Raw genomic sequence first — 121896 nt, 5'->3', positions numbered from 1 at the left:
GATGAGAAACATTTGGAAACTGGTTAATCGAAAAACAAAATGGTTAATTTCTACAAAACATTGCAGATTATCAGCAGATCAGGCAGCAAATGTGGAGAGGAATAAATGGGCAGCATTTAAGCCGATCCCCTTCAGCATGTCTAGACTGTGTACTCCTCTGCTTAGTTGCTGCCTGAACCTCAGAGCCTCTTCAGCATTTTGTGTGTAATCATCTTTGTATTTCCAGCAAATGCAGAATCTCTTTTGTTTCAGATCTGTTTCAGAACACGAAATGCCTGTTGATATTGAGTGTATCGTTTATGGGAGCCGCTTTCTGCGTTAAGAAAGCTGCTGAGTTTTCTACACAGAATAAAAAACTGAGATATGGACGTGGAACCGGTCCCTGCAGAATCTTTTAATGGCACCATACTTACCCATAAATCACCACGTTTAAAATTTCGCTGTCGTTTGAAGCACTGATCAAATGCGCAGGCGTCAGGATCGCAGCCGTCTCCGATAAATACGCATGCGCGCAGTATACAAAATGTCGGGAGGATCGGAAAGGTAAGGGTTTTTCTGACTCTAATTGGGTGACAATTGCTGTGAGAACCGGAGGCTGTCGCCCGCAAACTCAGCACAGGCCAGATTTTTTCTCCTCTCTCAGCCCCACGATCCGTACACGGGCCCCGGGGAGCTTCCGGCTAATCAGGGAACGGGAGCAGATAGATCTCTCAGACGGAGCTGAGCTCCAGATATCTGAATGCAAGGATTAGGAACTCGGAAAAAGAGAACAAAATCTTTCTATCAGCTGTTGAGAAAATCAATTTTGTTCTATCTCCAACCGCAGCAAGTGAAAATCTGCAGAAGCTGGAACTCTTTTAATGCTGGAACAGCATTAGTACTCTTTTCCATAGATTCAGCCCGGCCTGCTGAGTTCCTCCAGCATTTTGTGTGTGTTGCTTGTTCTACCTCCTCTTGTTCTGGACTTTTCTACACGTGAGGACATGTTTTGACCCGTTCTGTCTTGGTACATAATGATATCAAACACCTTTATCCTGGGCAACAAGTAGCCTTCAAATCACAAATATGCCAGACTCTAGTGAGTCAAACTGCTGCCCTTCCCTTCATATTCATTGGCATTGCCATAACCGAGTTCATCACCGTCCGTCACTTGAGGGAGGGTTCAGCGGAAATATTTATGTAAAATACAGAAACTGGTTGTACCTGTTTGCATTTTGGTGATGCAAAATTTGCTGGAGAATTTGCAAGTGGGAAGAAGGGGAGTGATATTTGGAAGTCTGACTTTTTAAAGCATCATTTAGCAAGAAAATTGCACACAGTGACATACAAAAGTCTGGGCACCCCTGCTCAAAATTTCTGTTCCTGAGAACAGCTAAGCGAGTAAAACAATGACCTGATTTCCAAAAGGCATAAAGTTAAAGATGACACATTGTTTAATATTTTAAGCAAGATTACTGTTTTGCATCCATCATTTACAGTTTCAAAATAATAAAAAAGGAAAAGGGCCTGAGTTTGGACACCCTCCATAGTCAGTGCTTAGTAACAACCCTGTTGGCAAGAATCACAGCTTCTAAATGCTTTCTGTCGCCAGCCAAGAGTCTTTCAATTCTTGTTTGGGGATTTTTGCCCATTCTTCCTTGCAAAAGGCTTCTAGTTCTGTGAGATTCTTGGGCCGTCTTGCCTGCACTGCTCTTTTGAGGTCTATCCACAGATTTTCGATGATGTTTAGGTCAGGGGCCTGTGAGGGCCATGGCAAAACCTCCTGAGGTAGTCCATTGTGGATTTTGAGGTGTGTTTAGGATCATTATCCTGTTGTAGAAGCCATCCTCTTTTCATCTTCAGCTTTTTTACAGACGGTGTGATGTTTGCTTCCAGAATATGCTGGTATTTAATTGAATTCAATTTCCCTATACCAGTGAAATATTACCATGCAACTGGCTGTAACACAAGCCCAAAGCATGATCAATCCACCCCCTTGCTTAACAGTTGAAGAGGTATTCTGTTCATGAAATTCTGCACCCTTTTTTTCTCCAAACATACCATTGCTCATCGTGGCCAATAAGTTCTTTTGTAACTTCATCAGTCCACAGGATTTGTTTCCAAAATGCATAAGGCTTGTTTAGATGTTCCTTTGCAAACTTCTGATGCTGAGTTTTGTGGTGAGGATGCAGGAAATTTTTCTTCGGATGACTCTTCCATGAAGGTCATATTTGTGCAGGTATCGCTGCACAGTAGAACAGTGCACCACCACTTCAGAGTCTGCTAAATATTCCTGAAGGTCTTTTGCAGTCAAACGGGTGTTTTGATTTTCCTTTCTAGCAATCCTACGAGCAGTTTTCTCGGAAGGACTTCTTGGTCTTCTGACCTCAAAATGACCTCCACCATTCCTGTTACCTGACATTTCTTAAGTACATTACGAACTAAGGAAATGGCTAACTGAAAACTCTTTGCTGTCTTCTCTTGCTTTGTGGGCATTATGTATTTTAATTTTCAGAGTGCTAGGCAGGGACTTAGCGGAGCCCATGGCTGCTGATTGTTGGGCCAAGGTTTGTGGAGTCGGTATTTATAAGGCTTTGAAATTTGTAACACCTGACTTTTCCACAATAACGGGTGGGACACTTTAGAAACTGTTGTAGGAGGAATTATCTGGCAGAGCTAAGTCAAAGATGTGATAGGGATTCGATAGTTAGGGGAACATAACTAGAAGAGGATTAACGTCCTAGTGGTAAGGCTTGCAAGTGCTAGTGGGAGAGTCAAACTAAAGTTGCAGGCAGAGAGGGAGCCAGAATGACAGAACAAATAATGGAGGGGGTTAATTGAATTGAATTGGCTTTATTACTTATATCCTTCATATACATGAGGAGAAGAAACATTTACATTACGTCTCTGACTAAATGTGCAATGTGCAATTTATAGTCATAATAAATAGTGTGTACAACAGGCAGTCAACATAACATAGAGATACAGGATGAATCAGGATGAATTAGTCAGTCTGATGGCTTAGTGGAAGAAGCTGCCCCAGAGCTTGCTGGTCCTGGCTTTGGGTTGTCTGCACCACTCTCTGCAGAGTCCTGCGATTGAGGGAAGTACAGTCCCCATACCAGGCAGTGACACAGCCAGTTACAATACTCTCAATTGTAGCCCTGTAGAAAGTTCTTAGGATTTAGGTCCCTATTTCAAACTTTTCAATGCTCTGAAGTGAAAGAGCACTGTTGTGTATTTGTCACCAGACAACCAGTGTGTATGGAACATATATTATTATATTGTAGCCATTACAGGAACTTGGCTCCAGCCAACAGTCTGAGGAATTTAGAGCGACAAATTTTTCTCTAGTGATCGCAGACTATGCCAAGAAACAAAGCTTGATATATTAAGTGATTTTAGTTTTCCATATATTGACTGAGACTCCTATACCGTAAAAGGGTTAGTTGGGGTAGAGTTTGTCAAATGTGCCCATAATCGGAATGTAGAATTCCCAATGTAGAAATGTGCAATAGGCTGTTAGGAAATGATCTAGGGCTGGTGACACAGAATAGTGCTCATAATGCCATGAGATTCCAAGTAATTATGGAAAAAGAGAGGTCTGGACCACGGGTTGAGATTCTAAATTGGAGAAAGGTCAATTTTGATGGCATCAGAAAGGATCTGACAAGTGTGGATTGGGACAGGCTGTTTTCTGGCAAATGTGCACTTGGTGAGTGGGAGTTCTTCAGAAGTGAAATTTTGCAGGTGTAGAGTTTGTACGTGCCTGCAAAACTAAAAGTAGAAAGGTAACTGGTGCAGGGAACCTTGGTTTTCAAGAAATATTGAGGCCCCGGATATTTTGTTCCTCTAAATACTTTAGACAGTTGGGTGCTACCAAGACTCAGTAATGACTGCAATATCGTAATTCCACACCGTGAGCTCATCCGACAATTTTTTCAGTTGTCTTCTCTTGGTTTTTAAAAGCTTCCCAATAGTTTCTGCTCTTTTGTTTGCCATCTCTTTGGCTTTTATGTTGGCTTTGGCTTCTCATTTCAGCCACGGTTGTGTCCTCCTGCCTTTCCAATGCTTCCACTTCTTTGGGATGTGTCTATCACTCAGCTCCCGAGTTGCTCCCAGAAACTCCAGCCATTGATGCTCCATCGTCATTCCTACCAGATTCCCCTTCCAGTCAGGTTTGGCCTGCTTCTCTGTCACAGAAACGTGGAGAAGGTCAGAACAGAAACATGCCCACTCTGGACGACCAGAATGGTAATCTGTACGGGAGACAAAATAGATGGGGGAGGTTTTAAATAGCAGTTTTGCATCCGTATTGACTCAGGAGATGGACACAGAGTCGATAGAGGTGAGGCAAAGCAGCATCAACTTCAGAGACCCTGGACAGATTACAGAGGTGGAGGTATTTGCTGTCTCAAGGCAAATTAGTGTGGATAAATTCCCAGGGCTTGAAATGTAGATCCCTGGCACCCTGTGGAAGGCAAGTGCAGGAATTGTTGGGATCCAAGCACAGATATTTAAATCATCCTTAGTGACAGGTGAGGTACTGGAGGATTGGAGGACAGACAATGTTGTTCCACTGTTCAAGAAAAGCTCTAAAATTAAGCTAGGAAGTGATATGTTGGTGAATTTCACAGCAGTAGTGAGAAAGTCATTGGGACATATGTGTAGGAACCGGATATATAAGTATTTGGATAGATGTGGACTGATTAAGGATAGACAGCATGGCTTTGTGCATGATAGGTCATGTCTAACCAATCTAATGGAGCTACTCGAGGAAGATATCAGGAAAGTGGATGAAGACAAGGCAAGTGGATGTTGTCTACATGGACTTTAGCAAGGCACTTGACAAAGTCTCATATGGGAGTTTGGTCAAGAAGGTTCAGTCACTCAGCATTCAAGATGAGACAGTAAATTGAATGAGACACTGTCTTTGGGAGAAGCCAGAGTGTGGTAGCAGATGGTTGCCTCTCTGACTGGAGGCCTGTGACTAGTGGTTGCAAAAAGGATCAGTGCTGGATCTGTTGTTGTTTTTCATCTATATCAGTAATCTGGATAGCAAATTTGTGGATGACAACAAGACTGGTGGTGTAGTGGACAGTGAGGAGGACTATCAGGGCTTTCAGTGTGATCTGGACCAGGTGGGAAAATGGTTTGAGAAATGGAAAATGGAATTTAATGCAGACCAGTGTGAGTTGTGGCACTTTGGTCTGACCTACCAAGGGAGGTCTTTCACAGTGACTGATCGGGCACAGGGGAGTGTTATAGAAGAAAGGGACCTCTTGAAGAAGAAAGTCCTTAATTCACTGAAAGTGGTATCACAGTTAGATAGAGACGGAAGGGAAGATTTTAGCCCAATGGCCTTCATGAACAAAAATACTGACAACAAAAGATGGATGTTATGTTGACTTGCAGAAGACATTGCTGAAGCCTAATTTGGAGTACTGAGTGCAGTTTTGTTCACAACCTACAGGAAAGATGTAAGGACTTTGAAAGAGTTCAGAGAAAATTCACAAGGATGTTGCCATGTCTGGAGGACTTGTGTTATAAGGAAAGATTGAACAGGTCAGGACTTTATTCCTTGGAATGTAGCAGATTGAGGAGAGATTTGATTGTGATAGAGGGGCATAGATAGTGTAAATGCAAGCTGGCTTTTACCACTGAGATGGGGTGGGATTACAACCAGAGGCCCTGGGTTCAGGATGAAAGGTGAAATGTTAAGGGTAACATGAGGGGAAACTTCTTCATACGGTCAGTCTTCCGGGTGTGGAATGAGCAGACAGCGCAAGAAGTGCATGCAAGCTCAATTTCAACATTTCAGAGGTTCATGTAGGTACCTGGATGGTAGGGGTATGGGAGTGGGCAGATTAAATAGTTCAGCACAAACTAGATGGCCCAAAGGGCCTGTTTCTGTGTTGTAATTTTCTACAAGAATCTGAAATATTACAAAAATTCACTCTGTCTTTTTAACAGCTGTGGAGACCAACCATTCACCTCAACAGGAATTTTTTATATAGCGTTAAAACTGTGGCACTTAAAGTTAATAATACATAAAAAAAAATCCCAGATGCACATCAAGAAAGACTATTTGTGTGAGACTGTTTCAGTTACTGTGGGGCCAGGCACCCATGCAGCTTACCAGGAACAGAGAATAATACCAATGGAGAGAGTCCAACTCAGCCAAGGTACAAATTGGAGATGGCAGAAATGCCCCATTCTTATAGAAACAGGAACAGCATTAGGGAATTGATGGTCATTCCAGACTGTGCCCAGTCAGGAGATGATTTATCTGTCCAACCTGGGTTTAACCTCACTGTATCAGTGTGATTCCAGATCAAACCTTGGCAACTCAAGTAATCACATCTGAAATGTTGTCCTAAACCCATTGATGGATTTTGTAAATCTTTTACAGGTTAAAAATGAGAAGGAATTTATCTCCAGGAAGCTCAAACATGGCACACCAGTTTTGTTGTCTCTGTCCAGATATTTAAGAAGTGGGGTGAGGGATTCAATCGACCATCCTTCCTGCTCAGACTGTGGGGAGGGATTCACTCGATCATCCTTCCTGCTCAGACTGTGGGGAGGGATTCACTCCGTCATCTGACCAACTGGCACGCCCGTCATTTTACACAGGAGAGAGGCCGTTCACCTGCTCAGACAGTGGGAATGTATTCACTCGGTCATCACAATTGAAGGTACATCAGCACATTCACACTGGGCAAGGCCATTCACCTGTACTGTGTGTGAGAAAGGATTCAGTCAGTCTTCCCACCTGTGGACACACCAGTCAGATCACTCTGGGCAAAGGCTGGTGATCTGCTGAATATCTGGGAAAGGATTCACTCAGTCATCTGACCTAATGGCACACCAGCGTGTTCACACTGGGCTGAGGCCGTTCACCTGCTCACAATGTGGGAAGGGATTCACTCAGTCATCCCACCTGCACAGTCACAAACGAGTTCACACTGGGGAGAAGCCATTCACCTGCTCAGTCTGTGGGAAGGGATTCACTCAGTCATCCACACTACAGAGTCATCAGCGAGTTCACACTGGAGAGAGGCCATTCACCTGCTCAGAGTGTGGGAAGGGATTCACTCGGTCATCCCAACTACTGGCACACCAGCAAGTTCACACTGGGGAGTGGCCTTTCACCTGCTCAGAATGTGGGAAAGGATTCACTAAGTCATCCAGCTTACTGGTACATCAGCGAGTTCACACAGGGGAGAAGCCATTCAGCTGCTCAGTCTGTGGAAAGAGATTCATTCAGTCATCTTACCTGCAGAGTCATCAGCGAGTTCACACAGGGGAGAAGCCGTTCAGCTGCTCAGTGTGTGGGAAGAGATTCACTCAGTCATCCCACCTACAGAGTCACCAGCGAGTTCACACCGGGGAGAGGCCGTTCACCTGCTCAGACTGTGGTAAGAGATTCACTCAGTCTTCCACCCTACAGAGTCATCAACGAGTTCACACTGGGGAGAGGCCGTTCACTTGCTCAGAATGTGGGAAGAGAGTCACTGATTCATCTGCCCTACAGAGACATCAGCGAGTTCACACTGGGGAGAAGCCGTTCACCTGCTCAGAATGTGGGAAGAGATTCACTGATTCATCCACCCTACAGAAGCATCAGCGAGTTCATACTGGGGAGAAGCCGTTCACCTGCTCAGAATGTGGGAAGAGATTCACTCAATTATCCAATCTACAGAGACATCATCGAGTTCACACTGGGGAGAAGCCGTTCACCTGCTCAGTCTGTGGGAAGAGATTCACTGATCCATCCACACTACTGAGTCATCAGCGAGTTCACACTGGGGAGAAGCCATTCACCTGCTCAGAATGTGGGAAGGGATTCACTCGGTCATCCTACCTACAGAGTCATCAACAAGTTCACACTGGAGAGAAGCCGTTCACCTGCACAGAATGTGGGAAGAAATTCACTTGGTCATCCACACTACAGAGTCACCAGCGATTTCACACCGGGGAGAAATCGTTCATCTGCTCAGACTGTGGGAAGGGATTCACTGACTCTTCCACCCTACAGAGACATCAGCGAGTTCACACTGGGGAGAAGCCATTCACCTGCTCAGAATGTGGGAAGGGATTCACTCAGTCATCCCACCTACTGGAACACAAGTTAGTTCACACTGGGGAGAAGCCGTTCACCTGCGCAGAATGTGGAAAGAGATTCGCTCACTCATCCAACCTACATAGTCATCAGCGAGTTCACACTGGGGAGAAGCCGTTCACCTGCTCAGAATGTGGGAAGAGATTCACACACTCTTCCACCCTTCAGAGACATCAGCGAGTTCACACTGGGGAGAAGCCGTTCACTTGCTCAGAATGTGGGAAGGCATTCACTCAGTCATCCCACCTACTGGCGCACCAGTCAGTTCACACTGGGGAGAGGCTGTTCACCTGCTCAGACTGTGGGAAGGGATTCACTCAGTCATCCAACCTACAGAGACATCAGCAAGTTCACACTGGGGAGAAGCCGTTCACCTGCTCAGTCTGTGGGAAAGGATTCACTCAGTCATCCCAACTACTGGAACACAAGTCAGTTCATAGTGGGGAGTGGCCATTGTTATGAATCCCTAGGTTTCGTTTGATATGGACTCATTTTAAGAGAAATTAAGAAGGTGAATCAGTCTGACTTGCAGCTTGTTTACATCGCTCGCAGCTTGTTTAGTTTTAACCGAGGACACAGACACTCAGAGTCAGATGGAGATGGATGAAAAATGGAAGGATTGAAACCAGGGAACTAGTGGCTAAAGGTCACTGTTTAGAACTTTCCTGTGCCCACAAGGGTGGGTTAATTATCCATTCACTGTACATTGAATGTGTGGTTGTCCCCTTGTTTGATCCATAGACGTGTATCTGATTTGAGGTATCCTGTGAAGTCCACTTATGTGTTAACCCTTGCCTGGGTGTGACGTGGTCATTCATTTGAAGATGATACCCCTCATGACAAGTCACTTTTGGTGATAATTTGTATGTAGATTTGTAAAGATGACTGATAAAATCTACAGCAACTGGTCTCTCATTTTACCACTGTGGAACCTGTAGAACAGACAGACAGACAGACGTACTTTATTGATCCTGAGGGAAATTGAGTTTCATTTCAGCCACACCAACCAAGAATAGTGTAGAAATATAGCAATATAAAACCATCAATAATTAAATAATAATAAGTTAATCTTTGCAAGTGGAAATAATTCCAGGACCAGCCTATTGGCTCAGGATGTCTGGCACTATGAGGGAAGATTAGAAAAGTTTGATGGCCACAGGCAGGAATGACTTCCTGTGACGCTCAGTGTTACATCTCGGTGGAATGAGTCTCCGGCTGAATGTACTCCTGTGCCTAACCAGTATACTATGGAGCGGATTGGAGTCATTGTCCAAGATGGCATGCAACTTGGACATCATTCTCTTTTACGACACCACCGTCAGAGAGTGCAGTTCAACCCCCGCAACATCACTGGCATTACGAATGAGTTTGTTGATTCTGTTGGTGTCTGCTACCCTCAACCTTCTTCCCCAGCACACAACAGCAAACATGATAACACTGGTCACCACAGCCTCGTAGAACATACTCACCATCGTCTGGTAGATGTCAAAGGACCTCAGTCACCTCAGGAAATAGAGTCGGCTCTGACCCTTCTTGTAAACAGCCTGTGTGTTCTTTGAGCAGTCCTGTTTATTGTCAATTCGTATCCCCAGGTATTTGTAATCTTCCACCATGTCCACACTGACCCCTTGGGTGGAAACAGGGGTCACCAGTGCCTTAACCCTCCTCAGGTCCACCACCAGCTCCTTAGTCTTTTTCACAGTAAGCTGCAGATGATTCTGCTCGTACCATGTGACAAAGATTTCCACCATAGCTCTGTACTCAGCCTCATCTCCATTGCTGTTCGACATAACTGCCTTCTCTCGACATTTACCCTGAATTACAAATATCTCTCTCATCACCTATTTTGTGGATGAACTGAACATTCATACTTTACCATCTGAAGACTCCAAGCCTTGTTTCCCCCGAGCTCAATAGTTTGGGAGTTATATTTACACACATATATACACATAACACTGTTAATTTTCATTTAATTTGCTGAAGTTACTATAGTATAAATGGATACTAATAAGCATTGTTGTTTTCACATCAAAAACAGACTCCAGTAGTAGTCTGTTGCTGCTGGTTCGTTTCTGAAGCGTTAAGGTTCGTAACAAAATGGGGCCTGCTTCTGGGATATGATCAAATTTGAGGATTGATTAATTATCAATTTCATTGGGGAAATCTCTTTTGATTTATTTCTGTTTGGAAAATTTGCAGCAATGGATGTTGATCGATGTCAGGAAGCGCCAACCTCTGTGGCATTAGAGGACGCCAGAAGGGTTGAGTTGTTGAGTATTGCTGAAAGGTTAAAACTTGCTAAGGTGAAATTGACAATGAGGAGATGCAGAGGATAACAGCTTAACATTATGTATCTGAGGGGGTGTTTAAAGTGGAGGAGTTGGAGGGGTTTCCTGAAAGTAAACCTCGTGAGCTTGAGCTCCAGTACAAGTGAGAAAAATTAAAGATGGAGGCTGCGGAAAGGCAGAGGCAGTTTGAGGCTAGAGAGGCAGAAAAACAGACAGAAAATTGTCTCATAAAGTGTGATAAAGGGAAAGGCTTAGCATGCCTATACTGCTTTGCCAGTTGATGAAGCAGCTGATTTTTTATACTGCACCAATCATCGCCACTGGGCTATAAACGTGCAGGAGCAGTGTGTGGTTCAGTGCTTTGCTCAAAAACACTCACACTGCCTCGGCTGAGGCTCGAAAACATGACCTTCAGATCACTAGTTCAACACCGTAACCAGCTGGCCACGCACCACACATTATGACCTAGTGAAGCAGGCTGTGCTCAAAACTTATGAGTTGGTCCCAGAAGCATAAAGGCAAAAGTTTAGAAATTTGAAGAAACCTGTGAAACAGACTTATATGGAATTTGCTTATGAGTAATTTGTGTGTATTGCCCGCTGGTGCACATATAAAAAATATAAATAATGATTTTAACAGCTTGAACGAGTTGGTTTTAACTGAAGAATCCAAAAAGTGTGTCCCTGATGACATAAAGATGTATTTAGATGGAAATGATGCTGCCACTATGCAGGAGTCTGCTAGATTAGCAGATCAGTTTGCTTTAACTCATAAGGTTATGGTTACCCTGAATAAGAGTTTCGAAAAGAGTAGCAGGGATAACCAGGGTAAACCAGAAATTAATGCTGGGATTTGTCACAGTTGTCAAGTTTTGGCTAAACCTCATCAGGTCACCCCAGTGGCCCCACTCCGACCTATACCTGCATTCTGTGAACCCTTTTCTAAAGATATAGAGAATTATGTTGGCCCATTGCCAAAGCCTAAAGCTGGCCATCAGTATCTGCTAACTATTATGTGTACTGCGTCCAGATTCCCAGAGGCAATGCCTCTCAGAAATATTAAAGCTAAAACTGTGGCGAAGGCTCTTACTGAGTTTTTTTTTACTTTATTCGATTTGCCTCAAGAAATCCAGTCTGATCAAGGAAGTAATTTTACATCTGGGTTATTCCAGCAGGTAGTTTCTGAACTGGGAGCAAAACAAATTACATCGTCTACATACCATCCAGAATCACAAGGGGCTTTAGAAAGATTTCACTATACCCCCAAAACAATGATTAAGACATACTGTGTTGAAAATGGAAACAACTAGGATGAAGGAATACATTTGCTTTTGTTCGCAGTAAGAGAGTCGGTTCAGGAATCATTGGGCTTTACTCCATTTGAACTCGTATTTGGACGCAGAGTGAGGTGACCTTTGACCTTGTAAAAGGAGCGGTGGATTGGTAGGGATTTACATGTTAACTTGTTAGACTATGTTTTAAATTTCAAAAATAAACTACACCAATTCTGTGGTCTAGCGAGACAAAACTTAAAGATTTCTCAAAACAAAATGAAGTGTTGGTTTGATAAGCAGGGTTGTGAAAGAAAATACCAGGTGTGAGATAAGGTGCTTGCCTTATGCTGACGAATCCACTTCAGGTGAAATTCAATAGACCGTATGAAATAGTCTCTCAATTTAATGATGTGAATTATGTTATTACAACACACAACCTACGTAAACTAACACACCTGGCACACATAAATATGATAAAGCCTTGTTTTGACAATCAGGCACCATCTGTGTGTGTTGTTGTCAAAACATATGAATCTGGCAACCCTGAGCTTGAAACAATTGACTCGTCTGAGACTTTTTACAAGCCAAACGTGGTCCCAGTTCGGCTAATGAACTCCGTTGTTCCAGAAAACATTGATAACAAGTCGGCTCATCTGCAGCCAAAGCAACAACAACAGCTGAAGGAATTAATTCTGAAGTTTAAAGATTTCTTTCCCGATGTTCGCAAGCAAACCACGGTCTCATTACATGATGCAGATATTGGTCAAGCCAAACCGATTAAACAACACCCATATCGCATGAACGTAGAGAATGTAAATTGGCTGAGCAATTGTTGTAAGCGTGGAAACAGATTCAGTAGGTCTCAGGGGCACAGATTATGGGAAGGTAAATGAAGTAACAAAAACAGATGCCTATCCTGTCGCTAGGATAGATGATTGCATCGATAAAGTTGGAATAGCTAATTTCTTACAAAGATTGATCTGTTGACAGGGTATTGGTGTGTTCTATTGACGGACAGACATAGAGAAATTTCTGCCTTTGCGACACCATCTCGGTTGTATGAATACAATGTTTTGCCTTTTGGAAAGAAAAATGCTCCAGGAACATCCCAGAGAATGATTAATTTTGAAATTCGAGGGTTAGAACACACAGATGCCTATATTGATGACTTAGTCACAGGGAGTGACACTTGGGAAGAGCATATCACTGATTGGTAAGAAGGCTCTTAGAAGGTTTCTGGGAATGGATGGATATTATCGTAAGTTCTGTAAGAACTTTCCTGCTCTCGCTCTTCCTCTGACTAATCTCCTGAAGATGGGTGAAAAGTTTGTTTGGACTGAACCTTGTCAGGAGGCATTTGATCGATTGAAAGATATTATTTGAGATTAGGCCAATCAATGTAGTATTCTCAGCAAATTTAATTAGCAGATTGGAGCTGTGGGTGGCAACACAAGTCATGGGTGCACAGAGAGTAAAGGAGAGGGCCAAAGTGACAACCCTGTGGGGTATGTGTGCTGAGGGTCAGAGAGACAGAGGAGATGGAGCCCACTCTTACCACCTGCTGGTGATCTGACAGGAAGTCCAGGATCCAGCTACACAAGGCAGGGTGAAGGCCGAGGTCTCTGAGCTCCTTGTCGATACTTCATGCCTTTGTATGGCTTCTGCTCTGCCCATGACTGCAAGAAACTGCAGAGAACTTTGGAGAGCAGAGAACATCAGAGAAACAAGCCTCCACTCCATGGACTCTCCCTACACTTACCCTCCCTCGGAAAAGCAGGCCATGTACACAAAGAACCTCATAACCCGGACATTCTTGCTGCAAACCCGCTCCCACATTGGCGGAGAGATACAAAAGCCTTAAAGTGCGTAACACCAGGCTGAAGAACGGCTTCCTGTCTGCAGTTATAAGCCAAATGAATGATAAAATGGACTCGGCCTCACAATGTAACTCGACGTGACCCTGCACCATATGTCTATCTGCACCGCACTTTCTCTGCAGCCATAATACTTTGTTACAGTTATTTTTTTGTTGTCTATGAGCTCAATGTACTGTTGTAATGTATCGATCTGTGTGGATGTTACATCAGGCAAGATTTTCACTGTAGCTCAGTACGTGATGATAATAAACAAATACACCACTTTAATTGTGTGGAAATATTAGACAGACTGAGCTTCTGCTCCGGAACCACAGAAGGAAACTGACCAGTTGTCATTTCTGTGGAAAGCAAATATATGGAAAATGCTTCAATCTCACATTACGATCTGCGGTAACTGGGATCAGGTGACTGGCGGTGGGTCTCCCATATCAATATCAGAATCAAGTTTAATAGCACCAGCATATGCCATGAAATTCGTTGTCTCTGCGGTAGCAGTAGAACCTAATTAAGAAAGGACCTTAACAATTGTGACTTAAAGTAAGTATATATATATATATATAGTACAAAAATATAAAAAAAATGTAATAAGCTATTCTAATTGTGTAAATGTAATAATCTAATTTAATTGTGTGGAGCTATTTGATCCGGATCTCACTGCGTTCTCTGAAAGGGACAAAGGTGAAGCTACACGTACACGTCGAGCAGTGACCCGCAAATACTGCAGATCTGCAGAAAAACGTGAACAGGAAACGGGATCAGGTGACGGGTGGAGGGTCTCCCTCCTGAACTGGTGACTCTGCTCCTCGGCCCTAACATGCTGCCCGACCCATCCGCCGCATTCCCCACATTATTCCATATTTACACCAGATACATGTCTACTTTTCCATACCATATCTACCGCGATCCCTTTCCCTCCACCCCCAGGTCACAGAGTCACGGGCTCGATTCCCATCCCCTTTTTCAGAGACTGGGATCACTGGTTCAACCGGTAATGATGTTCTGCATTTCAATGTGTTCACCTCTCAGTCCTCGATTCTCTAAATGACATTTAGAGTTACCACATTTGATCTTTCTTCAGGTTATGACCCCACCTCTCCAGGGATCAGTCAAGTGAATCTTCATTGCACTCTCTATAACAAATACTCTCTAACCTCATTGTTTATGGAATTAATTTCCATCTTCTGCAGCTCCGTGTTGCCCCAACCATTGAGCTCCCACCCCTGTCACTATTTTCACCTTCCACCTCCCCCCTCACCTGAATCCACCTCTCACTCCCCAGCTCATGCCCCATCCCTACCCCTCACCTCTTTTCTCTGACTATTTCCCCTCCACTCTCAGTCCAGAGGGAGGGTCTCGGCCCGAAATGTTTACGGTCCATCTCCCTCCACAGATGCTGTCCGACCCACTGAGTTCCTCCGGCAGTTTGCTCTTTGGTCTGTATAACCCGTGTTAATATGGGGAGCGGGATTTTACACCATATTGCAGGGTTAGGGTTAATGGATTTTTCGGTGAGACGACAACATTAATCAGGGGTTTCATCACTGAATCCAGTGTTGTGGGACGTAAAGTCCCCTGTTATGTGTACGGCTGTGCCGTGTTGTTGGTGGAGTGGGCAGCGTGGTGTTTGTCTCGATTCGGGTCACAACACCAGAATTGCCAGCGGGATCCACACACAGTGTATTAGTCAACAGAAAACCTCTCGTCCCTGCAGTCTTTGTCTCCTGGTAAATTCAACACCCTGACAGTGTGGACCATAGATACCCCTTCCTCTCAGAGTCAGGGAATCACTCAGACAGCTGATCGCTGAGAGGAATTATATTTATTGGCCATTAAAGCTCGCCCAGATTCGTTTGGACGGATTTGATGTGGAGTTCGGGGTGTCACAGTGAAAGGGCCGGACGGCCGAACTCTCTCCGTTGTCCAAACATCCTTCCAGGTGAGGCGACACTTCACCTGTGAATCTTCCGGGGTCGCCCGTTGTGTCCGCTGCTCCCGATGCGGCCGCCTCGACACTGGTGACACCGGCTCCTCCGCAGTTGTGTCGGGTAGGAACGTTTTTAACGGGTGTCGATATTTTTCTACCCTTTTGTGCGGGGAGGCGGGGTGGGTTTTGGGGGTTGATGATTGGGATGCCGTCCTTTTTGATGCGGGGGGGGGGGGGTGGGGAGGGAGTTTCATTTTTTTCTCTCTCTGAACGACTTTCACGATTTCTTTGTTTCGTGGTTCTCGGAAAAGGAAAAAAAACTCAGCGTTATTTATGAATTCCTGCTTTGATAATAAATTAATCTTTCAATCATCCACTCCCAGCGGGACTTCCCGGTGTCCAAACATTTCAATTCCGATTTCCATTCCCGTTCCGACGTGTCATCCCATCCCTTGCCAAGATGAGGCCACCCTCAGGGTGCAAGATCAGCAACTTATATTCCGTCTGGGTGCCCCCACCCACCCTGATGGCATGAATATCGATTTCCCCTTCCGGTGAACAAATTTACCTCATACCCCTCCGTCCCACTCCCTCTCATCCCCTCTGTCTTTGTACGTCCTCTCACCTGCTTATCACTTCACTCTGGGTCCACTGCTCCATCCCTTTCTCAATATATTGAAGTGTACCTGTGAGTGTCGATACACAAAATATCCTCACACGTCTGGTGTTACATGGTTCGACCTTCATACATCCAGTTTAGTGTTTAAATATATAAAAAGATAAAGAAGCTTGAATCTTTACATAAATTATTATCGCAACTATACGAATAGAAAATATTGTATTTTGGAAGTGACAAATGTTAATGGGAGGAGAGCAACCACTTGGGAGGTTTGGAAATGCATTTCATCTCGTTCATTGCCTCACTAAGTTACTCTTTTTCCTATCAACACAAAGTGAAAAAGAGCCTCTTTTCAATCAACTACAGTTGGTGGAGCGAGGCCAAGGAGTTAATCAGCTACTAATGATATGAAATGACGTAAAACTAGCTTGTAGCCTAGAATTTTTTTTCCATTTGGCTTCCAAAACAAAACTAAATTTATCCAGGTGTAGAAGAGGATTTTGGATGATTAGCTTGTGAATTTTTCTTTCATTATTTTCGACTCTTAAACATGGGTTTCGATGTTCATTCCGTGCTTAATATAGCTCCTTCCTGGAATCCAATGGTATCCATTGGAAAGAGCGGAAAAATGCTTGCATTTGTGTACAGGTATTTCCCAACTTCCTTGGACAACGGGACGAGCGAGAAGGAATTTCACAAATACCTAAATAAAAAACAGTCACAGCTCCAGGATTTCACCAAAAACAATCAAATATCCTAATGTTATTAGTGGTATTTCTCCCCACCAGCCAACACCCCCGCTTCTGTAAAATTCGCTCTATTTAATATCCGGGTTTGTTAAATTCCGCGCTTGTTTATATTGACTTTTTTACAGAGGTGTCAGAGCGGCGCTGCTGTGAGCTCTGGTAGCACTGCACCCCTGAATGTATGAGATAGTACAGTGTTAAATGCAAAACCCTGAGCAGAGTCGATGGTCAGAGGGATCTTAGACTCCAAGTTCATCGCTCCCTGAAAGAGACTGCACAGATTGAGCGGGTGGTTAAGAAGGCAAATGGCATGGTTGTCTTTATTAGTTGAAGCACTGAGTTCAAAAGTCATGAAGTTGTGTTGCAGCTTTGTAAAACTTGTTAGCTCACATCTGGAGTGTTTCATACTGTTCTGGTCGCCCCCATTCTCGGAAGGATATCCGGGCTTTGGAGAGGGCGCAGAAGAGGTTTACCAGTATACTCCCTGGATTAGAGGGCATGAGCTATAACGAGAGGCTGGACAAACTTGTGTTGTTTTCTCCAGGCTGGGGTGAGACTGGATGGACGTTTACAAGATTACGAGAGGAATAGGTAGAGTGGACAGAGGGTATGTTTTTTCATGGGGGTTTGAAATGTCTGACACATTTAAGGTGAGAGGAGATGTGAGGGGCAAGTTTGTTTATTTCCACAGAGTGCTAGGAAGCTGGAAACTATGCCTGGGATGTTAGACCCCACCAGTCACGTGATCCCATTTGCCCCTCCCATTTAACCATAGATGTAACAATCTCTTTGTGCATGTTCTCAATCTCCAGGTGGGTGGTCACGCATCCTCCATGTTCTGTTGGGGAAATCTGATGTTGGCCACTGAGTCCCGTTAACTTCCCCCCAACTGGCCTCGTTTCCTGAGGCTCCTCACATTTGACCTGGAGCTTTATGGCTGTTGTGTCTTCTCCCGGACTGGGGTGGGTGAGAAAGGAGAACGTCCCAGGTTGTGGGGATCTTTGATTTCACTGCCTGCTTTACCGAGAGACTGGGAAGTCTCGGGGTGAGAATGTTTCCTGTGATGTGCTGATCTGGACACAAGGACACACATGCAACCTCTGCCAAGGCTCGAACTAGCAACCTTCAGATCTGTAGATGAACGCCTTAACCACTTGGCCACGCGCCAACACATGTGATAGTAGAACACAAAAGAAAGCACAATGTTTCCCTTTAAATTATCCTGATACCAATTTGTTTGTTATTCCTGGAAATGTGTTCAGTACAGTTGTTGCAAACAAGGTGTACATAAGTAATCTCAGGAATGTTCGGCTTTATGTATGAGGAGCATTTGATGGTTCTGGACCTGTGCTCAATGGAGTTCAGAGGGATGGTGGGGGTGGTGGAGGGATGTATGGTTAAGTAAACCGACTGAATGCTGAAAAGCCTGGATACAGTGGACATGGAGTGGATGTTTCCATTAGACAGCGAGTCTGTGATCTGACAGCACTGTCTCAGAGTAAAGATGCTTTTCTTTAAAACTGAGATGAGAAAAAAGAAATTGGCCTTAAGGTGTCTGATCTGTGGAATTTGTTGCCACAGAGGTTGGTTGAGGCTCCAATTTGGATATATTTGTGACAGATTAATATATTCATGATTGCTGAGTAGCTTCAGGTTTACAGGGGGAAGACAGGGATATGGTGTTGGAATAAAAATCAGCCGTGGTTGAATGATGGGCAGACCAGATGTATCGAATCACCTAATTCTGTCTTATGTCTTACCATGACTGAATGATGGCTCCTTCTTATCCCATATCGTTCTGTGAGATGTGAGGGACAATAAAAGATTGTTCACTGAGATCGTTAAATCTGCCTTCAGTGTTTAAATTTCAGTGAGTTTTGTTCTTAGTAACATTAAGCAGAAAAGTTTAGTTCTCCTTTTCATTATTAATGTGCTTCATTGTCTCTCTGGTTAAAGTTAGACCTGTGGTGAGAGATTTATTGGAAGAAAAACACCAACTGGAGGCAAACCACGACTGAAGACGAGGGAACAGCAACAAGTGTACCAGCCCGAGGACTGAGAGCACCGACTGGAGAGAAACCAATCTGACTCGGAGATTCCAGTGATTCAGTCAGGAGAATGTTTGGTGAGTCTCATTTACTCAAACACTGGTCCTTTAGACATTACATACCTGTACAAAGGAAGGTAGGTAATAGTGGGGAGTGAGACTGAATGTGCCCAGAAGAACCAGTTATGCCTCTGTCAGACCCAGTTGCAATCACTCCAGGTCTGGTAATGTGCTTCCAGCAGCCCAGCCCTTTGAAACCACTCCCATTCCCTCACAGTGGTCACTCAGTTCAAGATCTTACATCCTCTGATGCAGCTTTTGGTCAGTTCTGAGTGGGGAGAGGGAAAGAGAGGGGAGTGTTTATACTGACTGTCTTTCAAAAACATTAATTGTTTGAACTTGCTGCAAACTCTCTACCCATACCCTGTACTTTCTCAACCAAATTATTGACATAGATGACAAGTAGCAATGGGTGTAACCCCAGGGAACGTCACTAAGCACGGGACTCGAGTCTAAGAAACAGTCTCTCACCATCACCCTCTGATTCCTACCACCCAGCCATTCCCAGACTCTGGGGCTCTGTAACAAACTCAATGTTAACAGGAAGATTAGTCAGTGATTAAGATGATGAGAGAATTGTGGCCTCCTGAAAGGACATGCGAGCTGAGCTGTCTGATTCATTGGACCAGATCCACCCTCGTTGACAACGTAATTTACCCCTTGCCCATCCACCCACGTCATATCACTCACAGTACCCCAACCACCCTCCGTCCCGCCAGTGGCCCCACACCCTTCTGACCATTCATCCCACACCGACACATAGACAGGCCCCCTTCACCCACGTCCACCCTCCCAGCTTGGGGAACCACAACAAACTGATCCCGCGATCCCGACACAGTGCAAAACTAACGCCAGGGATGCAAGACTGGAGAGCCCGGAGCCTCCAGTTGTCCGGCTCGGTCCCGGCCCTTTGCCACTTGCACCCGGCCCTGGATTTACACAAACCCGAGATTAACCCCTTCCTCACCGCCACCTGAACAGGAGAAACACCCGCATCAGCTGGGGTTGAGCTGCAGTTGGTTCCGGTATGTGTTAAAGCTCCCCGCTGTCGGATATGGAGACCAGAATCGTACGCGGTAAAACCATATAACAATTACAGCATGGAAACAGGCCGTCTCGGCCCTTCTAGCCTGTGCCGAACGCTTACTCTCACCTCATTCCACTTACCTGCACTCACCCCATAACCCTCCATTCCTTTCCTGTACATATACCTATACAATTTTTTTTTAAATGACAAAATCAAACCTGTCTCTACCACTTCCACTGGAAGCTCGTTCCACACAGTTACCACTCTCTGAGTAAAGAAGTTACCCCTCTTGTTGCCCCCTAATCTTTTGCCCCTTAACTCTCAACTCATGTCCTCTTATTTGAATCTCCCCTACTCTCAATGGAAAAAACCTGTCCACGTCAACTCTGTCTATCCCCTCATAATTTTAAATACCTCTATCAAGTCCCCCCACAACCTTCTACGCTCCAAATAATGAAGACCTAACTTGTTCAACCTTTCTCTGTAACTCGGGTGCTGAAACCCAGGTAACGTTCTGGTAAATCTCCTCTGTACTCTATTGACATCTTTCCTATAATTTCGTGACCAGAACTGTATACAAAACTCCAAAATCTGGCCTCGCTAATGCCTTCTACAATTTTAACATCACATCCCAACTCCAATACTCAATGCTCTGATTTATAAAGGCCAGCATACCAAAAGCTTTCTTCACCACATGAGATTCCACCTTCAGGGAAATATGCACCATTATTCCTAGATTTCCTCACACTGTCTACAAGCTTTCTCTATTTGTGAACTAACCACTTCTCTCCTAGTCTCTTCAATTTGATTCGCACCCCCCAACCATTCTAGTTTAAAGTCTCCCCAGTAGCCTTCACAGATCTCCCGCCAGGATATTAATCCCCCTAGGTTTCAAGTGTAACCCGTCATTTTTGTACAGATTACTCCTGCCCCAAAAGAGGTCCCAATGATCAAGAAACTTGAATCCCTGCCCCCTGCTCCAATCTTTCAGCCACACATTTATCCTCCACCTCATTCCATTCCTACTGTCACTGCCGCGTGGCACAGGCAGCAATCCCGAGATTACTCCAGCCCTCCCTTCTTGCTCCCTCTCTCCCTCACTCTCAATTCTCCCTAACCCCTTCCTTGTCATCACAAGGATGTTGCCAGATCTGGAGGACTTGGGTTATAAGGAGAGATTGAACAGGCCAGGACTTTATTCCTTGGAATGTGGAAGATTGAGGGGAGATTTGATGGAGGTATACTACAATTATGAGGGTTAGAGATAGGGTAAAAGCAAGCTGGCTTTTACCACTGAGATGGGGTGTGACTATAACCAGAGGCCATGGGTTAAGGGTGAAAGGTGAAACGTTCAGGGGAACATGAGGGGAAACTTCTGCTGGGTGAGTTTCCAAAGAGATCACCAGCTCGAAACCCAGCACGGATGGAATGCGTGCAGGGGAGCCGGCTGGATTCGAACTCGGGACCTTTCATCCTGAAGGAGGGCATTGATGCCACTATGCCACCAGCCAGGTCAGGAGATATTGACATGGCATTGAAACTGTGGCACTTTATATTAACATTACATAAAGGGAAACCCCAGCTGCACGTCAACAAAGGCTATTTACGTGAGAGGGTTTATTTACCGTGGGGCCAGACACCCTTTCAGCTCAGTGGGAAGAGGGACTAATTCAAATGGACAGAGTCAAACAGAGCCAAGTCACAGATTGGAGATGGCATAAGTGTCCCACTCTTATAGACCATCAGAGAGTTTGAGGGTCATTCCAGATACCAGCACTGTGCCCAGTTAGAAGGTGATTTCTCTCTCCAACTTGTGTTGAACTTCATTGTAACAGTGTGATGTCGGATCACACCTTGGCAACTCAAGTGATCTCATCTCAAATGTTGTCCTTCACCCACTGATGGATTTTTAAATCATTTCACAGGTTAAAATCGACCAGGAATTTGTCTATGGGAATTCAAACTCAACACACCAGTTGTGCTGTCTCTGTCTAGATATTTAAGGAGCAAGAGATTCAATCAGCCATCCTTCCTGCTCAGACTTTGCGGAGGGATTCACTCGGTCATCTGACCAATTGACACGTCCATCATTTTACACGGGAGAGACCATTCACCTGCTCAGACTGTGGGAATGGATTCACTCGGTAATCTCAACTGAAGCTACACACTGGGCAAGGCCATTCATCTATTCTGTGAGTGGGAAGGGGTTCAGTCGGTCTTCCCACCTGTGGACACACCAGTCAGTTCACACGGGGCAGAGACTGGTCATCTGCTGAATTTGTGGGGAAGGATTCACTCGGTCATCTGATCTAATGGCTCACCAGCGAGTTCACACCGGGCAGCGGCTGTTCGCCTGCTCAGACTGTGGGAAGGGATTCACTTGCTCATCTAAACTGAAGGTACATCAGCGAGTTCACACTGGGGAGAGGCCATTCACCTGCTCAGACTGTGGGAAGGGATTCACTTGCTCATCCACACTGAAGGCACACCAGCGAGTACACACAGGGGTGTGGCCGTTCACCTGCTCAGAATGTGGGAAGGGATTCAGTCAGTCATCTGATCTACAAAAACACCAGCGAGTTCACACTGGGGAGAGGCCGTTCATCTGCTCAGACTGTGGGAAGGGATTCAGTCATTCATCCACCCTACACAGTCACCAACGAGTTCACACTGGGGAGAGGCCATTCACCTGCTCAGATTGTGGGAAAGGATTCAGTCATTCATCCACCTTACAGAGACACCAGCGAGTTCACACTGGGGAGAAGCCATTCACCTGCTCAGAATGTGGGAGGGGATTCACTCAGTCATCTGATCTACAAAACCACCAGCGAGTTCACACTGGGGAGCGGCCATTCACCTGCTCAGTCTGTGGGAAGGGATTCACACAGTCGTCCAAACTATTGGCACACCAGTCAGTTCACACTGGGGAGCGGCCGTTCACCTGCTCAGACTGTGGGAAGGGATTCACGCTGTCATCTAATCTACTGAGACACCAGCGAGTTCACACTGGGTAGAGGCCGATCACCTGCTCAGTCTTTGGGAAGAGATTCTCTCGGCCATCTCCACCAAATGTGCATGATTGTCAAGTCAAATTTGAGTTTCAGGAAGGTATCAAGGAAGAGCAAGAATTCACTGGCAGAGAGGACGGAACCTACTGCCTGAGGGCGGTTTCTGCCCAGAACATTTGGGCGGACCCCGCAGCGTCACAGTGGCAGTCCGAGAGCAGCGTCACAACCCGCGGTAAGATGCCGAACTTTAAATAATTGTTGAGACTGTTTCAGGGAAAGGAACACTGCTGTCACTGCGTTTGGTTTAACTCCGCTATCGGGATCATCGCATGCAGGCACTTCTTGAAAATGGCGCAAGGCTTAAGAAGTGCTTGCGAACCTTCGAGAGAGTTCACCCAGTTTGGAACCATAACGGTCCAGTAGAGAAACGGAGGTGCAGGTCCAAAATTGTCTCCGAAGTCCGAGAGGCAGCCAGTTTTTCACCTAATCCTAATGCTAATGCTACTGCCACTGCCTTATGACTAACCTTGACTAGACTAATGACTGACATGACTGATTATTTATGACTACTGACTAATAACTAAGAACTATGAAATGCCACACTTGTGAAAATAAAAATAAAAAATGGAAAAGAAGGAAAGTTGTTTGGTCATTGAATGGAATCCGGTTAAAACCTTCGGGTATTCAGTCCCGTTCGAGTGTGGAAGCTGCACATGTGCAAAGGGAGCAGTGAAAATACTGCTAGACAAAACTGTTTGACTCGGAAACTGGAGGACCAGGAAACAGAAATCTGTGAGCTTTGAGCTGGAACAGCAAGAGCAATAAACTGTAGTCCTGAAAAAGGAAGGAAGGAGAAAGGAGGATGCTGAAATACTAACACCAACGGAGTTGGGCTTTTCCTCCAATTTTCCCACGCCAGCCATCAGACTGAAACCGACGGCCCTTCCCAAGTTTCCTGGCAGCAGACGTGATTTTCACAGGTGGAGAAAGGACTGGGAAGCACTCCAGAGGCAGAGAGAGCCGACCGGTTCAAGAGAGGTGAAAAAGATTCAACTGCTGGACAGTCTTGACCACAAAGTCAGAAGAGACCTTCGCCTCAAAACTTATAAAACTGCAGATGTCATCTTTCGTGTTCTAGAAAACCGCTATGGAAATCGAGCATGGAAATCAGAAATGGATAGTATTGGTGCAGCATGCGAGCCAAAATGCGGGGGTTGTGGCTGCGGAAACTGCCAGCCGGGCGGCAAAGGAATGACTCTTGCTGAAGAGAGGGAACTTGTATACAAATTCATATACAAAAAAAATCAAAGCAATAGTGATAAGGGAGAAAGAAAGGTATGAATATTGACTTCTCTAACTTCCGTTAATGCCCCTCCTCCCCTTCTTACCCCATCCCTGACATACTGAGTTGCCCATCATGCCACCTGTTCTCTATCTCCCTCTGGTGCTACCCTCCACCTTTCTTCCTCCCTAGGCCTCCTGTCCCATGATCCTTTCCCTTCTCCAGCTCTGTATCACTTTTGCCAATCACCTTTCCAGCTTTCAGCTTCACTCCACCCGCTCCGGTCCTCTCCTATCATTTCACATTTCTCCCTCCCCCACCTACTTTCAAATCTCTTAGTACCTTTCCTTTCTGTTAGTTCTGACGAAGGGTCTCGGCCAGAGACGTCGACAGTGCTTCTCCCTATAGATGCTGCCTGGCCTGCTGTGTTCCACCAGCATTGTGTGTGTGTTTGAATTTCCAGCATCTGCAGATTTCCTCGTGTTTGCACAATACTTCATATTATGGATCATAAATACAAAAAAGTAAAATCAAAGCAATAGTGATAAGCGTGGACGCTGAAAAGGCATTTGATTCGGTTAATTGGAAATTTCTTTACAGAGTTTTACATAGATTTGGTTTCCATAACAATTATTAAAACTATACAGGCACTATATGACAACCCTACTGCTAGGATTAAAATCAATGGATATTTAATCAAATAGTCTTACCCTAGAAAGGGTCACAAGACAGGGTTGTGAATGGTCAGCACTACTCCTCGCGTTATATCTGGAACCATTATCTCAATACATGAGACAAAATGGGGAATTACTAGTAAAGGGACAGAGCATAAATCGGCTTGTTACGTGGATGATATTTTGATCTCTTTACCTGATTGATGCAATCCTTTGAACAATATGGTCAATTATCAGGATAAAAGATCAACATAGATAAAACCCAATTACTTTCATATTACTACAGCCCAGCAAGAGAAATTGAAAGTAGATAACCCCGGGCATGGCAAACAGGGTCTTTCAAATATTTGGGCATCATTATGCCAAAAGATTAGGCAACATTATCAGAATGTAATTATCAGCCTTTATATAAAAAAAAAACATTAAGGAATATATAGCAAGATGGAACCTGATTCCTTTCTTTTAGTTTCAGTTCAAGGATTGAGTCTATTATAATGAATACACTGCCCAGACTGTTATAGCTCTTTCAGACCCTACCAATAGAGATTAATCAAAATCAATTCAATGAATGGAACAAGATGTTATCAAGGTATATTTGGCAAGGTAAAAGGCCTAGAGTTCATCTCAAAACTTCGCAATTAGCAAAGGAAAAAGGTGGATGTGGCCTAACTTCTCTTAGAGGTTATTATTTTGCAGCACAGTTGAGAGCTGTGATATGCTGGAGCAACCCATCGTATGACGCTCAATGGAAAAACATTGAGGAGCGGGTACTTCCCTTCCCCATACAAGCAATTTTGGCTGATAATAACTTGCAAAGGTACATAAATACTATTAATAATCCATGGGTGAAATTGACTCTTAAAATATGGAAAACTACTATAAAAGAATATAATCTCGAGGGAGATACTGCAATTCTTAAATGGTGTGCATATGACTCGGATTTTACACCAAATAAATTGGATGCTAGATTTAAGGACTGGACAGCTAATGGAATAACAGTTCTTTGCAACATAATGAAAGAAGGAACACTGTTCAGCTTTGAAATGCTGAAAGAGAAACATTTAGAAAAACAAGATTTTTATCAGTATATATAGATGCGACAGTATGTTAATAGGATGCTTAAAATTGTAACCAAGGCAAGTACGTGCATGTTAGAGCTGTTTAGAAAAGCATATAATTCAGATAGCGGTAGTAGAATTATTTCAAGCATGAATAAGGATTTGTCAAATCTTAAAATACATTTGACTTCATACATTAAAACAAAATGGGGGAAGGAAGGAAGGAGGGATAATTATATCTGAGGAAGAATGGACAACAATATGGAGGTATCAATGGAAGTGTACCAGTTCACAGAAATGGAGGGAGTTCGGACGGAAAAACTTGATAAGATATTTTATTACACCCTCTTAGGTATCCCATTATGATAGTAACCTCGCGGTTTGCTGGAGAAACTGTGGAAATCGAAATGCAAATCATTATTATATTTTTTGTGACTGCCCTGTTATCAAAGACTATTGGAGGGGGATACACAATGCCCGACATGACATCTTTAAATGTGAAATACCTTTGGGGAGTAAGACCATATATTTTGGATATATACCTCAAGAATGGTTGCAAAAATATAAATATTTAATGAATATATGGTTGGCGGCTGGTAAAAAGACTGTTACTAGGAAATGGTTATCACAGGAGAGCCCAAGGTTAAATGCATGGATGGAAATTACAATGGACATTTACAAAATGGAGAAGATAATCATAATCTGGAACAATTTGCTTCATACTGGGAAAAATGGTTTAACTACATAATGCCTCATAGGCCCGATTTTATTCTCACAAATCATTTAATATGTTGTTAAAAAAAAATCACTCCCTACTTGTACATAGTTTCTTTTCGTTTTGCTTGTTTTTTTTTTCTTTCACTCTTTTCTATAAGTGTATACCTCAGATATATTCAATGCTGAGATTTGTGACATATATGATTATATGATATATATCTACAATGTCTGAAATACAACTTCTGGAAATGTTTCTTTGACGATGAACTTCAATAAAAAACAACAAGAAAAACAGATAAAACTTTTAAGTATATATTTTCATCAAAAATGAACAGGATTCAGCACTCCATGTGTGTATATGCAATCGTGATAAGAGATACAGACCAGAACACGTACATGTGAGGCCAACTCAGAACAATAAATCATCACTCTGGAAGAAAACATTAAGCAGTGGAATGAGTATGACCCTCCATGGGAGACATCCCAATGATCTGAGTAGACTAGATGGTGACAAGGAAGCCTTGAGCACCTGACTGAGAGTTGGTGACCTCTCCCCAAAAAACAAAGGTGTTCCTTGCAGAAATAAAGGACGCTTGACAAAAGGGGGAAAACATCAAAAAATACATGAAATATTAACAAACGAGGCAGTTAGTGCAGAAAATGCCAGAGAAAGCAGACACAACCCAACACATTCCAGGATCCTGCAACAGTTTAACTCAATCTGATTACTCACAAAGGTACAAACAAATGGCAAATATCATTCACCAAAATCTTGCTTTAAAATACAAACTCATGAATGCCCATCACTTCACAAAGGTACCATAAATTCAAGCCCGATACAGTTTTAGTGTCAAAATCTTACATATTATATGATAATCAATACATTATTTCAGATAGGACAATCCATAATAACCATCCGGTTATAATATTACGGGATAACCAAACACGATTAACTCCCCCAGCAGATTAAACCATTCCAAGCACATACATGTTCCTCAACCAGTGGAGCACCTCACCACAGTCATTGTTTGTGCCATCAGTCAGACAACCAAATTATATTCTCTGTCAATCATCTTCCAAATGTTGCTACTCTGTCATTCGTTGCCACGCCCCGCTGCTGCTTCCCTTCTCCTCATCATACGTTCAGAATCCAAAGCCCCACTCTGCCCTGTGTAAACTTCCCTCGGGTTTCTGACCCTGCTTCGTTGAACATCCGTCAGGTGGTTCCCCATTCTGCTTTCAGTCTTTAAAGGACAGGGGTGTTTTCAACAAATTTTAGAAGCAGGAAAAATGACCCATAATATGGAAATGAGTCGTGAATAAGGAGGTTAACTAGCAAAGTCATTCTTCATCAGTCCAGAGATGAGAGGGGCGAAGAACATGTTGGAGAGAACTGCAGTCAGCTCGTCTTCTTCAGTCTGCAGATAACTCAAGGGGAACCTCTTCCCCCAGAAAGTGGTGACTGCAACCCATTTCGCAGGGAGAACGAGAGGGGAACAACAGGGGAGGATTTAAAAGGAGAGTCGTGGAACAGAATCAGTGGTAGGGTTTAGCAGGCCTGAGTTGACTCTCTGCTGTACACTAGCACTGTTATAAATTCAACAGATTCCGAAGACTTACTAATGAGGCCGACATTATGCAGGTGTTCCAAACTATAAGTGTACAGAAACGGAGAAAGTGCGCAGATGAGAGAATTCGGCCTTTTCTCCTTGGAGCGACTAAGGATAAGAGATGACCTGATAGAGGTGTACAAGATGATGAGAGGCATTGATCTTGTAGATAGTCAGCGGCTTTTCCTCAGGGCTACAATGGCTGCCACGGGTTTAATGTGCTTGGGAGCAGGTGCAGAGGAGATGTCAGGGGTAAGTTTTATACTCAAGAGTGGTGGGTGTGTGGAATGGGCTGCCGGCAATGGTGGTGGAGGCGGCTACGATAGCGTCTTTTAAGAGACTACTGGATAGGTACATGGAGCTTAGAAAAATAGAGGGCTATAGGTAACCCTCGTAAATTCTAATGTCGGGACATGCTCAGCACAACTTTGTGGGCCGAAGGGCCTGTATTATGCTGTAGGTTTTCTATGTTTATTTTTTTCCTTTACTCCACTTTTGTGGAATCAACAAACAGAGAGGACTGGTTTAAGGTGAGAGAGGATTGATTTAATAGGGATCCCAGGGTAAAATCATTAATCCACTCTCCCTTCCGTTTCATTGTTTAACTAACACGATGAGTGCACTCTCAGGTTGGAGGAGCAACACCTCATATTACTTCCGGGTAGAATGAGCATCGATATCTTTAACTTCTATCTCCACCTTTTCATTTCATCAACCCACACGCCAGTCTCTTCCATTATGTCTCCTCACTTCTCTCTTCTCCACGGCGGATCGTCTCCCTCTGGTTCCTCTTTACTTTCTTCCCCATTGTCCGCTCTCCTCTCCTATCAGATTCCTCCTTTTCAGCCCTTTGCATTTTCCCCCAACCACCTCACAGCGTCTCACTTCATCTCCCACCTCCCCCACCCACTCACCTTCACTCTTATCTGGCTTCACCTATCACCTACCAGCTTGGACTCTTTCCACTCCCCGCTCCATCTTGTTCCGGCTTCTCCGCACTTCCAGTCCTGATGAAGGGTCTCGGCAGGAAATCTCTGTTTTGCTTCATCCCCTCTATAGAAGCTACCAGACCTCCTGACTTCCTCCAACATTTTGTGTCTGTGACTCTGCATCTCCAACATCCGCAGAAACTCAGCGGGACAGAGTGCAGAATGCAGAGACTACATCGGGTCTCACTGATGTCGAGGAAAACCTGGAAAACCGGAAACAGTGGATGACCCCAACAGTCACGATGCTGAAAAGTTGCCTCAAATGGAAGGACTGTTTGGGAACCTGACTCGTGGTGAGGAAAGTGTTCTCGGGCAGGTCTGGCACTTCATCCACTTGCAGTTGGCTTCCAGTCCACTTCACAATCGCTGTAAACCTCTCCCTTTTGTGGACAACACTACCACTTGGTGGTGATTTGCCACAATAACAGGACCCCCCCCCCCCACCCCGATTTGTGGACTCCATTGTCACCAGGTGGCGCTCTGCCGCAATAACACTGAGAGACAGAAATGTAACGCTGCAGCCTGCTGAACTATTTATTCAAGGTTCAGAGTTGTTTAATTCCATTTCCAGCAGGCATGTGTAAACGAGGTCGAAATAATTATTACTCCGGCTCCAATACAACACAAAAAAACAATAGTAACAACATATATCCACAGCTTATATACTGTGCACGGATTGATGGTATGTTCATAAAGTGACGCTCGGCATTGGATGCCTGCATTTAAGATGACAGACAGGAAATGATAAAGTAGAGGTGTTTGGTGTTGTGGAAGGGTGGGTTAGAGGGTAGAGATATTTATCAGCCTTACTGCTTGGGAAAAGTATCTGTCCCGGAGGCTGGTAATCCTGGTAAGGATGCTGAGCATCTCCCCACCAATGAGAGTGAGATGAATCGTCCATCAGTGGGATGGGTGGAGATAGATTATGAAAATTAGGTTGGTGCTTGATCTCAAGAGAGGGAATTTGGAAAATACTAATGAGGTGCTTTTAGAATAGCTTGTAATTGTGCCCTCTTGAAAAAAGTTAATTCTGGAATGGGTGTTGTCCAAAGAACCAAATTTGATTAGGGAGCTTATGGTAAAGGAAACACGTGGACATTGTGATCGTAACATGTTGCAATTCACCCTGCACTTTGAGAGAGGAAAGGTACAACAAGATGCATCATTATTAGTAGGGTGAGGGGAACTTCGAAGGCACGGGAGAAGAGCTTACCAAAGTTGATTGGAAGGGGACACTAGCAGGGATGATAGCAGAATTGCTATGGCTGGAGTTGTTCAACTTAACAGCCTCAGTGTTGAAGAGAAACACATCATATTCCACCTGCAGAGCTCCAACAGGAAGGCATGAATATCGGTTTCTCCTTCCAGTAAAAAAATTACTGCCCACCTTTCCTTCTACATACCCCCGAGTAATGTAACTTTACACATTCTGACCACTGACATCTGGGACTTCCATATTCCTGCCAGTGTTTTCTACAGATAAGAGTGATGTACGATACTTATTCAGTTCATCAGCCATCATCTTTCACCCTCACCCCATTAATACCTCTCCAGCATCATTTTCCATTGGTTTGATATTCGCTGCTGTCTCTCTTTTACACTATATATGCCTGAAGATAAAAATAGTATCCTCTTTAATAATACTGGCTAGCTCACCTAAGTATTCCATCTTTTCCTTCTTAATGATTTTAGTTGCATTCTGTTTGCTTTTAAAAGCTTCACAATCCTCCAACTTATAGTAATTTTTGTTCTGTGCCCTCTCTTTGTTTTATATGTTGTCTTCGGTTTCCCTTATCAGCCACGGTTTTGTCAACTTACCTTTAGAATACCACTTCCACTCTGTGACTTCTGAATTGCTTCTAGAAATTCCAGCCATTGTTGCTCTGTTTCATGTTCTTTTTAAATCAATTTTGACAATTTTTCTCTCATGCCTCTCTAATTCTCTTTATTCCACATCGACTTTAGTTTCTCCTTCTCTAATATCGGGGTGAATTTGATCAGATTAAGAACACTTGCCCCTGAGTGTTCTTTGGACTCAAGTGACCTAATTAATTCCGGTTCGTTACTACACCCAATCCAGAATAGCTGATCCCCAAGTGGGCTCAATCACGAGCTGCTCTAAAAAGCATCTTGTAGGCAATCTAGGAATTCCTCCTCCTGAGACCAACACCATCCTGATTTTCCTAATCACCTGCATGACAATCCCCATGACTATTGTAACATTGCCCGTTTGGCATTCATTTTCCATCTCTCATTGTAATTTGTGGACCTCATATTTACTACTGTTTTGGGGTCACTATAAAATTCCCATCAGGGGTTTTTTGTACATTTGCTGTTCCTTAATACTACCCACAGATTCTACACTGCCCAACGCTATGCCACCTCTTATCTAACGATTTTATTTAATATTTCACCAACAGAGTCACACAACCCCACGACCAGCTTGTTATTTCACTAAACATATAAATATCTGGGAAACAAGGGGACTTGCAGGTGCAAGAAATCGAGAGAAATTCACACAAAGTGCTGGAGAAGCTCAGCAGGTCAGGCAGCATCTGTGGATGGGAATCAACATTTCGGGCCAATACCCTTCTTTGGGACTCTTGATAACCACGTATCTGGGAAATCAACAAGCAAAGACAACAGAAAGTAGTGCAATATTGAGAAAACCTGTGACAAAATTTATTTCAAGGCTTTAAAATCTGTGGAACAGAGCTCAATAATCAACAAATACAACAAAGGCAATAAACACTTCCATCAATACCGACATTGACTTTTTTTAAATGAAAATATCTTAGTCCCATTTCGATCATAAAATTTACAAAGATAAGTAAGAACAGAAATGACAAGTTTAGAAAAGACTACTTACACTCAAACCCACCGGGATTAACACTTCCTTGGACAGAAGGAGGAAGAAGAATAACGCACATGAGAAAAAAAATCACATTAGACCATAAGACAAAGGAGCAGAGTCGGCCATTCAGCCCATCGAGTCTGCTACACAATTTCATCATGAGCTGATCCAATCTGCCCTTTAGTCCCATTCCCCCACCTTCTCACCATAACCTTTGATGCCCTGACTACTCAGATACCTATCAATCTCTGCCTTAAACACACTCAATGACTTGGCCTCCACTGCTGCCCGTGGCAAAAAAATGCCACCGATTCACCACCCTCTGACTAAAAAAAATTCTCCACATCTCTGTTCTGCATGGGCGCCCTGCAAACCTTAAGTCATGCCCTCTTGTACTAGGCTCCCCCAGTCACTCCTGAAATTGCATTCAGCAATGGGGATGGACTAATATCCAGCCTGCAGCTTCTTGGAACTTTCTCCCCAATGTGAACCCAGTCGTGTGTTACAAGGTTAGATTATTGAGTGAATCCCTTCCCATATTCACAGCAGGTGAACGGCCTCTCCCCAGTGGAACACAATGATGCAGCATTCGTGGAGACGGTTGAGTGAATCTCTTCCCAAAGTCTGAGTAGACGATCATTGTCTAACCGGTGTGAACTTGCTGGTGTTTTAATAGATGAGATGATCGTGTGAATGCCTTCCCACATTTAGAGGTCGACGGCCTTTCCCCAGTGGATCTCACTGGTGTGCCAGCAGATCAGATAACTGAGTGAATCTCTTCTCACAATCTGAGCGGGTGAAATCCCTCTCTGCTGTGTTGTTACGTACTCGTGACACATGACAGTGGAGCCCTTGTCATGTGACTGGGGTTGAAGCTGTACTGGACTTGAGGTGGTGGTCTTGTGATGGTGGAATGATGTCATTTTCCCGCCAGTAGAGATCTTGTGACGGGTTTTTTTTTACAGGTTATAAAAGGTAGACCCCACCCTGTGAGGAGGGGCAGTTCGTGGCTGGATTTGCCAGGTTGACTTCATGCCACTGCGTGTTTGAAGTGATGACGCAGTTTAGTTGAAGGATGAAGTTTTTATTTAATGCCTAAAGTTTAAAAGGTTATTGCCAGCAGGTTCTTTATGATTCTGTTAGTTCGAAATTAGAGGAGAGTGAAGATTCGAAGTTGGAAGTTAAAGATCGAGGAGAATCGCTTTCTACGGTGAAACGGGGGCGACCTTTGTTTGATCCTTATTTGGAAGGATTTCGTTGACTATCTTCGTGTTAATCCCTAGGTTTACCTAGAAAGGATTGAAGGTAGTGGAGAAGGAAAGGTCAGTGCCTTTAAGCCGTTCTGTTTCGTGAATTCTTCGTGGGAAGTTCGATGTCGGGGATCGAAGCAAGCGACGTGAAAGAGAACCTAAATCGTCCTGTAAAGTCTCTCCTTTTAAATGGACTGTGAGCATATTGAACTTTTGGCAATACCACTTTAAAGAACTGTTTTTTGGAATATCACTTTACGAACTGTTTGGGCTGCCGCTCAGCAGCTGTTTCCGGTTACGGTAGTGTTTGTTTACTTTTGGGGGGGTTTGTTTTCTGTGTTTAATAAACGTGTTGTTTGTTATAAGAAACCCTTGCCGATCTCATATATTTATTGTTGCCTGAATATGTAACAGTGTGAACTGACTGATGAGTCACTAGGTGAAATGATGTGGTGAATCCCTTCCCACAGTCTGAACAGGTGAACGGCCGCTCCCCAGTGTGAACTAACTGGTGTACTTGTAGGCTACCTAACTGTGTGAATCCCTTCCCACAGTCTGAGTAGGTGAACAGCCGCTTCCCACTGTGAACTCACTGGTGTCCCTGTAAGTTGAATGACTGAGCAAATCCCTTCCCACAGACTGAGCAGGTGAAATCCCTCTCTGCAGTGTGAACTGACTGGTGAGTCACCAGGTGAGATGATGTGGTGAATCTCTTCCCACAGTCTGAACAGGTGAACAGCCTCTCCCCAGTGTGAACTCACTGGTGTCCCTATAAGTTGAATGATCGAGTGAATCCATCCCCACAGTCTGAGCAGGTGAACAGCTTCTCCCCAGTGTGAAATCGCTGATGACTCTGTAGGTTAGATGACTGAGCAAATCCCTTCCCACAGACTGAGCAGGTGAAATCCCTCACTGCAGTGTGAACTGACTGGTGAGTCACTAGGTGAGATGATGTGGTGAATCTCTTCCCACAGTCTGAGCCACACAACCCCATCAGTTCCATTATCCAAGTCATTGACAAACTATGTGAGAAGTAGCGGTCCGAATACTGACCCCTGAAGACCACTAATCACCGCTGGCCAACCAGAAAAAGGCCCCTTTTATTCCTACTTGCTGCCTCTTGGCTGTCAGCCATTCCTCTATCCATGCCAGTATTACTTCTGACTTTTATCCTGTTAAGTAGTTTCATGTGTGTCACCTTATCAGATGCTTCCTGAAAATCCAAGTAAATGACATCCACTGCCTCTCGTTTGTCCATCCTGCTTATGACTTCCTCGAAGATCTGTAACAGACTTGTCAGGCAAGATTTCCCTGTATAGAACTTATGCTGGCTTTGACATTATATCATTAGTCTCCTAGTACACCAAAACCTCAACTGTTATCATGACTCCACACTTTCCCAGCCACTGAGGTTAGGCTAACTGGACTATAATTTGCTTTACTTTGCCTTCCTCCCTTCTCAAAGAGTGGATTGGCATTTGCAATCTTCCTGTCCTCCGGGACCATGCCAGAATCAAGTGATTCTTGACGTGTCATGAACAATGCATCTGTTATCTCTCCAGCAACTTCTCTCAGGACTCTGGGATGTAATCCATCTGGTCCAGGTGACTTATCCACTTTAAGAACCTGAGTTGGCCGAGCACGTTTTCCTTTGTAAAAGCAATGGCACTCACTCCTGTTCCCTGACACCCATGGATCTCTGCCACACGGGTGGTGTCTTCCACAGACAAGACGGATGAAAAGTATCTATCAAGTTCATCTACCATCTCTTCCCCATTTGTACCCCATGAACATCATTTTCCAGTGGTCCAATATCAACTCTCGCCTCCCTTTCGTATATTTTATAACTGGTTTATATTATTGTATAGTTTGCTGTCTTATTTCACCTTTCCCCTTATAGCTTTTATTTTAAATTTGCCTGTTGTTGGATATTAAAAGCTACCCATTTATCCAACCTACTACTCACTTTTGCTACCTTATATGCTTTTATACAGTCCTTAACTTCCTTTGTCAGCCACGATAGCCTAGCCCCGCTGTTTGAGAACTACGTCTGTGGGACATATCTATCCTGCACATTATGAACTATTCCCAGAAACGTCAGCCATTTCTGCTCTGACGTCATCTCCACCAGCATCCTCCAATCCACCTGGGGAATCACCTTTCTCACGCCTCTGTAATTCACTTTCATTCCATTGCGATATTACACATGTGACCTGTGCTTCTCCCTCACAAATTGCAGTAGGACTTCAATCATATTATGATCACTGCCTTCTAATGGTTCCTTTACATTAACCTGCCTAATAGGATCTGGGTTATTACACAACACCCAATGTAAGATAGCAGTTCCCCGAGTAGGCTCAACCATCAGCTGCTCTAAAAAGCCATTTCGTTTGCATTCAATACATCCCCTCTTTTGCGATCTCACGCCAATCTGACTTTCCCGATCCTCCTGCAGACTGAAGTCACCCACTACAGTTGTGTCATTAAATTTATTACATAAATGCCAAACATTCAGCAGTATCTGGGGCAGAAGTAGGATACATGCTTTTACTAAGGGGAGAAGGGGTTTTTGAAGCGGAAAGGCCTGAAGGTAGATAAGACACCGCAGAGTTCAGAAAGAGGTGGCTGAAGAGATTGTGAAGGCATTAGAGTCATAACACACTACAACACAGGAAAATGCCATTCGGGCAGTCTAGTCCGTGCTAAAGCATTAATCTTCCGAGTTCCAACAAATTCCACCTGGACCATCGCCCTCCCTATGCTTCTCATCCATTGACCTAAGCAAACTTCTCTAAAAGATTACAATCATCCCTGCCACTTGCTCTGGCAGCTCGGGGCACACTCTCCCCGCCTCTGAATGAAGAAGTTCCCCCGTAGTTTCCTCTTCAAGTGATGAGTAATGATCTATCAGAAATCACTAGATTTTAGAACGGTTCTGGTGGACCAGAAATTTGCAAATGTCACTCCAGTCTTTAAGAAGAGAGGGGGCACAAGAAAGAAAATTATTGGACAGTTAGTCTGACCTTAGTTGTTAGGAAGATGTTAGAGTGTACTAAGAGTGTGTTTTTTGGGTACTGTAATTGGGGAAACATGATGAAGTAGGCCAAAGTCAGCCGGATTCTTTCGAGGAAATCTTGACTGACAAATCTCTTGGAATACTTTGCAGAAATAAAAGGCAAGGTAGATAAAGCAGAAGCAGTGTGTGTTGTTTGCTTGGATTTTCAGATGATCTTCAACAAGGTACCCCATGCAAGGCTGATTGAAAAAGTAAGGAGGCATGGGATCCAAGGGCACATTGCTTTGTGCATCCAGAGCTGCCTTGCTCACAGAAGACAAAGAGTGGTTGTAGACTGGTCATATTCTGCATGGAGGTCGGTGACCAGTGGTCTGCCTCAGGGATCGGTTCTGGGTCCCCTACCCTTCGTGACTTTTATAAATGACCTGGATGAGCAAGTGGAGGTATGGGTTAGTAAATTTGCTGATGACACAAATGTTGGGTTAGGTTGCAGGGGGATACTGATAGTCTGCAAATCTGGGCTGAAAAGTGGCAAACGGAGTTCAACCCAAAGAAGTGTGATATGGTTCATTTGCTTCGGTCAAATATTATAGAATATAGTATTAATGGTAAGCCTCTTGGCAGTGTGGAGGAACAGAGGGATCTTGGGGACGGAGTCCATAGGACACTCAAAGCTGCTATGTAGGTTGACTCTGTGGTTAAGAAGCCATTCTGTGCATTGGCCTTAATCATCCGCAGGCTTGAGTTTAAAAGCCGAGATGTAATGTTGCAGCTATATCGGACTTTGGTCAGACCCCACTTGGAGTACTGTGCTCAGTTCTGGTCGCCAAACTACAGGAAGGATGTGGAAGCCATAGAAAGGGTGCTGAGGAGATTTACGAGGATGTTGTTTGGATAGGGATAGGTTGAGTGAAATCGGTCTTTTCTCCTTGGAGTGATGGAGGATGAGAGGTGACCTGATAGAGGTGTTCAAGTAAATGAGAGACATTGATCGTGTGGATAGTTAGAGGCTTTTTCCCAGGGCTGAAATTGCGAGCACGAGGGCATAGTTTGAAGATGTTTGGATGTAGGTACAGAGGAGATGTCAGGGGTAAGTTTTTTACACAGAGAGTGGTGAGTGGTTGGAATGGGCTGCCGGCAATGGTGGTAGAGGCGGACATGATAGGGTCTTTTAAGAGACTCCTGGATAGGTACACGGAGATTAGAAAAACAGAGAACTGTAGGTAACCCTTGGCATTTCTAGAGCAAGGACATGTTCGGCATTGCTTTGTGAGCCAAAGGGCCTGTAACGTGCCGCAGGTTTTCTATGTTTCTAAGGTGCTGCACGTGAGGCTGCTTAACAGGATCACAGCTCATGGAATTACAGGAAAGAAACTTGTACTGACAAGGGAGAAAGAGTCAGAATAATGTGGGCAATTCTGTTTTGCTGTCGGTAACTAATGCTGTTCTGTAGGGGTCAGTATTGAGACCGCATCATTTCATGTTAAATCTGAATGATATGGATGACGGAATTGATACCTTGGTGACGAACTTTGCAGTTGATACAAAGATAGGTCTGGGACAGGTAGTTTAGAGCAAAGCGGGAGTCTGCAGAAGGACTTTGATAGGCCTGGATAATGCCAGCAAAGTAGCAGTTGAAATACAGTGTATGCATGTCATGTACATTTGGTAAAAGTAATTGGGCGTAGAAAAAAAATAAATGGGAGAAACTTGAAAAAATTAGATGTGCATAAGTGCTTGTAAGTCCTTGAGCAAGAGGCCCTAAAGATTTGCTTGCAGATTGAGTTAATCAAAAGGGATATGCCCAATCAAATAGATAATTAATCGATCAATAGCCCCCAAAACAACACGTCCCAGCCGGACACATAACAGGTGACTTTACATCTCACAACAGTGGATTCAGTAATGAAACCCGTGATTAATGTTGTTGTCCCTCTGAAATCATAAGAAACGCACTAAGGTGCATTTAAATGAGAGCACATCCCCACAGGTGACGTCGCACAGACCCCCCTCGCGCCTGACGTCACGCATGGGCTTCCCACACCGGGATCTGCCTTTACGTGCACAGCGTCTTACGTCATCCATGCGCTGGTGTGCTCAGTCTTTATCAGTTTAATAGCTTGGCTAATAATCACGTGACCAGCCCTCCCCCACCGCTGTCAACATAGGATTCAGGGGCTGCGCTATTCCCATTGGTGCAAAGCGATGTCAATCCCTTGTTACCACCAGTCGCAGAGGTGGACAAGTCGATGGGGCGTTACCCCCGCTGAGTTCGCCGCCCGCTCCGCCACATCACAGCGGAGTAAATGTCCGTTTTTTGATTTATTTCCATTTCCCTCCAAGGGAAGTTGGGGCGTTTGTGAAGCGTCTCCTGCGGCCGGAGTCTGATGTGTCGCCGAGAGGTGGAGACCGCTCGGCCCGTCGGTTTGATGCCAGCTCCCTGGGGAGGGAGAGGAGGGATTTTATTGAAAGGAAAAAGATGGTGTGACAGGGAGCGGACAGAATGTTTGTCCCGGTGGATATCCGTGGAAATGTTTGAGCCCACGGTGGTGGTGAGCAGAGGGATTCACATGGGGGGGGGGGGGGGGGGGAAACACCGACAGACGGTTCACCTGCAAGTGGGGCTAAAGACAGGGGTAGGAGGTGAGTGGTTGGGGCAACACGGGGCTGCGGAAGATGGACATTTTTTGCACAGAGGATTAAAAAAGTGATTGGAGAGTATTTGTATTAGAGAGTGCAATGAAGTTTCAACAGACTGATCCCTGAAATGGTTGTGTAATCATATAAAGAAAGATCAAATGTGATAACCCTTTCATTTAGAGAATCGAGGACTGAGAGGTGAACACATTGCAATGCACATCATTACTGGCTGAAACAGGGATCCCAGTCTCTGAACAAGGAGAGAGAGAGAGAGAGAGAGAGAGAGAGTTATAATCCAGGGTAAATGGCGAGAGAAGGCAAATATGTAGAATTGCACAGGTTCCACGGTGGTAAAACGAGAGAACAGTCGCTGGAGATTTTATCCGTCATCGTTCGAAATCCACATACAAATTATCATCTTCAAGTGAATTACCACACCACAGCCAGGCAAGGGTGAACACATAAGTGGTCTCCACAGGATACCCCAAATCCGATCCACTGTTAAGGATCAAACGAGGTGACAACCACACATTCGATGTACGGTGAATCGATAATTAACCCACCCTTGTGGGCATAGGAAGGTTCCAAAGAGTGACCCTTGGCCACTAGTTCCCTGGTTTCGATTCTTCCATTTTTCCTCCTTCGTCTCTGTCTAACTCTGAGTGTCTGTGTCCTCGGTTAAAACTAAACAAGCTGCGAGCGATGTAAACAAGCTGCAAGTCAGACTGAGTCGGCATCCTAATCTCTGTCTCTCTCTCTTAAAATGACAGTCCACAGCAAACAACACCCAGGGATTCATAATAACAAGTGTTGTTATGAATTGAACACCACCAGTGTGCCAGAGATCCGTGAGTGTCAGGGAACAGGATTGAGTGCCATTGCTATTACAAAGGAAAACGTGCTAGGCAAACTCAGGTTCTTAAAGTGGATAAGTCACCTGAACCAGGTGGACTACATCCCAGAGTCCTGAGAGAGTTTGCTGGAGAGATAACAGATGCATTGGTCATGACACGTCAAGAATCACTTGATTCTGGCATGGTCCCTGAGGACAGGAAGATTGCAAATGCCAATCTACTCTTTGAGAAGGGAGGAAGGCAAAGTAAAGCAAATTATAGTCCAGTTAGCCGAACCTCAGTAGCTGGGAAATTGTGGAGTCATGATAACAGATGAGGTTTTGGTGTACTAGGAGACTAATGATATAATGTCAAAGCCAGCATAAGTTCTATACAGGGAAATCTTGCCTGACAAGTCTGTTACAGATCTTCGAGGAAGTCATAAGCAGGATGGACAAACGAGAGGCGGTGGATATCATTTACTTGGACTTTCAGAAAGCTTCCGATAAGGTGTCACACATGAAACTGCTTAACAGGATAAAAGTCAGAAGTAATACTGGCATGGATAGAGGAATGGTTGACAGCCAAGAGGCAGCGAGTGGGAATAAAAGGGGCTCATTCTGGTTGTCTGGCAGTGACTGGTGGTCTTCAGGGGTCAGTATTCGGACCGCTACTTTTCACATTGTTTGTCAGTGACTTGGATAATGGAACTGATGGCTTTGTGACAAGGTTTGTGGATGATACAAAGGTAGGTGGAGGCAATGGTAGTGCTGACGAAGCAATGCGATTGCAGCAGGACACAAGTTTGAAGAAAGTGGCAGATGGAATACAATATTGGGAAAAGTACGATAGTGCATTTCGGCAAAAGGAACAATAGTGAACTGTTATCTGATTGGGGTGAAGGTTCAAGCCACAGATCTACAGAAGGAAACGTGATGATGATGATGATGATGATGATGAGGTCGTCAACTCAGGACTGACTCAGGGCAGTGTCGGACATTTTCATGCCTTACAGGGCGCGGATCGGAAGGTTGTGTGGGGCACTTCTCCTCACACAGACATTTCACAGTATCTTTATGAGGTCGAATTGCGAGCTCAACACTCAACCCGGCACGGATGGAAAGCGTACTCGGGAGAGGCCCGACTGTATTCGAACCCGGGGACCTCCGTTACGGAGTCCGGCGCTGACGTCACTACGCCACCAGGACCTTGGGCAAGACTCCCAGAAGATTAACTTCCGGGTTGAGTCTGTGGTAAAGAAGGCAAATACAATGCTGGCTTTATTTAAAGTGAAGTAGAATATATTAGCAAGGAGATAATGCTGATACCTTACAAGACACTACTCAGGCCGCACGTCAGAACATAAGAAATGGGAGCAGGAGTCGGCCATTGGCCCATTGAGTATGCCCCGGCATTCAATAAGATCATAGCTGATCTGTCAGTAAACTCAGCTCCATCTACCTGCCTTTTCCCTATAACCCTTCATTACCTTATTCTGCAAAATCCTATCTAACCGTATCTTAAATATACTTCGTGAGGAAACCTCAACTGCTTCCCTGGACAGAGAAGTCCACAGATTCACCATTCTGTGGGAAAAAACAGTTTCTCCGCATCTCCGTCCTAAATCTTCTCTCCTGAATCTTGAGGCGATGTCCCCGAGTTCTAGTCTCATCTAGAGATTCACTCTAGTCGGTCATCCACCCTACTGAGTCACTGGCGAGTTCACACTGGGGAGAGGCCATTCACCTGCACAGTATGTGGGAAGGGATTCACTCGGTCATCCACCCTACAGAGACACCAGCGAGTTCACACTGGGGAGAAGCCATTCACCTGCACAGTATGTGGGAAGGGATTCACTCGGTCATCCACCCTACAGAGACACCAGCGAGTTCACACTGGGGAGAGGCCATTCACCTGCTCAGACTGTGGGAAGGGATTCACTGAGTCATCCCAACTACAGAATCATCAGCGAGTTCACACTGGGGAGTGGCCGTTAACCTGCTCAAAATGTGGGAAAAGATTCACTCACTCATCCACCCGACTGAGACACACGCGAGTTCACACTGGGGAGAGGCCATTCACCTGCTCAGTCTGTGGGAAGGGATTCATTCATTTATCCACCCTACAGACACACCAGCGAGTTCACACTGGGGAGAAGCCATTCACCTGCTCAGTCTGTGCGAAACGATTCACACGGTCATCGGACCTACAGAGACACCAGCGAGTTCACACTGGGGAGAAGCCATTCACCTGCTCAGTCTGTGCGAAACGATTCACACGGTCATCCATCCTACAGAGTCATCAGCGAGTTGACACTGGGGAGAAGCCGTTCACCTGCTCAGTCTGTGGGAAGGGATTCGCTCGGTTATCCAGCCTACAGAGTCATCAGCGATTTCACACTGGGGAGAAGCCGTTCACCTGCTTAGACTGTGGGATAGGATTCACTCGGCCATCACAACTACTGGCGCACCAGTCAGTTCACAGTGGGGACTGCTAATTTCCACACACAAATAAATCAAAAGGGATATGCCGGACACATTACAGGGGGCTTTACATCTCACAACACTGGATTCGGTAATGAAATCCGTGATTAATGTTGTCCCTCTGAAATCATAAGAAACGCACATTAAGGTGCATTTAAATGCGAGCGCATCCCCACAGGTGACGTCACACAGAACCCCCTCGTGCCTAACGTCACGCATGGGCTTCCCACACCGGGATCTGCCCTTACGTGCGCAGCGTCTTACGTCATCCATGCTCTGCTGAGCTCGGGCTTTATCAGATTAATAGCTGGGCTAATAATCACGTGACCAGCCCACCCCCACCGCTGTCAACAGAGGATTCAAGGGCTGTGCTATTCCCATTGGTGCAAAGCGATGTCAATCACTCGTTACCACCAGTCGCAGAGGTGGAGTCCAGAGGGCGTTACCCCCACTGATTTCGCCTCCCGCTCCGGCCTCAAACTCCACATCACAGCGGAGTAAATGTCCGTTTTTTGATTTATGTCCATTTCCCTCCAAGGGATGTTGGGGCGTTTGTGAAGCGTCTCCTGCGGCCGGAGTCTGATGTGTCGCCGAGAGGTCGGAGACCGCTCGGTCCGTCGGTTTGATGCCAGTTCCTGGGGAGGGAGAGGAGGGATTTTATTGAAAGGAAAAAGATGGTGTGAAAGGATGTTTGTCCCGGTGGAAATTTGTGGAAATGTCTGAGCCCATGGTGGTGGTGAGCAGAGAGATTCACATTGGGACAGTTGACGCGCAAGTGGGGCCAATGACAGGGGTAGGAGGTGAGTGGTTGGGGCAACACGGGGCTGCGGAAGATGGACATTTTTTTGCACAGAGGATGAACAAAGTGGTTAGAGAGTATTTGTTATAGAGAGTGCAATGAAGTTTCAATAGACTGATCCCTGAAATGGTTGGGACATCATATAAAGAAAAATCAAATGTGGATAACCCTTTCATTTAGAGAATCGAGGACTGAGAGGTGAACACATTGAAATGCACATTATTACCGGTAGAAACAGGGATCCCAGTCTCTGAAAAAGGGGGTGGATGCTTATATTTTATAATAAAACCCCTATTGGTTTACCTTTACCTCCTCTCCCAGTTTTATGCTTGCCCTGGTCCTTCACACCCCCTCACCTGCTTAAGATTCAGCCCATTAGCAACAGTCAGCAATTCATTCTTTTTTGCTTTTCCTGATGCCTCAGGGGTTGGCGCTTCCAGAAATTTATAAATGTCCATTGTTGCTGATTTCCACACACAAATAAATCAAAAGGGATTTACCCAATCAAATCGATAATTAATCGATCAATAGCCCCCAAATTTGTAAATATCTCAGATGCAGGCCCCAAATTTGTTATGAACCATAATGCTTTAGAAACAAACCAACAGCAATAGACTACACCTGGAGTCTGGTTTTGATGTTAAATCTATCTTTATTAGAATCTACTTGTAATATTGCAACTTAAACAAGATAAACAGATGTTAACAGTGTTAAGTTTATAAATGTGTGTAAATGTAACTCCCAAACTATTGAGCTCGGGGGAAACAAGGCTTAGAGTCTTGAGATGGTGAAGTATGAAAGTTCAGTTCAACTACAGAATAGGCGATGAGAGAGATTTGTAATCCAGGGTAAAAGGCGAGAGAACACAAATATGTAGAATTGCACAGGTTTCATGGTGGTAAAACAAGAGAACAGTTGCTGTAGATTTTATCCGTCATCTCTCCAAATCCACATACAAATTATCACCAAAAGTGACTTGTCACAAGGTGTATCATCTTCAAGTGAACTACCACACCACAGCCAGGCAAGGGTTAACACATAAGTGGTCTCCACAGGATGCGCCAAATCCGATCCACTCCTATGGATCAAACGAGGTGACAACCACACATTCGATGTACGGTGAACGATAATTAGCCCACCCTTGTGGGCATAGGAAAGTTCCAAAAAGTGACCCTTGGCCACCAGTTCCCTGGTTTCGATCCTTCGGTTTTTCCTCCTTCGTCTCCGTCTGACTCTGAGTGTCTGTGTCCTCAGTTAAAACTAAACAAGCTGCAAGTCAGACTGATTCACCTTCTTAATCTCACTCTCGAAAAATGACAGTCCAAAGCAAATGAAACCCAGGGATTCATAACAACGGCCAGTCCCCACTGTGAACTGACTGGTGTGTCAATAGTTGTGATGACTGAGTGAATCCCTTCCCACAGACTGAGCAGGTGAACGGCTTCTCCCCAGTGTGAACTCGCTGATGATTCCGTAGGTGGGATGACTGAGTGAATCTCTTCCCACAGACTGAGCAGGTGAATGGCCTCTCCCCAGTGTGAACTCGCTGGTGTCTCTGTAGGTAGAATGACAGTATGAATCCCTTCCCACATTCTGAGCAGGTGAATGGCCTCTCCCCAATGTGAAGTTGCTGATGACTCAGTAGGCTGGATGACTGAGTGAATCCCTTCCCACATTCTGAGCAGGTGAACGGCCTCTCCCCAGTGTGTACTCGCTGATGACTCTGTAGTTGGGATGACTGAGCGAATCCCTTCCCACAGACTGAGCAGGTGAATGGCTTCTCCCCAGTGTGAACTCTCTGATGCACCTTCAGTTTAGATGAGCTAGTGAATCCCTTCCCGCACAGTGTGCAGGTGAATGGCCTCTCCCCAGTGTGAACTCGCTGATGACTCTGTAGTTGGGATGACTGAGCGAATCCCTTCCCACAGACTAAGCAGGTGAATGGCTTCTCCCCAGTGTGAACTCGCTGATGACTCTCTAGGTGGGAAGACTGAGTGAATCCCTTCCCACATTCTGAGCAGGTGAATGGCTTCTCCCCAGTGTGAACTCGCTGATGACTCAGTAGGTTTGATGACCGAGTGAATCCCTTCCCACAGACTGAGCAGGTAAATGGCTTCTCCCCAGTGTGAACTCGCTGATGACTGTGTAGGTGGGATGACTGAGTGAATCTCTTCCAACAGATTGAGCAGGTGAATGGCTTCTCCCCAGTGTGAACTCTCTGATGACTCTGTAGGCTGGATGAATGAGTGAATCCCTTCCCACAGACTGAGCAGGTGAATGGCTTCTCCCCAGTGTGAACTCGCTGATGACTCTGTAGGCGGGATGAATGAGTGAATCCCTTCCCACAGACTGAGCAGGTGAATGGCTGTCCCCTGGTATGAACACGTTGGTGTGCCATTAAGTCAGATAACCGAGAGAATCCCTTCCCTGAAATTCAGCAGATGACCAGCCTCTGCCCAGTGTGATCTGACTGGTGTGTCCACAGTTGGGATGGCCAGCAGAATCCTTTTTCACACACAGAACAGGTGAATGGAACATCAACTAGTGTGAACTTGTTGATGTTCCTTCAGTTGAGATGACTGAGTGAATCCATTCCCACTGACTAAGCAGGTGAACAGCCTCTCTCCTGTGTAAAATGCCGGGCGTGCCAGTTGCTTAGATGACCAAATGAATCCTTCTCCACAGTCTGAGCAGGAAGGATGATCGAGTGAATCCCTCCCCACTGTCTGAGCAGGAAGGATTGTCGATTGAATCCCTTGCTCCACTTCTTAAATATATAGACAGAGACAACAAAACTGTTGTGTCGTGTTTGAGATTCCTGGAGACAAATTCCTTCTCAGTTTTAACCTGTAAAAAGATTTACAAAATCCATCAATGGGTGTAGGACAACATTTCAGATGAGATTACTTGAGTTGCCATGGTTTGATCTGGTATCACACTGTTACAGTGAGGTTCATCCCAAGTTGGAAGATAAATCATCTCCTGACTGGGCAGAGTGCTGCTATCTGGAATGACCATCAATTCCCATATGCGTTTCAAGTTCCAACTCCTTAAAGTGCAGGGTTACAAGCTGCAGCTGGATGCACTTCTTGTAAGTGAGGGCATCAGGGACACTACAGGTCTCCCCATCTTCCCTCCAATACCCCCTCTAATTTGTAATAACCAATGTGTACATAAGTCTTGCACTGTGCACTTTTTTTACCCAGTGACAAGATGTGCACGGTGAATTTTTTATACAGAGGTATTCATTTTCACAGCTAGCAAATCACGGTCAATAGGAACTTTGATCTCTTCTGGGTTCGATCCAGTTCATCTGCACTCTCACACAACCTATGTAGCAGGCCTGTAATGGGTAAAGAAGGATTTTCTCACCAAAGTTTTGGCATATTGTCCATATGTGGTTTGCTTGCTGAGTTACACTTTAAAAAGTCAGATTTCCAAATATCACTCCACTTCTTCCCACTTGCAAATTCTCCAGCAACTTTTGCATCACCACAATACACACAGGGGACTCAAGTATCACCAGTTTCTGTATTTTACATAAATATTCCCCCTGAACCCTCCCCCCCCCAATGACTGACAGTGGTGAACTCAGTTTCTATATACCCCTGAAGCCTCCCCAAATTCTCCAGCAACGTTTGCATTGCCACAATACACACATCAGACAAAGACTGACAGTGGTGAACTCAGTGATGGCAATGCCAATGAATACGAAGGGAAGGGCAGTAGTCTGTCTCACTGGAGTCTGGCACATTTGTGATGTGAAAGCTACTTGTTGCCCAGGGCAAAGGTGCTTGATATCATTATGTAGCCAGAGAGAATGGGACAAAACGTGTCCTCACCAGTAGAAAAGTCCAGAACAAGAGAAGGTAGAACAAGCAACAGACACAAAATGCTGGAGGAACTCAGCAGGCCGGGCAGCATCTATGGAAAAGAGTACTAATGCTGAATTCCTCCAGCAGTTTGTGCGTGTTGCTTGGATTTCCAGCATCTGCAGATTTTCTCTTATTAGTGATTGGAGGTAGAACAAAGGTGATTTTCTCAACTGGTGATGTAAAAGATTTTGTTCCCTTTTTCTGAGTTCCTAATCCTTGCCTTTACTATAGCTAAAGCTCAGCTCTGTCTGAGAGATCCATCGGTTCCCATTCACTCATCAGCCGGAAGCTCCCCGGGGCCCGTGCACGGATCGTGGTGCTGAGAGACAGGGATGAGAGCAGGACTGTCCTGGGACTGTTGGCCACAGTGTTCGGATTTCACAGGAATTTTTCTGAAGTCGGTGTTTAAGATAAAATCACGGAGGATCGCTCTTACCTGCACCCGACATTTTCAAGGCCTTCAGTGTACTACGCGCATGCGTGATACTCGGGGACGGCCTCAGCCTGATGCCAGGGCATTTCATCGGCGCATCAGCGCCGGCAAGATTCTTAACGCATAGCCCTATGGGTAATCATGGTGCCATTAACCATTTCTGCAAGCACCGGTTCAATGTCCAAACCTCATTTTTTTTATAGTGTGTATAGAAAAAAATCTGCAACTGTTTTAACGCAGAAAATGGCTCCCATAAGCAATATACTCAATATCAACTTATACCTAATGCCAAAGGAAAGTGCAGATATAAAACACTGGAGATTCTGCAATTGCTGGGAATACAGAGACACACACACACAAAAAGCTGGAGGAACTCGGCAGTTCAGAAAGCAGCGAAGCAGCGGTGTATAGAGTCTAGGCATGCTGAAGGGGCTCGGCCTAAACATTGTATTTTTATTCCTCTCCACATTTGCTGCCTGAAATTAACCACCTTTTTTTTTTTTTTTTCGGTCAACCAGTTTCCAAAAGTTTCTGACCTTTCTTTTGTAGCCACATCCTGCTGGTCTGATTCCTCCTCCTCCTGGTAAACTCTAGACCCCATCTCTCTCTGGAGACCCAAAGTCCTGACTCAGGCTGGCAACACTTTGGTTTTTGACTCTGCACCATCGAAGATTCACTCGCTGGTCTGCTGTCAGACTTTAGAGGTGCATTGTGTTACGAGACTGCAGGTTCTTTTACTGTGAGTGTCGCTTTAAGTGCCTGAGTGAGGCAGGGCTGTGACATCAAACACAAGGAGAGAGAGAGAGAGAACGTCAAAACCACAGTGAGCTCATCGTCTTATTCACCCTGGAGAAAATCATGCAGGTGTATCAGATGATGAGAGGCATTGGTCGTGTGGATAGACAGAGGCTTTTTCCCAGGGCAGAAACGGCTAACTCAAGGGGGAATAGGTTTAAGCTGCCTGGAAGTAGGTACAGAGGAGATGTCAGAGCTAACTTTTTTAAGCAAAGAGCGGTGAGTGTGGAATGCACCGCCAGTGACGGTGATAGAGGCGGATACAATAGGGTCTTTTAAGAGACTCTTAGATAGGTACATGGAGCTTAGGAAAATGGGTGGCTAGTTGCAGGGAGTGTAATTCTAAGTGGTTTCTAGAGTAAGATACATGGTCGGCACAGCAATGTGGGACAAAGCATCTGTAATGTGTTGTGCATTTATATGTTTCAAAGAAATTCACGGGAAATCTCCTATCCCACAGAGTGGTGACTTGTTGCAACCTGTCATCTCAGGGATAGTGAGAAGGGAACAGCAGGGAGAGCTTTTGATATACTGATAGGGAACAGAAACATGGGCAGGAACTAGATGGGCTGAGTGGCCTTTCTAGTGTACATTGTGAGAGTCTCTAGACAGTAAATACCTGAGACACGGGATTTGATACAGAACTGATTTATCTTTCACAGATCCACAATATTAAACACCAGTCTAGGTTAAGCCTAACATCAGCAGAACAGACTCCTCCAAAGCTCACTGACCAGAGTTCAGTCCTGGGTGCGATGAGCAGCCGCAAGAACTGCAGAATCTGACAGTAACAGTCCCTCATGAACCTGCAGCTGACTTCAGTCACTGTGATGGCTAAACTTTTAACACAGAGCTGATTTGAACTTCCTCCCTGATGTAGGAGCGCATAGACCGAAGATGTAGGGGAGAAGGAAAAAAAAGGAGATAATAAAGTTGTTTGCACCATTAGTGATAAACAGAGAGGACGAGGTGGAAAGTTTCTTGAATGCATCTGTTTTAATGCTTGGAGCATTGTAAGGAAGGTGGATGAGCTTAGAGTATGGATTGATAACTGGAAATATGATGTTGTATCTATTAGTGAAACATGGTTGCAGGAGGGGTGTGACTGGCAACTAAATATTCCTGGATTTTGTTGCTTCTGGTGTGATAGAATCAGAAGGGCAAGAGGCGGAGGTATTGCAATGCTTGTCTGAGAAAATATTACAGCGGTGCTTTGACAGGATAGATTACAGGGCTCAGTTAGGGAGCCTATTTGGGTGGAACTGAGGATTGGGGAAGGTATAGTAACACTTATAGGGGTGTATTATAAACCACCTAATTGGGAGCGAGAATTGGAAGAGCAAATTTGTAAGGAGATAGCAGATATTTGTAGTAAGCATAAGGTTGTGATTCTGGGAGATTTTAATTTTCCACACAGAGAAACACAGAAAATAGGTGCAGGAGTAGGACATTAGGCCCTTCGAGCCTGCACTGCCATTCAGTATGATCATGGCTGATCATCCAACTCAGAACCCTGTACCTGCTTTCTCTCCATACCCCTGATCCCTTTAGCCACAAGGGCCATATCTAACTCCCTCTTAAATATAACCAATGAACTGGCCTCAACTGTTTCCTGTGATAGAGAATTCCACAGATTCACCTCTCCCTGTGTGAAGAAGCTTTTCCTCATCTTGGTCCTACAAGGTTTCCCCTTTATCCTTAAACTGTGACCCCTCGTTCTGGACTCACCCAACATCAGAAACAATCTTCCTGCATCTAGCCTGTCCAATCCCTTTAGAATTTTACACGTTTCAATAAGATCCCCCCTCAATCTTCTAAATTCCAGTGAGTATAAGCCTAGTCGACCCAGTCTTTCTTCATATGAAAATCCTGCCACCCCAGGAATCAATCTGGTGAACCTTCTTTGTACTCCCTCTGTGGCAAGAATGTCTTTCCTCAGATTAGGGAACCAAAACTGCATACAGTACTCCCGCTGTGGCCTCACCAGGGCCTTGTACAACAGCAGTAGAACCTCCCTGCTCCTGTACTCGAATCCTCTTGCTATGAATGCCAACATACCATTTGCCTTTTTCACTGCCTGCTGTACCTGCATGCCCACCTTCAATGACTGGTGTACAATGACACCCAGGTCTCATTGCACCTCCGCTTTTCTTAATCGGTCATTCAGATAATAATCAGTTTTCCTGTTCTTGCAACCAAAGTGAATAACCTCACATTTATCCACATGAAATTGCATCTGCCATGAATTTGCCTACTCACCTAACCTATCCAAGTCACCCTGCATCCTCTTAGCATCCTCACAGCTAACACTGCCGCCCAGCTTCGTGTCATCCTCAAACTTGGAGATGCTGCATTTAATTCCCTCGTCTAAATCATTAATATATATTGTAAACAACTGGGGTCCCAGCACTGAGCCTTGCAGTACCCCACTAGTGACTGCCTGCCAATCTGAAAAGGTCCCGTTTATTCCCACTCTTTGCTTCCTGTTTGGCAACCAATTCTCTATCCACATCAATAACACACCTCCAATACTCTGTGCTTTAAGTTTGCACACTAATCTCCTGTGTGGGACCTTGTCAAAAGCCTTTTGAAAATCCAAATATACCAAATCCACTTTTTCTCCCCTATTCATTCTACTAGTTACATCCTCAAAAAATTCTATAAGATTCGCCAGACATGATTTTCCTTTCACAAATCCATGCTGACATTGTCCGATTATTTCACCTCTTTCCAAATATGCTGTTATCACATCTTTCACAACCAACTCTAGCATTTTCCCCACCACCGATGTCAGGCTAACCGATCTATAATTCCCCGGTTTCTCTCTCCCTCATTTTTAAAAAAAAGTAAGGTCACATTAGCCACCCTCCAATTCTCAGGAACTAATCCAGAATCTAAGGAGTTTTGAAAAATTATCACTAATGCATCCACTATTTCTTGGGCTACACTGGGATGCAGACCATCTGGCCCTGGGGATTTATCTGCCTTTAATCCCTTCAATTTACCTAATACCACTTCCCTACTAACATGTATTTCCCTCAGTTCCTCCATCTCACTAGACCCTCAGTCCCTTACTATTTCCGAAAGATTATTTGTGTCCTCCTTAGTGAAGACAGAACTAAAGTAGTGATTGAATTGGTCTGCCATGTCCTTGTTCCCCATGACCAATTCCCCTGTTTCTAACTGTAAGGGACCTACATTTGTCTTAACCAATCTTTTTCTTTTCACTTATCTATAAAAGCTTTTACAGTCAGTTTTTATGTTCTCTGCCAGCTTTCTCTCATAATCTTTTTTCCCTTTCCTAATTAATCCCATTGTCTTCCTCTGCTGGACTCTGAATTTCTCCCAGTCCTCAGGTGTGCCGCTTTTTCTGGATAATTTGTATGTTTCTTCTTTGGACTTGATACTATCCCTAATTTCCCCCGACAGCCACGGGTGCACTACCTTCCCTGGTTTACTCTTTTGCAAAACTGGGATGAACACTTGTTGTAGTTCATCCATGCAATCTTTAAATGCTTGCCATTGCATATGAATGTTGAGGAACCAACTAGGGAGCAGGCCATTCTAGATTGGGTATTGAGCAATGAGGAAGGGTTAGTTAGCAATTTTGTCGTGTGAGGCCCCTTGGGCAAGAGTGACCATAATATGGTGGAATTCTTCATTAAGATGGAGAGTGACATAGTTAATTCAGAAGCAAAGGTTCTAAACTTAAAGAAGGGTAACTTTGAAGGTACGAGACGTGAATTAGCTAAGATAGACTGGCAAATGATACAAAGGGTTGACAGTGGATATGCAATGGCAAGCATTTAAAGATTGCATGGATGAACTACAACAATTGTTCATCCCAGTTTGGCAAAAGAATAAACCAGGGAAGGTAGTGCACCCGTGGCTGACAAGGGAAATTAGGGATACTATCAAGTCCAAAGAAGAAACATATAAATTAGCCAGAAAAAGCGGCATACCTGAGGACTGGGAGAAATTCAGCAGGGGAGGACAAAGGGCTTAATTAGGAAAAGGAAAAAAGATTATGAAAGAAAGCTGGCAGGGAACATAAAAACTGACTGTAAAAGCTTTTACAGATATGTGAAAAGAAAAAGATTGGTCAAGACAAATGTAAGGACCTTTACAGTCAGAAACAGGTGAATTGATCATAGGGAACAAAGACATGGCACACCAATTGAATAACTACTTTGGTTCTGTCTTCACTAAGGAGGACATAAATAATGCTCTGGAAATAGTAAGGGACCAAGGGTCTAGTGAGATGGAGGAACTGAGGGAAATACATGTTAGAAGGGAAGTGGTGTTAAGTAAATTGAAGGGATTAAAGGCAGATAAATACCCAGGGCCAGATGGTCTGCAAGCCAGAGTAGCCCAAGAAATAGTGGATGCATTAGTGATAATTTTTCAAAACTCCTTAGATTCTGGATTAGTTCCTGAGGATTGGAGGGTGGCTAATGTGACCCCACTTTTTAAAAAAGGAGGGAGAGAAAAACCGGGGAATTATAGACCGGTTAGTCTGATGTCGGTGGTGGGGAGAATGCTAGAGTCGGTTATCAAGGATGTGATAACAACACATTTGGAAAGAGGTGAAATCATCGGACAAAGTCAGCATGGAGTTGTGATAGGAAAGTAATGTGTGACGAATCTTATAGAATTTTTTGAGGATGTAACTAGTAGAGTGGATAGGGGAGAGCCAGTAGATGTGGTATACTTAGATTTTCAAAAGGCTTTTGACAAGGTCCCACACACGAGATTAATGTGTAAACTTAAAGCACACGGTATTGGGGGTATGGTATTGATGTGGATAGAGAATTGGTTGGCAGACAGGAAGCAAAGAGTGGGAGTAAACGGGACCTTTTCAGAATGGCAGGCAGTGACTAGTGGGGTACCGCAAGGCTCAGTGCTGGGACCCCAGTTCTTTACAATATATATGAATGATTTAGATGAGTGAATTAAATGCAGCCTCTCCAAGTTTGCGGATGACACGAGGCTGGGCGGTGGTGTCAGCTGTGAGGATGCTAAGAGGATCCAGGGTGACTTGGATAGGTTAGGTGAGTGGGCAAATTCATGGCAGATGTAATTTAATGTGGATAAATATGAGGTTATCCATTTTGGTTGCCAGAACAGGAAAACAGATTATTATCTGAATGGTGGCCGATTAGGGAAAGGGGAGGTGCAATGAGACCTGGGTGTCATTGTACACCAGTCATTGAAGGGAGGCATGCAGGTACAGCAGGCAGCGAAAAAGGCGAAAGGTATGCTGGCATTCATAGCAAAAGGATTTGAGTACAGGAGCAGGGAGGATCTACTGCAGTTGGACAAGGCACCTAGAGTATTGTGTGCAGTTTTGGTCCCCTAATCTGAGGAAAGACATTCTTGCCATAGAGGGAGTACAAAGATGGTTCACCAGATTGATTCCTGGGATGGCAAGACTTTCATATGAAGAAAGACAGGATCAACTAGGCTTATACTCACTGGAATTTAGAAGATTGATGGAGGATCTTATTGCAACATATAAAATTCTAAAGGGATTGGACAGGCTAGATGCAGGAAGATTGTTTCTGATGTTGGGGAAGTCCAGAACGAGGGGTCACAGTTTAAGGATAAAGGGGAAGACTTTTAGGACCGAGAGGAGGAAAAACTTCACACAGACTGTGGAGAATCTGTGGAATTCTCTGCCACAGGAAACAGTTGAGGCCAGTTCATTGGCTATATTTAAGAGGGAGTTAGATATGGCCCTTGTGGCTAAAGGGATTGGGGGTATGGAGAGAAAGCAGGTACAGGGTTTTGAGTTGGATGATCAGCCGTGATCATACTGAATGGCGGTGCAGGCTCGAAGGTCTGAAGGGCCTACTCCTGCACCTATTTTCTATGTTTCTATCCACTGTCAACCCTTTAAATATCAATCTTAGCTAATTCACGTCTCATTTCTTCAAAATTGCCCTTCTATAAGTTCAGAACATTTGGTTCTGAATTAACTATGTCACTCTCCATCTTACTGAAGAATTCCACCATATTATGGTCACTCTTAACCAAGGGGCCTCGTATGACAAAATTGCTAACTAACCCTTCCTCGTTGCTCAATACCCAGTCTAGGATGGCCTGCTCTTTAGTTGGTTCCTCGACATGTTGGTTCAGAAAACCATCCCGCACACATTCTAAGAAATCCTCTTCCTCAGCACCCTTACCAATTTGGTTCACCCAATCTATATGTAGTTTGAAGTCACCCATTATAACTGCTGTTCCTTTTTTGCACGCATTTCTAATTCCCTGTTTAATGCCATCCCCAACTTCACTACTACCGTTAGGTGGCCTGTACACAAATCCCACCAGCATTTTATGCCCCTTAGTGTTATGCAGCTCTACCCATATCGATTCCACATCCTCCAGGCTAATGTCCTTCCTTTCTATTGCGTTAATCTCTTCACTAACCAGCAACGCTATCCCACGTCCTTTTCTTTCCTGTCTATCCCTCCTAAATACTGAATATCCCTGGATGTTGAGCTCCTATCCTTGGTCACCCTGGAGCCATGTCTCTGTGATTCCAACCATATCATATTCGTTAATAACTATCTGCACATTCAATTCATCCACTTTATTACGAATGCTCCTTGCATTGACACACAAAGCCTTCAGGATTGTTTTTACAACACTCTTAGCCCTTATATTGAGAGCGATTTGTGGCCTGCTACGGCACCTTCGCAGGAGTCCAAGCAAATCTGTCCCCGCAGTTCAATGCCCTTCTGCTCCAATGCTTACCAACTGAGTTAGCCAACATGATTAAAACAAATAATATGGATTGGCCTGACAATGACCAAAATCGAATGCGATGAGCTTTGACATATCATTAGGACCCAACTTTCGAATCCCGATCAACCCTGAAGGGAACTAATATTAAAGGTGAATATGCTCAGCGGGAAGGACGCGAGCGGGCTATATCTGAGGAACAGAAATGGGAACAAAAACCTACCAAGGGACAGGTGGGGACAACAACCCGTTTAGAAATTGACAAGAAAATGCTTCCAACCATGAGTGCCAACCCTCAGGAAGAGCCCACTGTAATATTGCAAGTTGCTGGAAATACAGTTCCATTTATGATTGATATGAGGGCAACCACAACCACTCTCGATCAGGATATAGTATTGGAAAAGGGATTCCAGCTATCAGACGCTACAATCACTCTGTCTGGGTTCGAAGGCACGGAACGTATGTATTCACGTACCCAGCCTCTGCAGGTGGAATTCCAGGGGAACCAGTGTGAGGTTTCATTTACAGTCACCACCAGATGGGGGTGAAATCTCGTAGGGAGAGACTTGCTCTGTCCATTGGAAGTCGAGATTCTATGCATGGACAAGGATATCATGCCAGAACTGCGAACAACTGACAGCTTCCCGTGACCACCCAATTGTGGGCACATTATCTGGACTCCAGTACATTTGAACCCCTTCTGCCAGCGGCCAGCTCTCTTGTGACTCTGTGTTATGACCCTACGGGGTGCTCAACTGAGGAAACCCCTCAAGCGACAGAAGTTCCCAGTCACGGTGATTGGAGAGGTTAAAGGAAGAGACGGCACTGCATTTCCGGCCGAAGTTCCAAATTTCATTTGGCGACAGACAGGTCTGGTGGTTCCCAATACCACCATTAGGGTTTGCCCTGGGTTCAAGCCAAAGAGCCGAGGGTTCCTTGCCCACACCCTGATGAAACAGGCATCCAGCACCGAGGGAGACTGGCAAGACTTGGGCAAGGGGCAGCTCCGATCCTGGAAGAAATCTGAGGTGAAGACGGGACGTTCATTCGTTCAATAGTGACCGAACCCAAGATGTTGTACCCCATCTCTGGGCAATTTCAGTTCATGAAGTCAGCCCTCCTGTCCGGATCACAGTGAAAGAAGGACAGACTCCCATACATTCCACAATACCCCCTCTAGCCCGTCCGGATCACTCTGAAAGAAGGACAGACTCTCCCATCCATTCTGCAATACCCCCTCTAGCCCGTCCGGATCACAGTGAGAGAAGGACAGACTCTCCCATACATTCTGAAATACCCCCTCTATCCCATCCGGATCACTGTGAAAGAAGGACAGACACTCCCATCCATTCTGCTACCCCTCTAGCCTGTCCGGATCACTGTGAAAGTAGGACAGACTCTCCCATCCATTCTGCAATACCCCCTCTAGCCCGTCCGGATCACTGTGAAAGAAGGACAGACTCTCCCATCCATTCTGCAATACCCCCTCTAGCCCATCCGGATCACTGTGAAAGAAGGACAGACTCTCCCATCCATTCTGCAATACCCCCTCTAGCCCGTCCGGATCACAGTGAAAGGACAGATTCTCCCATCCATTCTGAAATACCCCCTCTAGCCCGTCCGGATCACTGTGAAAGAAGGACAGACTCTCCCATCCATTCTGCAATACCCCCTCTAGCCCATCCGGATCACTGTGAAAGAAGGACAGACTCTCCCATCCATTCTGTAATACCCCCTCTAGCCCGTCTGGATCACCGTGAAAGAAGGACAAACTCTCACATCCATTCTGCAAAACCCCCTCTAGCCCGTCCGGATCATTGTGAAAGAAGGACAGACTCTCCCATCCATTCTGCAATATCCCCTCTAGCCCGTCCGGATCACAGTGAAAGATGGACAGACTCTCCCATCCATTCTGCAATACCCCCTCTAGCCCATCCGGATCACTGTGAAAGAAGGACAGACTCTCCCATCCATTCTGCAATACCCCCTCTAGCCCGTCCGGATCACAGTGAAAGGACAGACTCTCCCATCCATTCTGAAATACCCCCTCTAGCCCGTCCAGATCACTGTGAAAGAAGGACAGACTCTCCCATCCATTCTGCAATACCCCCTCTAGCCCATCCGGATCACTGTGAAAGAAGGACAGACTCTCCCATCCATTCTGTAATACCCCCTCTAGCCCGTCTGGATCACCGTGAAAGAAGGACAGACTCTCACATCCATTCTGCAATACCCCCTCTAGCCCGTCCGGATCACAGTGAAAGAAGGACAGACTCTCCCATCCATTCTGCAATACCCCCTCTAGCCCGTCCGGATCATTGTGAAAGAAGGACAGACTCTCCCATCCATTCTGCAATACCCCCTCTAGCCCGTCCGGATCACAATGAAAGAAGGACGGACTCTCCCATCCATTCTGCAATACCCCCTCTAGCCTGAGGAAACTTTTTATGAGGATGGAATGTCTTTTGTGGATCCAGCAGGAAAACGACATTCTGGCTATGCGATAGTGACGGACAGTGAAGTAATTGAACAGGCCTCTTTTGAAGCAGCTGTCTCTGCCCAGAAGGCTGAGCTGTTTGCTCTGACTCGTGCCTGTATACCAGCAACAGACAGAAGTGGGAACGTTCACACAGACTCCCGTTATGCGTTTGGAATTGTACATGACTACGGAGCTCTCTGGGAACATGGGGATTCCTGACTTCCTCTGGCCACCCCATTAGTAATGCCACCTTTGTAAACAACTTACTCACCGCACTACAGCTACCTCGAGTTTTTTCTTCTCAGGGGGACGTCTCTGAGGAGGAGTGAAATCTGTGGTCCGAGATGGGGTGCCAGAAAGACCCCGACCTAGGTTTTTGGATCACCCAGCGGGACAGGTTTGTGTTCCTACACCGTTTTTACCAATATTGGTTGATTATATACATAATTTTACACACCTGGGAAAGGAGGGAATGGTTGGTATCCTGTACCCTGCACATCGGGTATGACTTCCTTGACAGGTTGATCTTTCTCGTGTCTACAAGTTGATTTTATTGAATTGCCTAGAGTACATTGCTATAGATACTGCTTAGTTATTATAGATGAGTTTAGTAGATGGATTGAAGCTATTCCAACTAATATTAATACTGCTGTGACTGTTGTGAATGTATTATTATGGGAAATAATTCCCAGGTACGGCCTGCCAGAGATGCTGAGCTCTGACAATGGCCCACAATTCGTAATGAAAGTAAACAAATGGGTATGTAACAAACTAGCTATCAAGCAACAATTCCACTGTGTACACCACCCACGGGCCGCTGGCAGAGTGGAAAGAGCCAATGGCACTCTGAAGAGTAAACTGGCCAGACTAACAGAGGAGACTGGACTCACTTGATTGAAGGTCCGACCATTAGCCCGATTCCACATGAGAGTTATCCCACTGGGGAAAACAGGGTTGTCACCAGCTTAAATCATTTCCGGACGGCCCATGAGGACACCCTGGGAACAAAGTCTCAGGATTAAAGGCAAAGTGAATAAGAATAAGGAACCTTGGTTCTCGATGGATATTGGAACTCTGATAAAGAAGAGAGAGATGTATGGCATGTATAAGAAACAGGGAGCAAATAAGGTATTTGAGGGGTATAAAAAGTGCAAAAAAATACTTAAGGAAGAAATCAGGAGGGCTGAAAGAAGACATGAGGTGGCGTTGGCAGTCAAGGTGAAGGATAGTAAGAGCTTCCACAGGTATAGTAATAGCAAAAGGATAGTTAAGGGATAAAATTGGTCCTCTTGACGATCAGAGTGGTTGGCTATGCACGGAACCAAAAGAAATTGGGGAGATGTTAAATGGTTTTTTTGTGTCTGAATTTACTAAGAAAACTGGCTTGGAGTCAATGGAAATAAGGCAAACAAGTATTGATGTCATGGAACCTATACAGATAGAAGAGGAGGAGGTGCTTGCTACCTTGAGGCGAGTAGATAAATCTCCAGGACCTGACAGGGTATTCCCTCAGACCCTGAAGGAGACTAGTGTTGAAATTGCAGGGACGCTGGCAGATATATTTAAATGTTGTTATCTACGGGTTAGGTGCCAGAGATTTGGAGGACAGCTCATGTTGTTCCGTTGTTTAAAGCAGGCTCTAAAAGTAATCCCGGAAATTATAGGCTGGTAAGTTTGATGTCGGTCATGGGTAAATTATTGGAAGGAGTACTAAGAGATAGGATCGACAATTATTTAGATAGACAGGGACATATTAGGGAGAGTCAACATGGCTTTGTGCATGGTAGGTCATGTTTAACAAATATATTAGAGATTTTCGAGGTGGTTACAAGGAAAGTGGATGAAGGGAAGGCAGTGGATGTTGTATACATGGACTTCAGTAAGGCCTTTGACAAGGTCCGCATGGGAGGTTAGTTAGGAAGATTCAGTCACTATGTATACATGGTGAGGTAGTAAATTTGATTGGAAATTGAGAATGGGAGAAGTCAGAGAGTGGTAGTGGAGGATTGCTACTCTGATTGGAGGCCTGTGACTAGTGGTGTGCCACAGGGATCAGTCCATTGTTATTTGTCATCTATATCAATGATCTGGATAATAATTTGGTAAATAGGGTCAGCAAATTTGTTGATGATACAAAGATTGGAGGTGTATGCACAGTGAAGAAGGTTTTCAAAGCTTGCAGAGAGATCAGGACCAGCTGGAAAAATGGCAGATGGAGTTTAATACAGACAAGTGTGAGGTATCGCACTTTGGAAGGTCAAACCGAGGTAGAACATACAAGGTAAATGGTGCGCACTGAGGAGTGCACTAGAACAGAGGGATCTAGGAATACTGATACAAAATTCCCAGAAGTGGCATCACGTGTAGATAGGGCTGTAAAGAGAGCTTTTAGTACCATATAACCATATAACAATCACAGCACAGAAACAGGCCATCTCAGCCCTCCTAGTCCGTGCCGAACTCTTAATCTCACCTAGTCCCACCTACCCGCACTCAGCCCATAACCCTCCACTCCTTTCCTGTCCATATACCTATCCAATTTTACCTTAAATGACACAACCTAACTGGCTTCTAATACTTCTACAGGAAGCTCATTCCACACAGCTATCACTCTCTGAGTAAAGAAATACCCCCTCATGTTTCCGTTAAACTTCTGCCCCCTAACTCTCAAATCATGTCCTCTCGTTTGAATCTCCCCTACTCTCAATGGAAACAGCCTATTCACGTCAACTCTATCTATCCCTCTCAAAATTTTAAATACCTCGATCAAATCCCCTTCAACCTTCTACGCTCCAATGAATAGAGACCTAACTTGTTCAACCTTTCTCTGTAACTTAAGTGCTGAAACCCAGGTAACATCCTAGTAAATTGTCTCTGCACTCTCTCTAACTTATTGATATCTTTCCTATAATTCGGTGACCAGAACTGCACACAATATTATAAATTTGGCTTTACCAATGCCTTGTACAATTTTAACATTACATTCCAACATCTGGACTCAATGCTTTGATTTATAAAGGCCAGCGTTCCAAAAGCTTTCTTCACCACCCGATCTACATGAGACTCCACCTTCAGGGAACTATGCACTGTTATTCCTAGATCTCTCTGTTCCTCTGCATTCCTCAATTCCTGTATGTTCTATTTGGATTATTCCTGCCAAAATGTAGAACCTCACACTTCTCAGTATTAAACTCCATTTGCCAACGTTCAGCCCATTCTTCTAACCGGCATAAGTCTCCCTACAAGCTTTGAAAACCCACCTCATTATCCACAACACCTCCTACCTTAGTATCATCGGCATACTTACTAATCCAATTTACCACCCCATCATCCAGATCATTTATGTATATTACAAACAACATTGGGCCCAAAACAGATCCCTGAGGCACCCCGCTAGTCACTGGCCTCCATCCCGATAAACAATTATCCACCACTACTCTCTGGCATCTCCCATCTAGCCTCTGTTGAATCCTTTGGCCTTTATAAATCCAAGTATTGAGTATAAGAGTTGGAATGTTATGGTGAGGTCGTATAAGGTATTAGTGAGGCTGAATTTGGAGTATTGTGTGCAGTTTTGGTCACCGAATTACAGGAAGCATATTAATAAGGTTGGAAGAGTGCAGAGAAGGTTTACAAGAATGCTGCCAGGACTTGAGAAACTGTTTTACAGAGAAAGGTTGAATAGGTAAGGATTTCATTCTTAGGAGTGTAGAAGAATGAGGGGAGACTTGATAGAGGTATATAAAATTAGGATGGGTATAGATAGAGTGAATGCAAGCAGGCTTTTTCCACTGAGGCGAGGGGAGAAGAAAAAAACAGAGGTCAAGGGTTAAGGGTGAAAGGGGAAAAGTTTCAAGGGAATATAAGGGGGGGCTTCTTCACAACTGGGTCTGACAGAGGCATAACTGGTCCTTCTGGGCATATTCAGTCTCACTCCCAACTATTTCCTACCTTCCTTTGTGCAGGTATGTAATGTGTAAAGGATCAGTGTTTGAGTAAATGAGACTCACCAAACTTTCTCCTGACTGAATCACTGGAATCTCCGAGTCAGATGGGTTCTCTCCAGTCGGTGCTCTCAGTCCTCGGGCTGGTTCACTTGTTGCTGTTCCCTCGTCTTCAGTCGTGGTTTTTCTTCCAATAAATCTCTCACTGCAGGTCTAACTTAAACATTAAAGATAATGAAGCACGTCAACAATACAAAGGAGGACCAAACATTTCTGCTTAATGTTACTAGGAATAAAACTCACTGAAATTTAACCATTGAAGGCAAATATAATGATCTCAGTGAACAATCTTTTATTGTCCCTCACATGACACAGACGATATGGGATAAGAAGGAGCCATCATTCAGTCATGGGAAGACATACGACACAGGAACAGACTGAGGTGATTCAATCCATCTGGTCTGCCACACCATTCAACCAGGGCTGATGTTTATTCCAACAACATATTCCTGTCTTCCTCCTGTAACCCTGAAGCTACTCAGCAATCATCAGTATATTAATCTTCACGAATATACCCAAACGGCATCCTCAAACAAAATCACAAATTCCAAATATCAGACATCTTTTGGCCAAAATAATTTCCTCATCTCAGTTTTAAAGGGAAGCAAGGTTATACTGAGACTGTGCTGTCAGATCACAGATGCTCTGTCTAATAGAAACATCCTCTCCATGTCCACTGTATCCAGGCTTTTCAGCATTCTGTAGGTTTATTAACCATATATCCCTCCACCACCCCCACCATCCCTCTGAACTCCATCGAGCACAGGTCCAGAACCATCAAATGCTCCTCACACATAAATCCGATCATTCCTGAGATTATTCTTGTAAGCCTTGTTAGCAACAACTGCACCGGACACATTCCGGGAATAACAGTCAAATCGGTTCCAGGATAATTTACAAGGTCAAGTTGTGCTTCCTTTACTGTTATACTATCACTCCATTTCCAGGTTAAAACTGGACCATTGCAGGAAATTTGTATTACAGATCCTGTCTTGTCTGTACTTGACCGACCGCCGTCGCTGGACGATAAACGTGCAGGAGTTATGTGGGGCTCAGCTCTACTGCGTGGAGCTGAGGCTCGAACCATTATCCCCCGAGACTTCCCAGTCCCTCGGTAAAGCAGGCAGTGAAATCAAAGATCCCCACAACCTGAGACGTTCTCCTTTCTCACCCACCCCAGTCCGGGAGAAGACACAACAGCCATAAACCTCCAGGACAAATGTGAGGAGCTTCAGGAAGCGAGACGAGTTCAGGGAAGTTAATGGGACTCGGTGGCCAAAATCGCACCACGTGATCTTGCGTCACAAAGCGGGCGGGGCGAATCTGCGGCACAAGGCCTCACGTGACCTGTCGGCGGGACTTCCATTTCAATTCTGCGGAAACAGACAGCCTGGGCTCCTGGTTTGGATCGTTCAATGCAGATTAAGTGAAGTCGACACATTTCTGACGAGCCCAGATAGTTGGGAAACAAATGAATTCCTGGCCCTCAGTTCGGGGCTCACGGCCAACATCGGATCTCCCCGCTCGGGATCGGTCTCAATACTCACCGATGGGAAAGTGATATCTTCGGCCCGCAGACAGTGATCCCGACGGAAGAGACGAAAGTCTTTCCCGAACACACAGCCGACCAACTTCAGCTCTGAGCGGAGAGGATAACACCGTTCACCCGGAGACTGTGAACATGCGCGAAGAGATTGTTACATCATCGGGAGGCGGGGCCTCGGAAACAGACGCGCAGGTGCTGCCAATCTACGGTTAAATGGGAGGGGCAAACGGGATCACGTGCAGGATTGGTGCCACCTCCCCCCCCCCCCCCCCCCCCCTTTCCCAGGCAGAGACTCCAGCTACTCATTAGTCTGTGGAAAGAAGCAAACTTGCCGCTCACATCTCCTCTCACCTTAAATGTATTAGACATTTCAACCCCCAGGAAAAATATATCGTCTGTCCACTCTATCTATTCCTCTCGTAATCTTATAATCGTCCATCCAGTCTCACCCCAGCTTGCTCCGCTCTGGAGAAAACAACACAAGTTTGTCCAGCCTCTCTTTATAGTTCATGCCCTCTAATCCAGGCAGTGTCCTGGTGAACCTCTTCTACGCCCTCTCCAAAGCCCCGACATCCTTCCGAGAATGGGGGCGACCAGAACTGTATGAAACACTCCAGATGTGGTATAACCTGTTTTATAAAGCCTTGTTGCGAACTGTAAAGTTTTAGAAACGAACCAGCCGCAAAAGAATTCACACTGGAGTCTGGTTTTGATGTTAAAACCATTACCTTTATTAGTATATAGTAACAGGCTCGTAACGGCCGAAAAACAACTTGCCGACTTTTGAACTCAATGCTTCAACTAATAAAGACAACCATGACATTTGCCTTCTTATCCACCCGATCAATCTGTGCAGTCTCTCTCAGGGAGCGATGCACTTGGAGTCTAAGATCCCTCTGATCATCAACACTGTTCAGGGTTTTGCATTTAACAATGGACTGTCGGATACATTCGACCTACCGAGCTGACAAGATGATCATCACTAATCAAATCTCACTGAGATTTCTCAGGTCCTGTTGAATTTATTGCCAAGTGCACAAGTACGGGAAGGTACAGGTACAGAGAAAAACTGACTTGTGGCAGCATCACAGGCAAGTACATTCATATAACACACAGAACACAACTTATACGGTTCTCTGTCAGTAACGATTTGTAAATATGTTTCATATCATTAACGTTATATAAAATACACTGTGTCATGATCAATATTAAAAGGTACATTTTGTGTCAATAACAGACAAGGAAATGTTGAATTTGGTCCCTGTCTCCATTCCTCCTGTAATCCACAACCAGCTCCTTTGTTTTTGTCACAATGAGGGAGGGGTTGTTTTCTTGACACCACTGTGTCGGGGTGATGACTTCTTCTCTGTCGGCTGCCTCGTTATTATTTGAGATTAGGCCAGTCAGAGTAGTGTCGTCAGTAAATTTAATTTGCAGATTGGAGCTGTAGGTGGCGACACGTCATGGGAATACAGAGATTAAAGGAGGGGGCAAAGAGACAATCCTGTGGGATATGTGTGCTGAGGGTCAGCGAGACCGAGGTGAGGGAGCCCACTCTTACCACCTGGCGGCGATCTGACAGGAAATCCAGGATCCAGCTACACAAGGCAGGGTGAAGACCGAGGTCTCTGAGCTTCTTGTCGATACGTCACGGCTTTGTATGGCTACTGCTCTGCCCATGACTGCAAGGAACTGCAGAGAACATCAGGGAAACAAGCCTCCCCTCCATGGACTCTTCCTACAGTTCCCCTCCCTCGCAAAAGCAGGCCACGTACTCAAAGACCCTCACAACCTGGACATTCTCGCTGCAAACCCGCTCCCCCATCGGGGCGAGATACAAAAGCCTTAAAGCGCGAACCACCCGGCTCAAGGACGGCTTCCTGTCTGTGGTCATAATCCAAAAGAATGATGAAATGTACTCGGCCTCACAGTGTAACTCGACGTGACCCTGCACCATACGTCTATCTGCACTGCACTATCTCTGCAGCTATAATGCTTTGTTACATCGTTGTTTTGTCATTTTCATTTTTCATTTTTATAATCTTTTTTACCAGTACATAATCTTCTACAGCTATAGAATGAAACAAGACTTCAATGGATTAATATGTATAAAATTAATAAAGCTGAGGAAAAAAAACTAATCGTAAAATATAAAAATGGAAAATATATATAGGAAAAAGAAGGAAATAAAGAACCCCATCTAACTAGGGGGGAACCCACTAACAACAAAAAAGGGAAAAAACCCATTAGGAATCAACCCCCCGGAGCAAAACGTTTAACCATCATCTAAATATAAAAATAGAATCATCAACCGCCATTTCATATTTATAAAAAAATAAAAGTGGAAGGAAACCATATAGCATAATTCAAATTAAATGATAATATTTGACAAAGAACCCCATCTTCTCTCAAAATCGAATCGAGGATCAAAAGTTCTCCCAATTTTTTTTCAAAATAAGACATAAGATTCCTTGAGAAAACCAATCAATTAATTCAAGGGAAGAAGTCTCTTTGTATTTTAATAAAATGGCCCTTCTTGTCAATAGTGTAACAAATGCAATTACAACTAGATCTGAAGATGAAATACCCTGAATATGATGTGGAACTGTACCAAATAGAACAGTCAACCTATTAGGTTGCAAATTCATTTTCAGAGCTTTAGAACTTGTTGGAAATAAAGATTTCCAAAACGATTTTAATGATGAACATGCCGGAACTTATGTGACAAAGCAGCTACTTCAGTTTTACATCTATCACAGCATTTGTCTATACTACGAAATATTTTAGATAGTCTCTCCTTTGTTAAATAATAACAGTGCACAGTTTTAAATTGAATTAAACAATGGTTGGCACATATAGAAGAAGAATTTCCGTTTTTCAAAACTCGAAGCCAATCTTCATTAACAAAGGTCATAGTAAGTTCTCTCTCCCAATCTTGTTTAATCTTTAGTGATATGTTCTCTTTTTGTAACAAAAATAAGTTATACATTCTGCCAATGGAAACTTTTTCTAAGGGATTCAATTTCAAAATGGTATCTAACAAATCAGATTCTTTTAAATATGGAAACTTAAGTAAGCGTTGTTGTCAAAAATGTCGAAACTGAACATATTCCAAAAAATATGTATGAGCGAGAGAAAATTTGTTAATTAACTCTTCACAGATCATCAATCGACCATCACAAAATGAATCTGTAAAAGAACGGATCCCTTTATTTTTTCCATAGGAGAAAAATGGGGTCAGTTTTTGAACGTTTAAATGAAAAGTTTCGATATAAAAATCTAGACAACTGAATTGTTTCAAATTTAAAAAATTACGTAACTGAACCCAAATCCGTTGGAATAGTTTAAGAACCGGGTAAAGATTTAAATTTGGAATTTTAGAGAACTATAAAGCTAATGGAGCTCCTAATATTGAAGTTAACTGAAATTGTTTAACAGCTTTTAATTCCAAATCAACCCATAATGGTTTTTGTTTCTTATTAAGCCAATATAACCAAAAACATAATTGTCTAATATTCACAGCCCAATAATACAGTCTTAAATTAGGAGAGCAAGTCCACTGTAACGTTCTCCTTCGGGTGTAACGAAACGCCGAATTTAACGTCCGGATAAACCACAGCCAATGCAAACCAGATCGCAGTAAGATTAACCATTTACTGTTCACTCTTCACATTAACATATGGTGAAAACTGTTGATAAAACAATACAAGATTGATACAGTATTTGTTCCTTCCTTAATATCACATTTCAAGTGTAAATACTTGCAAAGGTGACTATAACTACATTACACTAAGGTGCAGTATACAGGGAGAGTTTACCTGCTCCATTGACTACTTTAAATACACTTCCATGCAAACTATCCGCGACTCTTTAACTAACGAAAGCATAAACATTATCTACCGTCGTTACTTCTAACAGGATCGGCATTAACATCTTAGTTCAATATATCGATTATCTATTAACTTACAGCGTTGCTCTCACTGTGATTTCTCATGCCTGCAAAACTGCTTCTGCTCAGGTGAGCCTCGTGGAAAGCCCCCACCCTCGCGCTAATTTCAAACCGGTGTTTTCCCACAAGACGCGGCGAAACCGGATGTGACGTCATCGCATGCCGATATATTTTACATGCAATGAATACACTTTAAACACTTCTAATTCTAACTAGAAAATACTATTGAATGAATTACTAAGCGAAAATATTATAAACTAAATAACTGTCGTAAAGACAGCACATCCACCATCTATTTTAGATTTTTGTAAATTGTACTTATTAATTCTTGGTCTCTTATTATTCCAAATAAAGGAAGAAATAAGAGACTCAATTTGATCGGTTTTTTTTTAGTTAAAAAGATAGCTATACCAACCAAGGCAGTAAGGGGATTTGGGTCAAATTGGACCCTAAAAAGTTGTGAAAAGGTATGGAATACTTCCCGCCAAATCTTTTCAATTGTAGGGCAAAACCAAAACATATGAATTAAAGAGGCATCAGCAGAGTTGCATTTATTACAAAGTGGAGAAGCATTCGGGTAAAAACTGGAGAGCTTCTGTTTAGAAATGTAAGCTCTATGAATTGTAGAAGAGAATGATGAGCACAGAAAGATGATTTATTAACCCGTTTAAGAATTTTATTCCATCTATCATCAGAAATCTGACAGTTTAGGTCATCCAACCAAGCTCTTTTTATTTTATCAAAGAAGTCTTGTCTAGAATCAATCAACAAGTTATAGATGCCGGTAATATAACCATTTACAAAATTGTCCTGGTAAACCTCTTCTGCGCCCTCTCCAAAGCCCCGACATCCTTCCGTGAATGGGGGCGACCAGAACTGTATGAAACACTCCAGATGTGGTATAACTAGTTTTATAAAACTGTGTTACGAACTGTAACGTTTTAGAAACGAACCAGCAGAAACAGAGTTCACACTGGAGTCTGGTTTTGATGTTAAAACCATTCTCTTTATTAGTATTTACTGATAACATAGTAATTTAACGAAATAAAGAAAAGTTAGCAGTGTTTTGTGTATAGATATGTAAATATAACTCCCAGACTATCGAGCCCGAGAGAGCAAAGCCCAGAGTCTTGAGATGGTAAAGTAGGAAAGTTCAGTAACCCACGGAATAAATGATAGGAGAGAGAGATTTGTGATCCAGGGTGAAACGTAGAGAAAAGGCCGTTACATCAAAATAACCGTCGACGAAGTTCTTATCCGTTGAATCCGTCCACAGACGAGTTATCAGCGAAAGTGACCTGTCACAGGAATACTGTCTTCCCGGGGTTACCACACAACATACCCAGGCAAGGGTTAACACAAGATATTCCCAAATCCACTCCTATGGATTATCCGAAGTGACAGCCACAAACATTCGTTGTGGTTCCGTGTACCGATGATCAACCCACTCTTGTGGGCATAGGAGAGTTCCAAGCCTCAGCTGCGACTAACTGAAGCGATCAGCTTTTCCACTCTCTCTCTCTCTCTCTCTCTCTCTCTCTCTCTCTCTCTCTCTCTCTCTCTCTCTTTAGACTGGCCGACTGCCTGTCTGCAGATCACTCTCCCTCTCTCTTATGGTTCAGTCCACAGTCAGCGCTGTCAGCCTGTGTCTGTCGTCATAGCCCCGCCTCCTCACGCCGGCGCTCTTAAAGAAACAGTCACAGTACGACCGCAGGCTCGTAACAGCCGCAACACAACTTCCCGACTTTTGAACTCAGTGCTTCAACTAATAAAGACAACCATGCCATTTGCCTTCATAACCACCCGATCAATCTGTGCAGTCTCTTTCAGGGAGCGATGAACTTGGAGTCTAAGATCCCTCTAATCATCAACACTGTTCAGGGTTTTGCATTTTATAGTGTACTGTCGCATACATTCGACCTACCGAGCTGCCAAGGTGATCATCACTAATCAAATCTCACTGAGATTTCTCAGGTCCTGTTGAATTTATTGCCAAGTGCACAAGTACGGGAAGATGCAGGTACAGAGAAACACTGACTTGTGGCAGCATCACAGGCAAGTACATTCAGATAACACACGGAACACAAGATATATGAATCTCTGTCAGTAACCATCTATAAATATGTTTTATGTCATTAACGATATTTAAAATACATTATGTCATGATCAATATTAAAATGTGCATTTTGTGTCAATAACAGGCTAGGAGATGTTGAATTTGGTCCCTGTCTCCATTCCTCCTGTAATCCACAACCAGCTCCTGTGTTTTTGTCACAATGAAGGAGAGGTTGTTTTCTTGACCCCACTGTGTCGGGGTGATGAATTATTCTCTGTCGGCTGCCTCGTTATTATTTGGGATTCGGCCGATCAATGTAGTGCCGTCAGCAAATTTAATTAAAAGATTGGAACCCGGCACTGCAGCCCCACAGTGCACTATGTACTGATTGCAAAGCTACGAAATTGCATGTGAATAGCCTTCCCTCCCCCAACTCCACTCTTTCTGCGTCACCAGCAGACTGGGGCATCTCACATCTCGCTGCCTCCGCCAGGACATTAAACTGTGAACAACTGTGGTCAGGGACTGATCTCTGGGGAACTCCAAACGCTACCTCCTTCCAGTCTGAAAACGACCCACTCATCCAGACACAGACTACCGGCAGTTTATCGATCTCCAACGAAAAAGCCTAATCACCTACTCCCAATGTTCAATACCATTGCTAACTCTGAGTTTACCACCGTCAAATACCAGGAGGGACATAATAATCAGAAAGTCTCTAGTCACAGCCGTGTAAATAAAATGAGATCTCAGTCAGTGTGTGGCGCATGCTCAGAATGCGAAGGAGACAGACAGACTGAGCCAAGTCACAGACTGATGAAGGGGAGGAATGAACCATTTTGATACAGAGAGGGAAGCGGAGAGTTTGATGTTCTGCCTGATGCCGGAACTGTGGCCAGTCAGAAGATGAAGTCTTGTTCCTCCAACTTGTTTTGAACTGTGAAAGTGTTTTTTTTATCAGAAGGCACCCTGGAGACTAAAGTTATTTGAGTTGAAATCTTGTCCTTCACCCACTGAAGTGCTTCGTAAACCTTTAACAGTGTACAAAATTCAAAGGATTTGTCTGTGGGGCTCAAAACCACAACAGCTCGTTCGTTCCGCTGTATCTGTCAGTTCACCAGCACTTGAAAGCCGCCGATCCTTGAATGTGGAGGCGGAGATGCTGGAGAAGACAGCGCCCCACTCGCTGCAAGGAGAGCCCAAACATGTGTCCATGTCCGTGATCTGATTGGATATATCGTCATGACGTTGATAGCACTGTGACGTCATTCACCGGCTCTCATTTTGGAAGGGATTCAGTCGGCCATCGCAGATACACCAACAGCTTCGCACTGGGAAGCGGCCGTTCACCTGCTCCGTGTGTGGGAAGAGACTCATTCAGTTAACCCACCTTGTGATGCTCCGGTGAGTTCACAATAAATAGAGGCCACATTTCTGTCCGGAGTGAGCAAAGAGTTTTACTCAATCATCCCAGATGCTGCAACACCAGCAACTTCATATCAGGGAGGAAGTTCAAATCAGCTCCGTGTTAAATGTTTAACCATCACGGTGACTGAAGGCAGCTGCAGGTCCATGAGGGACTGTTACTGTCAGATTCTGCAGTTCTTGCGGCTGCTTATCGCACCCAGGACTGAACCCTGGTCACTGAACATTGGAGGAGTCCGTTCTGCTGATGTTAGCCTTAAACTAGACTGCCGTTTAATATTGTGGATCTGTGACAGATAAATCAGTTTGTATCAAATCCCGTGTCTCAGGTACTTACTCTCTCTACCACACTCACACTGTACACCAGAGTGGCCACTCGGCCCATCTGTTTCCTGCCCATGTTTCTGTTCCATATCAGTATATTAAAATCTACCCCAGCCGTTCTTCTCTCACTCTCCCTGTGATGACAGGCTGCAACTAGTCACCACTCCGTGGGATAGGAGATTTCTCTTGAATTTCATAGAATCATAGAAATCTACAATGCATGATAAATGCTTTGGCCCACAATTTGTGCCGACCATGTAACTTACACTAGAAACTGCTTTAAAATTACCCTACCGCATAGCCACCTATTTTCCTAAGCTCCATGTACCTATCTAAGAGTCTTTTAAAAGTATTGTATCCGCTTCTACCGCCATCGCTGGCAGTGCATTCCACACAAACACCACACTTTGCTTTAAAAAAAACTTAGCTCTGACATCTCCTCTGTACCTACTTCCAGGCAGCTTAACCTATTCCCCCTCGTGTTAGCTGTTTCTGCCATGGGAAAAAGCCTCTGACTATCCACACGACCAACCTGCATGAATTTCCTGCATGATTTTCCTCTAGGCGGTGTAAGAGGATGAGTTATCTGTGGTCTTGATGTTCTTCAGGGCTCCGGACGAAGTTGGTTAAACTCATTCTTCCCTGCTCTTTTCAACGTTTTGGGTCATTTTCACCTATTTTAAAGGACTGTGCCTCAGACAGCTGGGTTGTTGCAATTGTTACATACCAGCAGCAACACATCACTAACGGAGTCTTGTTTCGATGTTAAAACCACTTTCTTCATTAGTATCTGCTCTAAATATAAAAGATTAAACGAACTAAACAGAAGTTAACATTGTTGTGCGTATATATAGCTCCCAAACTATCAATCTTGGGAAACAATGCTTAAAGTCTTCAGATGGTAAAGTGGAAAAGTTCAGTAATCCACGGAATAAGTGAGTGAGAGGAGAGATTTGTAAATCCACACGAAGATGTAGAGAGATGGCAATTACGAAGAATTCCACACACATTCCACGCTGGGTAAACGAAATAACAGTCGCCGAAGATCTTATCCGTCGATTAGTTCCGAAATCCACTTAGAAATATCACCAGGTGACAGTCACAAGAATATCTTCTTCGGGTGGTTACCACAAAACACCCCGATTCCGGGTAAGGGAAATCCACACATATGGATGATACGAAGTGACAGTCACACATCCGTTGTGCACTGCGTGCCGATGATCAACCCAATCTTTTGGGCATAGCAGTGACAAGCTGAAGTCTCTCTCACTATTTCTCTCTTCCTCTCCCTCTATCTCTCTCACCCTCCCTCTCCTCCCTCTCTCCTCTCCCCTCTGTCTCTCTGTCTCTGCTGTAGCGCCTGTGTGACGTCACAGACCCGCCTCAGTCAAGCACTTAAAGCGACACTCACAGTAAACGAATCTGCGGTCTCGTAACACAATGCACCTCTAAAGTCTGACAGCAGACTAGCGAGTGAATCTTCAATGGTGCAGAGCCAGAAACCGAAGAGTTGCCAGCCTGAGTCAGACTTTGGGGCTCCAGAGAGAGATGGGGTCTAGAGTTTATGAGGAGGAGGCGGAATCAGACCAGCAGGATATGGCTACAAAAGGAAGATCAGAAAAATTTGGAAACTGGTTGACCGAAAAAAAAAGATGGTTAGTTTCTGCAAAATACTAGTGGAAATCAAAAGATCAGGCAGCAATTGTGGAAAGGAATAAATAAACAACTTTTAGACCGATCCTCTTCAGCATGCCTAGACTGTGGACTCCGCTGCTTAGTTGCTACCTGAACTGCAGAGCTCCTCCACCATTTTGTGTGTGTGCGTCTCTGCCTGTCCAGCCACTGCAGAATCTCTTGTGTTTTATATCCACATTTTACCTTGGCATTAAATACACGTTGATATTGAGTATATTGTTCATGTGAGCCGCTTCCTGCGTTAAAAAAGCTGCAGATTCTTTCTATATACCCGAAAAAAAATGAGATATGGACATTGAACCGGTGCGTCAAGAACTGTTTAATGGCACCGTTATTACCCTTAAGGCCGTGCGCGAATAATTTTTATCAGGCACTGAAGCACTGATGAACTGCGCAGGCGTCAGGCTGACGACATCCCCGAGTATCACGCATGCGCGCAGTAGACAAGGCCTTGAAAATGTCGGTTGCAGGTAAGAGCGATTCTCCGTGTTTTTATCTTAAACACCGACTTCGGGAAAATTCCTCTGAATTTCGGACACCGTGGGCAGCAATTCCGGGACAGTCCTGTTCTCTTCCCTCTCTATCAGCCCCACGATCCGTACACGGGCCCCGGGGAGCTTCCGGCTGATGAGGGAATGGGAACCGATGGATCTCACAGACAGAGCTGAGCTCCAGCTATCTAAATGCAAGGATTAGGAACTCGGAGAAAGGGAACAAAATCTTTTACATCACCCATCTGTGGACACTCTCTGGAGGTCCAAGATTCGTATGTTACACGACCGCTGGACTAAGTGTGTAAATGTAGGAGTGGACTATGTTAAAAAATAGATGAGCTAGATTTTCTAAAATTGACTCCTTCTACCTTAGGCCACAACCTTATCTGTCATTCCTTATTTATTTATTTATTTATTTATTTATTTATTTATCTGTCTTATTTATTTATATATATATATATATATATATGTGGAAAAGCAGTATAACATTAGATGATCATCAGCATAAGATGAAAGTTTAAACCTTAGCCTTTGTTTTAAATCAGTACTTAGTCTTTTCTGTGATTAGAAAATCGGAATCTTGGTTAAATTACCGGACATAAAGTATGGTGAGGTGCAGTGCTAGCATTGTAGATTAGCAAAGATTCTACTGTGGATTGGACTTCCAGAGCACAGTTACTGGATATCCACAGGACAGTACTGTCAAAGACTAAGATGGTACTTTCAAATAGAATTGGAAAGGAAATGAGAGGGAATTTTTGAGTGATGCAGGGCAAGAGAAAAGGATTGGAATTGAGAGGATAGTTCTGGTTGATGATCTCCTTTCATGCCAACAATAATTTTATAATAATTATTCTGTGATTCTGTGTGAAGCTTTCGCTGGTCATTTGCCACCTCTTCTTGTGATTCTGCTCCTAAATGTGAAGACGTGGAGAAGTGAGTTTAAAATTATGCCATTGAACTGGTTGTAAGAATGGACCACACCTATTGGTCCTCATTTGGTTTATTCGGAGCCTTGTCAATAGCATGAATAACTGAATAAACATTTCATTAGAATGGGGTAGATTAAACTGAATATATAGGATCTTTAAATTATACCCCTTCCCACTTATTATTTTCGCTGGAAAAGAGATGTTGAAATTCTAAGTAATCCTGACTAAAGTGTATTAATGATTTAAAAAAAGTAAGTGTAAGTGTAAAAGTAAGGTCAAATAAGTGTGAAACATTTGTAGAGTATTTTATAGGAAGGGACATTAAAGACATTCATCATTCATGCTGATTTTTCCTCCCAGCACTGCCGCAAATACACAAACCACCCCATCTCCCTTCAAATCTACTCCATGCTATGCCTGATGAACCAGCCAAGATTAGCAGGTCACCATCTGTGGGAAAAATTGAGTACAAATACCTAATAAGGTTGGGATGTGTACATTCGTCTCCCAATTTATGATGTAGGAGCATTGATATTATGCTGCTTTGTGCGTAAAATATACAATCCTCTTTGTTCAATTCTTTATTAGCTAGTGAACTTACAAGTTTGCTTCAGGGAGTTAAGCCATTTAATTTTAAACAACAGCATGAATTGACAAATGTTACCAATTTTAAATAGCAAAAAGTTTATAGTATTTTTTTTCCTGGGAAAAAATAGAAGGGGGAAAAAAAAGACTTTTGGTCTGAAGTTTGAATAGTGTTATGATGTGACTGCATTTTTCAAAAGAAAAGAACAAAGATTGTAGTTATCCAAATGCAGAAAGGTTAATCTTACGTTAAACTTGTGAATTAGGATTAAGAGATCCAAGATAATGTTAATTTAATGAAATAATTTAAATCCAATTAATGCTTTAAATCTACACTATACGTTCAAGAATGCATTTTAGGTAGCTCAACACCTCAAGCAGGTCAGTCAGGTATCTCTGCTCCCTTTTAACTTGCACGTTTCTGTTTCCCAGATGACTTTGAAACTTACTTTGACCTTATTTTCTGAGCTTCTTTTAAACTTGCAGGTTATGTGGAACACATCATTGTATACTCTGATGTCTAAAAACAGTGATTTCGAAGTGAGGTATGATGTATTAATATGAGAACATCTAATAATACAGAAAATCTGCTGGTCCGACACCCAAGACCCTACCTTGGCAGGTTCACTAAGTTTTACTGTGGTTCGTCACATGTTTGGAGGGCTGTCGCCTGAAAGTAATGATCATTAATCACCATCAATGTTACATAGTTCACCCTAAAAATAAAAGCACAAGGGAGAAATCGGCCTCTGCCGCACCTTTTTTTCAGAGTGCTCAGTGGTTCATTTGAAATCAGGTCCAGAATTTTCCTGCACTTCTGCTGGGAAATCTGTTGGATGTGTTTCTGACAAACATAAACCCAAAAAATGTAATGAGTCAATGCACCAAGTGGATTGAACGCCAGCACTTTTGAACATTGTGTTTCAGCCTATTCTGTTTCAATCTTTATGAAATGTGAAATAATATGAAAGGTCTAGAACTTGATAGAGGGCTAAAAGATTACGAGAGGCATAGACAGGGTGGATAGTCAGTACCCGTTTCCCAAGGCACCAACAGCAAACACCAGAGGGCATATGTATAAAATTAAGGGAGGGAAGTTTAGGGGAGACATCAGGGGTAAGTTTTTTTTTTACACAGAGGGTTGTGAGTGACTGGAATGACTTGCCAGGGGTGATGGTGGAGGCTAAAACATTAGGGGTATTTAACAGCCTCTTGGACAGGCACATGGATGAAAGAAAAATGGAGGGTTACGGGGTAGTGTGCGTTTAGTTCTTTTTTTTAAGGTTTATATGGGTTGGCACAACATGGAGGGCTGAAGGGCCTGTACTGTGCTGTCGTGTTCTATTCTATGGCTCTAAAATCTTTTACATCACCAGTTGAGAAAATCATCTTTGATCTACCTCCAATCACAAAGAGGAAATCTGCAGGTGCTGGAAATCCAAGCTACACACACAAATTGCTGGAGGAATTCAGCATTAGTACTCTTTTCCATAGATAATGCCTGGCCTGCTGAGTTCCTCCAGCATTTTGTGTGTGTTGCTTGTTCTACCTCCTCTCGGTCTGCATTTTTCTACCAGTGAGAACATGCTTCCACCAATTCTGTCTGGCTACGTAATGATATCAAACACCTTTGCCCTGGGCAACAAGTAGCTTTCACATCACAAATGTGCCAGACTCCAGGGAGACAGACTACCACCCTTAAAGGCAGTATTCCTTTGCATTACCATCACTGAGTTCACCTCTGTCAGTCACCTGGGTGAGACTTCAGGGGAAATACTTATGTACAATACTGTGTGTGTTGAGGTGATGCAAGAGTTGCTGGAGAATTTTCAAGTGGGAAGAAGTGGAGTGATATTTGGAAATCTGAAATTGAAAGCATCATTTAGCAAGAAAATCACAAATAGGTGGTTTGCAAAAGCTGTGGCGAGTAAATCCTTCATTAACCTGTTACTTAGGTTGTATGAGAGTGCAGATGAACTCAATCAAGACTCAACCAGAGGAGATTAAAGTTCTTACTGACAGTGACTTGCTCGCTGTTGAAATGAATACCTCTCTATATAAAATTCAGTTTGCACATGTTGTTGTCACTGGGTAAAAATTGTACAGTACAAGGTTTTTGCACACACTGGTCATTACAAATTAGAGGGGATATTGGTGGGAAGGCGGGGAGACCTCCAGTGTCCCTGACGCCCTCACGTAGAAGGTGTATATCCAGCTGCACTTTAAGGAGTTAGAGCTGGAACTGGATGAATTCCGCATCATCCAAGCGTCAGAGGGTGTGATAGGTATGATGTGCAGAGAGGTGAGTTGCACCCAAGGTGCAGGACACAGGAAACTGGGTGAGAGTCAGGAAGGGGAATGAGGTTAAATAGCCATCGCCGAGTACTCTTGTTGCTATCCCACACAACAACAGGTGGACACTTTAGAAACTGTTGGGGGGAATTACCTGGCAGAGGAAAGTCAAAGGGGTGATAGGGGATTTGTTAGTTAGTGGAACAGAACTAGAAAGGGATGAGTATCCTAGTGGCAAGGCTTGCTGCTGCTCCCCTGTGGGGTGGGTGGTTAAACTAAAGTTGCAGGGAGGATTGGAGCCAGAATGACAGAACAGATAGTGGAGAGGTTGAATTGAATCGAATTGACTTTATTACTTACATTCTTCATACATGAGTTGTAGAAATCTTTATGTTACGTCTCTGTCTAAATGTGCAATGTGAAATTTATAATAGTTTATAATAAATAGTATGTACAACAGGACAGTCAGGATAAATAAATGTATCAGCATGAATTAATCAATCAGAGGGCCTGGTGGAAGAAGCTGTCCCTGGGCCTGTTGATCCGGGCTTTCAGGCTGTGGTACCGTTTCCCAGATGGTAGCAGCTGGAACAGTTTGTGGTTGGGGTGACTCTGGTCCCCAATGATCCTTTTTACACAGTGGCCCTTTTTACACACCTGTTTTTGCCAAAGTCCTAAATAGTGAGAAGTTCACATCTACATATGCGCTGGGCTGTCCGCACCACTCTCTGCAGAGTCCTGCAACTGAGTGAAGTACAGCACCCATACCAGGCAGTGATGCAGCCAGTCAGGATGCTCTCAATTGTGCCCCTGTGGAAAGTTGTTAGTATTTGGGGCCCCATCCCACACTTCCTGAACCGCCTGCGGTGAAAGTGGTGCTGTTGTGCCTTTTTCACCACACAGCCAGTATGTACAGACCAGGTGAGATCCTCGGTGTTGTGTGTGCCAGGGAACTTAAAGCTGTTCACCCCCTCAACCCCAGATCCTGGGTCAGCCTGTCTCCATTTCTCCTGTAGTCTGCAGCCAGCTACTTTGTTTCAGTGACATTGAGGGCAAGGTTGTTTTTTTGACAGCAAACAGATGTCATTCAGACCTCAGGACATGAAATTATGATATTGTAGCCATTACTTGGACTTGCTTGCGCCCAACAGTCTGAGGGATTTCAAGGAACAAATCTGTAGAGAGATTGCGGACTATGCCAAGAAACAAAGGTTGATAAAGTGAGTGATTTTAACTTTCTGTTTATTGACTGGAATCCTAGGCTGTAAAAGGACTAGATGGGGTAGAGCTTATCAAATCTACCTTAATCAGTATATAAAATTCCCGATGTAGAAGTGTGCAATAAGCTATTGGGAAGTGATCTAGGGCTAGTGACAGAAATTAGTGTATGGGAACACTTTGTATCTACTGATCATGAGATTCCAAGTAAATACAGAAAAGCAGAGGCCTGGACCTCTCTTGAGATTCTAAATTGAAAGGCCAATTTTTATGATATTTGCAAGGATTTGACAAGTGTTAATTGGGACAGGATGTTTTTTAGCAAAGCAGTACTTGGTAAGTGCGAGTTCTTCAGAAGTGAAATTTTAAGGGTGTAGAGTTTGTATGTGTCTGACAAAATAAAAGTTGAATGGTAACTAGTGCAGGGAATCTTGGTTTTCAAGAGATATTGAGGCCCTGGATATCTCGTTCCTCTAAATGCCACGGACTGTTGGGTGCAACCAAAACTCATTAATGACAGCCATTTCATAATTCCACTCCTGAACTCATCTGACTTTCCATTAGTTGTCTTCTGTTGGATTCTAAAAGCTTCCTAATGGTCCTTTGCTCTTTTGTTTGCCCTCTCCTCTGCTTTTATGTTGGTTTTGGATTCTCATTTAACCCACGGTTGTGCCCTGCTGCCATTCCAATGCTTCCACGTCTTTGGGATGTATCGATTACTCAGCTCTCGAATTGCTCCCAGAAACTCCAGCCATTGTTGCTCTGTTGTCACTCCTACCTTTTCCCTTCCAAACAAGTTTGGCCAGCTTCTCTGTCGCAGAAACATGGAGAAGTTCAGTGGAGAAACAGGCTATTTGGCCCATTTAGTCAATGCCACAAAAACATTTAAGCTCTCTAATGCAACTACCTGCACTGGGATCATCACCCTCCGTACCCCTACCATCCAGGTACCTGTCAAACTTCTCTTAATGGTGAAATCGAGCTCATATTCTCCACTAGTGCTGACATCTCATTCTGCACTCTCACGACCATTTCAGCAAAGAACTTTTCCAAATGTTCCCATTAAATTTTCACCTTCCCCACTTACCCATGACCTCTGGTTGTCGTCCCACCCAACCTCAGTGGAAAAAGCTGCTTGCATTTATCCTATCTATACCCTCATAATTTTGTTTACTTCCAACAAATCCTCAGTGCAATGTATAATTTCCTTGTTAATGTTTAGAGCCTTTTTTAGGTGTATAAGATGATGAGGGGCAGTGAGTGTGTGGATAGACAGAGGATTTTTCCCCAGCATTAAGATGGCTAACAGGATGGGGCATAGTTTTAAGGTGCTTGGAAATATATGCGGAGGGGATGTCAGGGGTAGTTTTTTTACACAGAGAGTGTTGGATGTGTCGAATGCACTGCCAGCAGCGGTTGTCGAGGCGGATACAACAGGCACTTTTAACACTCTCTTAGATAGTTACATGGAGCTCAGAAAAATAGAGGACTATGCGCTAGGGAAACTCCCGGCAGCTTCTAGAGTAAGTTACATAGTCAGCACAGCACTGTGGGCCAAAGGGTCTGTAATGTGCTATAGATTTCTATCATTCTATGAAATTCAAGGGAAATCTCCAAACCCACGGAGTGGTGACTAGTAGTGAATAGTGGGGAAGTTACTGGAACTTATGTGCAGGAACCGGAAATATAAGTATTTGGCTAGATGTGGACTGATTAAGGATAGACAGCATGGCTTTTTGCATGGTAGGTCATGTCTAACCAGTCTTACAGAGTCTCTTGAGGAAGTTATCAGGAAAGTGGCTGAAGACAAGGCAGTGGATGTTGTCTACATGGACGTTAGCAAGGCACTTGACACAGTCTCATATGGGAGGTTGGTCAAGAAGGTTCAGTCACTCAGCATTCTAGGTGAGATAGTAAATTGGATGAGACACTGTCTTTGGCAGAAGCCAGAGTGTGGTAGCAGATGGTTGCCTCTCTGACTGGAGGCCTGTGACTAGTGGTTGCCACAGGGATCAGTGCTAGATCTGTTGTGGTTTGTCATCTAGATCAGTAATCTGGATGATAGTGTGGTTAACTGGATTAGCAGATTTATGACCACCAAGACTGGTGGTGTAGTGGACAGCGAGGAAGACTATCATGGCTTGCAGTGCAATCTGGACCCCCTGGGAAAATGGTTTGAGAAATGGAAAATGGAATTTAATTCAGACCAGTGTGAGCTGTTGCACTTTGGTATGACCTACCAAGGGAGGTCTTTCACAGTGACTGGTCGGGCACGGAGGAGTGTTGTAGAAGAAAGGGACCTGGGAATACAAGTCCTTAATTCACTGAAAGTGGTATCACAGTTAGATAGTGACGGAAAGAAAGATTTTAGCCCATTGGCTTTCGTGAACCAAATCCTGACAACAGATGGATATTATGTTGACTTGTAAAAGAGGCCTAATTTGGAGTATTGTGTGATGTTTTGGTCACCTACTGACAGGAAAGATTTAAAAGAGATTCAAAGATTTCAGAGAAAATTCACAAGGCTGTTGTCAAGTTTGGAGGACTTGGGTTATAAGGAAAGATTGAACAGGTCAGGACTTTATTCTTTGGAATGTAGAAGATTGAGGTGAAATTTGATTGTGGTAGAGGGGCATAGATAGTGTAAATGCAAGCTGGCTTTCTCCACTGAGATTGGGTAGGACTTCAACCAGTGGCCAGGGGTTAAGGGTGAAAGGTGAAATGTTGAGGGGAACATGAGGGGAAACTTCTGCAGACAGATTGTCATCTAGGTTTGGAATGAGCAGCCAGCACAAGTGGTGCACGCGAGCTCGATTTCAACATTTAGGAAGTTCGTGTAGGTACCTGGATTGTAGGAGTGTGGGAGGGGCAATTTAAATAGTTCAGCACAAGACTAGATGGCCCAAAGGACCTGTTTCTGTGTTGTACTTTTCTACAAGAACTTGAAATATTACAAAAATTCACTCTAACCCCTTTTACCAGCTGTGCGGACCAACCAGTCATCTCAGCAGGAATTTTTTTATATGGTGTTAAAGCTGTAGCACTTTAAGTTAATAATACATAAAAGAATTCCCAGATGCACATCCACAAAGACAATTTGCGTGAGACTGTTTCAGTTACTGTGGGGCCAGGCACCCATGCAGCTCAGCAGGAACAGGGAATAATACCAACGGAGAGAGTCAGACTGAGCCAGGTCACAGATTGGAGACGGCAGAAATGCCCCATTCTTATAGAGACAGGAGGAGCTTCAGGGAATTGATGGTCATTCCAGATACCAGCACTCTGCCCAGTCAGAAGATGATTTCTCTGTCCAACTTGGGTTGAACCTCACTGTAACAGTGTGATACCAAGTCAAACCATGGCAACTCAAGTAATCTCATCTGAAATGTTGTCCTAAACCCATTGATGGATTTTGTAAATCTTTTCACAGGTTAAAAACGAGAAGGAATTTGTCGCCGGGGATCTCAAACAGAAAACGCCAGTTTTGCTGTCTCTGTCTGGATATTTAAGAAGTGGAGCAAGGGATTCAATCGACTATCCTTCCTGCTCAGACTGTGGAGAGGGATTCAATTGATCATTTGACCAAATAGCAAGCCAGTCATCTTACACAGGAGAAAGGCTGTTCACCCGCTCAGACAGTGGGAATAGATTCACTCAGTTATCACAATTGAAGGTACATCAGCAAGTTCACACTGGGCAAGGCCATTCATCTGTTCTGTGTGTGAGAAAGGATTCAGTTGGACCTGTGGACACACCAGTCAGTTCACACCACACCTGGTAGAGGCTGGTGATCTGCTGAATTTCTGGGAAAGGATTCACTCAGTCATTTGACCTTATGGCTCACCAGCGAGTTCACACTGGGGAGAAGCCATTCACCTGTTCAGTCTGTGGGAAGGGATTCACTCAGTCATCCAACCTACGGAGTCCCCAGCGAGTTCACACTGGAGAGGCCGTTCACCTGTTCAGAATGTGAGAAGAGATTCACTCAGTCATCCAACCTACGGAGTCCCCAGCGAGCTCACACTGGGGAGAAGCCGTTCATCTGCTCAGAATGTGGGAAGAGATTCACTCAATCATCCCAACTACAGAGACACCAGCGAGTTCACACTGGGGAGAAGCCGTTCCTCTGCTCAGAATGTGGGAAGAGATTCACTCGCTCATCCGACCTGCAGAATCATCAGCGAGTTCACACTGGAGAGAAGCCGTTCCTCTGCTCAGAATGTGGGAAGAGATTCACTCGCTCATCCAGATTACTGGAACATCAGCGAGTTCACACTGGAGAGAGGCCATTCACCTGCTCAGACTGTGGGAGGGGATTCACTCATTTATCCAGCCTACAGAGTCATCAGCGAGTTCACACTGGGGAGAAGCCATTCATCTGCTTAGTCTGTGGGAAGAGATTCACTTGCTCATCCAGATTACTGGAACATCAGCGAGTTCACACTGGAGAGAGGCCATTCACCTGCTCAGAATGTGGGAAGAGATTCACTCGCTCTTCCACACTACAGAGACATCAGCGAGTTCACACTGGAGAGGAGCCATTTACCTGCTGAGAATGTGGGAAAGGATTCACTCAGTCATCCCAACTACTAGCACACCAGTCAGTTGTTATGAATCCCTAGGTTTTGTTTGCTGTGGACTGTCATTTTAAGAGAGAGAGAGAGAGAGATTAGGAAGGTGAATCAGTCTGACTTGCAGCTTGTTTACATCACTCCCAGCTTGTTCAGTTTTAACTGAGGACACAGACGCTCAGAGTCAGACGGAGATGAATGAGGAAAAATGGAAGGATCGAAACAAGGGAAATAGGTGCCAAGGGTCACTGTTTGGAATTTTCCTATGCCCACAAGTGTGGGTTAATTATCGATTCATTGTACATCGAATGTGTGGTTGTCACCTCGTTTGATCCATAGGAGTGGATCTGATTTGGGGTATCCTGTGAAGACCACTGATGTGTTACCCCTTGCCTGGGTGTGGTGTGGTAATTCACTTGAAGACGATATGCCTTGTGACAAGTCACTTTGGGTGATAATTAGTATGTGGATTTGGAAGGATGACAGATAAAATCTACAGTGACTGTTCTCTTGTTTTACCACCATGGAACCTGCGGAATTTGACATAATTGCCTTCTATCGACATTTACCCTGGATTACAAATATCTCTCTCATCAGATATTCCGTGGTTGAACTGAACTTTCATAATTTACCATCTGAAGACTCCAAGCCTTGTTTCCTCCTAGCTCAATAGTTTTGGATTTATATTTACACACATATATACACATAACACTGTTAACTTTTGTTTATCTTGCTTAAGTTACTATATTATAAGTAGATTCTAATAAAGATAGTTTTAAGATCAAAAACAGACTCCTGGTGTAGTCTCCACGAGGAAATCTGCAGATGCTGGAAATTCAAACACATACAAAATGCTGGTGGAGCACAGCAGGCCAGGCAGCATCTATAAGGAGAAGCACTGTCAATGTTTCAGGCCGCGAACCTTCGTCAGGCAGTCTCAGGCAGTCCTGATGAATGGTCTCGGCCTGAAACGTCGACTGTGCTTCTCCTTATAGATGCTGCCTGGCCTGCTGTGTTCCACCAGTATTTTATGTGTGTTGTTCCAGGTGTAGTCTATTGGTGCTGATTCGTTTCTAAAGCTTTACGATTCATAACAAAATTGGGGCCTGCATCTGGGATATGAACAGCTATGAGGGCGTAGTCATTAATTATCGATTTCATTGGGGAAGTCCCTTCTGATTTATTTGTGTGTGGAAAATCAGCAGCGGATGCTGATTATTGTTTGGAAGCGGGAACCTCTGAGGCATTAGAGGATGCCAGACGGATTGAGTTGTTGAGTCTTGCTAGAAGGTTAAAACTTGCTATGTTGAAATTGACAATGAGGAGGGCACAGATGCAGAGGGTGACAGCTGAACATTATGTATCTGAGGGTGTGTTTAAAGTGGAGGACTTGGAGGTGTTTCCTGAAAGTAAACCTCGTGAACTTGAGCTCCAGTACGAGTCAGAAAAATTAAAGATGGAGGCTGCAGAAAGGCAGAGGCAGTTTGAGGCTATAGAGGCAGAAAATCAGAGAGGAGGCAGAAAAACAGAAGGAGGAAGCAGAAAGACAGAGGCTATTCGAGCTGGAAAAGATACAGTGGTTTCAGCAAAGGGGTCTAGCTTTAGACTCTGGTGATAAGTTTGAGGCTAGTCAGGAAATTAAATTGGTACCTCCATTTGATCAGAAAGAGGTTGATAAATACTTACAGCATTTTGAGAAGGTTGCTTAGAATTGAAAGTGGCCAAAAGAGGGTTGGTTCTCTTACAAAGGGGGAGGCTCAGCAAGCCTATTCTGCTTTGACAGTTGATGAAGCAGCTGATTGTGACATAGTGAAACAGGCTGTGCTCAAAGCTTACGAGTTGGTCCCAGAATCATACAGGCAAAAGTTTTGAAATTTGTGGAAATCTGTGAACCGGACATACGTAATTTGCTTATGAGAAGTCTGTGTGTTTTGATCGCTGGTGCACATATATGATGATTTTAATAGCTTGAAAGAGTTAGTTTTAATTGAAGAATTCAAAAGGTGTGCTTCTGACGACATAAAGACATATTTAGATGAAAAGGATACTGCCAATTTGCAGGAGTCTGATAGAATAGCAGATGAGTTTGCTTTTACTCATAAGGTTAAGATTATCCCAAATAAGAGCTTCCAAAAGAGTGCCAGAGATCACCAGGGTAAACCAGAAATTACAGCTGGGACTAGTGACAAGAGTAAGGATGAAGGGAAGCAGTTGAAAGAGAAATATTCTGGTCTTGCTTGTTACTATTGTAAGAAAGCTGGTCATGTGATGGCTAATTGTTCTATCCTGAATAAGAAAAATGAAAAGAAGCCAGTCCCAAATGCCGGTGTTCAGTTTGTTGACGCACCTGTAAACCCACAGGGTTCTGAACATTCTGTTGAGGCTCAGTTATGGACTGAGAACTCTGACTGAATTAAGAAGGCTTTTGATCATTTTATGTCAAATGGGTTTGTATTAGTAAAGGAAGGGTCAACCCAACTACCAAAAATTCTTCGAGTTACTGGGGATTCTCAGTCACTTATATTAGACAGCGTTCTAAAGTTTGGTGATGAGACGAACACTGATGAAGTAAATCTTATTAAAGGCTTTGGGGGTAGCATGGTTTCTGTGCCATTGTACAAGGTAAATTTACTGTCAGGGTTGCTTTTGGGACCTGTTAAAATTGGATTATACTCCATTTTACCATTGGAAGATGTTAGTTTGCTGTTAGGGAATGACCTAAAATTGTTCCTGCAGCGCTGTTGACAACTAAGACAACCGCTGACGACCCACAGATGGATTTTAACATTTATCCTTCCTGCGCAGGAACTCAAAGTATGGCTAAAATGTCTGCCGACGCAGACGAATCTGTGCAGCATGATTCTGATACCCATGATAGCCAAAATCGGGATTCAGGTTATGATGACTTGTCAGGGAATTTCTGCCTTCATTGTTTCAACAGGATTCAGTCGTAAGTCTGATGAGAAAGATTTATCCCTGTCTGGGAAGGAGGTTATAGCAGAACAGAACCGAGACCCTGAGATTGAAGCTTTGAAAGAAACAGCCCTCTCAGATGATGAGATTAAGAATGTGCCAGTAGGGTATTATCTCATGCTGAAGTGTTAATGAGGAAGTGGAGGCCACCTGCTATACCAGCCAGTGAGGGAAATTGTTCACCAAGTTGTAGTTCCTAAAGTTATATGGCTGAAATTTTAACTTTGGCCCACAGTATGCCATTAGGTCGACATTTTGGAGTGAATAAAACTGTAAACAGTTATGTAATAATTCTACTGGCCTAATTTGAGGAAAGATGTTGTGACCTTTTGCAGAAGCTGTCGCACTTGTCAAGTTGTGGGTAAACCGAATCAGGTCACCCCAGTGGCCCCACTCTGCCCTATAACTGCATTCGGTGAACCCTTTTTAAAATTTATAGTGAGGGGAACCTTGTCCTTGTTAAAGGAACAGTGGATTGATGGGGATGTACATGTTAACTTGTTAGACTCTGTTTAGAAGTTCAAGAATAAACTACACCAAGTCTGTAGTCTAGTGAGACAAAATTTAAAGATCTCTCAAAACAAAATGAAGTGTTGGTTTGATAAGTGGGCTTGAGAAAGAAAATATCAGGTGGGAGATAAGGTGCTTGAAATAGTCTCTCAAATTAATGATCTGAATAATGCTATTAAAACACCCGACCAACGTAAACTAACACAGGTGGTACACATAAATATAATGAAGCCGTATTTTGACAAGCAGGCACTGTCTGTGAGTGTTGTTGTCAAAACATATTGAGAATGAAACAATCGACTCGTCTGAGAATTTTCACAAGCCAAACATGGTCCCAGTTAGGCTAATGAACTCGGTTGTTCCAGAAAACATTGCTAACGAGTTGGCTCATCTGCAGCCAAAGCAACAACAACAGCTGAAGGAAGTAATCCTGATGTTTAAAGATTTATTTCACGATGTTCCCAAGCAAACCACAGTCGCAGTACATGATGTAGATATTGGTCAAGCCAAACCGATTAAACAACACCCATATTGCATGAACGTCGAAAAGTGTAAATTGGCTGAGCAAGGAATTGAATATATGATGAAAATGGTATTATTAGTCCTTTGGCATCAGATTGGAGCTCACCCTGCGTTATTGTGCCTTAACCTGATGGTGGTGTTAGATTTTGCACTGATTATGGGAAGGTAAATGCAGTAACAAAAACAGAATCCTCTCCTATCCCTAGGGAGGATGATTGCATCAATAAGTCTGGAAAAGCTAAATTTCTTACAAAGATTGATCTGTTGAAAGGGTATTGGTGTGATCCATTGACGGACAGAGGTAGAGAAATTTCTGCATTTGTGACACCTTCTGGGTTGTATGAACACAATGTTTTCTCTTTTGGAAGGAAAAATGGTCCAGGATCATTCCAGAGAATGATTGATTCTGTAATTCCAGGGTTAGAACACACAGATGCCTATATTGATGACTTAGCCACAGGGAGTGACACTTGGGAAAAGCATATCTCTGCAGTAGAGAAGCCGTTTGACAGGCTTTCTCAGGACGACCTTACAGTTAGCTAAGAGTGAATTTGGCCATGCCACTGTGACCTGTCTTGGCTATGTTGTTGGTCAAAGCAAGTTGGCTCCTGTTCGGGCAAAAGTCCAGGCAATTTCTCAAGTTCCTATTCTGACTGATAAGAAGGCTCTTAGAAGGTTTCTGGGAATGGATGGATATTTTCGTAAGAACTTTGCTGCTATCGCACTTTCTCTGACCAATCTCCTGAAGAAGCGTGAAAAGTATGTTTGGACCGAACCTTGTCGGGAGGCATTTGATCGATTGAAAGTTATTATTTGAGGTTAGGCCAATCAATGTAGTGTTGTCAGCCAATTTCATTAGCAGGTTGGAGCTGTGGGTGGCAACACAAGTCATGGGTGCACAGAGAGTAAAGGACAGGGCCAAAGAGACAACCCTGTGGGTTATGTGTGCTGAGGGTCAGAGAGACAGAGGAGATGGAGCCCACTCTTACCACCTGCCGGCGATCTGACAGGAAGTCCAGGATCCAGCGATACACGGCAGGGTGAAGGCCGAGGTCTCTGAGCTCCTTGTCGATACTTCACGCCTTTGTATGGCTACTGCTCTGCCCATGACTGCAAGGAACTGCAGAGAACATCAGAGAAACAAGCTTCCCCTCCATGGACTCTCCGTACACTTCCTCTCCCTCAGAAAAGCAGGGCATGTACACAAAGAACCTCATAACCTGTACATTCTTCCTGCAAACCTGCTCCCCCATCGGGGAAGAGATACAAAAGCCTTAAAGCGAACCACCCTGCTCAAGGACGGTTTCCCGTCTGCAGTTATAAGCCAAATGAATGATAAAATGGACTCAACCTCACAATGTAACTCGACGTGACCCTGCACCATATGTCTATCTGCACTGCACTTTCTCTGCAGCCATAATGTTTGTTACAGTTATTGTTTTATCGTATATCAGCTCTTTGTACCGTTGTAATGTATCGATCTGTGTGGATGGTACGTCAGGGAAGATTTTCACTGTCGTTCAGTACATGATGATAATAAACAAATTCCCCATTTTAATTGTGTGCAAATATTAGACAGACTGAGCTTTTGCTCTGGAACCACAGAAGGAAACTGAACTGTTGTCTTTCTGAGGAACGCAAATAAATAGAAAAGGCTTTAATCTCTCATTACGATCTGCTGTAACTGGGATCAGGTGACTGGTGGTGGGTCTCCCATATCAATATCAGAATCAAGTTTAATAGCACCGGCATATGTCATGAAATTCGTTCAGAAGTAGAACCTAATTTTTGACCATAGATTTTAACAATTGTGATTTAATATAAGAATATAACTATCACATTGTTAAATTATATAAATAGTACAAAATGAAAAAAAGATGTAATAAACTATTTTAATTGTGTGGAACTATTTGACTGACTGGGTTGTTGCTTTGGAAGTAGTGGAGTGAAGCTTAACTGAACTGCACACATTTATGAGAAGCTCAGATAATTATAAAAAGCTAAATTCTCACATAAATGGGTCAGACACCCAGAAACATCGGCAGCACTTCAGCAGGTAAAAACAGTGGAATGAAACATGCTGAAAATATTGCCGGAAAAAAACCATATTGTCCACCACAACGAGAGGACGTGACAGATCCGGATCTCACTGCCTTGTCTGAACGGGGAAAGATGAAGCTCCACGTATAGGTAGAGCAGTGACCCGCAGATGCTGCAGATCTGCAGAGAAACGTGAACAGGAAACGGGATCACATGGCCGCTTTGGTCTCTCACCCCCAGACAGATGTCCGTTTACCCACTACTCTGTGGAAAGACGCAAACGCTGCTCACATCTCCACTCACCTTTAATGTATTGGACATTTCAACCCCCAGGAAAAATATATCGACTGTCCACTCTATCTATTCCTCTCGTAATCTTATAAACGTCCATCCAGTCTCACCCCAGCCTGCGCCGCTCTGGAGAAAACAACACAAGTTTGTCCAGCCTCTCGTTATAGCTCATGCCCTCTAATCCAGGCAGTGTCCTGGTAAACCTCTTCTGCGCCTTCTCCAAAGCCCCGACATCCTCCCGAGAATGGGGGCGACCAGAACTGTATGAAACACTCCAGATGTGGGCTAACTAGTTTTATAAAATTGTGTTACGAACTGTAACTTTTTAGAAACGAACCAGCAGCAATAGAGTTCACAGTGGAGTCTGGTTTTGATGTTAAAACCATTATCTTTAGTAGTATCGACTGATAATATAGTAACTTAACGAAATAAAGGAAAGTTAACAGTGTTATGTGCATATATGTGTAAATATAACTCCCAGACTACCGAGCGTGAGGGAACAATGCTCAGAGTCTTGAGATGGTAAAGTAGGAAAGTTCAGTAATCCACGGAATAAATGATGGGAAAGAGATATTTGTAATCCAAGGTGAAACGTAGAGAAAAGGCCGTTACTTCAAAACAACCACCGTCGAAGTTCTTATCCGCTGAATCCGTCCACAGACGAGTTATCAGCGAAAGTGACCTGTCACAGGAATACCGTCTTCCAGGGGTTACCACACATCATTCCCAGGCAAGGGTTAACACAAGATATTCCACAATCCACTCCTATGGATTATACGAAGTGACAGCCACACATATTCGTTGTGTTTCCGTGTACCGATGATCAACCCACTCTTGTGGGCATAAGAGAGTTCCAAGCATCTGCTGCGACTAACTGAAGCGATCAGCTTTTCTTCTCTCTCTCTCTCTCTCTCTCTCTCTCTCTCTCTCTCTCTCTCTCCCTCTTCCCCTCTTCCCTCTTCCCTCTCTCTCTCTCTCTCTCTCTCTCTCTCTCTCTCTCTCTCTCTCTCATGGTTCAGTCCACGGTCAGCGCTGTCAGCCTGACTGACGTCATAGTCCCGCCTCCTCACGCCGGCGCTCTTAAAGAAACAGTGACAGTACGACCGCAGACTCGTAACAGGCGCAACACAACTTCCCGACTTTTGAACTCAATGCTTCAACTAATAAGGACAACCATGTCATTTGCCTTCTTATCCACCGGATCAATCTGTGCAGTCTCTTTCAGGGAGCGATGCACTTGGAGTCTAAGATCCCTCTGATCATCGACACTGTTCAGGGTTTTGCATTTAACAGTGTACTGTCTCATACATTCGACCTACCGAGCTGCCAAGATGATCATCACGAATCAAATCTCACTGAGATTTCTCAGGTCCTGTTGAATTTATTGCCAAGTGCTCAAGTACGGGAAGGTACAGGGACAGAGAAACACTGACTTGTGGTAGCATCACAGGCAAGTACATTCAGATAACACACGGAACACAAATTATACGATTCTCTTATACGATTCAATTATACGATTATACGAGCATCGACAATGTTCAGTGTTTTGTGTTTAACAGTGTACTGTCGCATACATTAGCGAGTTGCCAAGATGATCATCACGAATCAAATCTCACTGAGATTTCTCAGGTCCTGTTGAATTTATTGCCAATTGCACAAGTACGGGAAGGTACAGGGACAGAGAAACACTGACTTGTGGCAGCATCACAGACAAGTACATTCAGTTAACACACGGAACACAAATTATACAATTCTCTGTCAGTAACAATCTGTAAATATGATTTATGTCATTAGCAATGTATAAAATACATTGTGTCATGATCAATATTAAAATGTGCATTTTGTGTCAATAACAGACTTGGAAATGTTGAATTTGGTTCCTGTCTCCATTCCTCCTGTAATCCACAACCAGCTCCTGTGTTTTTGTCACAATGAGGGAGAGGTTGTTTTCTTGACACCACTGTGTCGGGGTGATGATTTCTTCTCTGTCGGCTGCCTCGTTATTATTTCGGATTCGGTCGATCAATGTAGTGCCGTCAGCAAATTTAATTAGCAGATTGGGACCCGCCACTGCAGCCCCACAGTGCACTATGTACTGATTGCAAAGCTACGAAATTGCATGTGAATAGCCTCCCCTCCCCCAACACTCTTTCTGCCTCACCAGCAGACTGGGGCATCTCACATCTCGCTGCCTCCGCCAGGATATTAAACTGTGAACAACTGTGGTCAGGGACTGCTTTCTGGGGTACTCCAAACGCTACCTCCTTCCAGTCTGAAAACGATCCACTCATCCAGACACACACTACCGGCAGTTTATCGATCTCCAACGAAAAAGCCGAATCACCTATACCCGATGTTCAATACCATAGCTGTCTCTGAGTTTACCACCGTCAAATGCCGGGAGGGACATTGTGCTGTCTTTACGACAGTTTTTTAGTTTATAATATTTTCGCTTAGTAATTCATTCAATAGTATTTTCTAGTTAGAATTAGAAGAGTTTAAAGTATATTCATTGCATGTAAAATACATCGGCATGCGATGACGTCACATCCGGTTTCGCCGCGTCTTGTGGGAAAATACCGGTTTGAAATTAGCGCGAGGGTGGGGGCTCACCACGAGGCTCACCTGAGCAGAAGTTGTTTGCAGGCATGAGAAATCACAGTGAGAGCAATGCTGTAAGTTAATAGATAATCGATATATTGACCTAAGATGTTAATGCCGATCCTGTTAGAAGTAACGACGGTAGATAATGTTTATGCTTTCGTTAGTTAAAGAGTCGCGGATAGTTTGCATGGAAGTGTATTTAAAGTAGTCAATGGAGCAGGTAAACTCTCCCTGTATACTGCACCTTAGTGTAATGTAGTTATAGTCACCTTTGCAAGTATTTACACTTGAAATGAGATATTAAGGAAGGAACAAATACTGTATCAATCTTGTATTGTTTTATCAACAGTTTTCACCATATGTTAATGTGAAGAGTGAACAGTAAATGGTTAATCTTACTGCGATCTGGTTCTTATTAACTGGTTTATCTCGACGTTAAATTCGGCGTTATCAGTGACACGCGAAGGAGAACGTTACAGACATAATAATCAGAAAGTCTCCAGTCACAGCCGTGTAAATAAAATGTGATCTCAGTGGGTGTGTGGCGCATGCTCAGAATGCGAAGGAGACAGACAAACTGAGCCAAGTCACAGACTGATGAAGGGGAGGAATGATCCATTTTGACACAGAGAGGGAAGCAGAGAGTTTGATGTTGTGTCTGATGCCGGAACTGTCGCCAGTTAGAAGTCTTGTTCCTCCAACTTGTTTTGAACCGTGAAAATGTTTTTATTTATACGAAGGCACCATGGACGCTAAAGTTATTTGAGTTGAAATGTTGTCCTTCACCCACTGACGTGCTTTGTAAACTTTTAACAGTGTAGAAAAGGCAAAGGATTTGTGTATAGGAATTTCAAACACAACAACACGTTAGTTCCGCTGTATCTGTCAGTTCACCAGCGCTTGAATGCCGCCGATCCTTGAATGTGGAGACGGAGATGCTGGAGAAGACAGCGCCCCACTCGCTACAAGGAGAGCCCGAACACGTGACCATGTCCGTGATCTGATTGGATACATCGCCATGACGTTCCGAGCACTGTGCCGTCATTCACCGGCTCTCATTTTGGAAGGGATTCAGTTGGCCATCACAGATACACCAATAGCTTCGCACTGGGAAGCGGCCGTTCACCTGCTCCGTGTGTGCGAAGAGACTCATTCAGTTAACCCACCTTGTGATGCTCCGGTGAGTTCACAATAAATAGAGGCCACATTTCTGTCCGGAGTGAGCAAAGAGTTTTACTCAATCATCCCAGCTGCTGCAACACCAACAACTTTACATCAGGGAGGAAGTTCAAATCAGCTCCGTGTTAAATGTTTAACCATCACGGTGACTGAAGGCAGCTGCAGGTTCATGAGGGACTGTTACTGTCAGATTCTGCAGTTCTTGCGGCTGCTCATGTACCCAGGACTGAACCCTGGTCCCTGAGTATTGGAGGAGTCTGTTCTGCTGATGTTAGCCTTAAACTAGACTGGCTTTTAATATTGTGGATCTGTGAAAGGTAAATCAGTTCTGTATCAAATCCCGCGTCTCAGGTACTTACTGTCTCCCCCACTCACACTGTATACTAGGAAGGCCACTCGGCCCATCTGGTCCCTGCCCAAGTTTCATTTCCATATCAGTATATGCCGTTTCGCTTTCACTCTCCCTGAGATTACAGGTTGCAACGAGTCACCACTCTGTGGGATAGGAGATTTCCCTTGAATTTCATAAAATCACAGAAATCTATAACATATTACCGATGCTTTGGCCCAGAATGTTGTGCCGACCATGTAATTTACTCCAGAAACAGCCTAGAATTACCCTACCGCATAGCCACCTATTTTCCTAAGCTCCATGTACCTATCTAAGAGTCTCTTAAAAGATCCTATTGTATCCGCCTCTACCACCGTCGCTGGCAGTGCATTCCACACACACACCACTCTGCTTAAAAAAAATTAGCTGTGACATCTCCTCTGTACCTACTTCCAAGCAGCTTAAATCTATGCCCCCTCGTGTTAGCTGTTTCAGACTGGGAAAAAGCCTCTGACTATCCACACGACCAATGCCTCTCATCATCTTATACACCTGCATGAATTCCCTGCATGATTGTCTCCGGGCTGAACAAGACGATGAGCTCACTGTGGTTGTGACCTTGTTTAGGGCTCCGGAAGAAGTTGGTTAAACTCCTTCTTCCCCGCTCTTTTCAACGTTTTGGGTCATTTTCACAAATTTTAAAGGACTGTGCCTCAGACAGCTTGGTTGTTGCAATTGTTACGTACCAGCAGCAATAGATCACTAATGGAGTCTGGTTTCGATGTGAAAACCACTATCTTTATTAGTATCTACTCCAAATATAAAAGATTAAACGAAACGAACAGAAGTTAACAGTGTAATGCGTATATATAGCTCCCAAACTATCAAGCTTGGGAAACAATGCTTAATGTCTCCAGATGGTAACGTGGAAAAGTTTAGTAATCCACAGAATAAGTGAGTGAGGGGAGAGATTTGTAAATCCACACGATCATGTAGAGAGAAAGCAATTACGAAGAATTCCACACACATTCCACGCTGGGTAAACAAAATAACAGTCGCCAATTATCTTATCCGTCGATTAGTTCCGAAATCCACTTAGAAATATCACCAGCTGACAGTGACAGGAATATCGTTTCCAGGTGGTTACCACAGAACACTCGGATTCCAGGTAGGGGCCCACAAAAGTGATACCACAGGATACTCCAGCAAATCCACACATATGGATGATACGAAGTGACAGTCACACATCCGTTGTGCACTGCGTGCCGATGATCAACCCGATCTTCTGGGCGTGGAAGAGCTCCAACCTTAGAAGTGGCAAGCTGAAGGTCCAACAGCTTGTGCCTGTGTGTGTGTGTCTGTCTCTCCTCTCTCTCTCTCTCTCTCTCTCTCTCTCTCTCTCTCTCTCTCTCTCTCTCTCTCTCTCTCTCTCTCTCTCTCTCTCTCCTCTCTCTCGCTCTCTCTCTCTCTCTCTCTCTCTCTCTCTCTCTCTCTCCTCTCTCTCGCTCTCTCTCTCTCTCTCTCTCTCTCTCTCTCTCTCTCTCTCTCTCTCTCTCCCTCTCTCTCTCTCTCTCTCAGGCTGCCGCAGTGTGTGACTGACGTCACAGTCCCGCCTCACTCAGGCACTTAAAGCGACATTCACAGTGAACGAATCTGCGGTCTCGCAACACAATGCTCCACTAAATTCTGACAGCAGACTAGCGAGTGAAACTTCGAGTCAGAAACCAAAGTGTTGCCAGCCTGAGTCAGGGCTTTGGGGCTCCAGAGAGAGATGGGGTCTAGAGTTTAAGAGGAGGAGGAATCAAACCAGCAGGATGTGGCTACAAAAGAAAGATCAGAAACATTTGGAAACTGGTTGACCTAAAGAAATGTGGTTAATTTCTGCAAAACTCTGGTGGAAATCAACAGATCCGGAAGCAAATGTGGAGAGGAATAAATGGACAACGTTTAGGCCGCGCCGCTTCTGCACGCTTAGGCTGTGTGCTACGCTGCTTAGTTGCTGCTTGAACTACAGAATTCCTCCAGCATTGTGTGTGTGTGCGTCGCTGTATTCCCAGCAACTGCAGAATCTCCTGTGTTTTATAACTGCATTTTACTTTGGCATATGATACACGTTGATATTGAGTATATTGTTTATGGGAGCCGCTTTCTGCGTTAAAACAGCTGCAGAATTTTCTATACACACACGAAAAAAATGAGGTATGTATATTGAAACAGTGCCTGCAGAAATCTTTAATGGCAGGATGATTAACCATAAGGCAGTGCATTTAAAATTTCGCTTACTCTGAAGCACCGAACAAATGCGCAAGCGTCAGGGTTGATGACGTCCCCAAGTATCACGCATGCGCACAGTGCACAGAAGGCCTTGCAAATACCGGGTGCAGGTAAGAGCGATCCTCTACGTTTTTAAATAAACAGCGACTGAGGGACGATTCCTGTGAAATCCGGACACCCTCACCCGCAATCCCGGGACAGTCCTGCTCAATCTCCTCTCTCTCAGCCCCACGATCCGTACACGGGCCCCGGGGAGCTTCCGGCTGATGAGGGAATGGGAACCGATGGATCTCTCAGACAGAGCTGATCTCCAGCTATATAAATGCAAGGATCAGGAACTCGGAGAAAGGGAACAAAATCTTTTACATCACCAGTTGAGAAAATCACCTTTGTTCTTTCCTCAATCACAAACAAGAGAACATCTGCAGATGCTGGATTGCATCTGGATTGCTGGCAACACAAATTGCTGGATGAACTCAGCTTTAGTACACTTTTCCATAGATGCTGCCCGGCCTGCTGAATTCCTCCAGCATTTTGTGTGTGTTCTTGTTCTGGACTTTTCTACCGGTGAGAATATGTTTTGTCCCATTCTCTTTGGGTACATAATGATATCAAACACCTTTGTCCTGGGCAACAAGTAACTTTCACATCACAAATGAGACAGACTACTGCCCTTCCCTTCATATTCATTGGCTTTACCATCACTGTAAGTCACTTGGGGGAGACTTCAGGGAAAATATTTATGTAGAATACAGAAACTGGTGATACCTGTGTGCATTGTTGGTGATGAAAAATTGCTGGAGAATTTGCAAGGTGGAAGAAGTGGAGTTATATTTGGAAATCTGACTTTTTAAACATAATTTAGCAAGCAAACCCCATATGGACAGTATGCAAAAGCTTTGTTGAGAAAATCCTTCATTTCTGGTTACAAGCCTGCTACATAGGTTGTGTGAGAGTGCAGATGAACTGGACTGAACCCAGAGGAGATCAAAGTTCCTATTGACAGTGATTTGCTAGCTCATAAGATGAACACCTCTCTGTATAATACTCACTGTGCACATATTGTCACTGGCAACAAAATGCACAGTACAAGATTTATGTGCACACTGGTTATTCCAAATTAGAGGAGATATTAGAGGGAAGGAGGGGAGACATCCAGTGTCCCTGATGCCTTCACAGACAAGATGTGCATCCAGCTGCAGCTTGTAACCCTGCACTTTAAGGTGTTGGAACTTGAGGTAGATGAATTCCACATCATCCGGCAGTTGGATGTGGTGATGGATGTGACATGAAGTGAGGTGAGTTGCACCTAAGGTGCAGGGCACAGGAAACTGTGTGAGAGTCAGGAAGGGAAATGCGGTTAAATGGTCATCATTGAATAATCTTGTGGCCATCCCCCACAACAACAGGTAGACCACTTTAGAAAGTGTTGTGGGGAGAATTAACTGGCAGAGGAAAATCAAAGGGGTGATAGGGGATTCGTTAGTTAGGGGGACAGAACAAAAGGCGACTAATATCTTAGGCTTGCTAGATGTAGCGTCGTGTGGGGGGGGGGGGCGATATGATTAAAATAAGTTGTAGGGGGAATGAGAGCCAGAATGACAGAACAGATAGTGGAGAGGGTGAATCGAATTGAATTGACTTTATTACATAAATACTTCATAAACATGAGAGGGAGAAAACTACATTACATCTCCTTCTAAATCTGCAATGTGTAATTTATAGTAATTTATAACAGATAGTTTGTACATAGGACAGTCAATATAACATCGAAATGCAATTGTATCTGCATGAATTAATCAGTTTGATGACCTGGTGGAAGATGACATCCCAGGGCCTGTTCGTCCTTTTGCTGTGATACCGTTTCCTGGATGGTAGCAGCACGAACAGTTTGTGGTTGTGGTGAATTTGGCTCCCAATATCCTTTGGGCCCTTTTTACACACGTGTCTGTGTAAATGTATTGAATGGCAGAAAGTTCAGAACTACGGATGCGCTGGGCTGTCCACACCACTCTCTGCAGGTTCCTGTGATTAAGGGAAGTACAGTTCCCATACCAGGCAGTGATGCAGCCAGTCAGGGTGCTCTCAATTGTTTCCCTGTAGAAAATTCCTAGGATTTCGCCCCATCCCGAACTTCTTCAGCCATCTGAGGTGGAAGAGGTGCTGCTGTGCTCTTTTCACAACACAGCCGGTATGTACAGACAATCTGAGATGCCTGGTGACGTTTATGCCGAGGAACTTAAAGCTGTTCACCTTCTCAACCGCAGATCCAATGATATCAGCCTGTCTCCATTCCTCCTGTCGTCCACAATCAGCTCCTTTGTTTTGGTGACAGTGCGGGAGAGTTTGTTTTCTTGACACCAGTCAGAATAATTGCTGGCAGAGTCAGCAATGAAATGGTTGAGCATGGTGCGATGACTGTGATGAGCTGTGTATGTCACAATGCAAGAAGCATCGTAAGAAAGCCAGATGAGCTCAGGACAGGGAATTGTGATATTGTAGCCATTATTGGGACTTGTTTACACCCAACAGTCTGAGGAATTTAGAGGAACAAATTTGTGGAGAGATCACAGACCATGCCAAGGAACAAAGGATAATTCAGTAAGTGATTTTAACTTTCCATATATTGACTGGGACTCCCATACTGTAAAAGGACTAGATGGAGTAAAGTTTGTCAAATGTGCCCTTAGTACGTAGAATTCCCAACGTAGAAGTGTGCAATAAGCTGTTAGGAAATGATCCAGGGCTGCTGACAGAATTTAGTAAACATCATACCATGAGATTCAAAGTAAAGATGGAAAAAGAGAGGTCTGGACCACGGGTTGAGATTCTAAATTGGAGAACGGTCAATTTTGATGGTATCAGAAAGGATCTGACAAGTGTGGTTTGGGACAGGCTGTTTCCTGGCAACGGAGTATTTGCAAGTGGGAGGCCTTCAGAAGTGAAATTTTGAGGATATAGAGCTTGCATGTGCCAGCCAAAGTAAAAGTTGAAAGGTAACTGGTCCAGGGAACCTTGATTTTCAAGAGAAATTGAAGCCCCGGATATTTTGTTCCTCTAAAAGCCTCAGAATGTTGGGTGCTACTGAGATCCATTAATGACTACAAATCACAATTCCACACACTGAGCTCATCTGACTTTTTTGTTGTCATCTTCTGTTAGGTTCTAAAACCTTCCGAATAGTTTTTGCTCTTTTGTTTGCCCTCTGTTTGACTTTTATGTTGGCTCTGGCTTCTCATTCCAGCCACTGTTGTGTCCTCAATTTTTACAGTTCTTTGGGATATATTGATCACTCAGCTCTTGCTTGCATTTGCCCTATCTATACTCTCATGGTACTATATACTTCTAACAAGTCGTCCATCCAATGTATAATTTCTTAGTGTATGTTTGGAGCCTTTTTTAGGTGCATATGATGATGAGGGGCATTGATCGTGTGGATAACCAGAGGTTTTTTTCCCAGGGCTGAAATGGTTAACACGAGGGGGGCATAGTTTTAAGGTGCTTGGAAATAGATACCGAGGCAATGTCAGGGGTAAGGTTTTTTTTTACACAGATAGTGGTCGGTGCGTGGAATGTAAGCCAGCAGTGGTTGACAAAGCAGATACAATGGGGTCTTTTAACAACCTCTTGGATAGGTACATGGAGCATAGAAAAATAGAGGGCTGTGCGCTAGGAAAATTCTAGGCAGTTTCTAGTGTAGGTTAAATGGTCGGCACAGGACTGTGGGCCAAAGAGCCTGTAATGTGCTGTAGATATCTCTGTTCTATGTGAAGGAGCAAAGCAACTTTGGTTATTCGCCGATCCTCTATTACCACCCCCATCACTAAAGATGACTTAATTATCTCTGCTGGGGCCCCTACAATTTCTGCTCTTGCCTCCCACAGGGTCTGAGGGAGCACCTGGCCATACCCTGGAGATTTATCCTCCCTAATCTGCCTCAGGATGGGAACCACCTCCTCTGCTTTAGTGTGTACGGGGTCCACGATGTTAATGCTGCTTTTCCACACTTCCATTGACTTTGTATCCCATTTGCTGAGGAAACAGAGATGAAAGTAAATGAGGATCTCCCTCTCTGCTTTGTTTCCACACATAAGATTGCCACGCTGGTCTTCCAGAGGACCAACTTTCTCCCTTGCAATACTTTTGCTCTTAATCTATCAGTAGAATCCCTTAGGATTATCCTTCATCTTTTCTGTGAGGGCAACCTCAGAATCAGAATCAGACTTTAATCGCCAAGTACCTGTACACACACAAGGAATTTACTTCCAGCAGATGTTGCCTCTCTGCTCATAACAATAATAATGATAAATATAAATGAAAATATAGATTATACATACAGGTAGTGCAATCCAAGTAATAGTTAGCCGACAGTTAACTGGCAGTCAACTGTTCAGCAAAGTGACCGCAGTAAGGAAAAAACTTCTCCAGTGCTTATTGGTCTTAGTCCGGAGGGATCTGAGGTGCCTTCCAGACGGAAGCAGTTCAAACAGTCCGTGCGCAGGATGGAAGGAGTCCTTTATGATGTTCCCCGCCCTCTTCTTCAACCTGGAAGAGTACAGGTCCACAATAGAGGGCAGGGAGGCTCCAATGATGCGCTCGGCATCTTCTTTTAGCCATCCTGATTTATTTCTTATAGCACAGAACACTAGAGGGGAATTCTAGGCAGATTCTAGAGAAAGTTACATGGCTGTCACAACATCTTAGGCTGAATGGCCTGGAATATGCTGTAGATTTCTATGTTGAACAACCAATTAACTTCTCTTCTTTAACCTGTGCAGGGTCCATGATTTTAATGCGGCTTTTCCACACTCCCATAGAATCTTTGTCCATCTCCTAATAAATAGAGATGAAAAATTATTTAAGATCTCCCCCATCTGCTTTGGTTCCACACGTGGATTGCCATTCCGGTCTTCCAGAGGACCAACTTTGTGCCTTGCAATGCTTTTGCTCTTAATCTATCTCTAGAATCCCTGAGGATTATCCTTCATCTTTTCTGTGACAGCAACCTCATGCCTTCTTTTAGCCATCCTGATTTATCTCTTATGTGTTCTCTTGCATTTCTTATACTCCATAAGAAACTGCCTGTCGATCCCTGTTATGCAATTCCATTTTGTGCTTCACCAGGGTCTCAATATCTCTTGCAAACCAAAGTTCCCTACATTTTCTATCTTTACCTTTTATTCTGGCAAGGAGATACCCGCTTTGTACTTTCAAAATTTCGCTTTGAAGGCCTCCCATTTACCAAGCACACTTTTGCCATAAAGCAGCCTGTCCCAATCCACAGTTGCCAGATCCTAGTGTTGATTCCAGGTGTGGATCCATGTCCTGAACACATCCACCTTTCCTACGCTGCTCCTTGTATTGAAATATACAGGCCTCAGCATATTCACCGCACCATGCTCAACTTTTTCATTCCTGTCTTTGAGGACTGAACAACATCTGCCTCCACAACCTCTCCACTACCTGTTCTGTTATTCAGGCTCCCATTCCCCCTGCAACTTTGGTTTAACCATCCTTATCCTCACCTCCCAGCATGCAGCTCTATCAGCCCTTTGGCTTTCTGCTCCCAGATCGATAAAAAGGAGGTACAGGCAGATAGGAACAAATGGAGTACTTTTGAAATACAGGAAATTCAAGTGAACACTTATGAAAGAAATAAAAGAAGGCATCAGGTTGCCCCAGCAGACAAGGTGAAGGAGAATCCTCAGGGATTCGGCAGATATGTTAGTTGCAAAAAGATTGCAAGGGAAAAAAATTAATCCTCTGCAGGATCAGAATGATAATCCATATGAGGAGACAAAATAGATGTGGGAGTTTTATTTTGCATCCGTATTGACTCAGGAGATGGACACAGAGTCTGTAGAAGTGAGGCAAAGCAGCATCAACTTCATGGACCCTGTACAGATTACAGAGGTGGAGGGATTTGCTATCTTCAGGTAAATTAGTGTGGATCAATCCCCAGGGCCTGACAAGTTGTTCCCTAGGATCCTGCGGAGGACAAGTGCCAAAACTGTACGGGCACAAGGACAGATATTTAAATAATCTTAAGTGGCAGGTGAGGTACTGGAGGATCGGAGGACAGCCGATATTGTTCTGCTGTTCAAGGAAGGCTCTAAAAATAAACTGAGAAATTGCACATTGGTGAGCTTGACATCAGTAGTGGGAAAGGTCTTGGAATGTTATGTGCAGGAACCCGATATATAAGTATTTGGATCGATGTGGACTGATTAAGGATAAACAGCGTGCATGGTAGGTCATGTCTAACCAATCTTATAGAGTCTCTCGAGGAAGTTATCAGAGAAATGGATGAAGGCAAAGCAGCAGATGTTGTCCACATGGACTTTAGCAAGGCACTTGACAAAGTCTCATATGGGAGGTTTGTCAAGAAGGTTCGGTCACTCAGCGTTCAAGATGAGACAGTAAATTGGATGAGACACCGTCTTTGGGAGAAGCCAGAGTGTGGTAGCAGATGGTTGCCTCTCTGACTGGAACCTGCGACTAGTGGTTGCCACAGGGATCAGTGCTGGATCTGATGTTGTTTGTCATCTATATCAGTAATCTGGATGATAGTGTGGTTAACTGGATCATCAGATTTGTGGATGACACCCAAGATTGGTGGTGTAGTGGACAGTGAGGAAGACTATCATGGCTTGCAGTGTGATCTGGACCATCTGGGAAAATGGTTTGAAAAAGGGAAAATGGAATTTAATGCAGACCAGTGTGAGTTATTGCACTTTGGTATGACCTACCAAGGGAGGTCTTCCACAGTTACTGGTTGGGCACGGAGGAGTGTTGTAGAAGAAAGGGACCTGGGAGTACAGGTCCTTAATTAACTGAAATTTGTATCACAGTCAGATAGAGACAGAAAAAAAGATTTCAGCCCAATGGCCTTCATGAACCATAGTACTGACAACAATAGATGGATTTTATGTTCACTTGTAGAAGACATTGTTGAGGCCTAATTTAGAGTATTGTGTGTAGTTTTGGTCACCTGCCTACAGGAAAGCTGTAAAAGAGGTTCAGAGAGTTCAGAGAAAATTCACAATAAAGTTGCCAGGTCTGGAGGACTTGGGTTATAAAGAAAGATTGAACAGGTCCAGACTTTATTCCTTGGAATGTAGAAGATTGAGGTGAGATTTGATTGTGATAGAGGGCATAGATAGTGTAAATGCAAGCTGGCTTTCTCCACTGAGATTGGGTGGGACTACAACCAGAGGCCAAGGGTTAAGGGTGAAAGGTGAAATGTTATGTGGAACATGAGGGGAAACTTCTTCACACAGACAGTCATCTGGGTGTGGAATGAGCAGCCAGCACGACTGGTGCATGCGAGATCCATTTCAACATTTAAGAGGTTTGTGTAGGTACCTGGATGGTAAGGGTATGGGAGTGGGCAATTTAAATAGTTCGGCATAAACTAGATGGCCCAAAGTGCCTGTTTCTGTGTTGTAATTTTCAATGACTGTGACAAAAACTTGAAATAATACAAAAATTCACTCTAAATCCTTTTTAACAGATGTGCGGACCAACCATTCATCTCAGCAGGAATTTTTTATATGGTGTTAAAACTGTGGCATGTTAAGTTAATAATACATAAAAGAAAATCACAGTTGCACGTCAAGAAAGACTATTTGTGTGAGACTGTTTCAGTTACTGTGGGGCCAGGCACCCATGCAGCTCAGCAGGAGGAGGTAATAATACCAATGGAGAGAGTCAAACTGAGCGAGGGTTCAAATTGGAGATGGCCAAAAGCCCCATTCTTATAGAGACAGGAAGAGCATCAGAGAATTGATGGTCATTGCAGATACCAGCACTCTGCCCAGTCAGGAGATGATATCTCTGTCCAGCTTGTTTTGAACCTCACTGTAACAGTGTGATACCAGATCAAACCTTGGCAACTCAAGTAATCTCATCTGAAATGTTGTCCTACACCCATTGATGGATTTTGCAAATCTTTTTACAGGTTAAATACAAGAAGGAATTTGTCTCCAGGAAGCTCAAACATGACACGCCAGTTTTGTTGTCTCTGTCTAGATATTTAAGAAGTGGAGCAAGGGATTCAATCGACCATTCTTCATGCTCAGACAGTGGGGACAGATTCACTCGGTTAACTGACCAACTGGCATGTCCATCATTTTACACAGGAGAAAGGCCATTCACCTTCTCAGACAGTGGGAATGGATTCACTCGGTCATTTCAACTGAAGGTACATTAGCAAGTTCACACTGGGCAAGGCCATTCACCTGTTCTGTGGGTAAGAAAGGATTAACTCAGTTTTCCCACCTGTGGACACACCAGTCAGTTCACACCAGGCAGAAGCTGGTCATCTGCTGAATTTCTGGGAAAGGATTCACTCAGTCTTAATGGCTCACCAGGGAGTTCACATCAGGGAGCGGCCATTCACTTGCTCAGTCTGTGGGAAGAGATTCATTAAATCATCCCACCTGCTGAGTCATCAGCGAGTTCACACTGGGGAGAAGCCGTTCACCTGCTCAGACTGTGGGAAGAGCTTCACTCACTTATGCAACCTACAGAATCATCAGCCAGTTCACACTGGGGAGAGGCCATTCACCTGCTCAGAATGTGGGAAGGGATTCACTCAGTCATCCCATCTGAAGGTTCATCAGCGAGTTCACACTGGGGAGAAGCCATTCATCTGCTCAGTCTGTGGAAAGGGATTCACTGATTCATCCACCCGGCAGAAACATCAGCGAGTTCACACTGGGGAGAAGTCGTTCACCTGCTCAGAATGTGGGAAGGGATTCACGGATTCATCCTGCCTACTGGTACATCAGCGAGTTCACACTAGGGAGAAGCCGTTCACCTGCTCAGAATGTGGGAAGGGATTCACTCAGTCATCCCACCTGCAGAGACATCAGCGAGTTCACACCGGGGAGAAGCCATTCAAATGCTCAGAATGTGGGAAGAGATTCACTCAATCTTCCACCCTACAGGCACACCAGCGAATTCACACTGGGGAGAAGCCATTCACTTGCTCAGTCTGTGGGAAACAATTCACTCTGTCATTCCAACTACTGAAACACCAGCGAGTTCACACAGGGGAACGGCCGTTCGCCTGCTCAAAATGTGGGAAGAGGTTCGCTGGATCATCCAACCTACAGAGACATCAGCAAGTTCACACTGGGGAGAAGCCGTTCACTTGCTCAGTCTGTGGGAAGGGATTCACTCAGTCGTCCCAACTACTGGCTCACCAGTCAATTCACAATGGGGAGTGGCCATAGTTATGAATCTCTGGGTTTCGTTTGCTGTGGGCTGTCATTTTAAGAGAGAGCGAGAGAGATTAAGAAGGTGAATCAGTCTGACTTGCAGCTTGTTTACATTGCTCGCAGCTTGTTTCCTTTTAACCAAGGACACAGACAATCAGAGTCAGACGGAGACGAAGGAGGAAAAATGGAAGGATCGAAACCAGGGAACTAGAGGCCAAGGGTCACTGTTTGGAACTTTCCTATGCCCACAAGGGTGGGTTAATTATCGATTCACCATACATCGTATATGTAGTTGTCACCGCGTTTGATCCATAGGAGTGGATCTGATTTGGGGTGTCCTATGAAGACCACAGATGTGTTAACCCTTCCCTGGGTGTGGTGTGGTAATTCACTTGAAGACGATACCGCTTGTGACAAGTCACTTTCGGTGATAAATCTTATGAGGGTTTGGAATGACGACAAATAAAATCGACAGCGACTGTTGTGTGGTTTTACCACCATGGAACCTGTGGAATTCAACATAATTGCCTTCTCTCAACATTTACCCTGGATTACAAATATCTCTCTCATCACCTGAACTTTCATACTTTGCTATCTCAAGAATCCAAGCCTTGTTTCTCCAGAGCTCAATAGTTTGGGAGTTTTATTTAAACACATATATACACATAACACTGTTAACTTTTGTTTATATTGCTTTAGTTACTATATTACAAGTAGATTCTAATACAGATAGTTTTAAGATCAAAAACAGACTCCAGGTATAGTCTATTGCTGCTGGTTCGTTTCTAAAACGTTAAGATTCGTAACAAAATTGGGGCCTGCATCCAGTATATGAACAGATTTGGGGGCGTATTCATTAATTATCAATTTCATCCCTTTTCATTTATTGGTGTGTGGAAAATCAGCAGCAATGGATGCTGTTAGATGTCTGGATGCTGACCAACCTGTGAGGCATTAGAGGATGCCAGAAGGGTTGAGTTGTTGAGCCTTGCTAGAAGGGTAAAACTTGCTAAGGTGAAATTGACAATGAGGAGGGCACAGATGCAGAGGATAATAGCTGAACATTATGTATCTGAGGGTGTGTTTAAAGTGGAGGAGTTGGAGGTGTTTCCTGAAAGTAAACCTAGTGAGCTTGAGCTCCAGTACAAGTGAGAAAAATTAAACTGGAGGCTGCGGAAAGGCAGAGGCAGTTTGAGGCTAGAGAAGCAGAAAAACAGAGAAGAGGCAGAAAAATAGAGGGAGGAAACAGAAAGACAGAGGCTGTTCGAGCTGGAAAAGATAAAGAGGTTGCAGCAAAGGAGTCCAGCGTTTTTCTCTGGTGATAAATTTGAGGCCAGTTGGGAAGTTAAATTGGTCCCTACATTTGACGAGGCAGAGATTGATAAATACTTTCATCATTTTGAGAAGGTTGCTCAGAGTTTAAAGTGACCAGAAGAGGTTTGGCTTATTCTCTTACAAAGTGTAATTAAGGGGGAGGCTCAGCAAGCCTATTCTGCTTTGACAGTTGATGAAGCAGCTGATTATGACATAGTGAAACAGGCTGTGCTCAAAGCTACGAGTTGGTCCCAGAATCATACAGGCAAAAGTTTAGAAATTTGAGGAAATCCGTGAACCAGACTTTTATGGAATTTGCTTATGAGAAGATTGTGTGTTTTGACCGCTGGTGCACATATAAAAATGTGAATGATGATTTTAACAGCTTGAAAGAGTTGGCTTTAATTGAAGAATTCAAAAGGTGCGTCCCTGATGACATAAAGACATATTTAGATGAAAAGGATGCTGCCACTTCGCAGGAGTCTGGGAAACAGTTGAAGGAGAAATATTCTGGTTACTTCTTACTATTGTAAGAAAGCTGGTCATGTGATGGCTGACTGTTCTGTCCTGAAGATGAAAAAGGAAAAGGAGGCAGTCCCAAATGCCCGTGGTCAGTATGTTGAAGCAGCTATCAACCCACTGGGTTCTGAACATGCTGTTGAGGTTCAGTTAAGGTCTGAGAGGTCTGACCGAGTTAAGAAGGGATTAGATCATTTTATGTCAGATGGGTTTATATTAGTAAAGGAAGTGTCAACCCCGGTAACAGTGAACATTTTTTGAGTTACTGGGGCTTCTCAGTCACTTATATCAGACAGTGTTCTAAAGTTTGGTGATGATTCTAACACTGGTGAGGTAAGTCTTATTAAAGTCATTGGGGGCGACATGGTTTCCGTGCCATTGCACAAGGTAACTTTACTGTCAGGGTTCGTTTCAGGACCTGTTAAGATCAGATTATGCTCCAGTTTACTGGTGGAAGATGTTAGTTTGCTGTTAGGGAATGAACTGGCAGATGGTAAAGTTGTTCCTGCAGTGCAGTTAACAACTAACCCAACCACTGACGACCCACAGATGGATTTTAACATTTTTCCTTCCTGCACAGGAACTCGAAGTTTGGCTAAATTGTCTGCCGATGTAGACGAGCTGATAGCAGAACAGAACCAAGACCCTGAGATTGAAGCTTTAAAAGAAACAGCTCTCTCAGATGATGAGATTATCAAAGTGCCAGCAGGGTATTATTTCAAGGATGGTGTGTTAATGCGGAAGTGGAGGCCACCTGCTATACCAGCGAGTGAGGAATGGGCAATTGTTCACCAAGTTATAGTTCCTTAAGTTTATAGGGCTGAAATTTTAACTTTGGCCCACAGTATACCCTTAGGTGGCCATTTTGGAGTGAATAAAACGGTAAACAGGATTACGAAATAATTCTACTGGCCTAATCTGTGGAAAGATGTTATGAGCTTTTGCAGAACCAGTCACACTTGTCAAGTTGTGGCTAAACCTAATCAGGTCACCCCAGTGCCCCACTGTGGTCTATACCTGCTTTCGGTGAACCCTTTTCAAAATTTATAGTGGATTGTGTTGACCCATTGCCAAAGACTAAAGCTGGCCATCAGTATCTACTAACTATTATGTGTACTGCATCCGGATTCCCAGAGGAATACCTCTCAGAAATGTTAAAGCTAAAACTGTGGTGAAGGCTCTTACCAAGTTTTCTACATTTTCTGGTTTGCCTAAAGAAATCCAGTCTGATCAAGGACGTGATTTTACATCTGGATTATTCCAGCAGGTAGTTTATCAGCAGGGAGCTGAACAAATTGCAACATCTGCATACCATCCAGAATCACAAGGGGCTTTAGAAAAATTTCATTCTACCCTCAAAACAATGATTATGACATTAAAATGTTGAAAATGGAAAAGACTGGGATGAAGGAATACATTTGCTTTTGTTCGTAGTAAGAGAGTCGGTACAGAGATCACTGGGCTTTAGTCCATTTGAACTTGTATTTGGTCAGAGAGTGAGGGGACCTTTGACCTTGTTAAAGGAACAGTGGATTGATGGGGATGTACCTGTTAACTTGTTAGACTATGTTTTGAAGTTCAGAAATAAACTACATCAAGCCTGTAGTCTATTGAGATAAAACCTAATGATTTCTCAAAACAAAATGAAGTGTTGGTTTGATAAGCGGGCTTGCAAAAGAAAATACCAGGTGGGAGATAAGGTAAGCACCTTATCTCCCACCTGGTATTTTCTTTTGCAAGCATGTTGACAAATCCACTTCAGGCGAAATTCAACAGACCGTATGAAATAGTCTCTCAGATTAATGATGTGAATTATGTTATTAAAACGCCCGACTGACATAAACTAACACAGTTGGTACACATAAATATGATAAAGCCTAATTTTGACAAGCAGGCACCGTCTGTGAGTGTTGTTGTCAAAACAAATGAATCTGGCAACCCTGAGAATGAAACAATCGACTCGTCTGAGACTTTTCACAAGCCAAACGTGGTCCCAGTTAGGCTAATGAACTCGGTTGTTCTGGAAAACATTGATAACAAGTTGGCTCATCTGCAGCCAAAGCAACAACAGCTGAAAGAATTAATTCTGAAGTTTAAGGATTTATTTCCCGATGTTCCCAAGCAAACCGCGGTTGCAGTACATGACGTAGATATTGGTCAAGCCAAACCGATTAAACAACACCCATATTGCATGAACGTAAAAAAATGTAAATTGGCTGAGCAAGTGTTGTAAGTGGGGAAACAGATTCGATACGTCTCAGAAGCAAGGACTTTGGACAGAAAATGATTTTATTTACAGAAGGCAAACGTGGGAAAACGGCAACAGAAGCAACACGCACAATTTACAGCAGTCGTGGGGAAAGTCGGTTCGGCAATAAAACACACACGGACAATTACTAACGAACGTGGGAAAATCGCCTGGGAACAAAGTGGACGCGCGCACACACGCAAACACACGCAAACACACAAAGGAAAATTCTATACGATATCCGCCAGCCCTTGACCCTGTGCAGGCACAGCTCTGTGTTATTAAAGAGAGTAATCAACGCTCCCATCCTACAATGCACAGCTCACTAACAATTTCTCCAGCGCCGTTCCACGGTTCTCAGCCTGGAGTGAAGCAGGGTGGTCTCTCGGAGATGGCAAAGGGAAAGCACACGCGGCACCCTTTATAGTGCACAGGGATGGAGGGTCCAGCCCAGGTAATCTATAGAGGGGCCAAAGGCTCCGTGCCAGCAGAGTTAAGCAGATTACAAAGGCCAATTGCTCGAGGCCAAGTACAAGGCTAATTAAAGGGGCCAATGGTGAGGTGTGTATTTGGCAGGTGGTGTGCCTTGACCAGGTAGTGCGTAGGTTTGTCACGTGAAAGTCACGACCCCTCCAATACAGTCTACCCCACGGATCCACGCCACTCGCCAAGCATTACATGTAACAGAGTGAGAAGGAAAGTGATATATCTTAATGGAAGTCTTACACTTAACTATTTCTAAGGTTAACGCTGTATGTGACTGTCCAGAACTAAAGAAAGGCAGACGTGCTCGGAATGGTTTGGCAAGCACAGCATAACATACACACAGCGATGATAACGAGAGGTAAAACGTAGAGAGAAGGCAATCACGCCGAATTCCACGGTGGTAATTAATAAATATCAGTGGTGGAAGATCCTCCGTCGAGCCGTTCCAAATCCACACACGAATTACCACCAGAGTGATCTGTCACAGGGATGCCGTCTTCAAGGGGTTCCCACATCACACACCCAGGCAAGGGGTAACTTCGAGTGGCCCCACAGGACATTCCCAGATCCACTCCTTTGGATTATGCAGAGTGACAGCCACACATCCGAAGTGCTCCGGATCGATGATCACCGCACCCTTGTGGGTTTAGCAGAGTTCCAAATCCCCAGCCTCGACAAGCTGGAACTGCTGCCTTTTCCAGGTTCGCTCCTCTCTCTCTCTCTCTCTCTCTTCTTCCGACTCCTGACCGTGACTGTCTGCGTCCTTGTTTTAAAGGTAAACAAGCTGCGAGTCGGTCAGTGAACAACATCATAGTCCTGCCTCACTGAAGCGCTCTGTTAAAGTGACAGTCCACAGTGAACGAAACCTGCGGGTCCGTAACGGTGCATTGATGGGCGAGGAGGGGTCAAACCTTGATTGGCAGGTGACGTGCCTTCCGACCGGGTAGTGGGCAGTGATGTCACGTGACAGTCACGACCCCTCCGATACACTGGGTCAGGAAATGTTCTCTCAAACCGTTCAGTCTCAGTGTACTCCCGACATAAAAACAATTAACCCTGTCTTTCCCTCCAGGCGACCAAGAACGCTCGGAGTCGGCTTTCCTCCAGCAGCTGGTTCTCACAGCGCCAGTGCCTGGATCCCAGCTCAGAGCAGATGAGGACTGAAACAGACGTAGGAATAGGAGCAGGAAGCAGGTCGGGTCAGGTGCAGGCACAGGAATAGGATCGGGGCAGAGGTAGCTGGGGCACTGGTGCCCGAAGTGGACACCCTAGGGTTTCGGGTGTTAGGACAGTCCCTCCGAAAGTGCCCCACCTGACCCACGGGGCAGGAGCAGGGACTGAAACAGACGTAGGAATAGGAGCAGGAAGCAGGAGTCGGCTCAGGTGCAGGCACAGGAATAGGATCGGGGCAGAGGTAGCTGGGGCTCTGGTGCCCGAAGTGGACATCCTAGGGTTTCGGGTGTTAGGACAGTCCCTCCGAATGTGCCCCACCTTCCTGCACGTAGCCCCAGAAGCACCCGCCTGAATCAGAGACTGGAATAGACGTAGGAACAGGGACAGGGTTAGAGACAGGGTCAAGGGCAGGAGCAGGGGCCGGCACAGGTGTAGGAGCAGGGATGGGATCGGGGCAGAGATAGCTGAGGCACTAGTTCCCGAAGTGGACTCCCTGGGTTTTCGAGTGCTAGGACAGTCCCTCCGAAAGTGCCCCACCTCCCCGCACGCATGGTACCGTGGGCACTCAGAGTTCCAATACACCTGATAGTCTACCCCCTCGGGCCGGACAGTAAACCGGCCCTCAACGTCGTCCTCCATTTCCAGCTGCATGAACACCTGACGCCGGAAAGAGATTACGTTACGGAGGGTGCGTCTCTTAAATTTGAGTCTGATGTCAGTTATATCTGACCGCACTTGTCCCAAGCTGTCTAGTGCGGGAAGCAGGACCTCGTTGGGGATTAAACGTGTCCGTTAAGCTGCGTGGAAATGTCACCAGCTTCATGTTTAAAAGGATGTTTTCCACCGTGATCCCCCCAACTAAGATCCCGGTGTACTAACTCATCATTCTCTAGATAAAACACTACCTTCCCGAACTCATTCTCTGTGGCCAAAATACCACCTTTCCCAAACAAGTCCTCCATAGCCGCCACATATTTTTTGCAGGGCGGTTCTTAGATTCAAAATACATTGCACTCGCGTTCCCCTTTCACCGACCAAAACAAGGCGTTGTCCGAGGCTGGAGTTGCAGCCGCCTTTGTCCAACTCCCCGAAGGCCTGCAACTCCGTGGAGAACGGACCGGCATGCTGACACTACGTCCAAATCTAGAGATATACGGATGTGCCGGTTATAAAGTCCTGGAGCGAGTGGAGTAACTGGCCGGAAAAGTTTGTACTCGACAGTATCTTGCAGGCTCGGCGCCAGAAATTTCAACGCCAGGAAAGGCTCCGTTAGTCCTACAGAACTTCAGGCCGTGAGGAGTCAAGACTTCTCAACAGATGCTCCGGCTCCAACACCGAACGAGAATCACGAGAATAAAAGAGGAGGGACGTTGTCCCGATGTTAATGGGAGAACAATGGCGTTTGTCTCCGTTGTTTGGAGCAAACCGGTCTCCTGGCGAATTGCCAGCAGCTGCAGCTGGGAGCCCGGCATTTAGCAGCCGTCAACGAACCCAGTCCAAACTGGCAGAAAAACTCCAAGCGAAGCTTCCACGCTAAAACAGCCGCTCACTTATATGTCCAAGAGACAATTCGAAACATCTCCAAAGTTTCTCACGAACTTATACAGCAGATTTTCCCCGATTTCTCCCAGCTCATTCAGAACAGCTCCACGCTGTGTCTGACCCTGCGAGTGTGTGTTTGGATGATGTGGACGGAGATTCACTCTGTGTCTGACCCCGGGAGTGTGTGATGGGTGATGTGGAGGGAGCCTCACTCTGTGTCTGACAGAGGAATTGTGCGATGGGACAGTCTGGAGGGAGATTTTCTCAATGTCTGACCTGCGATTGTGTTATTATACAGTGTGGAGGGAATTCTCTTGGTATCTGACCCGGGTAGTGGGTGATTTCATGGTGTGGACAGAGATTCTCAATGTCTGACGCTGGGAGTGTGTAATGGGACGAGGTGTAGGTAGGTTCACTCTGTGTCTGACACCGGTAGTGTGCGATGGGATGGTGCGGAGGGAACTTCACTGTCTCAGAACCCGGGAGTGTGTGATGGGATGGTGGAGAGGGAGATTTACTGTGTTTCTGACCCCCAGGTGTATGTAATGGGAGGATATAAAAGGAGCTTCACTCAGTGTCTGACCCTGGAGGGTTCTGATGGAACGATGTGGAGTAAACCACACTCTCTGTCTGACACAGAGATTGTGTGATGGTACGATGCGGAGGGAGCTTCACTCTGCGTCTGACACAGAGACTGTGTGATGCGACATTGCAGAGGGATCTTCACTGTTTATCTGATCCGTGGAGAGCGTGATGTGGCCCTGCGGAGGGGCATACACTCTGTGTCTGACCCTCTGCTATTTCTGACCGTTGTGGACGCAAGTCTGATAGTATACCGTATATGAGCTTCCAGTCTCTTTTGTTGATTTTGTCTGCAAAGCCAGGAGAGTGCTCATTAAGGTTGGGGTCCGGAGAGTGGGTGTATCTCGGGTGCGAGGAAGCGGTGGTCAGCCTTGATGGGGATGGGGACTGAAGAGATCCAGGGGACTGGACAATCTCAGCCTGGAACTGAGGCGCAGCTGTACCACTTCATTGTGAGTGTGTGGTTCCCTCTGTATGTGTGTGTGTGTGTGTGTGTGTGGTTCCCTGTGGTGTGATGGGACGGTGTGGAGGGAGCTTCACTCTGTGTCTGACCCCGGGAGCGTGTGATGGGACGATGCGGTTGGAGCTTCACCCTGTGCTGAATGCCGGTATTCCATCCCGCATCCCATTCGTACTTGGGAACCCAGTGAAATCACGTCTGACATTACAGAATTACAGACATTACAGGCATTAACTGTCTGTGGGCGCCTAATCTCTGAGACGCTGCTGTACCAGTGTGAGGAGCTCAGAACCATTATTGCAGTTCACCGAATGCGGGGGGCAGCAGTAACTCCAGGTCTCCTCTAGTGAGACTCAGGAATGCAGGAAGTTACAGCGGTTTATTGATTTCATCATGACAAATGCAAATTAAGGAATGTGTGAACTGGATAGGACGCGGAATCATGTCACTGCGGCACCGCCTCTGAGATCACAGAGAGCTCGGCTGAAGCCAGGATCTGTTAGAACAGTTAGAAAGTAAACGTGTATTGCAGGAAATCGGCCAACATGTCCTCATCCAGCGAGCAGGGCTGTTCACACATTCAGATCTTCACAACTCCACTCTCAGTCCTGGTCTGGGTTCCTGCAGTGATCTCAGTTCCCTCTCTCCTGTTGGACTGAACCGATTCCAGTGCAGCCTGAAACAGATGGGAGAATAAAGATGAAATAAACTGATTACACAACAGTGTCAGTAACAGGGGACCGGGGTTAATGTTTCAACAACACTCACAGACAAATATCACCAGAAAACCCGCGGATCCGCTGATATTTCATCACATTGAACATTAACACAAACACTCACCAGATCCGCTCCAGACTCGGGAGGGTCAATATGAGGCGGCGGAGAGCGGGGACAGATCGGTCTGTCAGTGAGTTTAATCCCAGGTCCAGCTCCGTCAGTGATGGGTTTGTAATGAGAGCGGAGGCGAGATCCTCGGCGCCAGAATCCCTGAGACCGACATTGTACAGCCTGGAGATGAGAGAGAGTGAGGGTGAAGGACACAGAGAGACAGGAGATGGTACAAATCCCCAGTGTTTATCAGTAACACAATTACTGATCACATTAGTGTTCAGTGTCAGACACCCAGTGACTGTAAACACAATCTCCTACAGTCTGGTACTTACAGCAGTTTCTGTATTTTACACTCCGGGTTCCTCAGAGCCGCAGAAACCAGTTTCACTCCTGAATCTCCCAGTTTATTTTCACTCAGATCCAGCTCCGTCAGTGATGGGTTTGTTCTGAGAGCGGAGACGAGATCCTCGACACCAGAATCTGAGAGACTGATATCTCTCAGCCTGCAGATGACAGAGAGTGAGGGTGAAGTACACAGTGAGATACGAGACGGTACAAATCCCCAGTGTTTATCAGTAACACAATTACTGATAACATTAATGTTCAGTGTCAGACACCCAGTGACTGTAAATACAATCTCCCACAGTCTGGTATTTACCCCAGTTTCTGTATTTTACACTCCGGGTTCCTCAGAGCCACAGACACCAGTTTCACTCCTGTATCTCCCAGTTTATTACGATCCATGTTCAAATCCATCAGTGATCGGTTTGTTCCGAGAGCGGAGGCAAGATTCTCAGCGCCAGAAACTGTAAGATCGACATTGTCCAACCTGGAGATGAGAGAAAGTGAAGGACACTGAGAGAGGAGGTAGTACAAATTCCCAGAGTTTACCTGTATCTCAATTACTGATCACATTAATGTTCAGTGTCAGACACCCAGTGACTGTAAACACAATCTCCCACAGACTGGTACTTACCCCAGTTTCCGTATTTTACACTCCGGGTTCCTCAGAGCCGCAGAAACCAGTTTCACTCCTGAATCTCCCAGTTCATTCCCCGCAAGTCTAAACACAAACAGACAGATTGCTGAACAAATGGATGAATTGATGAGGGTCTGAGGGAATTACTCTCAATCAGGTATTTCAGGAACCACGATACCCTTCAGTAAATCACTGATCGGTGTTCCCATGACTGTCAACGTCCCTCTCTGCCCAGCTCCAGGGTATTCACCGAATATCAGTAATTTAATCTGTTGTTGTGACCCTGTAAAATACACATATTCTGTCTCATTTCTGGCAGTTAGAAAAGTGTTATTGGCCTGAGAGCATCAGAAGGGGCAGGGATGAATGATGGAAGAAAGTCCCACAGTGAGGAAGATTTATGATTGGGAGACTGTCGATGGGAATGGTGGAAGAGCCCGCACCTGAGGAAAACTCGATGGGAAGAGAGATCCCACAGGAGGAAGGAGGATGGGAAAAGTTAATCCTACAAGACGAGAGGATGCAGAAAAAGATTGCAAGGAAGAGGTGGGTTTGAACTGAGGGCCACAGTCGGGAGAGAAGATGTGCCCATGGTGTCGGGGTATCTGGTAGTGAGCACAGTCACACAGGTGGACTGATGGTGATAGTCACACACGGGGAAGGGCAGGGGAGGACAATCTCACAATGGTATTTCTTTACTTCTCACTGGGGCAGTCTGCTGACGGTCTCTTGTCCCTCACCGGGAAGGGGGTGTGAAGCTCTGACCCACCTGCTGCAGTCAGTGTCGGTCTGGGTGTCAGTAGCAGTGAGAAGGAACATTGTCAATGGACGTGTCACAGGCTGAGAAAAACACGGCCAGTCCTGTGATTTATTATCATTAAACCAAAGGCCGGTGTTCTCTGAACTGACAAAGTCTCTAACAGCCCTTCACAAGGAATCACAGTAACCTCCTGTACTTGGGGAATTAGTGGCCAATCACAAGGGCATTTGTCACAATTCTTCAGAAGCTCATTTACTATAGTTTTAACCAAATCCCTTGACATTGAAAGAGCAAAATGGAACAGTTTCACAGATCAGAGTGAGAGATAAGTCGTTACCTCAAATCCTGGCACTTGTGCAGCCCGGGTCCCAGTCGCTGGCTTCCTTCACTTTGAATGAGGCAGTACTCCAGGTCGAGGTGTTTTATTGTATCACAGAGTCCGATGACATGAGACAGGACCGCGCAGTCAATCGGGGTCAGTGTCATTCCACAGAATGAAAGTGTTTCCATAGATTCCAGTGCGGCCTGAGCCAGTCCACGATTATGAAACTCAAACAGGTAGTGCAATGTGTTCAGGAGGCTCCTATTACCAGCTTTACTCTCTGTGTTTCCACTCTGGCGTTTAACCTCCTCCTTCACCCAGTCAATCACCCGGCAGGTTGTTTCATTGGGAAATGGACCCAGAAACTCCTCCAGGCCCCGAGCTGTCACTGGGTTGGAGAGACCAGCAACAAAACGGAGAAATACCTCAAATCGCCCATCCTTCACACAGTGGGCTTCAGTGAGGAGTTTCATGATATCTCTGCCATCTGGGATCAGGAATTGTGCGACTGCAGCTACAAACTCTTGGATGGTGAGGTGTGGGAATGTGTACACCACGCTCCGGGCAGAATCCTCTCTCTCCAAAAGCTCCATCAGGAACCCGGACAGGAACTGGGAAGGCTGCAGATTGTAGTTGATCAAATCTCCATCTGTAAACACAATCTTCCTCTCGGACACTCCTCTGAAGGCCAACTGACCAACCCTGAGTAACACATCACGGGGGTTCTCAATCTCACGGCCATGGTTTTTCAGGATGTTGTAAATGTAGTAGGAGTACAGTTGGGTAATGGTCTTGGGAACTAGCTGTGGGTCCCTGACTCTTTGTGTGAAAAAGGGGCCCAGTGCCAGAGCGAGGATCCAGCAGTAGGAGGGGTTGTAGCTCATGGTGTACAGGATCTCATTCTCCTCCACGTGTTTGTAAACAGCTTCCGCCACCGTCTGATCTTCAAAATGTTTGATGAAATATTCCTTCCGTTCCTCACCTGAAAATCCCAGGATTTCAGCTTCGGTACCGATCTCAGCCTTTTCCAATAAATGTAACGCAGTGGGACGGGTGGTCACCAGCACTGAACACCCTGGGAGCAGCTTGTGCTGGATTAAACTGTACAGAATGTCAGACACCTTGCACTTGTATTCAGGATCTGTGCACGTGCACCGAGTTTCCGTGTCTCTCCGACTGTCAGAAAAATTAATTTGGTCATTGAATTCATCCAAACCATCGAATATAAACAGCGATCCCTCTGGGTTCTTCCAGACCTCTCTCAGGATATTCCCAAAGTAAGGATACTGATTCAGGATCAGTTCTTTCAGGTTTATTCTGCAGTTAATGGTGTTTAAATCGCGGAATTTGAAACTGAAGACAAACTGGAACTGTTGGTATATTTTCCCTGTGGCCCAGTCATGAACAATCTTTTGTACCATTGTTGTTTTCCCGATCCCTGGGACTCCGGCCACTGCTGCTGAACTCCCAGATTTGGAGTTAGTTTGGGAAAAGCTGCTCTGGAACAACTGATCCATCTGGAGTTTCTCCAGCTCTCCGCAGAGATGTTTTTCTCTCCACTCCTCGTGGTCTCTGCCTCTTGCCAGCAGCTCATGTTCCACCATTAGCCGGTCTCGAACAGTAGAAATGACCGTGAGCTCAGCGTATCGATCAACCAGCTGGAAAACCTTCACCTTCTCCCTCATCAGGATCGTGTTCACTCTCAGTGTTTCAGTTTGTGCCCGCAGAGTCTCCTTGTGTTTCTGTTGGACATCTTCCATGGGAACAGACAGTGGACAAACTGTTAGATGCCTCAGCTCAGAACTCAGTATTTAAGCACACAAGAGTTAGCTCAGAGCTGTTGCATTGATGGATTCATCAATGGTTGTTCGTACAGTAAAGTAAATTTGATTAACAGACCTCTGACTGGACAGAGAGGCCTGTTCCAGATAAACACCAGATCATCACATTTCCACATTAACTGTGCTGTGAAGGTGAGTATTTCGCTGGTAGTTTACTGACCCCCAACTGTCCCGTACTGGACAACATCTCACTACTGCCACAGATATCATTGCTCCTAAGGAAGTATCTTTTAATCCCTTGTGTTGATGTGGCGTATGGAGATAGAGAAGAAGGTGGTGGTCATTCTGTCAAAGGAACAGGTCGGGGAAATACAGCTCACCCTCCCCTTCCACCATCACTGAATCAAAATACAAAGCAGCAGATTTGCTGATCAGAACATGAACTGTGGGTGGGTGGGTGGGGTGCGTCGGATCTCAAACTGTGTTCGAAACCTGTCGGGTGTGTGGGGTTATGCACTGTGTCCGGCCTCTGCCAGGGATGTATGGGGAGAGCACAGTGTGTCAGGACCCTGTCAGGTGTGTGGGGTCTCAGTGTGTCAGTATCCTGTCAGGGGTGTGGGGTCTCACAGTGTGTCAGTATCCTGTCAGGTGTGTGGGGTCTCAGTGTGTCAGTATCCTGTCAGGGGTGTGGGGTCTCACAGTGTGTCAGTATCCTGTCAGGGGCATATGGGGTCCCACAGTGTATCAGGACACTGTCAAGGGAGTGTGGGGTCGTAAAGGTTGTCAGCGCCCTAACCGGCATGTGTGGTGTTTCACGGTGTGTCAGGACCCTGTCAGAAATATGTGGGGTCTCGTAGTGTGTCAACCTGTTTAGGGGTGTGAGGGTCTCAGCATGTGTCAGTATCCGGTTAGGAGTGTGTGGTCTCACATCCTGTCAGGACAGTACCAGCGGTGTGTGGGGTCTCAGTGTTTCAGGACCCTGTCAGGTATGTGTGGTGTCTCACAGTTTGTCAGGATCCTGCCAGGAGTGTGGGGTCTCACGGTTTGTCAATTGATAATAGACGATAGGTGCAGGTGCAGGCAATTCAGCCTTTTGAGCCAGCACCGCCATTCAATGTGATCATGGCTGATCAGCCACAATCAGTACCCCGTTCCTGCCTTCTCCCCATATCCCTTGACTCCGCAATCTTTAACAACTCTATCTAACTGTTTCTTGAAACCATCTGGAGAATTGGTCTCCACTGCCTTCTGAAGCAGAGCATTCCATAGATCCACAACTCTCTGGGTGAAAAGTTTTTCCTGAATTCCATTCTAAATGACCTACCCCTTATTGTTAGCTGTGGCCTCTTGTTCTGGACTCCCCCAACATCAGGACCATGTTTCCTGCCTCTAGTGTGTACAATCGCTTAAAATTCTTATATATTTCAATCAGATCCCCTCGCATCCTTCTAAATTCCAGAGTATCAGGACCCTATCTGGCGTGTGTGGCATCTCATGGTGTATCACGAACCTGTCAGGGGAGTGTCGCGTCTGACAGTGTGCCAGGACCCTGTCAGGGGTGTGTGGGGTCTCACAGTGTGACAGGATCCTGTCAGGGGTGTGTGGGGTCTCACAGTGTGTCAGGATCCTGTCAGGGGTGTGTGGGGTCTCACAGTGTGTCAGGATCCTGACAAGGGTGTGTGGTGTCTCACAGTGTGTCAGGATCCTGTCAGGGATGTGTGGGGTCTCACAGTGTGTCAGGACCCTGTCAGGGGTGTGTGGTGTCTCACAGTATGTTAGGACACGGCCAGGGGTGTGTGGGGTCTCACAGTGCGTCCGGACCCTGGCAGGCATGTGTGGCTTCTCACTGTGTGTCAGGAACCTAAAATGAGTTTGTGGGGCATCACGGTGTGTCAGGTCCCTGCCAGGGGTGTGTGGGGTCTCACAGTGTGTCAGGACCCTGTCAGGTGTGTGTGGTGTCTCACAGTGTGTCAAGACATGGCCAGGGGTGTGTGGGATCTCACAGTGCATCCGGATCCTGGCAGGCGTGCGTGGCCTCGCACTGTGTGTCAGGAACCTAAAATGAGTTTGTGGGGCATCACAGTGTGTCAGGTCCCTGCCAGGGGTGTGTGGGGTCTCAGAGTGTGTCAGGACCCTGTCAGGTGTGTGGGGTCTCAGTGTGTCAGTATCCTGTCAGGGGTGTGGGGTCTCACAGTGTGTCAGTATCCTGTCAGGTGTGTGGGGTCTCAGTGTGTCAGTATCCTGTCAGGGGTGTGGGGTCTCACAGTGTGTCAGGACCCTGTCAGGGGTGTGGGGTCTCACAGTGTGTCAGGACCCTGTCAGATGTGTGGGGTCTCACAGTGTGTCAGTATCCTGTCAGGGGCATATGGGGTCCCACAGTGTATCAGGACACTGTCAAGGGAGTGTGGGGTCGTAAAGGTTGTCAGCGCCCTAACCGGCATGTGTGGTGTTTCACGGTGTGTCAGGACCCTGTCAGAAATATGTGGAGTCTCGTAGTGTGTCAACCTGTTTAGGGGTGTGAGGGTCTCAGCATGTGTCAGTATCCGGTTAGGAGTGTGTGGTCTCACATCCTGTCAGGACAGTACCAGCGGTGTGTGGGGTCTCAGTGTTTCAGGACCCTGTCAGGCATGTGTGGTGTCTCACAGTTTGTCAGGATGCTGCCAGGAGTGTGTGGGGTCTCACAGTGTGTCAGGACCCTGTCAGGTGTGTGTGGTGTCTCACAGTGTGTCAAGACATGGCCAGGGGTGTGTGGGATCTCACAGTGCATCCGGACCCTGGCAGGCGTGCGTGGCCTCGCACTGTGTGTCAGGAACCTAAAATGAGTTTGTGGGGCATCACGGTGTGTCAGGTCCCTGCCAGGGGTGTGTGGGGTCTCACAGTGTGTCAGGACCCTGTCAGGTGTGTGTGGTGTCTCACAGTGTGTCAAGACATGTCCAGGGGTGTGTGGGATCTCACAGTGCATCCGGACCCTGGCAGGGTGCGTGGCCTCGCACTGTGTGTCAGGAACCTAAAATGAGTTTGTGGGGCATCACAGTGTGTCAGGTCCCTGCCAGGGGTGTGTGGGGTCTCAGAGTGTGTCAGGACCCTGTCAGGGATGTGTGGGGTCTCACAGCGTGTCAGGACCCTGTCAGGGGTGTGTGGGGTCTCGCAGTGTGTCAGGACCCTGTCAGGGGTGTGTGGGGTCTCACAGTGTGTCAGGACCCTGTCAGGGATGTGTGAGGTCTCACAGTGTGTCAGGTCCCTGCCAGGGTTGTGTGGTGTCCCACTGTATCTCAGGACCCTGTCAGGGGTGTGTGGGGTCTCACAGTGTGTCAGGACCCTGTCGGGTTGTGTGGTGTCTCACAGTATCTCAGGACCCTGTCAGGGGTGTGTGGGGTCTCACAGTGTGTCAGGACCCTGCCAGGGGTATGTGGGTTCTCACAGTGTGACAAGACCCTGTCAGGGGTGTGTGGGGTCTCACAGTGTGTCAGGAACCTGGCAGGGATGTGTGGGGTCTCACAGTGTGTCAGGACCCTGTCAGGGGTGTGTGGCGTCTCACTGTGTGTCAGGACCCTGTCGGGTTGTGTGGTGTCTCACAGTATCTCAGGACCCTGTCAGGGGTGTGTGGGGTCTCACAGTGTGACAAGACCCTGTCAGGGGTGTGTGGGGTCTCACAGTGTGACAAGACCCTGTCAGGGGTGTGTGGGGTCTCACAGTGTGACAAGAACCTGTCAGGGGTGTGTGGGGTCTCACAGTGTGTCAGGAACCTGGCAGGGATGTGTGTGGTCTCACAGTGTGTCAGGACCCTGTTAGGGATGTGTGGGGTCTCACAGTGTGTCAGGACCCTGTCAGGGGTGAGTGGGGTCTCGCAGTGTGTCAGGACCTTGTCCGGGGTGTGTGGGGTCTCACAGTGTGTCAGGACCCTGTCAGGAGTGTGTGGGGTCTCACAGTGTGTCAGGACCCTGTCAGGGATGTGTGGGGTCTCACAGTGTGTCAGGACCCTGTCAGGGGTGTGTGGGGTCTCGCAGTGTGTCAGGACCCTGTCAGGGGTGTGTGGGGTCTCGCAGTGTGTCAGGACCCTGTCAGGAGTGTGTGGGGTCTCACAGTGTGTCAGGACCCTGTCAGGGATGTGTGGGGTCTCACAGTATGTCAGGACCCTGTCAGGGGTGTGTGGGGTCTCACAGTGTGTCAGGACCCTGTCAGGAGTGTGTGGGGTCTCACAGTGTGTCAGGACCCTGTCAGGGTTGTGTGGGGTCTCACAGTATGTCAGGACCCTGTCAGTGGTGTGTGGGATCTCACAGTGTGTCAGGACCCTGTCAGGAGTGTGTGGAGTCTCACAGTGCGTTAGGACCCTGTCAGGGGTGTGCGGTGTCTCAC

At 44.9% G+C, this 121896-nt stretch overlaps 3 protein-coding genes and 2 pseudogenes across 12 annotated transcripts in view; 3 read left to right on the top strand and 2 right to left on the bottom strand.

Moving 5' to 3' along the window:
* The first annotated feature begins 502 nt into the window (after positions 1-502).
* LOC132389567 (gastrula zinc finger protein XlCGF26.1-like) lies at positions 503-22026 on the top strand. Its single transcript, XM_059962044.1, has 4 exons — positions 503-543; positions 6392-11796; positions 18785-18953; positions 21888-22026. Exon 2 carries the CDS (start codon positions 6839-6841, stop codon positions 8561-8563), a length of 1725 nt encoding a protein of 574 aa, XP_059818027.1. The 5' UTR covers positions 503-543; positions 6392-6838; the 3' UTR covers positions 8564-11796; positions 18785-18953; positions 21888-22026.
* On the top strand, positions 21386-26889 carry LOC132389565 (zinc finger protein 664-like; annotated as a pseudogene).
* A 5071-nt stretch (positions 26890-31960) lies between these two features.
* Positions 31961-63191, bottom strand: LOC132389569 (zinc finger protein 239-like). Of its 10 annotated transcripts, none has more exons than XM_059962047.1 (4): positions 63056-63191; positions 61515-61661; positions 48020-48257; positions 42269-46022 (listed from the first exon to the last, which is right to left on the bottom strand). In XM_059962047.1, the coding sequence occupies exon 4, from the start codon at positions 45571-45573 to the stop codon at positions 44521-44523; it is 1053 nt and encodes a 350-aa protein (XP_059818030.1). In that variant the 5' UTR covers positions 45574-46022; positions 48020-48257; positions 61515-61661; positions 63056-63191; the 3' UTR covers positions 42269-44520. The 10 variants fall into 10 exon arrangements, 7 of the variants coding, with proteins under 7 accessions (XP_059818030.1, XP_059818029.1, XP_059818033.1 ...); XM_059962046.1 differs by having other exon boundaries at positions 61515-61665; positions 63056-63187; XM_059962050.1 differs by lacking the exon at positions 48020-48257 and adding an exon at positions 47487-47612 and having other exon boundaries at positions 61515-61665; positions 63056-63187.
* Positions 63192-81824: 18633 nt separating this feature from the next.
* LOC132389576 (gastrula zinc finger protein XlCGF26.1-like) lies at positions 81825-105211 on the top strand (annotated as a pseudogene).
* An 8016-nt stretch (positions 105212-113227) lies between these two features.
* The window catches only part of LOC132389575 (NACHT, LRR and PYD domains-containing protein 3-like), a 23643-nt gene continuing 14974 nt past the window's right edge, over positions 113228-121896 (bottom strand). The window contains exons 8-13 of the mRNA XM_059962056.1: positions 115775-117512; positions 114675-114761; positions 114357-114527; positions 114031-114201; positions 113708-113875; positions 113228-113543 (exon numbers count right to left, since the gene is read on the bottom strand). Coding sequence (XP_059818039.1) covers positions 113456-113543; positions 113708-113875; positions 114031-114201; positions 114357-114527; positions 114675-114761; positions 115775-117512 — 2423 coding nt within the window. The 3' untranslated portion in view covers positions 113228-113455. The remainder of the gene's footprint in view (positions 113544-113707; positions 113876-114030; positions 114202-114356; positions 114528-114674; positions 114762-115774; positions 117513-121896) is intronic.

Source organism: Hypanus sabinus, unplaced genomic scaffold, assembly GCF_030144855.1.
Source record: "Hypanus sabinus isolate sHypSab1 unplaced genomic scaffold, sHypSab1.hap1 scaffold_603, whole genome shotgun sequence".
In the NCBI taxonomy this organism is placed as follows: domain Eukaryota; kingdom Metazoa; phylum Chordata; class Chondrichthyes; order Myliobatiformes; family Dasyatidae; genus Hypanus; species Hypanus sabinus.
This window is presented reverse-complemented; position numbering and strand designations above follow the sequence as displayed.

What these genes read in the sequence shown, in the direction of transcription:
- LOC132389567 (XM_059962044.1), top strand. Translation starts at nt 6,839, where the DNA reads ATGGCACACCAGCGTGTTCACACTGGGCTGAGGCCGTTCACCTGCTCA.
- LOC132389569 (XM_059962047.1), bottom strand. Translation starts at nt 45,573, where the DNA reads ATGGCACACCAACGTGTTCATACCAGGGGACAGCCATTCACCTGCTCA.